This window comes from Amblyomma mixtum, chromosome 7 (genome assembly GCF_055824585.1).
Source record: "Amblyomma mixtum isolate Tamu chromosome 7, ASM5582458v1, whole genome shotgun sequence".
NCBI lineage: Eukaryota > Metazoa > Arthropoda > Arachnida > Ixodida > Ixodidae > Amblyomma > Amblyomma mixtum.
This window is the reverse complement of record NC_143018.1, coordinates 48,315,463-48,459,140: the sequence shown is the minus strand read 5'-3', so window position 1 is coordinate 48,459,140 and position 143,678 is coordinate 48,315,463. Positions and strand designations below refer to the sequence as shown.

At 48.4% G+C, this 143,678-nt stretch overlaps 5 protein-coding genes across 5 annotated transcripts; 3 read left to right on the top strand and 2 right to left on the bottom strand.

Moving 5' to 3' along the window:
- Window positions 1–6,313: 6,313 nt before the first annotated feature.
- On the bottom strand, window positions 6,314–7,394 carry LOC149335994 (uncharacterized). The gene has a single exon (XM_089552505.1). The coding sequence runs from the start codon at window positions 6,888–6,890 to the stop codon at window positions 6,462–6,464; it is 429 nt and encodes a 142-aa protein (XP_089408631.1). The 5' UTR covers window positions 6,891–7,394; the 3' UTR covers window positions 6,314–6,461.
- A 4,462-nt stretch (window positions 7,395–11,856) lies between these two features.
- LOC149335993 (uncharacterized) lies at window positions 11,857–23,576 on the top strand. The gene is made up of 5 exons (XM_089554056.1): window positions 11,857–11,957; window positions 14,425–14,628; window positions 18,871–19,066; window positions 20,362–20,579; window positions 23,129–23,576. The coding sequence occupies exons 1-5, from the start codon at window positions 11,857–11,859 to the stop codon at window positions 23,550–23,552; spliced, it is 1,143 nt and encodes a 380-aa protein (XP_089410182.1). The 3' UTR covers window positions 23,553–23,576.
- A 23,729-nt stretch (window positions 23,577–47,305) lies between these two features.
- Window positions 47,306–87,419, top strand: LOC149335992 (uncharacterized). Its single transcript, XM_089554055.1, has 6 exons — window positions 47,306–47,602; window positions 65,404–65,507; window positions 67,731–67,934; window positions 70,762–70,957; window positions 78,711–78,928; window positions 86,993–87,419. Exons 1-6 carry the CDS (start codon window positions 47,306–47,308, stop codon window positions 87,417–87,419), a joined length of 1,446 nt encoding a protein of 481 aa, XP_089410181.1.
- Window positions 87,420–89,969: 2,550 nt separating this feature from the next.
- Window positions 89,970–141,363, top strand: LOC149335990 (uncharacterized). The gene is made up of 6 exons (XM_089554054.1): window positions 89,970–89,986; window positions 90,927–91,046; window positions 93,257–93,460; window positions 100,358–100,553; window positions 110,802–111,019; window positions 140,937–141,363. Exons 1-6 carry the CDS (start codon window positions 89,970–89,972, stop codon window positions 141,361–141,363), a joined length of 1,182 nt encoding a protein of 393 aa, XP_089410180.1.
- Window positions 134,132–138,857, bottom strand: LOC149335991 (uncharacterized). The gene is made up of 2 exons (XM_089552502.1): window positions 138,102–138,857; window positions 134,132–137,830 (listed from the first exon to the last, which is right to left on the bottom strand). The coding sequence occupies exons 1-2, from the start codon at window positions 138,809–138,811 to the stop codon at window positions 137,242–137,244; spliced, it is 1,299 nt and encodes a 432-aa protein (XP_089408628.1). The 5' UTR covers window positions 138,812–138,857; the 3' UTR covers window positions 134,132–137,241.
- Window positions 141,364–143,678: the final 2,315 nt, after the last annotated feature.

Below are 143,678 nucleotides of genomic sequence, written 5' to 3'. Positions count from 1 at the left end.
GTAAATGTGTTGCTTCTGTACGTAATTCACGGAAGACTGCTCATAACCAAAGCTCTAAGAAGTAGTTCCAGAATGCAAGGGCGCCATCAACAAAGGCATTTAACGAAGCAAACAACAAACAAAGTGGTGAACCGGTGCCAGCAGACGTTTTTATGCTGTTGTTGCCCCATCTGCGAATTCAAAAACGAAGGACGAAGCAGGGATAAATCTGTCGCCCAGAACATTGCGCGAAACTTGCGTAAAGCCAATCGTTCGCGACTATGTACTCTGTCGCATGATCGACCAACCACAAAGGAAATCGGCCCTCAAAATGATCTCGTGACATCGTCAGGTGATCCGCAAACCATGTAAACGACGCTTGTCTGTCGTTCACCAGTAGTAGATGCTTACTTATGCAAAAAGGCGTTAACAACCACTTGCAGCCAGCGTGCATGTGATTCGTAAAGTGCGGAAAAAAGCAGAACGACTTGAACAAGTTCCTTGCATGTGCAGCTCAACGTTATCACTAAAGTGTGTATTCAGGCACAGGGCTCCCACAGCGCTCTGAACGAAAGGATTTTAATGATGGATAAAAAATAACACCGTTCAAATTAGTTTATTCTGTCCGAGTTTTTTACTTTTTTCAGCGAACTTAAAAGGAACGAAAGAAAACGTTGTCGCATCCTGTATTTTCTGCATGGATACGTGTGCATAAAGATGCCGGCCTAGACTTTGTATGCTGTGGTAACAGACGTCACTATGACATGATTCTCAGGTACAACGCCATACAAAGTAGCGGTGTTGGGGGATTGCTTGCATTTCAAAGAGTACTGTGCAGACCATGGCGCCAGTGCGCTTCATCACTTTACACACGACATCTATGCACGAGCGAAAATATCGATTATTATTTATAAAACAGTTCCAATCAGAAGGATTAAAGAATTTCTGGTATGCCTTTTTATACATGACCCTTCGCAATGCACAAAATGTTTTGGGTGCTTCTGGTATAGTTCGTAAGATTCGTCTTCATTTCCGAACACCGAAGTGTTCTCAGCCTGTGATATGGCTTTTAGGCTAAGGCCACTGTGCGAAAACACTACCCTTTCAGATATGTCCTACGCTTTGTAAAGAAAGGGAAATAACAAACGCTATCTGTGTTCTATAGGTAAGAGTTGAAATCACCTGCCGTAACCTCCCAGCGAAAAAGTCATTGTAAAAAGCAGGGGTCCTTACTGCTTTCTCGCCGATTATCCTTGACGGCCCAAGCCTTGTGGTTGCCGTTTCCACCTTAGACGCTTCTAGATTGCCGGCGACGCGAATGGCAAATATTGTGACACCCTTGAAGAGGCTATGCCGACCAAGCAGAAGACAAAGAGAATGGGGCAGAAGCGGCTGGTGCTACAACTCGGTAAAAGGACCCAGTCAGCTTCAGTCGCCCGCTCAGCGCTTCTCGCGACCTAAGACCACTTTGTTGAAGAGCGTAACAAGTGCTTCGGCGACACTGCCGCGAAAACTGCGTCGCTTTGTGAACATTGCATTGCCTGTGGAAGCCGTTCTTTGCAAGGGTACGACTTTTGAGTTGACCACCCAAAAGCGAATCCGCCTTTTGCCAACCGAAATTCTTTCTTACGTTGCACCCTGTGCTTCGATCCATCCTCTCTTGCAGACTCATACCTACGCAAGCGGTGTTGAAATCAGCGCTGTTCTCGTCCAGCTCTATCAATTTCTCTCGCCAGGCCACCTTCCTACTTCTGAACTGGCCATTCAACGAGCTACACATGGCCAACTAGGAACAGGATTCCAGTCACAAAAGAAGCTAAACAGCACCAACAAATCTTTCACGTAGCTGTCAGCAGAGCAGACGACTTAGCACGATACACCCACAAAAACTGTTTTGGCACCTTTGTTCTAGTGCTGCCAACAACCGTCAATCTTAGCCCAAGGCCACAAGCGAGGCGTAGAGTTCGCGCTGCCGACGAATGGATGCCGTGTTGTGCAACACATCTGCAATCGGGAAAATAAACAATAAGATAGGCCCTCGAGAAGCATGGTGGTTAACGCATGCGACAGGAGCTGCAAGGGTTTGGCACTTCACACCAAGCCAAGAGGCAATCGGTGCGCAACCGCCTTGAACTGACGAGCTCACTTACAACACGCACATTCCTTTTCTCAAATGATTGCGAATTATCAGATTTGAAGCCCTGATTTTCTCTCAGAAACCGTGGTATCAATGCTTCTCGGGTGATGTTGCGGTCGGTTGAAGCGGCTATACGCAAGTCTAGACTGCGTTTGCAAGTTGCTCAAGCGAGATGAGTGGCACATTGCGATGGGATGTGCTGCATTGAGCTGTTTTACCTCTTCGTATGAGGATCATCATTCGTGTGGCTTGATTACTTTATTCACAAAATATGGCCTACTTGCTAACAGATTCGAGACAGTGTACTTACAGAAAGCTTGTCCGCGTACATTAACGCCGAAATGTTGTAAATTTTCAGGCTGGTGATCTTTTAATGCGGTACAGAAGCTAAGAACGGCGCACCGCGAGTCCGAGCGGTGAAAGAGAGAGAAACAGAAAGACGGAAAGGCAGGGAGGTTCACCAGGCGATGGCCAGAAGCCCGAGTGTGAAGCCACCGGAAGTGTGCGGCCTGATCCCTGAAGATAGGCTTTCGCAGCGTACTTATTGGACGTCAGACATAATTTTCAACGTCCCTTCCACTTCATTCGCTTAACATTACGGCTTTGCGTCATTCTTGGGTTTTACCATTTTACCATGACAGTGCCAGCCTGCAGCGCCGTCAAGTGCTAGAGGAGACTTGAAAGCTCTTCGTGAAAGACGTTGCATTTGCATATGGTTCCAAGAATGGTGTTTCGCAGCGCAACAGGAGCACCTACAGCAAGGTTGACGTCAGAGCAGCGTTACATACAACATGGAGTCTTGCCTGTTGTGCTCAGTGTCGTGCCGTTCCTCTACGAAACATCCTTCTAAGAACATGAACCAACAAACACCGCATAAATTTTTGTCTTGCGTTCGAAGTTCTACGTAATTTGCGTGATGCGGCTTATGCAATTGCAGTCATCAAGGCAAGCGTCGCTAACACTGGGCTTCATAGCGATCTACGTCCCCGCTATCTAAACGCAAGTTACGCCAGCATGGGTAATTAACGGAAGCAGGGGCAAGTGGACATTTTCTCCAAGCAACCGGCTGTGCAGCGACCACTTTACCGAGTCGTGCTTCGACCAAACTGAAGTGCGGATGAAGGTAGTATCTGATGCGTTGCCAACGGTGTTCTAGTTCACTGAGCACCTACAAAGGGTTCTATCCACAAGAACGAACGGCTACAAATATTCCTATTTTCCTAGAACTATTACCGAATGGAACAACCTTGCTGGTCATAGAGTCGAAGAGAATAATTTGTCCCATTTTGAGGCGCTGCTGCAACAAGTGACGAAATTTTTAGTGTTCGGTTGCTGAGTAATTTGTTCTGATTTACTTAATTATAACCTGTTATATGCTTGGCTCTATGACTGCAGAGTATGTATGTATTCTGATGTTGTGAAACGATACAGTACAGTGTGATGTAGTAATTTCGCTGCTGGTGACGCCTTGTCTGCTGTATTTTGTTTTTTTGTCCTTTGGTGTTACACAAATTATGTACCCACCTGCGATGGTCTTGTTGTTCAATACCGCAGTATTTATAAATAAATAAAAAAAATGTTACGGGGCTGCACTTCTGTCCGAGTATACCAAGTACGGTTCCCTATTGTATCAAACAAAGTACTATGCCTCGAAGGGCTTTTATTCGGGATGCTTGTGTGGTGCGGTGAACTTCGGACATCACTTGTCTTCTGTCTCTCTTCAACGTCGCTCGTTCCTCTCACGTTTTGCACGCCTGAACATGCTAATGACTAGTCCTTTTATTATTTGCTACCTACTTACAGGCGGTGCTATATAAACGTGCCTGTACTTTGTAGATAAATTAACAGCACGCCTAGCAGGACTCATGTCGTAAAGAAATGAACGTCTTCATCCGCCATCAACGACGAGAAAGAGGTTGGCTGCAGCCCGAAACTATCGCTGTGTACTCGGGGCAGGTCGAGCGGCTGTTCCAGAGGTGGGTACCTGGATGTACGTCACCATTCAACTTTTCGTTTCAAAACAAAAATATGGTTTATGTTGACGCTAGCTTAATAGGCATTCCAAAAGTGTACATATACACCCTGAAGACAACAACGTAGAGTATTATGTATGTTTGAATTCCTCAATGCGCTGTTCGGGTTGGGTTACATCGGACAAAAAAAAGGGAGAGGTACGCAAGCTTTAGTGACGTCAATTTGTATGCAATTTTTACCGTGGCTGAGTGGAACCCCTATGGCTATTTTTTCTCCCTTCCCTAAAATTACAGGGTTCTCACATTTCCTGCGTTCAGATTTGGCATACTTGTGACATAAGAGCCGATATTGCAGGAGAATAACGAAAAACAAAAAAAAAACGAAAAAAAGGCGTGCCTGCATGCATTGAGAAGCATAGCAGACACCGTCCTACCGGGACAAGTTGTGAAATATTTTCACGTGCCCGCCTCAGAATGCGGGAATGCACCATCCAGCAACCGAGGGGAGATCAGTGAGAATATCTCAGCATAAAACACCCTGAAAGCAACGAAAAAAGTCATTAACTGTCCCAAATGCACCAACCCAACCGTTCTCGTCGCATTTTTTTATGTTTGCTCGAGAAGGGACACATGACGCATAACAGTGTTATTCCCGCTATTCTCCGAAGACATGTCGTGTGATTTAGAACACACCCAGCTCCTTTATCCTCGCAGTCGACACCAGGATTCCAAGACCAGAAATATGCTTTAGAGTAAACGACTCGGGGCATGTTGTTGCACACGTGTTAACAAACTACTGGTCCCGAAAGTAAGTCTACCATTTACGAAAATAAGCAACTGAAGAGTTATTGTCTAATTTTATAAGTAGTACCCGATTTTAAGAGATTCCTCAATGATTCTTCTGACAGCATTTCGTGTCATGTCGGCGAAGCGCCATGTATAGCCATCAATAATGCCAACGCTGATACTGCTCAGTAACGAAAGATTGCCTGCCCGAAAGAGATACATCACAATTAGGCGGTAAATGGCGTGCCACACTACACTTTAAACGGAAGGCATGAAGAAATCTAGCCATAGTTTAAATGGCGCGAAGAACTGAAAGTAATATCGGTACCACACCCGTCTTTATATCCTGATATAGGTACCCGGTACGTACCATACACACCCACCTTTATACAACCTTTATACTACTCCGAAGCCTACCAGGGCCGCAAGCAGAGTAAATGCTGGATGCCTAACTGCGCCATCTCTTTCTCCAAATAAAAGCTTGCGTACTCCACGTTAATCTGCCGAGTACATTAACTGCATAAATATTTCATCGACAGGGCACTGAGGCTACCAGTGCTACGTGATACACAAACAAAATCGTCATGTTTCAGTCACAACTTCAAAGCCAAAATCAAGATAAAGAGGACAGCAACTTGTTTTAGCTCGCAGTACATGCCTGTATTTTCAGATAATGTAAACGCAAGCCCATACGGCATACGGAAGAACGAAACGCTGCATGTCAAAATTGCCAGCTTAATTTTTAAAGACGTAGCCTAACACAGACCATTGTTCACAAAAATACAAGAAGCAATTAAAGATGCCTCTCTATTGTTTCTTTGTAGGTCACGCGTTGCCTTTTTCAAGCTATTAATTCTTGAAAACTTGAACTCCGCGTGACTCAACTCATAAATAAATGGTAATGATCCTACCAACAGGTCTTTGGAAGAAAATAAACCGAAGCTTAAAACGGTAAATATTTTTTACCATTGTCCCGCGCGATGCTCACGGGAATAGTATTGTAACATATAAATGGTTAAAAAATATAAAAAAAAGTACATGGAGAAAACTAGAATGGCAGCTCTCTATCAGCAAGTACACAACAGCACGAACTTGAAATTGAACAAATAAGGAGGAAAGCACGTTATGACATAAATATGAGGACTATGTAGCAGTGCGCTAACAAATAACGGAGAACCCAACATATGGATACGTAAACAATGGTAGTAACTAAAAGTTGTCTCCTATTATACATGGTAAGCCTACTTGGAGTGATTAAGGCCATCGGTTTAAATACAAATACAAGATTTTTGGGACAGTACCACATGTTAGCGATGGAACTATATTCGACAAACATCGACCATTAGCACTGGACTATAGCCTATTGAAGCGTATTGAAACTATAGCCTGTGAAGGACATGATAGCATGAATCTGCGCTGAAAAAAAACTCAACATTAATTATAGTTTGCATCTGCAACACAAATAATAAAGCCTGACTTTATGTACGTAGAATACAATGAACCAACGCGCCTAAACGTCACGCAGCACACATGCACGAAAGTCACAAACATTTGCTCTGAACAAGCTTTCCTTGCATTGGCTTCAGTCACTTCGACAACGGCGGCTTTCCGAACTTTCCCACGTCTTGTGTCCGGACACCTCCGGTCTGTGCTATGCTGGACTTGCTAACGACGCACACACATGACGTGGTTAGGTCTACTGTCCCGTCCGTCAACTCCGAAGCATCGACTTTGCGGTAGGCCACATTAAACGTGCTCCGCACCTCCTGACAGCGGAAGTCGCCCTTTTCGCTGCAGATGCTGCCTGGACAGTTGCACTTCACCACAGGCAGCTCCGCAGGGATTCGGCTCGGGTCCACGTCGACGGTCATTGTGAAGGGGCAGGTGGCGCGGTCGCCGATTTCGGAAGCTCGCGGAACTGGTGAGCAGGTGCCGGCTGCAGACACCTCGAACTTCACAAGTGGGCCCAGTCCGGTAGACAAGAAACAAGCCATGACGAAGACCATGTACCGCATCTTGAGACAATGCCTTCGACCCTGCCAGGGTACACTAGAGGAGGTTCAACTTCTGGTGGAAGGGGGGTGAGACCCCGAAGGACTGAAGGAACTCAAAAACTGAAATCGCTGCTGTAAGTCCAGTTCTTGTAGATGATGCACGTTGCCGCAAGAAGAGCCTCTCGCATGCTTTGACGCTCAGTGGAGCAAACTAAACATCTCTTGTGTTCTTTACGTCACCACAGATACTTGACATGTAGTATATCCCGTAATTTTCGTGAATTGGCCGTTATCACCATACATTATCACCGTTATCACCAAACTCACTCAGCACAGCCGATTCGCTTCCAAGTGCACGATAGCTGCGGATGTCGATGTGCCGCCCAGCTTTCGTCGGCGCGTTCCTTTTACCGCCGCCCCTAGCAACACGAGAAGGCTTACGAGGGAGCAACAACACGAGGGAGCTTTACGAGCGTGCAACCATGCAGGAATGGCTGACCTGACCGGCTTACGCGCGGGAAAAACAGACGTTTCTGTTTCGGTGGAAAGGGAGAGGGGAATACCGACACCGAGCGGCCCGCTGTAGGGGGCGCCGTACCCCGCCACGCGCGAAAGCTGGGTTGCGCTCTGGCCGTTGCTGGTTTTCATGGTCACATAAAGGCAAGCTGATAAGATATGCAGACGAGCCGCGATGCGTGAAAGTTCCCATTTTCGCGACGTGTAAGATGCAAATCGGACACAAAACGTAAATGTGTTCCTAGCATGCAATGGAAAAGAGGGTAGGGTAACTTGCGCAGCTAACATTTTTCATCCTTCAGGTATGAAGTAGTAGAATTGAGTGCGAGTTAGTTGAATGGCATTCGTAATGTTACACATTTTTAAAGACTACAAGGAAAAGAGCTTCAGACAACGCTTCTTATCTTTACTCAGTCCCATGGTACAGTAACTATGCGCTATTTTCCGCAAAAAGACAGAGCTTTAATCCTCAGAAAGTCAATACTAGTCGCGTGATTCACCTGTGATGCTTGATTTATAAGTAATTCTGGTGTGCCAGCGCACGACGGGGAAAGGTAATAATGCATGAAGCTGTCCTCACTGTCTCTTCAACGTGGACTACGGTGTCACTACGGAGGCGATTTCGGTTTCCCCCTCCAAAAAGATGCAGCCCCAAGATCGAACACGCGAACGCTTTCAGAAGTATAAAGCCATAGCCTTGAGCCATTAAGGTAAGTCGTCCATTACCTAGAGGTATTGTGACCAGAAAGGAGCTGAATTTTCTTCCCCAGCAGCGAATAACAGACTGCCAGGGTCTGCGTCAACCGATCTCCCAACCAGAACACTCTTTTAGCCCACACTCCCCTCGATCTCTCTCTCTCGCGCGTGGAGTGTGGATGAACTCGTCGAAGCGCACAATTTAATCCTCACCGTCCTAATGACGGGCGCCGCCGCGGTGGCTCAGCAGTTACGGTGCTCGGCTGCTGACCTAAAAGACGCGGGTTCGATCCCGGCCGCGGCGGCTAGAATTTCTTTGGAGGAGAAATTCTAGAGGCCCGTGTACTGTGCGATGTCAGTGCACGTTAAAGAACCCCAGGTGGTCGAAATTTCCGGAGCCCTTCACTACGGCGTCTCTCATAGCCTTAGTCGCTTTGGGACGTTAAACCCCAGAAACCAACCAACCAACCTAATGACGTGCGTCATCGGTAAATTATGAAAGTCGCCCCAGTTCAGCCGAATACTCGAGACTTGCCTCCACTGTACGGATGCACTCAGTATGCAATGAATTCGAAAAACAATTTCCTTCGTGCACAGAGAGCAATGAACAGATAAATTTTGCACCAGCGGATAATGGAAAATCGTAACTCGTGATTTCCTGTTAAAGCTATCGACCCAGACGAAATCACAGGCCAGCGATCATGGCAGCATTCCGTTAAAAGATATTCCGCGGGGTTATAATAGCATGACCTAAACTTCCACAGGTAGGTAATATGAACGCACAAGAGGAGCTCTCGCTGCATGTTCCGAAAGCAAAAAGAAAATCCATACCTTACTCAAGTAGCCCAGGTAATCAGCCAAATATTGCAAATGGATGGTTTCACTCTGGGCCTTTGTAGAACCGGCCTTCGCCAATACATTTCCAATACTGGGGTGATTACCTGCGCTGTTTGCGTGCTCACCGGTCATTTAACTTCATGCCTCGAAGCCACGGACGATGCATGCTACTGAAATAGTCTCCCTGCACTTCACACCTCTGGCGCTTAGAACACACCATAGGCATTGCTGGAGTGCATCTTAGAAGATCTCCAATAAAACATGGTGCTGGGCTAGTTGGTAATTCATACTTGGTAGGAAGACAGCGCAAAAAACGACAACCACAGGGGAGCGTTCTTTTGTGTCTTGTCCTCCCCTGTGGTTGTCGTTTTTTGCGCTGTCTTCCTACCGAGTAGAAGATCTCGTTTGTTACGCTGGCTGGTGTGTATATTTGTTGCATTTTCGCTTGACCCCAAAAAACTGGAGAATTTTGGGACAAACTAAACCACACTAGGCAAAGAGGACGATGAAAATGCGCTCATCCTATGGTCTCGCTTAAAGACAGTTTACATTAAGCATTCGAATATCACACCGGAGTGCATGCTTCTTCCACGTCATCGACGATTCAGTCGCCCTGATCACAAGTCCAATGGGAGGCACGACAATAGTGCACAGAAAAGCGCTTCCGTGTCTCCCTATATTCTCAGACCTTTGCCGCCCTAATTTCCGCTCCAAAAACTGCGACGCTGCAACTAACACCCTTAGTTGTCCCCTAGCACTTTTTCCGTGTTCTCGCAAGCGCTGTTACACGAGTAAGCGCCCGCTTTTCTTGTCCACAAGGACGGGTAGATCATCATCAGTATGAAAATTGGGCATGCTAATTTTTTATGAGGGAATAATTAGCGCAGTAATTGCCTCACTTTCACATGGACACGTCCGTCATACACGCCGTTGCGGAAGGGATGAAGGTTGGTGTGAAAGAAATAAAAAGAGACAAACAGGTCGAAGGCTCCGGGTTAACTGTCCCCACCTGGGGCGATTTAACTTGCGCCGACATCTCTCAGCGCTGGAAGTTTTTCGCATTTCATCTCCATTGAAACGCGGCCGCAGCGGCCTGGATTCAATAATCCATTCCTCTAGCTCCGCAGCCGCATGCTTTAAACACTGGTTCGCTGCGGGTGATGTCGTCAGTATAATGTCATCGCAGCGCCGATCACGTCCACTCCAAGACAAAAGCCTCAACGACTGATCGCAAATTCGCGATCTCTAGCGCGAACAGCAGCCAAGCTATCCGCGGTAATCTCCTATTCCTATTGCATCTCCTCATACTTCAGGCCACAGCTAAGTTGAAGAAATGTTTTAGATTAAAATTTGTGCTCGAGCTAGTTGATTCGTACTTGAGTCATTGCTCGGAATTTTATGGTAGGGCAGGAAGTGAGAGTAGATCTGGTCATGAAAGGGAAATAACTAGAAGAATAAAAATGGGCTGAACACAATTTACGAGTTCTCTAAGATCATGAATTGCAGTTTACCGATACCTTTCAATAGAAGAGTATATAAGGTTTTATCTTACCAATACTAAGCTATGGAGCAGGAATGTGGAAGCTAATGGAAATTATTCAACTTAAGTTGAGGGCAACGCAGCGAGCTATGGAAAAGAAAATGATAGGAGTACTGTTAAGAGACCGGAAGTGGGCCGAATGAATCAGGGAACAAATTCTGGTTTATAATTCCATGAACTAAAGAAGAGAGAAATGGGCTTGGGCAGGGCATGCAATGCGAAGGCAAGATAACCGATGGTCGCTAAGGATAACGGACTGGATTCCATGAGAAGGCAAGCACAGTAGGGGCCGGGAGGATGTTATGTGGGCGGATGAGATTACGAAGCTTGCAGGGGTAAGGCGGCTGCAGCTGACACAGGGCCGGCCGTGTTAACTGTGAAACAGGGAAGAGGCCTTTAAATTTGCTGTGAATTGGGTGTATAGCCAGGCTGATGATGATGGTGAAGAAGAATTAAAAGCTCGCCTGACGACATCTGAAAAACTCTCTGCGCACCCAAATTCTTGGCCGCTCCCCTATGTGGGCACGTGCCATTGTGTGAGGATAACCACAACAACAGCGCGGCTTTGCACGTGCAGGTGATAAGGCAAACATCAAAACTGCAGTATGTCTACGCCGACCACTCGCTAACTGCAATGCAAATGTTTTGGGCCGCCTGTACAAGATATTCTTATTTATGAAGATGTTTTACGTTTATTATGTGCGGAACCTCGTACACGAGCACCAGTGTTTCTGCACGATTTTTATTGCGAAAGCAATACTGCTCACACTTTGAGCCCTTCAGCGTAGCGCGGCGGTGGACACGTTTGTAGCGTGACCTTAGACGTGACGTCATACTAGCTGCGAAAAACCAGGGCCCTGCTCGGATGGTCAGTGTAGAGCGGCGGTAGCCACGGCGGGCGGTGAGCCTCACGCTTCCCCCACTAGAGGCGCTGCGGTAGGAGTGACGTCACACCATCTGTGGAAGAAAAGGGCCCCGGCTCGGCTCGTCAGCGTAGAGCGGCGGTAGACACAGCGGGTGGTGAGCCTCTCGCTTCTCCCACTAGAGGCGCTGCGGTAGGAGTGACGTCATACCAGTTGTATAAACAGAGCTCCAGCTCGTGCCGTCGGTGCAGAGCGGCGATAGACACGGCGGATGCGGGCTGAAGAAACGGATAAAGCTGCTTTCGCAATTTCCGGTCTTAACCAAGCTGAGCCCCTGGCAATTTTTTTCAGACCTTTATTAAATTTATATTAAAGCTCGCCCTCAGTGTCATCAAAACGCGAGCACCAGCCAGGTGTTCGGCAGAAAGGTAGAAAAGCGGAACCAGTTCCGTCAAGCTTCAGTGTCGCAATGCCATCGCCAGGGAGAAGAAGAAAACGAAGACAGCCGCATTTGATTGTCGCTGTAGGGCACACCATGGAGCGGAGAAGCAGTGCTGCTTCTAAGACCACACGGCTGGACACTACCGTTGTACCACTCCAAGCGGTCAAGTGCGCATCGGAGAAACCGACTCAATGGTACGTCAGGATCTCTGCCTGCCTACTGGGTTGCTAGGATTGTAATCTAGGTAATCGGTAACAGGTAATCGGCCCAACATTGCAGATGGAAGGTTTCACTATAGTCTTTTGTACGGTCGACCTTTGCCAATACATTACCAATATTGGGCAGATTACCCGTGCTGCTTGGTATGTGGCTGGGTTCTGTGCAGGGGCCCCACAACCTTCCTTTAAACCCTTGGAGCGAGAGACATTTGGAACACGAACTACGTGTTGTGGGAACTTGGCATGCGTTTAGTGTTCCTGGGTCAGTGTCTTGCGTTCATGTCAAGATAGGCGACGAGGTGGCCTGCCCCATGTCGCGGTTTCCATGGAAAGCGGACGTTACAGTTAGTTCAGACAGCACACCACGAATCTCGCCGTGCTCTGTTCCCCCATTCGGCCTCACTCCCCATCTTGTCCCTCTTTCGCGCCTTCTCGCGTATTTCCTTCAACCGACATCGACACCTGCTGGTGAACCATCGACTGCATCAGCAGCAGTGGCGAAGCGCAGAGAAATTGTTCGTGTTGAAGATGTGTTTGGGCACCTGACATGTTGTAAACATGTCAACAGTGTCAGCGGGTGATATGTGGTGCTTGCACTTAACAGCTTACAGAAAGGAAGTTGGCTAACATATAACGTAATTGACGCTCTTTGACGTTTCCTTTAAGTTTCAGGCGAAGCATTATTTGCCTGTCCTGCACCCACACTGACAACAACAGGGCGCAAGCGAAGGAGGTAATACTTCGACGACATAGGAGGGCAGTTCGTAGGAAGGCATCACATGTGCTAAGCTGCAAATTAGAGATGGGAGGTTGTGCTGGGGGGAGGGGGGGGGGGGGTGAAGAGGGGAAGGGGAGGACACAACGTGCACTTAAACTTTTACGGTATACAAGCGCCCATGCATATCTCGCGTGCACGAAATGTACCGCGTATAGACACGCATCAGTTTACACCTAGTGTTGTAAATAACTGAAGCATCAAGTATTGGACCGAGCTAACACTACTGCACGTCTGTTTCCACGGTCTCGTTGAAGGGCGCTGTGTGTGAGGGAAGCTCGCATAGTTGGTAGAACCGGGAATAGAAACACATACATATGCAATCAGTGTCATACACGCCACAGATTTACCCGCATGAATTTATGTTTTGGTTTATAGGTTTATTGGGGTATAACGTCCCAAAGCGGTTCAGGCTAAGAGGGATGCCGTCGTGAAGTGCTCCGGAAATTTCGACCACCTGGGGTTCTTTAACGTGCACTGACATCGCACAGTACACGGGCCTCTAGCATTTTGCCTCCATCCAAATTCAGCCGCCGCGGCAGGAAGCAAACCCGCGTCTACGAATTTGTCTTTTAACTCATTCTTACGTTTGTTTTGAAAGTTTTAGCACAAGTACAACCACAAAATCTAAACAAAATGTTAGGCTCAAAGCTTACAGATCAAATACAGCGTATAAAATGCGTTTTGTTCGCATCGGATGGTAAAAAGTATTTTTAAAAAATTCCTCCATCATGTCCAGCACACCGGTTTATCTACGGGCTTCTTGTTTTCAGAATGCAAAATATTAAATACGTTCATCGTCAACAATCGGTTGCACCGATGAGTGCCAGGACACTTTGGTGCAAGAGAAGTACGTTTATTTTTATTTGTTTGTTTATTTATTTTTACATTTAGTAGGCGTAGCCGAGCTATTCGCTCGTCTTCCAAGGTTCAACAGGGTTAAACCGCCACCAATTTTTATCGTCCCTAGTCCAGACTCAGAACATAAAGTGGACGTAGATTGGGCCCCTGATTGGTGGAGCGTGGTCTGAGCGGCTCAGCAGGACAGGTTATGCCGGCAGGAGGATGGCTAGCGGCGGCGCCACCACCAAACTAGACGTGTCTCTGATCGGCCGTTTGCTTCCTGTCCTTCTTCTTTCGTTCCAAACTGTGTCACGGTCCAATAAAATAGAAAAACTGAATGCATCGTAAGAAAAAATTGGCTGAAACCGCCTACTTATACAGCTGCGACACCTCTCCCCCTCTACACTACCCTCACCCCCGCTCGACTCGGCGCATGCGCACACCTGTTGCAGCTCGGTTTCACCGGTGCGCCGCCGGCAGCAGCAGCTGTTCCGCACCACGTGACTAACCGGCTTAAGCGTATGGAGCTCAAGGGTTGCCACGCTGAAGCCTCGAAGAGCTGCGTAGTGTAGCTCTCGCTACAAAGTATGTCCCCAATAGGCTCAATGAGAACTGGGTGTGTAGGCCATTGTATCACGACAACTCCTCCGCCAATATTTAATCTTTCTCACACACTGACGCGGAATTGGCGAAGGCTGCCCCACTCAACTTTCCACTGGTGCAGATATCGCGGTTCTCTTTCTCTCAGTGTGTGCCGATAACTGCCAACAATGCAGTTTTCTCCGAATCAGTGTCTGAAATCAAGACATCCTGACCTCTCTGCAGGGAGATCTTCGCAGAGGTGATGCTTGCGGTGATCTTTGCGAGCACCATGGGTGTGGTCTTCGCGGTACTCTACGTTCCGAGAACGAGAGGCTCATCGATGGAGCCCCCAGAACAACGCGAGAGTCGTCCGAGAAGCTTCTACGACGCCGACGGTTCGACAGCGTACAAATACGAGATCGTTCCAAATATCATTCATATCGTCAGGTAAGCACGCCATGTTATACTTTGTGGGCATCTGGAACATTCACCCAGTATCTCGCAATGCGCAAGGAATTTTTCTTTGATGCCAAGGGCAGTGAAATGATCGGTCGAAAGTGTCTGGCCGGGCACAGTAAAAGACATAGCATGCACTTGAAGGGGCCGTTACATGATAGTTCGGCATATTGCAGTTTTGTATTCCTATTTAATAATAGAAGAGCTTGTGATCGTAGTTCCGCCTTTTCAGTGCCTTGGAAGCGCTGTGCGATTAAAAAAAAACTAAAGAATGTGTGACCACGGAGCTATTCCTCCCGACAGCGACCACCATATTGCAATGCCTGTGGAACATACACTCCACAGCGTTGCCTGTATAGCGTGTCATCATGGTCCGGCCGCAGAAGACGAAGACAATTCCAGTACGCCTACCAAGCACGCGCAGACTGGATTAGGTGGTTGCTTAACTGCAAGGCCGGCGGGACGCTGTTCCGTTCCCGCCTGGCTGAGCGCGTCCAGCCGAATATATTTGTGGAGACACAAATTGCAGGGCTCCTGCCCTGCAATGAGAAGCTGCTGCTAGAAATTGCAAAAATAAGTAGTCGCCAGAGGTTTCTGTCTTAATACCATAGACAATGGACATGGCAGTAGCCTTTGGGACCTTGAAATACTCGTTACCGCGACAAGATGGCATGACAATAACAAGATGGCTCCTGAGCTCACGGTGGCCAATTCCTTGATGTGTTTTATATTGACCCTCTAAGCTTGCAGTGGAAATTCGTAAACAAACGCATTTTGGTGACTGGATTCACTTGGCCTCGAAAAGAGACTTGGCACTTAAAAGTGGAAAGTTGCGTACACAATTTCTAATAATTGCTCCTAGTGGAAGGTAAGCTACAAACCTTTATGAGGAACAAAACTAAGCGGTCTTAACCTGCAGCACCCAAGGCATTTATTTTAGTGTTGCAATGTTCTTGTTTTCGTTCTGAACAATAGAAACCTTCCTTCAAGAATTACGCCGGGAGCCGAAAGTATCAATCGCTTGCACCAATGTTTGTTAATCATGTTGGCCTATGCTTGGCTCATTAATGTGGAAGCCGGCACTTTCTAAACAGCATAGGATATATTAGCACGCAAGTCTAAGTTTCCCGATCCCTAAAAATTAATGGAAATTTAGTTGTTTCTTCCATCACCGAATCAGAATCCGACGCCGGGTTGCGTCTGGCCGGGTCGTTTTTTTTCCTAGACCGCGGCGGGAGCCATTGAGTCTCTTGAATTTACTTACTGGGCGCTGGCAGCGAAAAGCCTTTATTGGCAATACCTCTGGTACGGGACTGTATATATAAAAAATGAGGTCCCACGATCAATGCCAGTTTAGTAAAGAGCACTTGGTCCACCGCGAGAATGCCGGGAAGGTGTATTTTAGAATTTGGCTTAATTGGCTGGCGATCAGCCGAAAAACTAAACTCTACATCGGAACTGCTATCAGCGCCACTGTCCTCTCCTCAGTGGGTGAACTAAATTTATATGGTAGATCATATTTCAGTCTTCAAATAAATTTAATTAAACTTGATGGTCGGTATTAGGCTGGTACTGAAACATTCACATCAATTCTTAGAATTCTTAATCAAGAAGTGTCATATTGTCATAATGTAATCAAGTTTCCGTCCCAAAACTAAAGATGCTAAGCACTAAATTCCCACTACTCGGCATTGCCGCGCCTCTGCATGCTAGTTCAACTATATCACCACCTTGTTTTCCTCTGGGTAAATTTGAGAAACTCTGGTGCAAGCCATCTTGTCTGGAAACTTTCAGTGTCATCATCACAAACTTCATCATTTGTTCAGCAAAGTACGTTGCTAGGGTAGTTGGCTAATCGCAATGATTCGAGAAGATAAGCGCTGGCGAAAGACAAAGGAAGGCAAGGGGTACATATACAGGGTGTCCCAGCTAACTTGGGCCGATGTTTATCAAAAAACTAAGCGTTCTTCAGAATTGAAATCGCGTGGATGTTGTTAGGGTTTATCTAAAGTTACAGTACCATTTTTTTCGCTCCTACTATTTGATTAGTTAGTCAAGCTAAATAAATTTACTTTTTAAATATAGCTTGAAACGTTCAGGCGTCAATAAGAAAGTTGGGGAGCTCCACAAACATTGTCCAAACCAGGCACTTCCTACGAGGTAGGTTTAGTGTGGCAGTTTGTACTCGGGAAAAACGAAAGCCCGCGGAGTTTAAATAATGCCACGTGACAGCGCGCTCCGTGCGCCTGAATTCGCCGCGATTACAGCGCTCTCATCCGTTCTTTGTAAAAAGCATCACTCGCTAAAGAGCGCAATTATCGCCGCAGAAACGGGATCCGCGCTTTCAATTGCCGCTCGTGCCCACTGGAGCATATCTTGGAACCAAGCTCAACGCGAAGCTCTGTCTTGGGCAGCCCGAAAGGCGCGAAGCGAGTGATGCTTTTTACAAAGAACGAATGAGAACGCTGTAATCGCGGCGAATTCAGGCGCACGGAGCGCGCTGTCAAGTGGCATTTTTTAAACTCCGCGGGCTTTCGTTTTTCCCGAGTACAAACTGCCAGACTAAATCTACCTCGTTGGAAGTGCCTGGTTTGGACAATGTTTGTGGAGCTCCACAACTTTCTTGTCGACGCCTGAACGCTTCAAGCTATATTTAAAAAGTCAATTTATTTATCTCGACTAATTATTGAAATAGGAGGAGCGAAAAAAATACTACTGTAACTTTAGATAAACCCTAACAACTTCCACGCGATTTAAGTTCTGAAGAACGCTTAGTTTTTTTTTATAAATCTTGGTCCAAGTTAGCTGGGACACCCTGTATATACATCATATGCACTGATAGGCGGATATTCAATGAAAGGAGTGTCTGTGGCAATTTGGGCAGATCTAGCGAGAGGCAGATAAGTAAAGGCACGTGAAAAAATAACGGAAACTAGCCCGGGAGTCTTCCCTCTTCTATACTAGGACGAGTAGCACCGTTCTTTGGGCGTCTATCTTATCCTGTAGCCCTTAAAAACGACCAGAAACGCTGTTGTAGTTGCTGTGGCAGGGTATTTGATTTTCCGACTTCACAAAAAGTGACGCCACGGACTGTCCTGTATTTGTTTACTTTGTCCGTGCTGGCAGAATTTGCTGGCAGTTCAAATCGTAAATGTTTTGTGTTGCAAATTTCTTTTGTTTATCCCCTGCAGTTTTCGACTTGCAGAGCTTCGTATTTAAACAACAATTGCATATTACGCGCTACATTTGATTTTCTTGGTTATGTCTAATTAATAAGAAATATACGATTTCGGGGGGCTCTAAAATGCAGAAACTAGGGTCCATGCCTAATCATTACTAGTAGGTGGTTGCACGGAGTATCCTTGGCCAGCGCAGCTGCTGGGATCGTAGTAGGGCCCCTTTCCACGTTGTGTCATTCGAAATCTCGGGAAGATCTGTACAATTACTTCTCCGCATATGAAAGCTGAACAATTCCTAGAGAGTCTTGGAAAAGCAACGTGCAGGTCTGCAGAGTGCTATATATTAGCAATCTAACGGAAGTGTGTACCATCCACAAATTATATCTGAGACATCAGCCGAAACTTGCAATGCATTCCGAAGGGGATGAAGGAACCGCTTGTAAAACATGAAAGGTGTGCGTGCAATCGACGACGCATCACTAGCACAAGTCGAAAATGTTGATGCATGCATGAGCACAATTAGCGAACGGCAGCGAATTAAAACAGCAGACATGATTTTCATCCTTTCTGATTTTGTCACTGCGTCTTGTTACTCAAAGATCCGGCAGGGCAATGGAATTTTTGGTTTGGGGAGGCGCACCAACTTAGTTCTGCTTCCTAAACGCCTACTAATAAGTACAGTCGCCGTCAAAAGTAAATAGAAGGTCACTTTGTCAAAAAAAAATTAATTTCTTTAAATCTAAAGCATAATGGTCCATGTTGGTTGGTGCACAGCTCAATTCGCACAATCACAATTAGTCTGCACATTTGTATTCAAGGACGCTTGAATTGAGCGGACAACGATTAAATTTTTTCGTTAATATTGCCTTCCATTTACTTTTGACGGCACCTGTACATCAGAAAAGCATTGTCTCCTGTATAAAATGTGTTGTTCGGAATGTGTGAGCATGGCCCAACCGTGACAAGGAAACAAGCGGGAGATACAAAACGCAACCATTAATATTCGACTTCACAACTGAAGAGTAATTACGCTGTTAAACTTGTTTGGATGCAGGTACAATCAGACCGAACTGACTTTCATGGACGTCGTGTTCCTTCGCTCCATGCACCTGAACCACAGGCCTCGCACCATCATGGTGCACTGTAGCCCCTGCGGCTTCACGGGGCCCTTCGTCAACTGGACAGAAGGCATCAACTTCACCTTCATGCCCCACGAGTTCCCGCGCGAAGTCTTTGGGAGGGAGATTGAAGTAAATACGAAAGTTCGGGTCTCGAATCAGGCCTGTTTGCGAACTCAGGCTATTCACATTTCTATTCCTCTTAGCCCCTTTCCAATCGGGTTGGATACTTTGACTTTCTTTTACTTGATGCCCTCCGGTTGCTGAAGGGGAGAGCAGTTGCCGTTACCGCAGGTTGGGGTGGCACAGCTGGAGTTAATGGGCAACTGTGAGAAGCCAAGCTGTTAATTATGGCTGTAGAATGATTTCCCCGAGCATAAGCACAGGCATCATCTGCCACGCGCCATAAGCTGCGCGGGCCAGAAACCCCATTCAAGAAACCTTTTTCCATAAACACCGCCTGAGAACAATTATTCTATTCAATAAATACTTGAAATGTACCTTTTAGTCTAATTAGGGAGAGCTGAAAAATAGCACAGAAATGATAATATCAATATCCACTGCAAGTTAAGCAGTAGGTGGTGGCTAATAATTGTAGACTGCGCTAAAATAAGCACAACATAGCGAATTAAAAAATAGCAGATTAATTACCAAAAAGATGTCATCAAATCCCTTGCCAAAGCAACAAGCACTCATCACTCAATAACTTTTGACCAACCCTCTGTACCCGTTCTCTATGCGGCCTCTTACTGCGGTATTGTGTAGAGTGTGAACATTTCGTACAGCTGGCTGCCGAAGAGGGAGCGATTTCTTACTGCGGCGCCGGCACTGTCGTCATATGTCTTAGCTTAAAACTATCCCTCATTTCCAAGGCCAAAAGAAATCTTATTTTGATGGGATGTTGGACATCTGCTTTCGAAAATATCCCTTGACTTGTAATAATGACAATTACTTTATTTGCGTCGCTTTTCCATGATACTATACTGCAATAATCCTGTACTATAATCAAGGAACGTGTGGTCTAAGCGGAAGATACAGTATAACCGTTTTCATAAGCTGCTAGTGAACGGGGCTACGGAATCCAATCATACTTTCGCCCACGAGCTGGGTGTAAAAAAAAATTTCGAGGGTGCCCTTTGGTGATCTAAAGTGCGATGAGGCGAAAGGCTTTCCCGCAACGCTCTCCAGCGTCCTTACGCTAGGCAAGGAGAACTGCATATGCGTTGGCAGGTAGTGGGCGTAGCATAGTGGTTAGCAGGCTGAGATGGGTGGCGCCATCTGTTGTAAGCGCCAGAAATCACAAGCGTTTTAGGTAACGGACGGACGGACATACGGACGGACAGAGTCATGTCAGCGAGGATGAGCCATTAAAGGCTTTCGCTTTAATATTTTGAACTTTTCCGTTTGGTGGTTCTCCCACAATTCAGGTACCCCACCATTCAACTGACGTTGCCCGCCTTCGTATCCTGATGCGGTACGGGGGCATCTACATGGACAGAGACGTGTTCGTGGTCAGGTCTCTGCGGCGCTTCTTGCGCTACGAGGCAACGCTCTCCTGTCCCGAAGGTGAATCGATCGGCAACATGCTAATGATCTTCCACAAGGACTCACGCTTCCTTAAGCTGTACCACGAAACATACCGCGAGTGAGTACCCCCCGCATGGGGCTGCATGCCATGTGTTTCGTGGACACCGTCTTCACAATTCTTTCAAGATTCCACTAAGGAAACAAGGGACAGCTGAATCTAAATTTTTTAGTAAAAAATCGATTGTGTGGCTCCTTTATGCTATGTTGATGATCGTCTGGCCTCAAACGCCGCTTTTATTTCTCCGAAAACTGGATTTCGAAAGCAAGCGTTATTTTCACGCCCTCTTGAGTGATAGTTGCGACGTAAGCGATGAAAAGGACTTCGTGATCACCGGTATGAAGTGAATGGAAATGTGGCTTAGCCTCGGAGATGCGCCTCTAAAAACAAAAACATCGAGGTTATCGCACTCCGTTTGAGATGCTCCGGACATTTATATCTCATAAGCGCTCTGCTTTCAGTGAAAGTGGCCCGTTTTGTAACAAGAATGGGGAAATCAATCGACATGGTTCCAGACCAGTTTTTTCTCATGATCTTCTTAACAGTGCGCGGAACCTCCTTGCCCCTTTCTGGTCTCTAAGCTTGGCCAGTTATGGCATTCAACAGGGACACTGTGGCTTCTTTATCTCGTTACCATGACGTGATATTAAGGCCTCTATTGTCTTATATTCTTCAGTTTTTTATACCGTGGTTGCAGAACTTGGGACCGCATAGGTGAAGACGAAGGCCGCGGCATCAATGACTGTGAAGGCGCTCACAGGGGCGGTAATTTAAAATAAATTTAAGGAAAGAATTCGTTTTGGCAAAGAGCTAAATGGAATAATCCGCAAAATATTCCTCACGTACTCGTTTAAGGTGAAAATTAATGCGCGACAGCATCCAGTACTGTTGACTGCCTCATGGAAGTTCGTTTACTATAGGAAAGACCCCAAATTCTGTCGCTAACGCTCGTTCATTGTCAGCTATAAGGCCCTAAGTTTATGTGGTTGCCAGTGGCTGGCTTTAAGTGGCACTTGACCCACATACGCGGGTTCGGCCCATAGCAAGCTTAATGGGCAGCAAGCGTTCACCGCGCGGCTGTGCTCTCGCTCCGAAGGAAGGAAGGCGCAGTTATTCGAGAACACAAGAGTTTATTACACATAAGCTGCATTACAGAACACTGTACTAATCGCCAGACCGCTGTACAACACGCTACGGAAGCGGGCCCATGGAGCCGCGCGCGCGGAGCATAGACTACACATGCATTCGCGGCTGCGCTAACCTGGACCTGCACAGACAACTAAGGGGTTACATCGCGCGCTACACAGCACGAGGGAGGACGGGGAATACGTGAAGCACATCTTGTCAACACAGGTCGAACGTCTATTGCCCATGGCGCGTCGCCAGCAAAAATTGGCTGTGGTGACGGAGAACCAGCCATATCAGCCTTCCCGATTAAGGAGCGTCAGCAACCCATAGGCAGGAAACCTGACTCCGTTACGGTCCGGGCTCGAGCTAACACACCAAATGCTCGCGTTAAAGCACCCACGTTCTTGGTCTCCCTGCAAAGGCCGGGGCACCAGGTGGCAAACACTATGAACAGTCTTGGTCAAAAGTCCTAAGGCCACAGCGTTCACCTAGAGCGGATTGTTCCTAGAGTAGCGGATCATTCAAAACACAAGTAAAGCAGGAAGCTTCTCTATATCCAGAAGAAACCTTCTGCAAGCATTTCAAGGTCATTAGATCTTTACTAGTGCCGTAAGGGTTCTATTATGGGGCTGAAGCGAAAAGCCTTTGGCCTTAAGACTTTTCACCAAAACTGTGCCATTTTGCTGCCCGAGTCGATGGCGGTCTCCGGGCTCTTTTTCCGATCGCGACATCTCGCCGAAGAAATTTTTCAAAAGTCATTCGGAGTGGTTTCGAGGTCAAAGCGGGAAGAACGAAAAAGAGGGTGATTGGCAGCTGTTCTGGGTAGAGCTTCCCTAGAAACGGAGGACATCTAGCGCCGCCGCCCGCATTCTGTGCGCGGACATTACACGGAGAGTCTCTATCTATCTAGCAGGGTCTTTGTTTCTCCTAAGGAGGGTCTCTGTCTCGACGCACCTCAAAAGCCTAGCGACGATGTTGAGGAATTTCGAGCCATGGACGGCGATGGACACCGGCTTTTGTCCTAATGGAAATATAATTATTTCCCTTTATTGATCCGTCATTTGCTGCACAGCCAAAAGCTGCTTGTTTCGTGAAGGCCGTGCCGGCTCCATTGCTGTCCATTTGAAATAACACAGCGCTGTATGCTTTAAGATGAAACCCTGCTCTGCGTATTGTGGCCTAACCACCTTCTCGCATAATTTACGCGAAAATTGACGGATCCGTTTTATTATGCACTGGTGTCTTTAGACACCACCGCAACATGTACTTTTCGAGTTCCATCTGAGGTATAAAACTAGTTCTCCATTTTAACTGGGCAGAGGCGGAATAATTTATGTATTTTGCATAAAATTCAGTTAATGTCGGATCGCACTACCGCTCTTCACTCCCACCTACGTCGAGTGCCCGAAAGCCATCTTTGCATAAATTACAGTAGTGCACACGGCGCGCACATCTCGACGAAGTGTGTGTGCCTCGTGCAGGTTCAACGACTCCCTGTGGTACTACAACGCTGGCAGACTGCCAACCCTTCAGCTGGTACACAAGCACCCTCACCTCCTAAACCGCATGTACTACGGCCTGGAAATCAACCTGGATATGATCCCGATGTTGTACGACCCGCACGCGTACCCTTACTGGCGCGACGCTTACGCCATGCACACATACATGTCCTTTCGGGGGCAGTCGGAGCATGACCCTCTGCGCGACAGAGACTTAGACGCAGCTACCATCCGGGACCTCGACAACGCAATGGGACAGATGGCCCGTTCGATGCTGTTCGGTACCTCGGACTTCGTAGGCCCGGACGTGCCTGTGGTCAGCGTGAACGAGCTGGCTGCCAGAAAAGACAAAGGCGAAGACCTGACGAACATGCGCCCTGGAAATGCCAAGCCCTTTTACCGATAACGCAGGGCTTTAATAGGGTAACTTTTCAGCTCCCGCCTTCTCTGGAATTCCTACAAATGTGGATTTCAGAAACCTACACATGCCCGGAGTGTCATCGGTTGGAGCGCCTTGGGCAGTTCAGTTGTATTCCACTGTCCCGAACTTGCATGTGCCCCTTTTGAATAAAGAATAACTAGAAAAACAATTTACTTATGCGCACAAGTAGGGAAGTATCCGCAGATGTCTTCTTGCAGTTCTGTGCAAATCTGTTTCAGGGATGATTTTAAGTAATTCTCAAAAAATGGGTTTTTTTCAGGTAAAAATATGCTTTTTTAGCATTATGTGATCAGTGCTGGCCGACAGGAGAAAACCGGTTAATCATCTTAGTAAGCTGGTTGACGAATTTCTATATCACTTTAGAGTTGGGCATGCCGCTGCAACTATAGGTTTGTAGCCGGTCAGTAGTAAAAGCGATATTGGTTTTTAGAATTTCGAAAAGGCGATTACCACTGGCGCTTTGGCTGGACAAAATTCAGCTTCTTTGACAAGTTACGTGCGCTGGAAAGGTTGCTTTGTCCGCGTGCTTTTCGAAAGCGCATGAATTTCGGCACGATGCAGCCAAAATTTGTTGAACTAGAGCGCCGAGGATAATCGCGTTTTCGAAATTCTAAAAACAGATATGACTATTACGAACCACTGGCTACAAATCTAGTTGGAACCAGTTGCCTAGCTGTGATATTTTAACTCAGAAATTCCATATCCAAAGACAATTTACCGGCTTTCCGGCGTCCGCCGACACTGGTAATACTATGCCGCAAAAGCTATATTTTTGCCCAAAAAAGCCTATTTTTTAAAATTTGTCTTCCCTGAAACACCTGGTAATTAAGCCTCTTCACCTACACGGAAAATGACGCTATATTTCGTGTTTGGAATCCAACAAACATTTTTGTCCTAAGTTACAAACATCCCTTCCTTGTGGTGGTCTCGAAGTGTTGCTGTGATTGGCTTCTTCTCCGATTACCAAGAATAAAGGCACATCTCCATGGAGCCATCCGAGGCGCACGAGCGCAGCTCCTACGCGTCGAGCGTCGGAAAACATACGCAACTCGATCGCCTGGCGCCTCCTGTCGCTGGTACGCGCGCTCAGCTCGCGAAAAACCGCATACCGGAAGCCGAGAGAACTGCGTTCTCTGATTGGTGTACATCGACCGCAAACCAGCGAGCCACTTCCGCCGCCGGCGCAAGCGCGGCGCAGATATCTGATACGGGCAGATATTTGCCAAGCGCCAGCGCCAGCTCGCGTCTGCGCCTCGAGCATGCGCATGTGCATGCCGGCTCCGGCGTACGCTAGTACGCGTAGGCGCTGCACTCATGCGCATGCTGATGGGCCCATGAAGTGGCGTCGTAAGACTAATTTGGTTGGCGGCCAAAGTCGGACACAGCAAATTGGATTCGACTCGCCCAACGCATCAGAAGCAGTTGGTACCGGGAGGTCTAAGTGGACGTCCGCGGCTAGTTGTCCGCTTGTCCGCTACATGGTTGAGATAAACTGCATCTTGGCCTTGTCCGTAGGCCCTACGACTTCCACCAGAGGAAAGGCGGCAGCGGAATCCGCTGTTTGGTGTGGGCTGTCAAGTTCACCATAGAGCGGACGGGATTGCACTAAACCGAGCAACGGCGCCGGCGTGACTACGATGGTACAGATCGAATCAGATCATCTTGCGTGGTGCCGGAGAACATTATAGCACCATGGAGCGATGCATGAACAATACACTAAAATGCCATCATCGCTGCCGGAAGACCTGTGAGGGTATGATGGCGACACCTTTTGCAAGCGGGCTTCGGAAACAACGATGTGAACAATGCGAATGGCGATTATCAGTGAACCAAATTCTCCAGATGGGTACCTAGCGAAATTATGAACTTTTAAAAGGTTGGTTTGGTTTGACGTATGGGGGTTTAACGTCCCAACGCGACTCAGGCTATGAGGGACGCCGTAGTGAAGGGCTCCCGAAATTTCGGCCACCTGGGGTTCTTTAACGTGCACTGACATCGCGCAGTACACGGGCCTGTTCAATTTTGCATCCACCGCAATTCGACCGCAGCAGCCGGGATCGAATCCGCGTCTTACGGGTCAGCACCCGAGTGCCATAACCACTGAGCCAGGGCCGCGGCAACCTTAAAAAGGAGCCGGGAGGCTCATTTACGGTGATTTTTTTTTCTTTTTGTCTCCCTGCTACCTCATTTAAAACATATTTTCTATCTCTTGTGACTGGAACCGTCTGCTCCTTATCCTGAATTTCGGTGGAGAAAGCAAAAACTAAGTACAAACAAATTATTAACTTCTAAGTATACGTTCATTTGACATGAATGTAAACCTTTTACAGGTGACACAAAGTTACTTACACAGCTAAAAGAATTCGTCTCAAGAAAGTCTGCACTCTTTTGTGGCTCAGTCCAGTTTAATCCTGCACGCCGGCAGCGTCTTACCAAACAAAAAAGGGGATAGGGAGGATTCAGTTTACCGGAGGGTTCAAAGAAGTCTAGTAATGCGGTCAAATGCTTGTTTCTAACCTATCTGTAGGTCACTGTTAAGCATCGAGTGTGATTTCTGCAAATGCAAACGAAAGTAGACGGTAGTGGCAGGTGGCCATGTAGACATGGACATGGGCGTTTCTTAGCATCCCCGATCTACTGTTGTTCTCGGACGGGCGCCATAGTGGAGGGTTCCAGATCAACTTCGACTACCAGGGCATCGTGCAATGGAGTCGCACAGCGGGCGGGTGCTTTACGTTTCGTCTCCATCGATACATTGTCCTTTTGGCCACCAGATTTTCGCAGTTGGTACTTAAGCCTCACCTTCAGAGTCCGCAGTGCAACACAAGCAGAAGAGGTCGCGATTGCTCTCGCGGCCTCACATTCCGATTCAAAATACATAATCACCGACTCGCGAGGGGCCTGTCGGAAGGTCGAACAAGGCTGCACTCCCTTCCTAGCCTATCGAATATACCAAAATTGCATACGGGATACGGACCCCGCACACCGTTACCTTATATGGGCCCCTGCTCATCAGGGGTTGGCAGGAAACGAGGCAGCAGACGCAGCCGCCCGCGCGCTCCCTCACCGGGCTGTTTTCTCCTCCCCACCCAATCAGTAACCCGATTTTAAACCGATGTATACATTCAAAGATATTACAACCTACTATCAAAATAGTCATCGCCTTTACCCTAGCCCATGTAAAGGCCTGAAGAAGGCGGATGAGCGGCTCCTTCTCCGCCTCTTCACCAATACATTGCTGTGCCCGGCAGCCCTAAAACATTTCGACCCCTCCTTTAGCGGCAACTGCCCGCACTGTAGTGCGGTGTCTTCGGACACCTATCCCATGGTGTGGGCATGCCCCTCCAACCCGGCCATTCCCCCCATCCCCAACCCAACCCGGGAGGACTGGGAGGCGACCCTGCTCGGCTGCCACTACATACAGGCCCAACAAGCCTTGGTCGGGCGCGCCCGGGCGGCGGCTACCGCCACTGGGGTCCCAAACTAGGGACCTCCACCTAGTGTTTGTAAGGATCGGTCCCTTACGGGCTGATCCAAACATACCTCCTGTCCCTTCTTAATGTTTTCACCACCCCCAGACTGCCCTAAGTTTCCTATGTATTTTTCTTCGCGTTTCCTCATCCTTTAGATACACTAGAGTTGTGAAATATCACAGCGTCAATAACTGAGAAGGTTGTAAATAATATCTAAGTTCGTTAAGTTGTTACTTGATGTGTGTCTTTCTTTCACGCCTATGTTAGCTGACTGTCTTCGAAAAATTTAATACCTTTCTGTTCATTTTCTTCTTCGTCCGGGCAATAAAAATCCTCCAGCCGCGCTTCTTTCTTGAGTTTTCCACTTTCCCGGAGCAGAACGAAAATGATACAAAGCTGACATAATCATATAAAAAGAAACAGCGAGATGCATGCGTCGATAAAATAAAGATCTGCCGAGAAACTACCTCTCCAAGAGCCCGCTATGCGAACCACTCCAGTAAACATATGGCTCCACACGTTTGCGTATACATAGTGTGCTTGCCTTGCAGTGGAGTAACGTTGCGCAATGCGCCTCCCTGAACAGCCATTGGCTGTGCGAACAATCCGGCCTCCTGACGCGGTGACGCATGTACGCAAGCGAACAGCGTGCGAGTTCCTTTTTGGGTGTGCGTCTTTTTCTCTTCGGAAGCCCTGACTCACCGGCTCTCGCAAAAAAGGTACATAGCGGAAGAGCGAGCGGGAGGCTAGAACGATCACGACTACGGCAGCGGCGTTAGAGGGAGAACCTACCCTCTATTCTCTTCCCTCTCGCCACATCCTCTACGTCCCCTGCTCTCCACTTTCCCACGCTTGGCACATAACATCGCGTAAACGGCGCGTGAAGAGAACGCCCCGGGAGCCGTCTATTCGAGCACAAACATGCAGGAGGTTGCTGTCATCGAGGCCACGCGACACGTATCGAGCTTTTTTTAGACGCGAATTCTTCGGCAGATGTTCCAGCGCTTCTTAAGGCAGGTCTCGCATTGGACTCCGTCCTCTGTACGCGGCCAGCCACTTTCGCCGGTTTATGCCTCTGGCTCCGGACACTACGCACCGTAAGCGGTAGTCAGTCGCACACACCGCTTCCCGAAGGGCAGACGAGGCTGTTGTGTCGCTTCGCGTAACGAATATTCCAGGCGCTTGCGGTCTGTCGTAGACATTGCTTTTACACGCTGAGTATCTGTGTGCTTGCGTAAACAGCGTGTGAAATTCAGTGAACAGTTTCATCAGGGACTGAAATCCGGACCCAAGAGGCACTCGTAGAGTGATGGCTCGTACCCTTGCTGCCGTCTTCTTCTTCACCTGCCTTCTTCTCGAAGGAAGCTTTGTGTACAGTTCAACGGTTTGTCGCTCCAAGATATCAAGGGAACATACTGCTCCAAGATACCAACCAACATACTGTACAAAATTGTACCATACTGTAACATACTGTTACATACTGTTATCGAAGGCAATGTTTCATTCTTCTGTGATCTAGCAAAACCTTTCTTTTAAAGTGTTTCCATCAGCCGCATCGAACAGTCAAGACTTCCGTAGAAAACCAATGGGGAACACTTTTGAAGATAGCAAAAACGTTAATACGAAAAAAAAAATCAATACTGCTGTAGGGAGATCTGTGGATATATTTATTGTTATAGTGAAATCTTACATTACATGGAAAAGTTGCATTCATCAACGTTTTCCCGCCAAAAATGCTTTCCTCCAGAAATGTTGGCTATGTGTTTACCAGGAGTGCCTTTGAGAAGCGAAATGCCAAAGAATGGGTGCTGACCAGAAGCCCAACGAGCAGCGAAGCTCAGCGGAGCCCTGGAATAGGGGCACCGACCCTGTGAGAAGAAGGAAGATGGACCTCTTCTTTCTCGTCTGCTACTAGCACCTTTCTAGAGCAATAAAAGTCTTTCCTACCTACCTACCTTACTGGCATCATTGCACTAAACACTACTACGATTCAATTGCTCGCTCAGCGAAGGTTTCAGGAGCGCACGGGAGGTCTTCCATAGACTCAGAATACGCAGCGCAGGAGGCGGTAATGCAAGCTAGGAGATAATTCATAAAAAATGGGAAGGAAACGAGTACCTGTTTGAGTGAAGTGTTTAGAGTAACCTTCCATTTTCACATTCTAAATGAAATTAATGACCAAAAACGCAGCATTTTATGTCGCGCGCAAGAATCAGAAATTGTAGAGAATTCTGTTTTGCTGCAAAAAAAAAAAGAATAAAGACCCAAAAAACTCCCAATTTCGCACATTCGCGCTGAATAGCCCGGTTTGTAAAAGAAGTTAAGCTCTGAAAATGCTGCCCGTTTGTCGGAGAAAGCAAAATTCGAAAAAAAGGCCGTATAAGCATGTTAGCGAGAAACATTTACCTAGTTCGCGTTTAAATACCTGTGAAAACCGTGAACCCCTGAAATCAGGAAGTTTTAAATCCTGGGAGGTGCGGCACTTGTGGCTTAGATTATCGACCTTAATATTTGTGACTCCACTAACAGAGTTGTAGATCACCGTGGTAGTGTTTCCTATTGAATATACCCTTTATTTTTAGAATGTATGCATGTACTCTTGCTCGAAGCACGTGTCACCTATATTTTCTTTGCTCCTCTTGTATGGAATAAATGATACGTTCAGATGTGTTCCAGTGACTCTGCAGGGCAATCCACACCGGGGTGTTTAGGACCGCGCTAGTGTTTCACTTATAGCTTAAACGCCACCGACAGGGTCGGATTTGACTACGGCAATGAGTGTGGGTTCCAGCCCACTTTCGTATTCACTCACAGATAAGCGAGAGGAGAGTAGATCGGGGTAGTTTCTGATAAATGTTTGCTCCCATCAGAAAGAAGAACAGGGCGGTTTAGATGTGAAAAAATTGAGGGGGAAGGGCACTTTATTGACCTAAAGTGCGGTGAGGCGAAAGCCTTTAGTGCGGTGTTGCTTCTTGTTTCACTGATGTGTGGTTAAGATGTTAAGCTTCGCCTCTAGGAGTGGAACGCGACAGCGTCTTGCAACGCTCCCAGGGAGTCCAAAGAGCGCCATCGCCCATTCGGCTCTACGCCTTGCTCGTCGGTAGATTGCTTTTTGAGGAAAGGAAATGTATCTGTCTCGCATATCTCGGTGGACACCTGAACCTCGCGGTAAAGGAAAGGAAGGAAGATGGAAGTGAACAAAGACACCGTATTCACTAGACGCGCCTTTGTTCATTCCAAACCATCGAGCTGGCATGGCGCGGAGTGGTTAGCGTGCTCGTCTCGCACTCCGGAGGCCCTGGTTCGATTCCCCAACTCCACCAATTTCCTATTCGGTTTAATTATTTATCTGGTCTGACTAGAAGGGCAAAATAGGCTAATTGGTTATTTAAGAAATTAACTAAACTTAGTCCCACTTGGAGCATAACTATAGTTGCATGGTTACTATTGATTGCAAAACATTTTATTCGCCGGAATGAGCTTGGTAAGAGGCCGCGTTAAGTGGTCGAGAGTACGCAGCCCTCGACGACTTTGTCAGCCCACTCCACCGCCAAAACTTAGCGTTCTGGGGTTAGCACTAGCCAGCACGGTCTCCCACCGCTCGAGAGAAGGAGCAGTAACTATTGATTGTAAAACATTTTATTCGCCGGGAAGAGCTTGGCAAGAGGTCGCGTTAAGTGGTCGAAAGTACATAGCCCTCGACGACTTTGTCAGCCCACTCCACCGCCAAAACTTGCGTTCTGGGGTCAGAGCTAGCCAGCACGGTCTCCCACCGCTCGAGAGAAGGAGCAGTAACTAGATCACCCGGAGGTGGCTCTATTTTGCAGTCCCACAGGATGTGATCGTAGGTAGCACGTTGGCCACAGTGTTTGCCAAGTATAATTGGCCTCAGTTGAAATCCGCGCACTGTGACGTCACGACCATTTCGACCAATTGACACAATGTAAGCGTAGCTACGGCGGCCACCTGAGGTCTCGCTTTGGCTGTCGGAGTGTTGCTTTCGCGACAAAAAGCATCACCATGAGGCTGCCTACCTGTTCGTTCGCAGTTCACTGCATAAGCCAGTCTTGTTTTCGTCCGCATGCAGCATTGTTGACTAAATGGAAGCAAAGTAAAAAATACGAAACCTTTAACAAAAGAAAAATAACCAAATCAAGTGGAGCGTAAATGAGCGACACGGCCTGCTTGTTCACACGAATCTCCCGTAGTTGCCGCGGTTGACGACGTGGTACACGGGGCAACGGTTTTACACTGACAAGTAAAAAAGTGCTCTAGATTGTCCTTGAAATCCACGAAGAGAGCAGCAGCCAACAAACGACGACGCATGGATCAGAGACACAAGAGGCTCACTCGGCTTCTCGTCGCCTGTCTTCTCTCTGTGTACTCTCCTGCTGGCTGTTGCTGTTTTTGCTCTGTGAACCGACTAGCCTAGATGCATACTCGTCTGCCTGAAATCCAAGCATGAAATTTTTTATCGAAAGTTTAGAACTTCTATGTGGCAGTTTCGGAGTGTTGCGGTTGGGGGCTTCATCCCTGATGACCCAAAATAAGGTGCATGCGGTTAGTGGTCACAGTAGGATTAGGAAAGCGGAGTACTTGTTCATTTAGGTAGCAGCCACAGTGGTCGTGGAAAAAGTAATGGAGGCCGCGAAGGCCACCCTCGCACTAGAAATTGTTCAGGAAGGTGCTAAAACAATTCTTAGCGATTCCAAGGCGGCCGATCGTAACTTTGCGAGGGGATTCATCTCCGCCACAGCGTACGAAATTCTAAGCACGTTATATAAACATAGGAGGGAAGTGGACCTGGTCGGTCCCGGCCCAGGTGGGTGATGCGGGTAATGAAACCGCTCACCAATATGCTCGAGGTTTTGTCAGCCGAGGAGGTGAGGAAACTTCCCACATGGGAACGCCCCAAACAGAGGCCTTGGACTGTTGTTGTTGTTGTTGCGACTGAAGGAAGGATGAAATTGAAAGTGCATGGACCTGCTCACTGGCTCAGCTGAGCCACAATCGCTGCCACGTGCAGACAGAAGGGAGTGGAAAGACGTGAGAGGAAAGACTGAAAGAACAGACGTTCGTCGCAACAACCACATCCGCCGAAGCGACGACGCCAGTTGTAACAGATACCCCAATCCCCTTCCTGGACTCGCATGAGATCTTAACGAAATACTAGAGAGAGCTACGAGTGAGCCTACCTCCTACGCATGATTCGCTGAGCAGAGAAGCTACCAGGTGGCGGTGGCTCCATACGCGGCCGCAGTCGAAAGCGTGAACATACCCCAACATATTTCCCGAACTGGCGAACCCGTACTGTTAACTGTGCGGCGAGCATGCCACAGTGGACCAAACAATCTGGGATTGTTGGAGGGATTCGCCACCGGTAGGTCTTGTTACATCTCCCTCTCTCGAACGATGGGAGCCTTTTCTCACGAACTCAGACCTCAGCGTCGAGTCTAAGGCGGCGGCGAGAGCGCAAGAGGTAGCCGACAGACTACAACTGTCGGTCACCTGGAAAGGCTGAAGAGACCCAGTAGACCGGCCGTTTGATTATGTGACAAATAAAGTTGTTTCCCTATCTCTCATTTAGATGAACGTTAGGCTACTTAAGGGGCTGTAAAGTTATGTACAGAACTAGAACACTTCGTCGCTAGAAGGATTGCCCCTTCTCATGGCTTACACCAGCCTAATGCTGCAGGTCGGCAGCATCTTCTCTTCACAGAAACGGCAAGAGGTCGGATTCATGTTTCAAGAGTTCTCCGATAAACCAAGTAATGCGGTTTTGCTTGTAAGCAATTTTTTGGCCCTCTTATTCATCGCGGGCCTTGTGTGATTTCCCCAAAGACAAATTAATGTAGATTGCATGCAGTGGCAGGTGGGCGTGTACATGCGAGTGAAGGGATGAAGGAAGGGGAATGTTAACATCCTCAAGCTTTTCATTATCATGTTCTCTGAGGGATACCGTAGTGGGAAGCTCCAGACCAGGGCCTCAATAACGTTCACTCCCTTCCCACAGAACCCGAGTGCTTTTAAGTTTGGCCTCCACCAAAACGTGGTAGCTGGAGGCAACATGATTTCACGGGTGGCACTGTAGAAGGACCCATTATGTTTCCCCCATGTAATTCTGTGCACTTGTTTTTCCCCCTTTTGACCCACTAGAGTTCTGAGGGATATCTGCGTGAATCAGCAAGGCAGAAATTTGGGCGAGTTGGTAAGTATTCCTGATTTTGTTCACAGCGCAACAAGAACGGGAAAGACGAAAGAGTAATACAAACAAGCGCTGTCTTCTGTCTTTCCCGTTCTTGTTGCGCTGTGAACAAAATCTGCGTGAATAGTTTGCAGGTCGGCAACATTATCAGAGTTCACTGAGCGGTTCGGAGTTGTTTTGGTACTGTTGGGTTTCGGATGCCCCCCCCCCTTGTGGATTAAGGCAGCGAACTTCGAGGACCGTGGGAACATGGCGGTAGCGGCGAAGCTCAAAGAGGGGTGCTATAGGACCTGTGATGCCTCCCCTCCTGCCTAAGTGGATTAAGGCAGCGACCTTCCGTGACCGTGGGACCATGGTCGCAGCGGCGAAAGTCAAAGACCGCCGAAGGCCGAAGATGCGGCGACGATGGCGGCGTTCCGTGGCCGAGTCGACCCTCGGGTCAACGAACAGAGCGGTGGGGTGCTTAGTGAAAGACAGCAGTGTTTGATTACTGAGCCTCTACCCTCTCCCATCAACCGGGCTGCGAGAGACCCCACAGCCCGACGCCGCCCCAGCCGTGGGTGGTACCTCCGGAGTCCACGTCTGCTCATGCTATTGGACATCATCCTTCGAACTATATTCCCCAGACAGGGATCTGGGGAATCCGTGCGTTATTTAACGGGGTGTTGTTTTGAGGACTCGTGTGTGCACTCCCGCTAGCGAAGCAGTCCTCATCCACTGAGAGTCCCTCTCAGTTGCTCTTCTGTAAATCATGTAAATAGCCTGTATAAAGTTTTCTTTGTTTTCCTTCGTAACCCCGTCTCCCGCCTTCCTCGTCCCTTCTCCGGCCCGACCACGCTCACCCGATCCCAACAGTACCTGCCTTCAAAAAATTATATACTTATCAATTATAATTTTCCTTCCGGGCCTTTCAGTTCTCCATCTGCGTTTCTTACTTGACTCCTCCTTTGTGAGCGCACAGAAAGTGTAGAATGAAAGGCTGAAAATTTTGTTTGAAAATAAACAAAAGAACGGTGAGATACATGGCTACAATAAAATAAATCTGCGGAAAAACGACCTAGCCAAGGGCTGCTGTGTCAGCAACTCCGGTAAACATGTGGTTGCGCAAGTTCTCCTATGCTGTGTTTCCACTTCGGTGGAATGCAGTTGCGCAATGTGCTTCTGTGAACAGCCAGTCGCTACACAGACAACCGTGGCTGCTCATGCAGCGACGCATGTGCGTCAGCAAAAAGCGCTCAGCTTCCTTCTTGGATGCTCGTCTCTTACTCCGACGGCGCCCTGATTTCTCGGCTTCTACACAAAGGGTACACCGGAGAAGAGCGAGCAGGAGGCTAGCACTGTTGCTGATACGACGGCGGCGTTAAAGGGACAACCACTCCCTCCCTTCCTTTCCCTCTTGCGACGTCCTCTAGATACTCCGCTATCAACTTATCGAGGTCAGGCGATAGCCAGATTTCTTTACCCGCTAGCTCTTCAGCAGATCGGCTAGCCTTTCGAATACGGGCGGCGGCGTCATTTTCTGTACACGGCGAGCCACTTCGCTGGTTGATGCTCCTTAGTCTGGTTGCTAAAGTACCGTAAGTGGAGGCCCCGAAGAGCTGACGGACCTGTTGTGTTGGTTCACTCTCCGAGCAGACCTTTCTGGCCTGTCGCAGACATTACTTTTGCTCTTCGGCGTTCTGTACGCTTACTTGCGCAATTAATCTATTGCTTCATCGCTAACTACACTTCAAGCCCAAGATACGAGCTGGGAACGATGGCGCATGCCGTTGCTGCAGCCGTCTTCTTCGTGTGGCTTTTCCTCGAAGTGGACTCCGCGTTCATTTCAACGGTCACTCGCTCCAATCGTTCCAAGATATCAGCAAAGGACTGCGTTCCGGACCCGCAGTCTTTCAGCATCGGTGACAGGGCCCTCTGCGCGTTTACCAGAGTGATGGACGTCGACCCATACAGATTTCCGGCCCGCATACCCACCGTGAGGTGCAAGTGCCCTGGACGCCTGTGCAGCCGGCTTGGTGACTTTCGTTGCCGCGAGGTCAAGGAGTCGATGCAGGTAGTGCGTTGCGGTAGCAACGGGTCGTTTCGAAACGAGACGGTGGAATTCACAGTGTCTTGTGTTTGTGCACTCACCCGCAGTGAGAGAAGCAACTATGGCTCCTCCAGGATTAAGGGCCCTGTTACGAACGGCGGCGTTAACGTGATTCCGGGCAGGTGAAGTTCGCGCGACACTACGATTGCGTCACGCTTCAGGCTTGATGTTGTCGAGAAATATTTGGTTGTAGTAGAGCAAAGTTAGTGTGTGCCTGTGTTAATGTGTTAATGTCTTTCAGGAAGAATTGGCCTTGGGCAGGACATGTAATGCGAAGGCAAGATAAGCACTGGTCCTTGAGGGTAACGGAGTGGGTTCCAAGAGAAGGCATGCGTGGCAGGGACAGGAAAAAGATAGGTGGGCGGAGGAGAATAAGAAGTTGGCGGGTACACGGTGGGCACAGCTGGCAAAGGACAGGGTTAATTGGAGAAACATGGGTGAGGCCTATGCCCTGCAGTAGGCGTAGTCAAGTTAGTTATAATGATGGTGATGACTTAAGCTCACGATGAAGACTCGTGGCAAATCTTGTGCTTCGGATTATCAGTCTGCGGTTTTTTACTTCATGCATGAAGGCAAATGATCGTGTTCTATAACGGAATACAGACGGTTTGCTTTAGTTTTATAACTTTGTGGGTTTTTTTAGTTTTATTACTTTAAGTATTACTTTTATTACTTATTACCGATTACACATTATTATTTTGTTACTTCCGTTGCATGTATTTAGCGCGACTTCTGAAACCTGTAAGAAGCTTGAGGCGCCGGCGCCGCAAAACTATCGACAGGTATTCTTGCCGCGCCAAAAATTTCTAGTTATGTTGTTTCTTCATTACATTGTTAGATATGAGTATAGTACGTGTATGACGACCACAGTGTCAATAAACATGCGGTCTTAGTTTACCTTTTTCTGCTGAGCGATACATTTCTCAAACAATCGGGTTAAACTCAGTAGTAGTAGTAGTAAAAGACTTTTAATCGACCATAATTTACAGGCCGAGCATTTCGACCGCCTGTGCCACCAGAAGCCGCTGTTCTTCTTCCCCTTCAGCGCCAAGCCAGTCGAGCCAGGTGGTGATGGATAGAGAGGGTGGGGGGAAGGAACCCGACTGCTGAGCAGCCGGGCAATAGAAGAGGCAATGGGCCAGGTCCGCATAGATACAGGGGCAGTTGGGAAAGGAAGGGTTCGATCGATAGCGATAGAGGAAGAGGCGGGACTGGGTGATAACTGCATTCATCTGAATGTGCCGAAGAAGGCGAGACTCCGGCACCGTGAGTGATGGGTGAGGGGGAGGGTAAAGGCGTTTGTCGAGGCGGAGCTCAAGGTAGACCTCTTTTATGGTGCGGCGAAGGGTGAGCCTCCCACCGTCCTCCGAGGGCTTGGGCCAGGGGATCAACGGTGCCCGGAAAAGTGTGTCGCGGGCGAGCTGATGGGCCAGCTCATTGCCGTCAATCCCTGAATTCCCAGGGACCCAGCGGAGGAAAACGATGGAAGGCTGCAGTGCGGAGACCGCTCGTTCGACCTCCTGTTGGAGAGAAGGGGTCAGGGTGCGTTTCTGTATGTGGTGTATAGCGGCTTGTGAGTCCGAATAGACTTTGTACTCTTGGAGAGAGGGAAGGAGGGAAAATGACTGGAGGGCATGCGCAATGGCGAGGACCTCGAGGGACAATTCGTCTGGAGGGTGTAGATACGGCCCGCTGTTGTGGGTTTCAGGAGCAGGGAGGTGTGGATGGTACAGGGCGTAGCCGCAGGAACCTCGAGGAGCCACGAAGGAGGCATCCGTGTAAGCTACACCCTGGGTATCAAAGAGAGGGGAATGGTGCTGTGCGGCCGCATGACGACGTCCGGCGTGCAGGACGGGGGACATGTTGGTCGGGAGGGGAAGGATACGAAGATTGGGGGCGGGGGTGGGAATAGGAGAGGTAAACGGGGAGATTGGAATGGGCGAGATACCCGCTTGAGTCAATAACCACTGACCCTGACGGGTAAGGGAAAGCCGGGCAAGCTGCGAGTCACGATGGAGACTGAGAAGAGAACGAAGAGGATGGAAGAGGCCTGTGGCAAAGAGCTTAGTGGTAGAGGTAGTGATAGGGAGGTTGAGAGCTGCCTTGTAGAGGCCCACAAGGGCAGTCTCGAGAGCGTTAAGTTGAGTTTGAGTGAAGGAAGCGTAGGGTGCAAAGTACAAGACCTTGTTGAGGGCCAGCGCGTGGACAACTCGGCACGCGTGAGCCTCGTGGAGACCTGAGCGTCGAGTGACCACGCGCCGCAGGAGGTGAGTTACAGAGTGGCAGGTGGTGACAGCGCGGTGAAGGGATTGCACATTCTTAGCCGCATGCAGAGGGAAGCCAAGAACTTTGCACTGTGTGACGACAGGAATGGGAGAGCCAGAAAGGTGGAGAGAGACGAAGTGGTTGTGTGAGCGCTGGTAGGAGGAATGGTTGAGAAGGAGAAGCTCGGATTTCTCAGGAGCAGGAGAGAGGCCAGCGGTGGTGAGAAAGGAGTCGATGAGATCTAGGCCACGTTGCAGGGTGTCCTGTACGTGACCGGGAGAGCCAGATGAACACCAGAGAGTGATGTCATCGGCGTAAAATATATGATGCAGGTCGGGAATTTCAGCTAGCTGGGAGGCGAGAGGGGCCATAGCGAGATTGAAAAGGGTAGGAGAGAGAACAGCACCTTGAGGAGTGCCACGGGTGAGGTGGTGTGGGTTAGACAAGTGGGTATCTACTCGAAAGCGAGCCACACGTTTAGAGAGGAATGAGCGGATATAGGAGTACATGCGGGAGCCACAATCCAAAGAGGCGAGTTGAGAAAGGATGTGATCGTGGCAAACACCGTCAAAGGCCTTGCGAACATCGACGGTCACAAGTGCGTAAATTTGATTAGGTGTTGGGGACAGGAACGTTTGCTGGAGAATCAGAAACATGTCCTGTGCACAGACGCGGCGTCGGAAGCCAATGAGAGAATGGGGGAAGAACTACCGTGCCTCAAGAAAATAAGAGAGGCGAGTCAGAGCCATTCGCTCAAGGGTCTTACCAACGCACGACGTCAGGGAGTTTGGGCGGAGGTTAGAGAGAGAGGGAGGTTTGCCCGGTTTTGGAATAATAGAAATAAGGGAGGATGTCCAGGAGCTCGGCAAGCAGCCGCTCTCCCAGGCCTCATTGTAGGTTTGAAGGAGGAATTCTTTGGCGCAATCAGGAAGGTTGCGAAGTGTGGTGTATGTAATGGCATCCTCACCGGGAGCCGAGCGTGTAGAATTAGCAGCCAGAGCAGATTCGAGCTCCCGGAGAGTGAAGCATTGGTCCAGCTCGGGGTTAGGTCCACCCGAGTACACTGGGTAGGAGGGTGCTAGAGGGGGCGGGAGGTAGAGAGAGGCGAGTTGATCAGAAACTTCGGAGGGAGTCCCTTGAGTGAGGGCTTTAGCTAGAGTGGGAGCAAGGGCAGGCTTAGTGCCAAGGAGGGATTTAAAGAGAGACCATGCTGATCGCGAGTGCAATGCAGAATCAAGGCCATCACAAAGAGCACTCCAACGAGAGTGCTCGAGGGAGGCGCAGTGGGCGACGATCTCGGCCCTCAAAGCAGTGATCCGGGAGGAAAGTTGGGCATTGTGTGGTTGGGAGCTAAAGGAGCGCTGAAGACGTTTACGGCGACTCCATAAACGGAGAACGTGAGGATCTGGGTCTTGGATTGGGTAACGAGAGCGAACGCGACGGCTACCGGACGTGAGCGCTGCAGAGATGCGCGACGTCCAGTCGTCGTAGGTTTGAAAGGAGTCGGAGGCGAGATTAGTGCGAAAAGCATGCCAGTCAGTGTGAATAATCGGATGACAGCGAGGGATGTGCAACTGCTACCCAAAATGCGCATTTTAACTAAAGACAGCGCGGGTATAGTTACTGCTGTTCCTTTCCTAAAAACTATCCGGTGGCTCTCTTTCAAGCGACTCTAGCTCTCATTCTCGCCGTTCACTCGGTCCCGTCAAGTGGAAAGCGTGAAAGCACACAATCGGCTGCGTTTCGATGGAGGCGAAACGCCAAAGGCGCCCGTGTGCTGTGCGACGTCAGTGCACGTTAAAGGTGCACTGAAGAGGAATCTGAACTCTCTTTTGCCGCGGGAACTCAATCTACACGTTCCGAGCATTCTTAGAAACTTCGATGTATTGCGCTGTGTGGCCGATTTCCATAATTAAATCGAATTAACGTCCGGCTCCCGCCTTTTTTTTTAATTCTCCCTCGTACGGTGGGCGGAGTCGACCAACGCGGGGAGTGCCTTTCACCCAGTCCCGTGGCGGCTTGCCGCTCTGCCATCGGCGGAGTAATACGTAGTAGTCCGTAGAAGCAAATAGTCCGCGCGTATATTTATTTCTTCGGGCTTATTTTGCGGTTATATTATCTGCAAATTAAACTATTTATTCACGGAAACCTAAAAAACAAAATGAAGTGAAAGCAAAGCCTCCACGGAGCTGGCTGAAGGGCACTCCACGCGTTGGTCGACTCCGCCCACCGTACGAGGGAGAGAGAGAGAGAGGGAAAGGCAGGGATATTAACCAGAAAGGATTCCGGTTGGCTACCCTGCACAGGGGAAGGGAATGAGGGGAATTAAAGAGGAAAGAGAGAAGTAAAGGGAAATAATCACAGTCTGTCAATCAAGGCAGTCGCTCTCAAAAAGCAAAAGAGTGCCTTGTAAGCCTTGGTGGCAGTTGACTGTTGTGGCCACGGACCGAGGATCTTGGCCTCTGTGAAAGGGCGAGGGTCCAGGCGGTCCAAAGCACATCGCAGCTTATGTCTTTCGGCTACAAAGGCAGGGCACTCACACAAGAGTACGAGGGAGAATTCAAGAAAAAAAAAAGGCGGGAGCCGGTCTTTAATTCCATTTAATTAAGGAAATCGGCCACACAGGGCAATAAGTCGCAGTTTCTAAGAATGGTAGGAACGTGTAGGTCGAGTTCCCGCGGCAAAAAGACGAGTTCAGATTCCTCTTCAGGGCACATTTAAGGTCCGCAGGTAGTCGAAATTATTCCGGAGACCTCCACTACGGCACCAGTTAACTTGAAACACTGATCCTGATCACGGCACCAGTTAACTTGAAACACTGGTCATCCTGGTCACGGCACCAGTTAAGTTTCTTCTCCGGATCGTCGACGGAATGGCCGGTTGGTATGATCGAATGCTGGGCACTTTACGTCTTCTCCACTCGTCCGGCAACACGTTGCCAGTTGGGGCAGCCACTCCCAGCTTCTTGACAGACAAAACTTATTTATTGAAAACGAGACCAAAAGTAAAGGCAACAGGAGAAAAGGGCGGTTAAAAGAAAGGCTGTAGAAAAGCGGCCGAGACTGTGACTCGGCGCGCCCCCCTCCGCTCTTTGTTTGCATCGGGTTTTAATACCTTGGAAAATTGGGCGGAGCTTTATTAAATCTGCTCTCGCCCAATTTCAACCAATACTGCTGCAATGGCACTGTACATACAAGTGGGCGAAGCCCAGTGCTCGCCAGAGCCCGACTCTAGAGGCGCCAGTAAAGTCCACTGCTTAGCTAGACAGTCGGAGTTTTCAGAAGTCGCCGACCTTACTTACCACCACCCACTTGAGAGCTAATCTCTTTTCAATAGGAAACAGTCGTCGGCCCCTTTTGCGACCCCGACAAGGTTGTTCGCGGTCTTACTCCCCGTTTCCCGCGGCTTGGACAGGCGCGACGAGCTGCCACCATTCCTAACCCCTCCAGACTTCCGACGGACGTGCACGGTAGGGGGAAATTAGCTACTGGCGCCGTGGGCTTCTAGCTTAACAGCACCACTTTCTATCTTTCTGCTTTCACTCCTACCTTCCTGCCTTCCCTTACGGCGCGGTTCGGATGTGAGACAATTACTGCTCCGTTTCCCTTCCTCCAAAATCAGTTTTCAATTTTCACACGAGCACTTTTCGCCTCCATCGAAACGCGGCGGCCACTGAGCCACCAAAGAGAGCAGAGTCTAATGGTGCTACGTCACCAAACTAGCAAACGACATCATTAACAGGCACCTTGCATAGCGCGACACGCTTCCAAACCCTCGGGGCTTTCACTGCGACCTGCTACATGCGTTAGATGTTGCTTAAACGAGTTTAGTTGGTCAAATGTTTAGGGGAAACCCCCAAGGTGGAGTAAATTTGTAATAAGGGAGTAATTACTCATTGGCATCCACCCGAACGCAGCCATACGGCTACAAAGGAAAGCTATACAGCTTTCTTAGAAACTTCGTAGTTAAAGAAAAATTCGTCCTGGTCCAGGGTTCGAACCCGGGACCCCCGCTTCACCGGAGCAGTCGCTCTACACACTGAGATAACCGGGACGGCAAGCTTATGGTAGGGCGAGAGCGAATTGATCCATAACTCGAAGTGAGAACAGTGTTGGTCAAATGTTTAGGGGAATCCCCCAAGGTGGAGTAAATTGGTAATAAGGGAGTAATTACTCATTGGCATACACCCGAGCGCAGCCATACGGCTACAAAGGAAAGCTATACAGCTTTCTCAGAAACTTCGTAGTTAACGAAAAATTCGTCCTGGTCCAGGGTTCGAACCCGGGACCACCGCTTCACCGGAGCAGTCGCTCTACCAACTGAGCTAACCGGGTCGGCAAGCTAAACATTTGACCAACACTGTTCCCACTTCGAGTTATTGATCAATTCGCTCTCGCCCTACCATAAGCTTGCCGTCCCGGTTATAGCTCTGTTTGTAGAGCGACTGCTCCGGTGAAGCGGTGGGCTCGGGTTCGAACCTCGGACAAGGACAAATTTTTCTTTAACTACGAAGTTTCTGAGAAAGCTGTATAGCTTTCTTTTGTAGCCGTATGGCTGCGCTCGGGTGGATGCCAATGAGTAATTACTCGTTTATTTCTTAAACGAGTTTCAAAAAAAGTTGTTGCTAAGAACGTCAGTCGGAATCAGCCATGAAGATCTCAATGACTCCGAAAGGAGCCGTGAAAAAAAAAAAAACGATGAAGGTGGGAGTAAAAGAAGGAAGAAAGAAAGAGGAGTGTAGTGGGGGGGAGGGGATGCACCACCGGCACCTCCAAATGCCATGGCACCTCTTTCTCTTTTAGTTTACGCCCAATTTCCTGCTCAGTACGACCACAAAGTATGAGACCAGATCTCTGTGCCTCAAATGGCATCGTGCTATTCGCATAGAACATAGGTAAAACGGGATTAAGGATTCTTTAACTTAGCTGTATAGCAGCGGAGCCGACAATCCAAGATAAAAGCAGAAAAATTATTTCGGCGTTTTTCTTCTAGTCCTCACACGACCGCACAATCTGGTAATGTCCACATTCCCCTGGGAGGGCGCTAAATATCGACTCTAGAGAATCCTGGAAGACCCTGCTGCGTAGTTCGGACGCTCAGCTCCAGCTCCGCCTCGTCCCACTGGCTGAAGAGGCCGCCGGGACTTGAGACCTCCCGGCCTGCATCTAAAGCGTTGCCTCCAGCCTCCCCGGTCCAGTGCCGAGGGGCGTGGAGGAATACCATTTTTCGGAAAAGAAAAGTTATTTCCTCCTCCTCCGCTAGGGCGACAGAATGGTTGCGTCACGCTTCAGACTGTCGGGTTTGTTATAACACGGCCGCGTCAATGTGTACCACTGTTATTGCCCCCGTGTGATCAATGTAGACGATGGAGACACGTGGCGAATGTTGGGCGCTTATGATTAGTATCTACTAATTCAGCACCTTTCTGTTGATTTTTTTTTCATCCGGGCAATAGAAATCCTTGAGCCGCTTGTTTCCTTCCTTGAGTTTTCCATTTTGTTGGAGCAGAACGAAAAGGATACAAAGATGACATTGTAATGTAAATAGGAACAGCGAGATGCATGCATCAAGAAAAATGTTAATCTGCCGAGAAACGACCTCTCCAGGAGCCCGCTATGCGATCCACTCCGGTAAACATGTGGCTCCACATGTTTGCATATACATAGAGTGCTTGCCTTTCGGTTGAATAACATTTCGCAATGAATTTCTCTGAACAGCCATTGGCTGCGCGAACAATCTAGGCTCCTGACGCGGTGACGCATGTGCGCAAGCGAACAGCATGCGAGTTCCTTTTTGTGTGCGCGTCTTTTTCTCTTGCGAAGCCCTGACTCACCGGCTCCCGCACAAAAAGTACATAGCAGAAGAGCGAGCGGGAGGCTATAACGATCACGACTACGGCAGCGGCGTTAGAGGGACGACCTACCTTCCATTCTTTTCCTTCTCGCAACATCATCTATGTGCCCTGCTCTCCACTTTCCCACGCTTGGCACATATCATCGCGTAGACGTCGCGTGAAGTGAACGCCCCGAGAGCCGTCTATTCGAGGAAAAACATGCAGGCGGTTGCTGTCACCAAGGTCACGCGAATTCTTCAGCGGATGTTCCAGCGCTTCTTAAGGAAGGTCTCGCATTGGGCTCCGTCCTCTGTATACGGCAGCCACTTTCGCCGGTTTATGCCTCTGGATCCGGACACTACGGCACCGTAAGCGGTAGACAGTCGCACACACCGCTCGCCGAAGGGCAGACGAGACTTGTTTCGCTTCGCTTTCCCAATATTCCAGGCAATTACGGTCTGTCGTAGACATTGCTCTTGCACGCCGAGCTTCTGTGTGCTTGCGTAAACAGCCTGTGAAATTCACTGAAGGGTTTCATCAGGGACTGAAGTCCGGACCCAAGAGACACGCGGAGAGTGATGACTCGTACCCTTGCTGCCGTCTTCTTCTTCACCTGCCTTCTTCTCGAAGGAAGCTTCGTGTTGAGTTCCACGAGTACTCGCTCAAATATATCAAGGGAAGAGTGCATTCCAGACCCGAACGCTTTCCACATCGGTGACAGGGCCCTCTGCCCGTTTGCGAAAGTGATGGACGTCGACCCAAACAGGTTTCCGTCCAGAATATCCACCGTGAAATGCAAGTGCCCTGGAGTCCTGTGCAGCACGCTAGGTGACTTTCGTTGCCGAGAGGTCAAGGAGTCGATGCAGGTAGTGCGTCGCTATCGCAACGGGTCGTTTCGGAACGAGACGATGGAATTCACAGTGTCAACGGATGGAATTCACATGTCACAGTGGGGCAACGGTTTTACGCTGACAAGTAAAAAAGCGTTATAGATTGTGCTTGAAATCTACGAAGAGAGCAACAGCCAACAAACGACGACGCATGGATCAGAGACACAAGAGGCTCACTCGGCTTCTCGTCGCCTGTCTTCTCCCTGTGTGCTCTCCTGCTGGCTGTTGCTGTTTTTGCTCTGTGAACCGACTAGCCTAGATGCATACTCGTCTGCCTGAAATCCAAGCATGAAATTTTTTACCGAAAGTTTAGAACTTCTATGTGGCAGTTTCGGAGTGTGGCGGTTGGGGGCTTCATCCCTGATGACCCAAATAATGTGCATGCGGTTAGTGGTCACAGTAGGATTAAAAAAGCGGGGTACTTGTTCATTTAGGTAGCAGCCACAGTGGTCGTGGAAAAAGTAATGGAGGCCGCGAAGGCCACCTTCGCCCTAGGAATTGTTCAGGAAGGTGCTAAAACAATTCTTAGCGATTTCAAGGCGGCCGATCGCAACTTTGCGAGGGGATTCATCTCCGCCACAGCGTACGAAATTCTAAGCACGTTATCTAAACATAGGAGGGAAGTGGACCTGGTCGGTCCCGGCCCAGGTGGGTGATCCCGGTAATGAAACCGCCCACCAATAAGCTCAGGGTTTTGTCAGCCGAGCAGGTGAGGTGACTTTTCACATGGAAACGCCCCAAATAGAGGCCCTGGACTGTTGTTGTTGTTGTTGCGACTGAAGGAAGGATGAAAAGGAACGTGCACGGACCTGCTCACTGGCTCAGCTGAGCCACACTCGCTCCCACATGCATACAGAAGGGAGTGAAAAGATGTGAGAGGAAAGACTAAAAGAACAGACGCGCGTCGTAACAACCACACCCGCCGAAGCGACGACGCCAGTTGTAACAGATACCCCAATCCCCTTCCTGGACTCGCATGAGATCTTAACGCAATACTAGAGAGAGCTAAGAGTGAGCCTACCTCCTCCGCATGATTCGCTGAGCAGAGAAGCTACCAGGGGGCGGTGGCTGCAGACGTGGCCGCAGCCGAGCCTGGGAACATACGCCAACATATTTGCCGAACTGGCAAACCCGTACTGTTAACTGCGCGGCGAGCATGCCTCAGTGGACCACACAATCTGTGATTGTTGGAAGGATCCGCCTCCGGTAGTTCTGGTTACGTCTCCCTCTCTCGAAAAATGGGAGGCTTTTCTCGCCAACTCAGACCTCAGCGTTGAGTCTAAGGCGGCGGCGAAAGCGCAAGAGGTCGCCGACAGACTACAACTGTCGGTCCCTTGGAGCCGCTCAAGAGACCCAGTAGACCGGCCGTTTGATTTGCTGACAAATAAAGTTGTTGCTCTATCTCGCATTTAGATCAACGTTAAGCTACTTACCGGGGCTGTAAAGTAATATACAGAACTAGAGCAGTTCTTCGGTAGAAAGACTGCCTCTTATTATGGCTCACACCAGTCTAACGCTGCAGAATCTTCTCTTCACAGAAACGGAGAGAGGTCGTATTCATGTTTCATGAGTGTTCCGATAAACGTATTAATACGGTCACGTGCTTGCTTGCAACCAATTTTTTTGGCACTCTTAATCACCGAGGGCCTTGCCTGATTCCCGCAAAGACGAATTAAAGTAGATTGCATGCAGTGGCAGGTGGGCTTGTAGATGCGGGCGAAGGGGTGAAGGGAGGGGAATGTTAACATCCTGAAGCATTTCATTTCCATCTTCTCTGAGGTATGCGGCAGTGGGTGGCTCCTGACTTCTTTCGACCACCAGGGTCTCAGTAACTTGCACTGGCATCCCACAGAACCAGAGTGTTTTTAACTTTGGCCTCCACCAAAACGTGGTCGCTGGAACCAGCATGATTTCACGAGTGGCACTGCAGAAGGGCGCAAAATGTTTCCCCTATATAATTCTGCACATTTTTTTTTTCATACCTGAGGACCACTAGAGTTATGAGTGATATGTGCGTGAAGAACTTACAGGTCGGCAGTCTTTTCAGAGTTCACTGAGCGGTTCGGGGATGTTTTGCTACCTGCCTTCAATAAATTACATACTTTTCAATTATTATTTCCCGTCCGTGCCTTACAGTTCTCCATCTGCGTTTCTTACTTGACTCCTCCTTTGTGAGCGCACAGAAAGTGAAGAATGAAAGGCTGAAAATTTTATTTGCAAAGAAAAAAAAGAATGGTGAGGTGCATGGCTAAGATAAAATAAATCTGCGGAAAAACGACCTTGCCAAGGGGCGCTGTGTCAGCAACTCCGGTAAACATGTGGTTGCTCACATTCTCCTATGCTGTGTTTCCACTTCGGTGGACTACATTTGCGCAATGTGTTTCTGTGAAGAGCCACTGGCTACGCAGGCAATCCTGGCTGCTCAAGCGGCGAAAGGCGCTGAACTTCCTTTTTGGATGCTCGTCTCTTATTCCGACGGCGCCCTGATTCCTCGGCTTCTATATAAGGGGTACATCTGAGAAGAGCGAGCAGGAGGCTAGTTCTGTTGCTGATACGACGGCGGCGTTAAAGGGAGAACCACTCCCTCCCTTCCTTTCACTCTTGTGACGTCCTCTAGATACTCCGCTTTCAACTTAACGAGGTCAGGCGATAGCCAGATTTCTTTAGCCGCTAGCTCTTCAGCAGATCGGCTAGCCTTTCGAAGACGGGCGGCGGCGTCTTCGTCTGTACACGACGAGCCATTTTCGCCGGTTGATGCTCGTTAGTCTGATTGCTACAGTACCGTAAGTGGAGGCCCCGAAGAGCTGATGGGGCTGTTGTGTTGGTCCACTCTCCGAGCAGACCTTTCTTGCCTGTCGCAGGCATCACTTTTGCTCTTCGCCGTTCTGTGCGCTTATTTGCGCAATTAATCCATTGTGTCATCGCTAAGTACACTTCAAGCCCAAGATACGAGCTGTGAACGATGGCGCATGCCGTTGCTGCAGCCGTCTTCTTCGTGTGGCTTTTCCTCGAAGTGGACTCCACGTTCATTTCAACGGTGACTCGCTCCAATCGCTCCAAGATATCAGCGAAGGACTGCGTTCCGGACCCGCAGTCTTTCAGCATCGGTGACAGGGCCCTCTGCACGTTTACCAGAGTTATGGACGTCGACCCATACAGATTTCCGGCCCGCATACCCACCGTGAGGTGCAAGTGCCCTGGACGCCTGTGCAGCCGGCTTGGTGACTTTCGTTGCCGCGAGGTCAAGGAGTCGATGCAGGTAGTGCGTTGCGGTAGCAACGGGTCGTTTCGAAACGAGACGGTGGAATTCACAGTGTCTTGTGTTTGTGCTCTCACCCGTAGTCAAAGAAGCAACTATGGCTCCTCCAGGATTGGGGGCCCTATCCCGAGGGGCGGCGTTAACGTGATTGGGCGCAGGTGAAGTTCGCGCGACACTACGATTGCGTCACGCTTCAGGGTTGACGTTGTCGGGAAATATTTTGTTGTAGTAGAGCAAAGTTAGTGTGTGCCTGTGTTAATGTGTTAATGTCTTTGAGGAAGAAATGGCCTTGGGCAGGGCATCCCTTAGCAAAAACTAATACGTTTGGAATATACGGTGAAGTATTTAAAATGTATTTTAAACATATTTTGTATTCATGAATGCACTAAAAATATGTCGGAAATACGTTTCTGAAATTTCATGCTCGGTATTCGAAATATATTTTTAAAATGTGCCAAAAATACCTCACTTAAAGCATACTTCGAGCACTTTTCAAATACGTGAAAAAATATGTATGCAGTTTTAGCATCTTGTCAGTGTATTAAAAGTGTATTTCCGGAAATATGAAATTAATTCATCGAAAGTATACTTCAATTCTAGAAAACGGGCAGCCCTTGTAAACGTATATGTATGCAGTTTTAGCATCTTGTCAATGTATTAAAAGTGAATATTCGTAAACATAAAATTAATTCATCCGAAATATACTTCAATTCTAACAAACGAGCAGTCCTTTTAAACGTATTTGCAGACTTCTAGCTGCCGTTGAACAGTCGAGTGCTCGAAATCGCGTTTCGGGAAATGGCTTTTGCGTGTCGTCAATGTATTTGAAATGTACTTCCGTAAATACGCAATTAATTCGTCCAAAGAACACTGACATTCTAGCAAATTGGCTGTCCGCATTAGCATGTTTGCAGCGCACTACAATCGTTGAACAATCTAATGCTCAAAATCGAGTTCCGGGACATCGCATTTTGGTGCTGGCCATCTATTTAAAGTGTACTTTCGTAAATACGCAATTAATCCGTCTGAAGTATATTTAAATTCTAACAAATGGGTTGTCCGCGTAAACAGATTTGCATTACACTTCAAGCTACCGTGGAACAATCTAGGGCTCGAAATGACGTATCAGCGAAGAGTGAAAACTTTCCATTTCTTGTCATCCTTTCGTTTATGGTAACTTCTAGCAGGAAGGTGATCACCACTTATACCCCTGCTACACGGGCGCTTCGAATGCCTTCCAGCCGAATGTCATCTAACGATGCTACACGTGTTCTGTCTAAGGGAGTTCTTGAAGATAATATTACGCCAATGAATATTAACCGCGTCAGCATGAAATTTCCCCGGGAGTGTGCCGATGAGGACGACTGCACTCATGCTGTTGTTTACATCGCTTGTTTACCTAACATAAAACGCAACCTGCGCTTTCGTTCTATTAAACAATCTGTTTTCTTTTTTACTGGTTGTACTCGTGCTTGTTTACGCAGTGCGACAATGTGTGGGAAGCGATGATGCGATCGCACGCCTGAGAAAGCCGGATTGTTGGCATCGCGCAGGACTGGCGCTTCTCGCTTCTTGTCCCGGCTTTCTCCGACGTGACCAGTACTTTTTTTTAAACTACTTTATCCAGAAGTATGTCTGGCGACTGTTCGCTTTAACTGAAACGGCATAACTTGTTATCCACAAGCTAGCGACGGCGACTACTGCTGCTGGCCGTAAAGCACGGCTCGGCAGTCTGGGTCACACCGGCGATTCCCGTTCATCGTACGCGTGCCCTGCGATGTAAGCAATAGTTGATTTCAGGTCACTGTTGCCAAAACTACACCTGGTGACCATTTGCATACCCTAAAGCTTGTGATTCGCTCTTCACAACCGCCGAAATCACAGATCCAACCCTGCGAACTCGCTGGGCCTAGCCGTCGCGAAACGGAACAGAGCCGTCGTCGATTGAAATTGATTTGGCAAGCGCTTATCGCTGGTGAGTGTTCAGGTGTGCACACGTGAAATATAGCCGTTCGTTTCGCTCACTTAGAAGCGCGAGCATATACACACCGCCGCCTCATCACCGTGCTCTAGCTCGCTCAGCCGCCGACAAGGCTGACCGTCCGCCGACCGGATTCGTCGGTGTCGTTGGCCTGAAAAACGTGTCTCTCTAGAATCATATTATAGTAAACTAGATATTTCACTATAATTACATGCTGTTGTTCAGCGTGATATATACTGTCGTTGTCGGACGAGTGTGACCGCCGTCGTCGTCGTCGCTGTACACTGAAAACGAGCTGAGGCTTTCGAATGCGTTTCGAAAGTGTCGTGCAGCACCGCGGCAGTCCGTCGAGTCCGAATTTCATTCCTATTCTCGAATGTCATTCCACTCAATGTCATTCGAACATTTCCGTGTGAGAACGTGATTGCATTATACCAGCAAAAGCGCCTTGGGTACTTCTGGGTCCGAATAAACCAGCGGAAAGGACCCCGTCTGGCAGGGCAGACCGGCTCCCTTACACGCCCATGTATCTGTTGGTTGACAGTTCGACTCCTGACCTGGGCCTGACGCAAGTTTCAACTAGCAATTCCGTTCTCAATTAACCCCAGATTCGAACGCGACCAGTAGGGTACTTCTGCGGTAATTTCGCAGCCCACAGTATTTGCGCAAAAAAAGGCCTCACCGAGCAAAATAGTGCGTCGCTTTCGCTGGGTATATATACCGCTAGCCAAGGATAGCGTTTGTCGTAGGATTTGTTGTTTGCTGTGTCACTGTCGTCTTGGTATGCTGTGTGTAGGTATCTGCCGTTCCCAACTTCCCATTCAATCACATGACCTTATAATATAAGACTGCTGATTAATGATAAATACCCGTGTACGATTTGTTCTCCAGTTGAACAATCAACCCGTGTCATTCCATGGAGCCGCCCAGTAGACTTTTTTTAAGCCCGAGTAAACACATTTTTAATGTATTAAATGTATATATTTAGTATATTTCTAATGCATATTTTTATTATATTTTTAATGCATTATAAATATGCTAAGTGGGCAAAAATGTACTTATTTAAGAACGTTTAAAATATTATTCCTAGGATACTTAGAAAGCATTCGTATTGCAGTTCAAGCCTAGGGACAAAAAAAAATGCGAAATAAATATGAAATTAATACAATACGTTTGAAATGCATTTTTAGCACATCCTCTTTTTCGCTAAGGGATGTAATGCGAAGGCAAAATAATCACTAGTCCTTGAGGGTAACGGAGTGGGTTCCAAGAGAAGGCATGCGTGGCAGGGACGGGAGAAAGATGGGTGGGCGGATGAGAATAAGAAGTTGGCGGGTACACGGTGGGCACAGCTGGCAAAGGACAGCGTTAATTGGAGAGACATGGGCGAGGCCCATGCCCTGCAGTGGGCGTAGTCAGGTTAGTTATAATGATGGTAATGACTTACGCTCACGATGAAGACTCGTGGCAAATCTTGTGCTTGGGATTATCAGTCTGCAATTTTTTACTTCATGCATGAAGGCAAATGATCGTGTTCTATAACGGAATACAGACGGTTAGCTTTAGTTTTGTTACTTTGCGGGTTTTTTTATTTTTATTACATTAAATATTCCTTTTATTACTTATTACCGATTACACATGACAAATTTGTTACTTCCGTTGCATGTATTTAGCGCCACTTCTGGAACCTGTAAGAAGCTTGAGGCGCCGGCGCCGCAACACTATCGACACGTATTCTTGCCGCGCCAAAAATTTCTAGTTACGTTGTTTCTTGATTACATTGTTAGATATGAGTATAGTGCGTGTATGACGACCACAGTGTCAATAAACATACGGCCTTATGTTACCTTTCTCTGCTGAGCGAACGATTTCTCAAACAATCGGGTTAAACTCAACTGCTACGCAAAATGCGCCTTTTAACACAGCGCCGGTATAGTTACTGCTGTTCCTTTCGTAAAAACTATCCGGTGGCTCTCTTTCAAGTGACTCTAGCTCTCATTTCCACCGTTCACTCGGTCCCGTCGAGGGGAACGCGTGAAAGCACGGAATCGGCGGCGTTTCGATGGAGGCGAAACGCAAAAGGCGCCCGTGTGCTGTGCGACGTCAGTGCACGTTAAAGGTGCACTGAAGAGGAATCTGAACTCGTCTTTTTGCCGCGGGAACTCAATCTACACGTTCCGAGCATTCTTAGAAACTGCGATTTATTGCCCCGTGTGGCCGATTTCCCTAATTAAATCGAATTAACGTCCGGCTCCCGCCTTTTTTTTTTTATTCTTCCTCGTACGGTGGGCGGAGTCGACCAACGCGGGGAGTGCCTTTCACCCAGTCCCGTGGCGGCTTGCTGCTCTGCCATCGGCGGAGTAATACGTAGTAGTCCGTAGAAGCAAATAGTCCGCGTGTATTTTTATTTCTTCAGGCTTATTTTGCGGTTATATTATCTGAAAATGAAACTATTTGTTCACAGAAACCTAAAAAACAAAATGAAGCGAAAGCAAAGCCTCCACGGAGCTGGCCGAAGGGCACTCCACGCGTTGGTCGACTCCGCCCACCGTACGAGGGAGAATTCAAAAAAAAAAAAAGGCGGGAGCCGGACGTTAATTCGATTTAATTAGGAAAATCGGCCACACAGGGAAATAAGTCGCAGTTTCTAAGTATGGTAGCAACGTGTAGGTCGAGTTCCCGCGGCAAAAAGACGAGTTAAGATTCCTCTTCAGTGCACTTTTAAGATCCGCAGGTAGTCGAAATTATTCCGGAGACCTCCACTACGGCACCAGTTAACTTGAAACACTTATCCTGGTCACGGCACCAGTTAACTTGAAACACTGATCATCCTGGTCACGGCACCAGTTAAGTTTCTTCTCCGGATCGTCGTCGGAATGCCCTGTTGGTATGATCGAATGCTGGGCACTTTACGTCTTCTCCACTCGTCCGACAACACGTTGCTAGTTGGGGCAGCCACTCCCAGCTTTTTGACAGATATTAGTGTGGGCTTAAAAATAAATAAGAAAAAAGTGCCCTGCCCGCACCGAGCTTTTTGACAGACAAAACTTATTTATTGAAAACGAGACCAAAAGTAAAGGCAACAGGAGAAAAGGGCGGTTAAAAGAAAGGCTGTAGAAAAGCGGCCGAGACTGTGACGCGGCGCGCCCCCCTCCGCTCTTTGTTTGCAGCAGGTTTTTTAATACCTTCGATAATTGGGCGCAGCTTTATTAAATCTGCTCTCACCCAATTTCAACCAATACTGCTGCAATGGCACTGTACATACAAGTGGGCGAAGCCCAGTGCTCGCTAGAGCCCGACTCTAGAGGCGCCAGTAAAGTTTACTGTTTAGCTAGACAGTCGGAGTTTTCAGGAGTCGCCGACCTTACTTACCCCCACCCACTTGAGAGCTAATCTCTTTTCAATAGGAAACAGTCGTCGACCCCTTTTGCGACCCCGAGAGGGCTGTTCGCGGTCTTACTCCCCGTTTCCCGCGGCTTGGACAGGCGCGACGCGCTGCCACCATTCCTAACCCCTCCAGACTTCCGACGGACGTGCACGGTAGGGGGAAATTAGCCACTGGCGCCGTGGGCTTCTAGCTTAACAGCACCACTTTCTATCTTTCTGCTTTCACTCCTACCTTCCTGCCTTCCCTTACGGCGCGGTTCGGATGTGAGACAATTACTGCTCCGTTTCCCTTCCTCCAAAATCAGTTTTCAATTTTCACACGAGCACTTTTCGCCTCCATCGAAACGCGGCGGCCACTGAGCCACCGAAGAGAGCAGAGTCTAATGGTGCTACGTCGCCAAACTAGCAAACGACGTCATTTACAGGCACCTTCCATAGCGCGACAGGCTTCCAAACACTCGGGGCTTTCACTGCGACCTGCTACATGCGTTAGATGTTGCTTAAACGAGTTTAGTTGGTCAAATGTTTAGGGGAAACCCTCAAGGTGGAGTAAATTTGTAATAAGTGAGTAATTACTCATTGGCATCCACCCGAGCGCAGCCATACGGCTACAAAGGAAAGCTATACAGCTTTCTCAGAAACTGCGTAGTTAAAGAAAAATTCGTCCTGGTCCAGGGTTCGAACCCGGGACCACCGCTTCAGCGGAGCAGTCGCTCTACCAACTGAGCTAACCGGGTAGGGCGAGAGCGAATTGATCAATAACTCGAAGTGGGAACAGTGTTGGTCAAATGTTTAAGGGAATCCCCCAAGGTGGAGTAAATTTGTAATAAGGGAGTAATTACTCATTCGCATACACCCGAGCGCAGCCATACGGCTACAAGGAAAGCTATACAGCTTTGTCAGAAACTTCGTAGTTAAAATTTTGTCCTGGTCCGGGGTTCGAACCCGGGACCACCGCTTCACCGGAGCAGTCGCTCTACCAATTGAGCTAACCGGGTCGGCAAGCTAAACATTTGACCAACACTGTTCCCACTTCGAGTTATTGATCAATTCGCTCTCGCCGTACCATAAGCTTGCTGTCCCGGTTAGCTCAGTTGGTAGAGCGACTGCTCCTTTGAAGCGGTGGACCCGGGTTCGAACCTCGGACAAGGACGAATTTTTCGTTAACTACGAAGTTTCTGAGAAAGCTGTATAGCTTTCCTTTGTAGCCGTATGGCTGCGCTCGGGTGGATGCCAGTGAGTAATTACTCATTTATTTCTTAAACGAGTTTCAAAAAATGTTGTTGGTAAGAACGTCAGTCGGAATCAGCCATGAAGCTCTCAATGACGCAGAAAGGAGCCGTGAAAAAAAAATACGATAAAGGTGGGAGTAAAAGAAGGAAGAAAGAAAGAGGAGTGTATTGGGGGGGGGGGCACCACCGGCACCTCGGAATGCCGTGGCACCTCTTTCTCTTTTAGTTTACGCCCAATTTCCTGCTCAGTACGAGCACAAGGTGCTCGTATTGAGACTGGATCTCTGTGCCTCAAATGGCATCGTGCTATTCGCATAGAACATAGGTAAAACGGGATTAAGGTTGGTTTGGTTTGGTTAATTGGGTTTAACGTCCCAAAGCGACTAAGGCTATGAGAGACGCCGTAGTGGAGGGCTCCGGAAATTTCGACCACCTGGGGTTCTTTAACGGGCACTGACATCGCACAGTACACGGGCCTCTAGAATTTCTCCTCCAAAGAAATTCAACCGCCGCGGCCGGGATCGAACCCGCGTCCGCTGCTATACAGCTAAGTTAAAGAATCCTTAACGGGATTAAGGATTCTTTAACTTAGCTGTATAGCAGCGGAGCCGACAATCCAAGATAAAAGCAGAAAAGCCGCCGCGGTGGCTCAGCGGTTATGGTGCTCCGCTGCTGACCCAAAAGACGCGGGTTCGATCCCGGCCGCGGCGGCTAGAATTTCTTTGGATGAGAAATTCTAGAGGCCCGTGTACTGTGCGATGTCAGTGCACGTTAAAGAACCCCAGGTGGTCGAAATTTCGGGAGCTCTCCACTACGGCGTCTCTCATAGCCTTAGTCGCTTTGGGACGTTAAACACCATAAACCAAACCAAACCAAACCAAAAGCAGGAAAATTATTTCGGCGTTTTTTTTCTAGTCCTCACACGACCGCACAATCTGGGAATGTCCAAATTCCTCTGGGAGGGAGCTAAATATCGGCTCTAAAGAATCCTGGGAGACCCTGCTGCGTAGTTCTTGCCCTGAGCTCCAGCTCCGCCCCGTCAGACTGGCTGAAGAGGCCGCCGGGACCCAAGACCTCCCGGCCTGCTTCTAAAGCGGTGCCTCCAGCCTCCACGGCCTAGTGCCGATGGGCGTGGAGGAATACCATTTTTCGGAAAACAAAAGCTATTTCCTCCTCCTCTAGAGCTATAAAACACAAACCATGCCTCAAGGACAGGACTGCGCTGCATAGCCAGATCTGTCCAAGAACGGACTATGGCGTTGCGCGACTTACCTGCAAGCAAGAATATAAACAATAAGGTAGGCGCTCGAAAAGAGCGGCACTTAACCCTTTCGCCGAGAGTTGCCGGTGTTTCTCGCAATATGGCCAATGAGGAGGCAATCGGTGCGCACCGTGATGCAATGGCGACAAAACCAAGGACGCGCGCAGCTGTTTTCTGAAATGATGGAGAATTCGCATACGTAGACTCACTTCTGACTTGCGCTTGCATACGGAGTAGGAATGCTTTGCGAACACTTTCCAGGGGGAGTCAAATGGCGGTAAGCAATTGGTCTAATTGTCCGCTTGCTGGCTCGAGCTGAGTGGCGCGCAACGAGTAGACTGTGCTGCGTTCAGCTCTCTCACCTCTTCGCTTCAGAACCAACATTCGCATCGATTGACCAGAGCCATAGGCCTAGCTGAACGTGGTGCGGTGATCCGGTGTGTCACCGCGGCCAGCTACCACATCATACACTACTTCCATGCTGTTGTTGCGCTGCTTCATGCAACAGATAATTGTGGAAAAACACCGCGCGAAAAAACTTCTTGGTGGGTACATCGGAGGCTCATTTCTGTAAAAAGTAGCAAAGCTAACGCCTTGTGTTTTCTTCGATAGAAAGGAGCTGTAATGAGAGAAAGAATCACGATTTTTAGTGCGGGTGCTAGTCTGTACTCAGGTTGAGAAAATTGACAGGGCCACTCAATTGATAATAAAAAAATGACTGGCGGTTTAGCATTGATGAGCGCTATATATTGTGCTGAAGGACAGTTTTTTCCACGTCGACACCACAACCACGTGCGCGATTGAGGTGTGCACTGACCCAGTGTGCCGTTTATGCGCGTCTTCAATTTTTTCACAGTAAATGCCTTTTTCCCCCAATGTACACCGGCGGCCTATGTTCCTGTGCAGCGTTTCTGTAGCATTCTTGGTAACGCCAGTGCGTATTGCTCTAGTACCGTGTTTATGCCACAATGTTGTCCACGCCAACGCATGCAGCTCACATCTCACTGTCAAAACCACCACATAACTCGAAGCGAGAATATTAGTTTTAGAGCGGTATTAATTGATGAAGAAGACAATGTGCGATCCACAGGGCGAGAGTATGTTGCAGTCTAACGCGAGGCGTGCTCGGCTGCGGCGATAGCTTATAATACTCTCGCAATAATAATAAAAAAAAAAGATAGCCCAGTGTTTTCGCACAGTGGCCAGCGAAGCTGATCTGTTCGCGCCACTGCGGATTCGAATCCCAATTGCGGATATTCATTTGACGTATTTTAGCCATTTATTTCACTTGGCCCACACCCACAAACATAGCAAGATCTTGCTCAAAGTTTACCCATCGGAATATGGCTTTCGCGCTAATAAAGTACATTGGTCAGCATATAAAAACGCTTGTAAATGTATGCGTAAAATGTTCGGCGCGCAAGTCGCGTCAAAATAACAGGAACCCGCATTTTGACCTGCACGTTTAAAACTTTCAACACTGATGTCTCACAAAGCCACAAAGGTTAAAGGAGGAACCATGGCTTGCGGTGGAGGCTGCACCGATCAATGCACCCTCACCTCTACAAGAACTGCACCCGCTGCGGTCTGCGCCTTCCGCGCACCCCAGTGACGCTCTTACAACTGATTACTCTGGTGAGGAAGTACTAACCAATAAATCTGATGCAGGGTTCCCATCCTCGAACAATTTTTTGTATACCGGAACGCGAAATAAGCGTGGATTTCACGAGATTGATATTTACATACGGTACCAGATAAATGATATCCCAAAACCGAGCGCCCTTAGTGCAAGTGAAAAAACTCCTAATATGTAGTAGGTTGACAAGCAAACTTATACATTTCCTTGTCAAAGACTGCAAGAGACACGAACACCTGTCTTATACAACCTTATACACTTAAAGTTACGGGATTAACACACGAGAGCGGTGCAAACGCTCGCACGAGGCAAGCTTTGCACGAAACCGGTTCATTCACTTGAACTTCGCAGCTTGTCCAAAGTTATCTCTGTCTTGAGGTCGGTTGCCCCCGCTCTGTGCTAGGCTAAACTTGCTAACGACGCACACACATGACGTGGTCAAGTCCACTGTCTTCTCGGTCAAATCCGAAGCTTTACCTGCCCCGCCCACGCGGTACGCCACCTTAAACGTGCTCCGCACCTCCTGACAGCGAAAGTCACCCTTTTCGCTGCAGATGCTGCCTGGACAGTTGCACTTCACCAGAGGAAGTTCCGCAGGGATTCGGCTCGGGTCCACGTCGACGGTCATCGTGAATGGGCAGGTGGCGCGGTCGCCGATTTCGGGGGCTTGTGGAACCGGTGTGCAGGCGCCGCTGGCAGACACTTCGAGCTTAACAATCGTGCTCAATCCGCCGATCAGGAAGCAAGCGATGACGAAGACCGTACAACGCATCTTGAGGTGATGGCTTAGCTACGGACTGGGAACTCTAGAAACGATTCAGCTTCTCGGGGAAGAAACACTAGCGCTGAGAGTTGAAGCAATTCAAGAACCCAAATCGTTGCTGGACCCGCAACTTCAGCACATGAAGTAGGTAGCCACGAGAAGTGACTGGCACACGGTTTGACGCTTGACGGTGAAAACAAAGCCTGTCTTGCGTTGTTCACGTCAACACAAAGAGTCTCCGGAAGGTATATTAATCCTGTTTGGAGATGTGCCGTCTCTCGTCGCACATCACGTAAACGCGTGTACAGATCCTAGGCGCGCACTAGACATCGGCCCTCCACTTTGCAGAGACAAATTCACAAACACTGGCAGCGCTGAAAAACACCGCACGTCTCCACATGCGCGATGTCTAGAGACTGCCGCGCTGGTTCTGTCGGCGTTCTTCTTTTATTCGCAGCCTCACAGCTACGCAAGGAGGAGGAGTGTCCGAACTTACGAGCGCCTAACCTTGCCGTAATGGCTCACCTGACCGGTTTGTACCCGGGAGAAAAACAGACGTTTCAGACTTTCGTGGAACAGGAAGGAGAGCCAGCTGGAGCTGCGCCTTCTACGGGGTGCCGTACCTTCGACTCCGCCAAGCGTGCCGTCTTGTTTTCGTGCCGGTACTCTTTTGTTAGTTTTACTTTCCCCTTCTCAGCGCCGCTGTTTGCTTTGATGAACGCGAGACGGCAAGCTAATGCGTTATGGTCGTAGGGCATTACGCTGGAGTGAACGGCGTCATTTTCGTGCCTCAAGGGGTGTTAAATGTAGGCCGAGAACGCAAATTAAATACGTCTTTGGCGGAGAAGAGAACACTTTTTTTAATTTAGATTTGAAAAACCATTTCCGACCTGCAGACATGAATTGTAAACAACTTGAGGCCTTCTTAACCACATTCGTAAATAAAATGTGATGGCACTTTGAAGTCGGCCCACCCCCAAATATTGTGATTACGCATTAACGCCAGTTATTGTGATTACAAAACAGCATTTTTTTTTTTTCGAAAACCATTCAGGACTTTCGAACGTCTGCAGTCATCCACCTGCTGCTGTGAAATTTATTTTAAAGCGCACACTTCTAGGTGTTTAAGAAAAGCGTAATCAAGGCCGCCGAAGCACACGCTGCCAGCCTGGGTTTACGACAGCGAATAGATATGAAGGTCGCTTATGCATATACGAATTGATGGTCTTTACTTCGGCCGCTAGGATACAGTTGACATGCAAGAAATTCATGATAGCTGCTTGCTCAAGAACTGACGATAAAAGCTTTGCACTAGCAGATCACGGCAATGACAAATATTATTTGTTTATTTATTTATTTATTTTTTATTTATACATGGTGCGGTCTTTGTTCAATACCTTAAAGACTTTTGTTCACGACACAAAAAGCCAAAACAATATCAGTAAATAATTTTAGGTGCTCTTCAAATGATCTTAGACTTCTGGGGGAGAGTGTCGCAAGTGAGGTTATTCCAGTCAACTATAGTTCGTAAGAAGTAAGAGTACTTAAAGAACTAATTATTGTAGTTAGGGGCATTAATTTTCTGTCATGGCGCTTTCATGTTTTATAACCTGTCGAGGAAGTGAAAAGACCAGCTGTGTCAATATTGTATTGTCCTGCTATCAACTGAAAAAAGAACTCAATCCTACACATCCGATGCCTCTCAATCATCGAATCACAGCCACATTATTGAAGCAGTCCAGTGATTGAAACAAGTCCATATTGTTTGAAATAAATCTTGCTGCTTTTCGTTGGATGCGTCCGAGTATGTTGATATTCGATGCGGTGAAAGAGTCCCTTCTTATGGCGGGATATTCAATTGTGGGACGGATTATGGGTGTGTATGCAAGAGATTGTACAGTTTGAAGAGCGCAACCTGGTATCTGCTATTACAGTCATGGACGGAAGACAGAATCGCCAACACCAAGCCCCTCTTGGTTACACATGAATATCGCTCTGGTTAAACCTGGAGTGACGCGAGAGCTCCGAAGTGTCGCTTAGTTATACAGCTGCGACACACCTCCTCCTCCCCACTCCCCCCCCCCCTTCCCTCGACAGGGCGCATGCGCACAGCTGTTGCAGCTCGGTTTCGCCGGCAGTAGCAGCTGCTCTGTACCACTTGACCAGCCGGCTCAAGGCCACGGCGCCGCCACGGAGCTCAAGGGGTGCCACGCTGAAGCCTCGAAGGGCTGGCGTAGTGTAGCTCTCGCTACAAAACGCTGCCACTGTACTGCAGCGCAACTGGACGAGAGCCGTCCCAACTATGAAAAGAAATTCTGGCCTCGCTGAATGGTGCAGGTCAAGCAACGACGAATCCAGACGATGTATGCGTCAACGGAGACCCCAATGCGCCCCGTCTTTGTCAATTAAAACGAGTACCACGCGTTGCTAAAGTGGACGCCACAAGATCATGTTTCCGAACAACTCGGTGCATATGCTTACGAAGAGGGTTTGCACGCAGACATTGAAAAGCATAATAGCGCAAAGAAGTAAGGAAGGGCGCTTCTCCATTGTTTCCTCTGCTGAATACTTGTTTCGATTTGCGCAAGTAGCTTACCGGAGAGCATGTTTTAAGGCAAAAGCCTTTAATGCCTCATCGTTGTCGACTGAAGGTTGTAAGCAGAGGTGTCACGCTTTTCTAGTCAGACAAGAAAAAAAATCTTTGTGCACGATGGGATTCGAACCACCATTCTTACGTTCCGCAGCCGAGCGTGCTAATGGCTACGCTACTTCCTGCCAACGCATATGCAGTTCCCCTTGTCTACGACGCTGGAGAGTGTTTGCAGAAAGGCGTCGAATCAGACGGATGCCTCCCAAACGCCCTCCAGTGTGCCCAGCATTTAAGATTCGCAAACAATTGTGTACATAATTAACATCTTTACCACACATCAGTGACACAAGCAGCAACACCGCGCTAAAGGCTTTCGCCTCACCACAATTTAGGTCAACAAAGTGCCCCCTGAATTTTTTTTTCCCCGCGTCAGAGAAAATTAGGTCCCAGTAAAAGGCAACATGCGAGCAAGCGAAGAGGACGCACGAAGCACCTGTGTACAGTTCACATGAGGTGCACTTCCAGACCTGTGTTCTCGCTTTTAATTGGCACAGTGGACAAAGTTATGTTGGCCTGTATCGGACTACCACGGTGTTTTACTGAGAAAGATCCTACATCCGCAAAAAAAACAAATCTCTTATAAAAGAGAAAAAGCCATAAAAATGGCGTGCTTGTGTCACAACTACCAGGATGTTTTTGCTAGAAAAATATGGTTTGTCAATTTATTTTTAGGATCTCTGGGGCTAGGGTTCAGCGCCATTCATATCCAAACAGTAATTGTGGAGTCGATTTCGATCGTGACGTAACAAGTTTCAAACAAGTGGCGAGGACATTTTCATGTTCAATCTTCACTGCAATCAATGCGTCTTCTGGAGCCGGACAGTCGTCAACGCATTAGGCACAGCCGTAAAATCGATTTTTACCACGAACTAAATTTGTATGAAGTTGTCCATAGAGTCACCTTGAGGATTTCAAAGCCTGCCATGCCGCTACAACCAGTTGGGTAGTCACCTACCTCCTAACGTGTCATCACATGTGCTCCTGCACGAGCTCTTGCTTTTGTTGTTGTTCTTGCCTTTGAAGCGATGGCACATACTCTTGATTTTATCGGGTAAGGAGTAGGTCGCCGTTGTCGTCGTCATCGTTGGGGCACCACCACCAAGTGCCCTAATGCAATCACCGCACGCCAAAGCCATCTCTGTTTGGTCTCCAATTAACCTTGTGGTGCGTCAACAATGCGGACATTTTCTCCCCGCAGATGCTCTTCCTTCGTCTCCCAATCTAATTTCCTTGTCGTTTCCCTCCAGCTATAATGATTAGACATTAATCGTCAAGACTACATACGGCGTACATAATTTAAAACAGGACCTTAAAGGAATTTCTTCTATATCGCTAATAGGGAAATTTTCTGTGTGCAGTCTACTCTCAGCCTCAGTATTAAGGCGAAAGCCTTTAATGCCGCATACTGTCGTCCGTTAAATAAGCATGTCACACGCGTTTAACTCGGGAACTAAAGAAAGAAGAAAACCGATGGTTGCTTCAGACAGAGCAGGAAACAATAAACCTAGAAGCCAAGTTTGATGGCTATAGATTAATTAGTTATTAGTTATACGCAAAAATGTCGAAACTGCGTGAAAATAACGCGGACGTCGATATAGCCACGGAAACCATGTGACGTCACATCCACCGGAAGTTGTCACGGCATAATGAAAATTGTCGCAGAATGGTCGGAAAAACGTGGGATTTGTGTCAAATTGCGTGGAGAAATCTGTAATTATGCGTAATTAAGACTTAAGATCCTCGAAAGATGTACAATTTGGGTATTGATATAGCCATGGAAACGGTGTGACGTCACATCCACCGGAAGTCGTCATGCATAGTGGCCTCGACTTCCTGCTCTCAACACTTTAGTTTCCAAAGTGTCCACGCAATTTCTTTTTTTTCCTGGAAAACATATTTGCTCACTCAATATTGCTGGAAGAAAAGGACGCGTACTCCGAACGCCGTTGCCGCGGAACTGGCCTCTCCCCCGTCGTGGGTATGTGCCATTTCATTAAGGCAACAACAACAACCAGCGACCTACAGCCACAGCCTCCGGATATGCGGGTGGTACCTAGCTGCATCTGTCGGCGGAACCATGCAACTGATGGCAACTCGGTACCAATGGGAACATCAACGAAGCAACAGACATCTTATAGGAGGCAATGGTTATTGTATATGAAGTCGCAAGGTTCCATGCCCGCCATGGACCGTAGTACGCTCCCCTCACGACTCTCATTGAAAAATGAGGTGAGTGCCTTGTTTTGCGACGAGTTCAACGCCGATTTGAAGAAGACAAAGAACGCCATAAGCTTCATTTACTGCAACTGGTTATGCATGTGGGTTCACATGTGTGTGACAGCATTATCTGTATGGTGTTTCACCTAAGATTTTAGACAATTTTTCAACAAAGGCTTTTGGAGTTAGAAGTACGCTTTTTTATGCGAAGCATATTACTAGAGGTACACTACAGCCCTTCGCCGTGCACACCACGTCGTATAGTGACGTCACACCACGTGACATACCACGTGACACTTGACGTCACGACAGAGGAAGACGGGGGTCCACCTCGCGCCGTCGCTGTGGTTGCACGCCGTGCAGACCACGTGGTACAGTGACGTCACACCACGTGACATACCACGTGACACATGACGTCACGACAGAGGAAGACCGGGGTCCACCTCGCGCCGTCGCTGTGGTTGCACGCCGTGCAGAACACGTGGTATGGTGACGTCACACCACATGACACAATGACGTCACGACAGATCGCCGTCACGCGCTGGGAGAGGGAGAACGATGCCATCGCACAGACACCGGAATGTCCTCGAGCGGCATTCCCGCGCATTTCGAACGCGCGTTCACACTCGGTGTAGGTGAAACGCTCGCTCCACCGGGCAGGCGGACGCGGCTTCCGTGGCAATCCAGGCGCCCACCCAACGCGCGTCTCGGGGTTAGTCGGTGTTCCGCTGTAGCCATGCCGTTGTCTTCCCCCACGACGAAGGCTTCTAGTGGTTGTATTAAAATGACCAAGTATTCAACCAAGGAAAGCCATGTATTACCAAGCCTAGCCATCAATATGCTTCGCATCTGACTAGGCTTAACATTAGCTAAGCCTGAGCAATTTTTTGGCATAGCATTGTAAGCGGTGTAGTACATAAGAATACAGCTGAGACGTGCTTACTAGCAGGGTGGTTAACTATATTAAATAGCTAACTTCTAACTTCAGTTAGGCTCCTTAACTATTTAGAGGCGTGCATCCCACCGAAATCAATATCCATACCAGTTTTTAGAATTTCGAAAACACACACGAGGTAAACTTTATTAAAGAAGAGGTCTTAGGCGCGGATTAGTGTGATGTTCCCCCCCCCCCCCCCCCCCCGTGGTGGGCTCCTCTTCTAGGCCGGACGCCAGGTGGCCGACCGACGATGTCGTTCGGCGACCTCTTCGGCTCGCTCTGTGACTCGAAGTTGAACCTGCGGGTCCGAGCTGAGCAGCGCGGCCTCCCATTGAGATTGGGTAGAGAGCTGCAGACTGTGCGATTGCTTGTCTTGAGTACATGAGTATAGGATGTGCGTCACCCTCGGCGCGGAGACACAACAAATTTGTGCTAAATTGCGCCAAAATGCACGCGCTTTCGAGAATGTTGCAGGCAAAGCATCTTCTTCAGTGTACGTAACTCGTAGAAATAGCCAAAATTATTTGGGCCACAACGCCGAGGGTAACCTTTATTCGAAATTCTAAAAAGTGATATGGATATTAACTACAGTGGTCTACGCGTTCCTTAATAATGAAGGATACCAAGAGTAATGGTTAAAAAGTTAACCATTCAATATTAGTTAACCGGCCTGCTAGTTAGCACGTCTTAGCCGTAATCTGATGCACTGCACCACCGACAGTGCAATGCGAAAATAAGCGTTATTATAATTCAAAACGCCTCTTTTTAAAAGTTGTGCAAATTCTAAGGTGAAACACCCTGTATAAATGGTATCATTAGTTCCAGGCGGTGCCATAGGGCATGCGTACTACTATGCCACAACAATGTTTATTAGCGAGCCATTTAGTTCGTATAAGGGTCACACTGCCTTGGTAGCTTAAAGGTCAGAACATAGAATGAGCAATGTGACGCTGCCTGTGGCGAAAAAATAAGCGCCTACATTCCTGGTTCACCGCACATGTAACTCTTCGTAACCTGGCATTTGTCGGCGGGCGACCTCCTGTACCGCGCATGCCCAACGGTACACAGCTACAACTTCCGGTTTCGCCTCCCCGCTCGTCTGAAAGAATTTCGAACCGTGATTTGGGCTCCAAAACATCTTAGAATGCGACCTGCGAGGTAACGGACACTCCGAGAGGAATGGTAAATAACTTGCTTGCTGATAATTTCTGCTTTATGAACAAAAATGTAAGAAGTTTATTTCATCAGGAAACAAAGAATCAAAATAACGTGCGACATTTTAAAAATTCTAGCTTTATTTTTCCTCTTACGTTCGTGTAGTTTCACGCAAGAAAACGCATTCTGAAGGACTCCGTGTGCTCACCAGAGAGCCGGCTACAGTTAAGCGTAAATCTACTAGCAATAATAATTAATTTGGCAAATGAGATTGCTCTCATAAACGACCCTTTATTGCTGGGAAGCCTCTAAAGCCTGCTATGTTTGATACTCACAATGTATACGAAGTTATTCTCACGTATCCAAATATTTTATTACGGTGAATATGACCATGAGTTTTGGGGAGTATTATTTTCTAGCACAGCGCTAACTTTCGACCTCAGCTCGTCCTTACAGTAATCTATTACTTTAGCCGCTGCCTATCTGTCCAGAACCAAAACAAAAACAAAAAAGAAGCACCAAATCCCTCGTGCTTTACCTGCTACGAGAGCATCCCTTGTGAGAAAAAAACGAAGACGGCAGGCTATGGAACAGGAACGCAATACTGCGTCCAACACCAAACAACCGCAGCCCCCTTTGAAATCTCTTGATGATGTAAAGTACTCTGAGGGAAAGCAGACAGAATGGTGAGTGAGTACTTAACTCTCTCTATGCGTCTGCTTAATTCGCACTATTGTTTGTCGCCAGTCGTGCGAATGTGTTGTTCTCAGGAGCGAAACAACGCTCAATCGAGCGCTTGTAATGAAAATTTTCAGCACAAATCGCATGTCATCGCGTTTTAGAGTGGTTCGAGGATCGCCCTTTGAGCATTTTCAACACATATGGTGGGCTCGAAGTTTAAGATGTAAAGGAAGAGGTGACATGCGTTCTGTCCACATCGGACAGTAAAAACTGATCCAAACAAAACAGTTCTTTAATAATTTCCCGCCGCGGTGGCTGAGTGGTTACGGCACTAGGCTACTGACCCGAAAGACGCATGTTCGATCTCGACCGCGGCGGTCGAATTTCGACTGAGGCGAAATTCTAGAGGCCCGTGTATTGTGCGATGTCAGTGCACGTTAAAGAAACCCAGGTGGTTGAAATTTCCGGAGCCCTCCACTACGGCGTCCCTCATAGCCTGAGTCGCTTTGGGACGTTAAACCCCCTTAAACCAAGCCATAATTTCCTGAATAAAATCTTTGTCGTGGCGTCCCAAGGTTAGAGTGTGCAACGTGCGAGTATCATTCACTGGTTACAGTCTGTTTCACATTGCACTTCTGAGATTCTTTATGCGAGCGAAATAGAAGATTTCACATTACTGTTCCAACAGCACGTTTACTTCATATATAGCACAACAACCACCTCGTTAGACAAAATGCAGTGGAGGTGTTCAGTGCTTGGTGTGATAATGCGACTGGTGAGGCAATAATCCAGAAATAAATGAGAAAGTAATTACTCACTGGCATCGACCTCACAGCAACAAAACAGCTGCAGAGGAAACCTATAAAGCTTTCTCGGAAACTTTGCAGCAGAATAAATATCCGCATTCCTCTTGAATCAATCAATGCCTACAACATAGGCTGTCTGGGAGCGTCGCTATTCGAACTTAATAGACCAGTGCAGCTAGTAGATTCCAGGGCGAGGGCAACTGTAATCTACTGAAGGCGCGATTGCTGTTAGTCCGATGTATTTAGGAGAGCTCAAGGTGGAGTAGAATTAATTTATAAAGAATTAGTAACTGTCATCTGTCTGAGCACAGCCAAGTGAGTACGAAGGAGGAGGAGAAGGAAAAAAAGCTTTGTTGGAAGCCGGTAATAAAGCCCAGTAAAAAAGAGCGCACACCACTAAGCTAAGGGCCTTTGTTGAGCTAATAAAAAACTCAGCCTCGTCCGCGAATCAAACCCTCCGCCACTGCCTGTCTGGTACACTCGTTAACTAACTGGCACGGATAGCAGATGACAATGTAAGGCCGAATTTATTAAAAAACGTGGGACCTGCATAAGCGCATTCCTAAGAACGAAGACACTGGCCCACTCCCCAATATTGCAAAGGGCGCCCGAAAGTCTGAAGTTTGGCCACCCCAGAAGATAGATCAAGGTAGACTAGTGGATTAGTGAATTAGTGGCGCTTAGTCGACGGGTTAATACAGATCAGTGTAGATTGGTGGGTGGTTTAAGGTGAGTTAGTTCGAATTAGTGGGTCGTTCAAGGTGTTAGAGTTGGTCGGATTAGCATAATCGCATAAGGTAATCCTGTGCAAGCTTGTACTCCAATATTCTAGTCCTCGGATTTTCGCATTTGGCGGTGCTGATGGCGCAACGACCCTGTCGACCAATCAGGCAATTTCGTTACGGAGAAACCGGTCGTTTTTTGCAAGACGACAACCTAAATGTTATCGCATTGTAACTCGGAGCGGGAACTGTGTTAGTTCATTGCATTTAAAGGAAATTCCATGTTATTTAGTTATTTCTTTACAGAACAACCTGCAGCACCGAAGCATTACAACAGGAGAGCGGGTAAAAACTCGCAGCAAATTTCAAATACAGCCAGACTGATGTCTGCTTACACCCAAATCGAAACCTACTTCATTCTGAGGGTTTTTCTTAATTACAGTGCAATAAAGCACAACCACCTGAGAGAATCATGTGTGCACCTCATTGTATTATGACATCTCCTCGTACCATATTTAATATTTCGCATTTTCTCTCCTTGCCTACGTGCTTAGTTAAAGAAGGGGAGAAGGTCCTCCTCTCTCCTCATTCCTATGATCTCAGTTGTATTCCTATCTCTCAGTGCATGCACAGTACTGTGATCAGTGGAGTTCTACATGGGACCGTGTTTGAAGGTGTGGACTGGCTTGCATTTACACAGGCAGCTTCTGGTAGACTTCTTCTTTGCATTCTGCTTATCCATCAACGTGTGCGTTGTCTTCGCGACGCTCTACGGGCCGAGAACGCGGGGGTCATGGATGGAGCCACCAGAAGTACGTGAGAGTCGTCCGAGGAGCTTCTACGACGCCGACGGATCGACTAGATACCAAGAAGACATTGTGCCGAATGTCATACATATTGTCAGGTAGGCACCTTTGTTAGGCGCTAAGAACAACTAAAGGTGTATCGAAAATCATTGTCCCATACCTTGCAAAAATTTCTTTAGACAGTCTGTAGACTGTTCATAAATTATATATACAAAGTCTATAGATTCTCTCTATAAACAAACACTAGAAAACGCCGCCGCGTTGGCTCAGTGGTTATGGTGCTCGGCTGCTGACACGAAAGACACGAGTTCGATCCCGGCCGCGGTGGTTGAATTTCTATGGAGGCGAAATTCTAAAGTGCGATGTCAGTGCATGTTAAAGAACCCCAGGTGGTCGAAATTTCCGGAGCCCTTCACTACGGCGACTCTCATAACCTCAGTCGCTTCGGGACGTTAAACCCTATAAACCAAACCAAACCCTAAACAACAGTGCGCAGATGATCTATAGATTTATGGTCACACACTTTTCGTAGATGTTTCTCTATAGATAGTCTATAGACTATGAAAAGACAAAGAAATATCTACAGGGAGGTTTAGTCGAAACATCTAGTCCGTAAAGAATCCGAGGAAAATTCCTCCGGGACTTAATTAAATCTACGAAATGTCGTGGTTTTCTAAAAATTAAAATTCTAAAAACTGATATGGATATTATTCACGATCGGCATCACGCCCCTCAATAAATAAGCCTCCTAGCGGCAACAGTTAAGTTTATAATTCAATTCTAGTTAACCATGCTGCTAGTTAGAACAACTTAGCTATATTCTAATGTACAGGTGCAGTAAAAAAGTGAATGGCAGGCAACTTTGTCAAAAATATTTAATTTCTTTAAATCTACAGCATAGTGGTCCAAGCTTGTTGGTGCACAATGTAATTCGCAAAATCACAATCAGGCTGCACATATGTATTCAAGCATGCATGAATTAGGGGGCCAATGATTAAATTTTTTCGTGAATATTGCCTTCCATTTACTTTTGTCTGCACCTGTACCAACCCGCGGACAACACTATGCCCATGAAAGTGATCTTCCTACTCAAAAAGCTGTTTCTAAAATTTTGTAAAGTCTTAGGCGAAACACCATGTAGGTTTCTTCACAGCGTACTGACCGATGCATCAGTTCAGTCAAATTCAGGATTTTTTACAGCCGATGATATTCAACCTCTGAAGAGTGATAAGTGCTTGTCCTAGATGCTACGTAGGAATTAGCTGCTTCTTGAGACACCAAAGCGTGATTTGGGACCGGGCAATGTGTGCGCCAATTGCAGGGATTTTGAAGCGCTCATCTATACTTGTCAGTTACATGAGCCCAGAACGCTCACAGGCCGAATTATAGGCAGTGGGGCTTCAGAAGTGAGAATTACGATTGAAGGAAAATTAACATGCATTTATGCTTTTTGTAATGCGAATTTGAGCCTCGGCTACAGGCGGGTGCGAAATGCTTCAGAAAGTCACAGTGATCCGAATTGAAGTTAGGACACTTGAAAGATACCTGTTATGTTAATGCCACTAACTTTCATAGGCCCCACTAATAAGAAGGACAGCAGATTGGGAGAGTTGGTGTTCCATGGTGACAAGTTCCATGGCGGTCCTGTTGTCTAGCGGTGTTTGAATTTTCTTGTCCCACTAATAAACTAGAGTGAATCACTTTTGCGAGAGCGTAGGAGTAGCCTAGTAGAGTAACCAACCATCTGGTGAAAGGAGAGGAGCGAAAAAAAAGGCGTGTAGAGCGATCACGGGAACGTGAGGAGCAGGAGGAGGACCGCGGCGAATGAAAATGCTCGGATTACAAGCGTCACGGAAGTCACGTGGTTCTGGAAGCCGTCTTGTCCTACGGCCACAAACTGCGTTCTGGCTGACCTAGATAGCGTGGCTGCTGCGCCTCTCGGCGGCGCATGCGCTGAAAGGGTCGAGAAGAAAGAGGGCCCTTGAAAGAGTCAGGATAACCTCCTCGGTTTGGTTTGGTTTATGGGGTTTAACGTCCCAAAGCGACTAAGGCTATGAGAGACGCCGTAGTGGAGGGCTCCGGAAATTTCGACCACCTGGGGTTCTTTAACGTGCACTGACATCGCACAGTACACGGGCCTCGAATTTCTCCTCCAAAGAAATTCAGCCGCCGCGGCCGGGATCGAACCCGCGTCTTTCGGGCCAGCAGCCGAGCACCATAGCCACTGAGCCACCGCGGCGGCTAACCTCCTCGGGGTGTTTCCTTTGCTTCACGCCTTGAAGAATAGCGCCGTTCTAAATGGTCAGCGCGCTGTCGACGTCATTTGCAAAGGAAACCAGCCGAAACTTGCACTGTATGCCTGAACAGATTTTGAAATGCTTGACAACTATAAAGCATCTGGGTATGGTTTGGTTTATGGGGTTTAATGTCCCAAAGCGACTAAGGCTATGAGAGACGCCGTAGTGGAGGGCTCCGGAAATTTCGACCACCTGGGGTTCTTTAACGTGCACTGACATCGCACAGTACACGGGCCTCTAGGATTTCTCCTCCAAAGAAATTCTAGCCGCCGCGGCCGGGATCGAACCCGCGTCTTTTGGGTCAGCAGCCAAGCACCATAACCGCTGAGCCACCGCGGCGGCCCATCTGGGTACAGTCCCCAGCCTGTCACAGGTGCGTGCCTATACCTGAGCATGTATGAACAGCTGTACGAACAGCAGTCGAAACTTTCGATGCGTGCGCGCTCGAAAGGAACATAATTCAAGCAGAGTTCACCTCACACTTTTATTTGTGATGCTTCGAATTAGCGGAAACGAGAAACTACACAATTGTTATCTAAAAAAACAAGCACTTGAGGGAATGGCGACCATTCATTCTGGGCGGCACAGCTGAAGCGTAACGGCGCTATTCAATGCGTTTGGGATGCAGGTTCATTCAGACCGAACTCAGCATGATGGACGTCGTGTTCCTTCGCTCCATGTACCTGAACCACAGGCCCGACACCATCATGGTGCACTGTAGCCCCTGCGGCTTCACGGGGCCTTTCGTCAACTGGACAGAAGGCATCAACTTCACCTTCCTGCCCTACGGGTTCCCGCGCGAAGTCTTTGGGAGGGAGATTCATGTAAATACGAAAATTTCTCGTTTCCAACCACCCCAGCTGGCGAGGTCAAGGAAAAAAATATTTTCGTGCTGAATACCGCCTTTGATTCGTATTAAATAGTTTAGTGTGTTTTACTTCCTAAAAGTGCAACTGAACAATGAGGCATGTTGTGATAGAGCTTTCTAACGCGAACCAGGATCCCAGAACATGTGTTGTCTTTAGCTCGCCCTCACAGAAGCGCAGTTGCTCCGGCTAACTTTTTCAACTAACGCTCCCGTTCTCAGTTAACTCCCAAAAATGCACCAAAACAACGGCAGACGCCGATTACATCAATGAAATGCCGTCACAGACTATACAGTATATACAAATGTAGTGGGGTGCGCTTCATGAAAGGTGCTTGATAGCGCTTTCATTCAAATTATACTGACACAAAGGATGATATTGCCGCGAATCTTTTGCGGTGTTGGTTTTTTCATTCTTCGAAGCTGCCGGCATGCCGCTTTATCAATGCCGCGAATGTTTTGTAGTGTTTGTTTTGTCGATTCTTCGAATAATCCGGCACGCCGCTTTATCGTGTGATTTTGTGGGGCAAAACGTGCCCAGATTTAACTCCATTGATCGCATCCAGGCGGAGCTGATTCTACGTTGCACCAGAATGTTCTAGTAACTTTCCACGCTTTACCTCAAAAGTTCGCTATCAGTTTTAAAATGAGCACGGCCGGCCGGGAGCATCGGGCGTTCGGTTCGACGACCGCCGAGCTCGCCTGTTGCTACGCCGCCGCCGACTCATTCAGTTCAGTGCTCGCAGGTTTCGAAGCTACCTAGTGCATTGTTCCAGTAATTAATGCCCCGCAGCGCAGTTTTGCTCAACACTGTGGTCTCTACCAAGGATTAGGAGTGCTATAGGACAGTTAAACGCACAGCTGTCATTCTGGGACTTGTAGATTCTCAAGGGATTTATATGGCCAGTGCGCTGTACGTCAAGGCTCGGAATACGTTGGCACTCCCAACAGGCCTGAAAGGACTTTCTGAACAACGTTGTTTTCCCGTGCGAGCTTGCTGCTGCTACATTTACACACAATGGAAAGAACTGTGGACACATATCACGCCAGATAAGTTGACTGGTAAACGTAGGATGACGTGATGTAGTGGTTAGCCCAATAAGATGCGGTGTTGAAGGCCTGCAGTGTTTTTTTTTTTAATTTTCTGTCTTGTTTTTGCTTCACTTTTTTATTTCGCCTCTTATTCTGCAATACTGACCGTCATATTTGGATCGGGTTTTGCAACGGCCGGCAGGACATTGGAAGAGTCAAGAACAACTCATCATAAGAGCATACATTAAGAACACACTAGAACCACGGTGACCAATTCGTTTCTGAAAACCATTATGAATTCATTCGAAAAACACCAAAAAGCCATGAGACAGGCATAAGATTCTAATGTCGAAGGTGACTAGACTTTCTAAAGGAAGTCATTAGATGTTTTCTTAAGGGCTAGGCAATGGTCTGTTTATTTTTGAGCGAAAGTGCTGATAATAGCATTTTCCGAACTTCGTGTTTCATGCGATCTTCTTGATATATACCCACTCTTGATAGCATCCTGTCAAGTCCTGTTGTTTTTTGCGCGACGTAAATTTTGTACTGCCCGTTCTGGAACACAGAAAAAAACTTTACGGCCGTAGTTATATGGAGACTTCATGGATGCTGGATTGGACACAAAACGTGAACTGACAACTGTTCATTCGTGATGACGCTTTTCTGTTTTCATGCGCAAAAATTCTGGACAAAAGCATTTTTCAACGGGAAGAAGTTTATAAACGCATTTTTTTACAGGGTGTTTCAGCGAACACTTGAAAAAAATTCCTGAAAATATTGGATTCAATACAGCAAAAAAATAGGTGTAGAATCACAGTGTCTGACCCGGCGGACACAATATGCTGCAAAGCCCCTCTAATTATCCAGGTAATTTACAAAAAAACCCTAATTGACTATCAGAGCTAGGTGGTTAGTACCAAATGGGAGCTTGGTGCCGTGAACAAGATGACGTCATATCAGTTTTTGAAACGAAGAAAAATTTCTAGAGCCCTACAGCACGAACTCCGACGCTTTTTCCCGCACGTGACCGAAACTGAGCGCTCGAGGAGCGCCGGAAGTGTATTGTAAACGAAGCGTCTACTGGTGACGTGTCGTAAAAATGCAGCGCCCAATTGGAAACGCGTGTGCTAACTTTCCTCGCAAGAGAATATCGGCGCTCAGCATAGACCGCGGCCGGCGTTATCGACTGCTTCATTGCTGGGAGTAAGAAAAATTATAGTCATCGTCTGCTACAGGGTCGTCGCTTTTGGGAACACTGATAAGCCCACCTGGCGCTCAGCCTGTCTGGTTAACTGCGTAGTTTTTTCATCTTTTGTTTTTATTTTTGACACTAGCTTGGTGAAAGGGCGATAAATGTACTCTTCTCTGACAGTGTGCAGATTAGCGTTTAACGTTAAAGAGCGATGGTATATCGACAGGCATTGTAATATTTCTGTCAAGCGTCTATTTCTTTTATGTGGTATCGGCTTGACGGCTACAATAAATGAGAATGACTGCGTAGATGAAAAGCTTCTAACCGAAAACATTGCAAGTTTAGCACTAAGGTGCTCCGTACCGGCTGGCTCAAAACGGTTGCCGTGTGCTGGATCAGACACGTCCCGGGCTGCAAGAAGTGCTAGTACTTAATTAGGAAACCTTGTCCGCAGATGTTTAGCACTTTCTAGTTGTATCACAAAACAGGAATGAATGAAATTCGTACCTGTTATGGACTTAGTTGGTTGCAGCCCCACTTGGACACTCCAAGAAAGAGGAAGTATATGAGATGAAAAGAAGCCGTTTTCACATCACGTGTTGCAAATGCTTGCCATCCATTGCGATGCACAGTAGAATGTGGTCTTTGATGGAATTCACAGGAGAAACGACCATCTCTCGCGGAATATTTTCAACTGATATATTGATACACTCCATCAGGTCTTAGAGGTTCGCTGGCTCCGTATTGAAAGCTTCGTTCTTAACGTATCCCGACAGGAGGGTATCCAGTGATCACAAATCAGGCGATCTTGAAGGCCACGCTGTTGTTCCTGGGCTCGTCCTGGGCCTCGTCCGTCCAAAGCACTTCGTGCAGGAATTCCGAGTCTCCATCACATTTAATTAGGCACCAGTTGCAAAAATCGAGCCGTTACTGAAAGTCATTCGGTGTCACTTCCTGGTGAAGGCACATATGATAGGCCTGGTAGCTGTGTTTTGATAGTGACCTCCAAACTGACGCCATGCTTCCCTGATACTTGCTTCTGGCCTGACAAACGTGGATAAAAGTGGTATACTCCACGCGGCGGGAGCCGGAGCAGCGGAAAACTGCGTTGCAACGCCGTCTACAGGCGGCATCTCGGACCCAGACAGCCAATCCGTGACCTTTATTATCAGCAGGAATGTCGTTTGGCTCGTTCCAATGTTTCAAAAGTGCGCCGTTTCCACGACAAGTTAGCCACGCGCGCGCGGGCATTTGATTGCATCATGACGGTGCGCGCCCCGGCTCTCAAGCCATATCTCGAACGCGCGTAGAAAAATAGAAGACACAATATGAAAAGAGGGCCACCAGATTGCGACTGCTGCGGCGCCGCTCGGCATTTTGGCCAAGGTAGATGTACTATGGTAGCGTAGGCTGCATAGAAGCCCATACGTTCAAAACATGGCGGCTCATGGAGCGCAGCCAGCGCCGTCTTCGAAATGCGTGGACAACTAAAAAGTGACGTCATAATTAAAACAAAAACGCGACGTTGAAGTCACATGCTTTAGTGACGTCATATTCGTGACGTCAGCGTCACGTGCTGCTTGGCGGGAAAAATAAACTGCTGAACGCCGCGACGCTTCAGCGCAACACCCGACACGAGAACGAAGAAAGAAGGCGCGACGAATGCCGACCACCAACGCTATTTTTAGGTAGTCAGTTCTTGTTGTGCCTTTTTCCTTCGTCCTCGCCTCAGGTGTCGCGCTGAATGTCGCAGGTGTAGCGCTGAAGCGATGAAATGTGACGCCGCCAGACAGGTTATCGCTCGCACATCGTGCAACCGCACACCTCTTTTTTTGCGTACGGGGGCCCCATGGCCACAGACGATGCCCTTTTGGGGCAAAAGCAACAGAACCGCACCCAACCGAACGAAACTACACAGAAGCGCTGGCAAAAGGGAAAAGCGGCAACTGTACACGCACGAAGCACACCAAGAACTCGAGCAACAAGCAACGAGGAAAAAGTAGGGCTAGCAGAATCGAGTTTCAAATAAAAGCAAGCAGAATGGTCAAAAGATATGACAAGGGTATGACATCAGAGCACCGTCAACCTTGGCATCGTCCCGCTGCCATTGCCGCTGCTCTGAGCGAACGCTGTCATAAAAATTTTTACAAAGCGAGCGCTATACTTTCTAACAAAATGCACACAACTAAAACATTTTAAAAAGGAATCACTGCAATTGTTTTCGAATGCTTTTGAAACCCAAAATATATCCTAATTATTTTCCTCTTCTAGTCGTGTTTGTCCACTCATTTCATTTTGGCGCGTTAGTTCCACCACTAATTTGATGTCGCTAGCACTTGGTTCTGGACCGCATTCAGGCTCCGGCTTCGCGACCTATTTCAATTGACCTTGTTTTGGCGAGCAAAAGCACGAAACATTGAAACGAGTCAAGCAACATGCCTGCTGATAACAAAGATCGCAAATTGGCTATCTGGGTCCGAGATGCCGCCTGCACATGGCGTTGAAATGCACTTTTCCGCTGCTCCGGCTCCCACAGCGTGCAGTATACCACTTTTATCCCCGATAGTATACGTAGACATCAATGTAAAAATCGACGGCTGCGCTCTCAGGTCTCTTCCTTTTCTGAACATGAACAGATCCAGTAGACATAAATCGGTTAAATATCAACACGAACGTGGGACTAGTCAGCACACGACGACCAGGATTTTGGGCAGCAATATATAGGCTGGATGCCAGCTCCACGTCCATTTGCACGCTCGCATAAGCGATCACAATGTCCACCCTCTCGGCAGTTGAGTATTGTGGTTGCGCTGGCGCGGCTATTCCCACAATGCACACATTGCGGCGTGATGTTTTAATCCTAGGCGGCACTTCCACACATTCAAGGGATTTGAAACACCGGCACTGCAACGGCCTTGTCACACGCGCATCTCCAAGACTGGCACCTGAAAGGCGAACGACTGCGCTCTACTGGGAAACTGAAGCTAACACGCGCTACCACAACCGCAAGTACAACTGCCCGATAGCACACAGCCACTGCCGCGCAAGCTCCCCTTGCCACGCTGACAAAGCTTTTCTTTTTCCGACGTGGTTCCTAGTGCGTAGCGATTATAAGAAAACAGATGATCAACCTAGTGAGAAAATGAATTCACCATGACGCACAAGAACGAGCCTGTCGGACAGCTATATCAGAAGTGACACATACACGCACACACAAAAACGCCAACAGATTCGCCCATTAGGGTTCTCGAAGTCGACGGCCGCGTAGCAGACGATGACTATAATTTTCCTTACTTTGAGTGACCAAGCAGTCGATAACGCCGGCTGCGGTCTAAGCTGAACGCCGATATTCTCTAGCGAGGCAAGTTAGCACACGCGTTTCAAATTGGGCGCTGCATTCATTAGGACACATCACCAGCGGACGCTTCGCTGACGCCATACTTCCGCGCTCCTCGTGCGCTCAGTTTCGGTCGCGTGCGATAAAAAGGGTCTGAATTCTTCGCGCTGCAGGCTTCTATAAATTGAGTTTTGTTCGTTTCAAAAACTGATATGTCATCGTCTTGTTCACGGCATCGAACTCCCAATTGGGACTAACCAACCAGCTACGATAATTAAAAAGTTAATTAGGGGATTTTTTTAATAACCAGGATAATCAGAGGGATTTAGCAGCATGTTATGTCCGCCGAGGCGGAGAGTATGATCCTACACCTATTTATTGCATTATTGAACCCAATATTTTCAGGAATGTTTGAAAGTGTTCCCTGAAACTCCCGGTATATTGTACGATTTCACAACAGCAATCTATATATCCGCTGATCACCCATCGATAGGCTTGCACTGTTTTGATAAAAGCGTTGTGGCGATCGTCACAAGCGTTCCTCATTGGTTTCCAATGGTCATCTTAACTGCTCCATTCGAGAGATGGAAAAACTTCAGAAAAAAGATTTTGCTACGCATAGAAAAAATTGACCCATGTTTGATTTGAATTATGGTTTTTAAAGTCCCAGAGCGACTCAGGCTGTGAGGGACGCCGTAGCGGAAGGCACCGGATAATTTCGACCATCAGTGGTCCTTCAACGTGCACTAACATCGCACAGTACACGGGCCTCTAGAATTTCGCCTGCATCGAAATGCGACCGCCGTGGCCGGGATCCGAACCGCTTCTTTCGAGTCAGCAGCCGAGTACCATAACAATCGAGCCACTGCGGCGGCTATGAACCATTACCTTCAATGTTTCCATAAGAGTACCTTACAGTTTTTCGAAATTCAATTTTTTTATTTAAGAACATACCCAAAAATTCTGGACAAAAGCATATTTGAGCAGGAAAACCTTTATAAATGCAATTTTTCATGTAATGTAAGATTTCACTATAACAGTCCCGTAGGTCACCCAATGGCAGTCTTGCAGTTTTTGTCATTCAACGTTTTTGCTATCGTCAAAGGCGGTAACTATTGGTTTTCTATATGGGAGTCTTAACTCTCCGATGCGATCCGTGGAAACGCTTGAAAGAAAAATTTTGTGACATGTGAGAAGGATGCACCATTAACTTCAGCATTTCCGTAAAAGTATCTTACAATTTTCCAATCGTCAAAATTTTTGTCCGAAATTCTTGGAAATGGTAGGACATGCACAACATGCTGTTGTCAGTTCGCCTTGTGTGTCGTGCCATTTGTTTCCTTTTCGTTAATAAAGTGCATAGCGCGTTCTATGTATCACGTACAACCAACTAGGCCCAGCTCTTGCACTTTTAGTAGTCTGTATATTTTTCGCACGTCTTAGCTGAGACCTCTCCGCGCACGCACCAAGCAAAATAAACCTTAACAATGCAGGTGTACAATGTTAGCTGCCGAGTGGTGCGATCCAGGGGCGCGTTGACCACGCGGAACTCGCAGTAAACGCTGTAACACGCGTGTGTAAGCGGGGCTGCGGCACAGATGTCCCAGTCGGTCCTTCATCCCTGATTGGTGTGATTATATTGGACGTTTTCTGATTTTAACGCGAAAGCCGTTAATGCCTCATCGTTGTAGGCAGAAGGTTGTCGACAGAAGGTTGTCAGCAGCGGAGTCAAGCTTTTCGGTTGGTCGAAATGGTTATGACGTCAGAGTGCGCGGATTCGCAGTAATGAGGTCACCCACGGGTGCCTAACGCCCCCTTATGGGGCAGACAACTAATAAAATAGTGGTCATCCGCTCCGACAGGGGGCGTAAGGCGTCCGTGGGTGACCACATTGCATACCTCATTACTGCGAACTGAGCCATGGATACAACCGAGCTGATCGAAGCAGAGGGAGAGCCGGGGTAAAGAAGCAGTCAAAGTCGGCAGTCAAAGTGTGTAGTAGTAGGGTGTAGTCAAATAAAGCACTAGTAAAGCACAAACAGTCTCGCAGTCAATGCCAAGCAGTGCGCCAGGAAAGGCTTTCTTCGCCTTGCAGCCCTCTAGAGAGCCAAAGTGTCCCCTGAATTTTTTGGTCGTTCTGTCGCAATGCAGGTGATCCACCATTCCACCGATGTGGCCCGGATTCGCATCATGATGCAATACGGGGGCATCTACTTGGACCGGGATGTGTTCGTGGTTAACTCTTTGCGCCGATTCTTGCGCTACGAGGCAACCCTTGCCATTCCACACAGGGGATTCCTGGGCAACAACCTCATGATCTTTCACAAGGATGCCCGCTTCCTCAAACTCTACCTCGAAACATACCGCCAGTGAGTACAATTTGGTTCTGCATGCCACAAACCCTCCTTTCTTGTATTCGAAAGCACTAATACTATCGCTAAGCCACGAGCAAGATCTTGCGATGTTTGTGCCTTCGTGTCTAGTGAAATAAATAAATAAATAAATAAATAAATAAATAAATAAATGGCAGTGGTTTAGCTCTGGATAAACCTGGAGGATTGCGAAAGCAGCGAGGAAAGAGAGAGCGAGAGGCGATGGAAAGCGCGCGGCAGCGGCGGCGGCCCCGGCACGGTAACTATGCGCCGCTACTGCGCATGCGCAACTGGCGGGCGCGGTGGCGGCACCTCTCAGTCACCCGCGCAGCGATGACGGCGGCGTGCCAGCTGTGCGCCCTGTGACGTCACTGCTCCTCGCGCATGCGCAGTATGGCTTTTCGTCAGCTCCGCGAAATGGCTCGGCGACTCGTGTAGTGTTGCTTTCGCAACAAAAATAAATCACACAAATATCAGCTACACTCTCACTCTGCGCATTGCACGACGTATTCTTCATCGACTAATACTCTATTTTCAAACTAATATTCGCGCTTTGAGCTACGTGGCGGTGCTGAAAGAGATGTGCGCTGCATGCGTTGGCGTGGACAAGGCTGTGGCAGAAACACGGCACTATAGTAGGACACAACTTAAGAAAAAAATCTCTGCCTCTCCCGTAACCGAGAGTAGAGTAAGCATGAAATGTTTACGGGCCTAATGTCATCTCGGTGGACACCCGAACCGCACCGTACAGGAAGGGAGGAACGCCACCACCCGTTCAGCGCGATGCCTTGTCATTTGAACACAAGGTTTTTTGAGGAAAGGAAATGGCGCAGTAATTCTCTGCCATCTCGGTGGACACCCGAACCGCACCGTAGAGGAAGGGAGGAACGCCACCACCCGTTCGGCACGATGCCTTGCCCTTTGAACGCAGCGCTTCTCCCCCGGATCACGTACGACAACGAAGTGCAACATGCAATTTATGTGGTTTTTGCACGCGTTATTGAAATCGGAAATTATAATTCCGTGCGTTATCAAACCCACAGCTCCACTGATATCTTGATAAACATTGAGAAGGCACTGGCAGGAGTTATTTTTTGTCTCGTTTGGAGACCGACCAGCGCTTGCATGCCGGTCGCGTAGGAGGGCTTACGGAGTCTCGTTAAATCTCGCTAAGTCTCGTACGGTGCCCGGATGTTCTCGTTTCAGAGCCCGGATGACTGGAATTCAGTGCCCGGATGAGTGGATTTCAGTGCCCGGATGACTGGATTTCAGTGCCCGGATGACTGGATTTCAGTGCCCGGATGACTGGAATTCAGTGCCCGGATGACTGGATTTCAGTGCCCGGACGACTGGATTTCAGTGCCCGGATATCTGGATTTCAGTGCCCGGATGACTGGATTTCAGTGCCCGGATGATGGCTCTCGGTCTCGGCGTGACGTCACCACACTGCCGACAACGGGGGTAAAAGCATTTCATGCTTAAAAAAAGCAGCAGCTGCTAACACTGAACGCTCTGTATTACTCCGCTGGCCAATCGCAACAGTAAACGGAATCAGCCTTTTAAAGGGACACTGAGGAGAGCACTATTAATATTTTTTTTATAGCAAAATCCGATAGTTCGGCATGTCATGGCTTTGTTGCCACTTGGCCGGCAGCGAAAGATGCATTTATTTCTAAGAAATTTGGATTCGAAGTTGAAAAAGTTTTTCCCGCCGCTCTGATTCAAACTTGGGATTCTCCTATGACGACACAGGACTAAGCGACGTGAAACATGACGTGAACATGACGTAAGGCAGACCGTGATTTCTGGCGGCCAGCAGTGCGGCTCAGCAGCAGCCGAAATGAAAGCTACCGCGGCCGCACGTTGAAGGAATCTATCGGCTATTGCGGCCGTCGCTACAGTCGCTTCGCTTACGTTTGCACTGGCGTTTTGCCAGCGTTACGATGGATCTCGTTCTCGAAGTCGTCAACGAAGTTCTCGCAAATAGACACCTTTAGCATACTGTGTACCTTGTTACCGCTAGCGGAATACCGGGAGCCAGCCTAAAGCCGGTGAACAGGCGCTGATTGGTCCCGATGCTTCAGGCGCGCGCGTAGCTGCCGGGCACGTGGCGCCATCTGGCGACGTCAAGGAGATTTGCGCATGCATTGGCTGCGCCTCAGTGATTTGTGCTTCTCGGGTCCTAGAGTTGCTAGAACCATTGGTTCTAGCAACACTACTTTGTCCTATGACGTCACCACGCTTGTACTTGCGAGTTTGGCCTGTGGCGGCGATACCTGTATTTTGGTTCTTGCTCTTTTCTACGTTACAAGGGCTTTGTTGTCAGTATGAGTGGCGTTTTTGTAATCAGGAGCTGGTATTCTGTCGATACAAGCCAACTTCAATTTCTCCTCAGTGTCCCTTTAATGTTTGACTATACCAAACATTCCACGTTTCAAAGTTCTAGCGCTCACAATTTTTTTCTTGGGAGAAGCTTCTTGTTTAGGTAACAAGAAACGTTTAGGCAGCATACTACTTTTTCTTCGTGGACGGATTCTGTGCGAGGTGGCTGAATGTGGGTGAAGCTTCAATGCAGACATAAGTTGTATCCGACTTGGTGTTGACAACATTGCAGCAGAAACGCGGCACTCGAGCATAGGCCGCTGACATACACTGACGATTAAAAAGTTAAAAACGGGCATAACTGGCTTCCGAGATCAGTGGTGACCTCAGTCGAGGTCTCAACTAAGTGGGGGTAGTGTTCACCTGCTGTGCTTTCGCAGTATATTTCGTGCTTACCAATGCTACACCGCCGGCCATTTTTTTAGCACACATAATTTGCACCACTCAATTAAAGCGATAAATCGCAGTTGCAATGGATCCCAATGGGGCACTCAGGGGGAATAGCACCATCCAAATTGTCCTTGTTAGTAAAATGCGATTATTGGGCTCCTTGCGCCTATGTTTGTTTCTCGGCTTCAGCAAAAGGATCCTTCGTTCCAGCGATAATTGGAGCCGTCAATTAAACATTTTTTGCGTCATTCGATTCAGACTCCTTGCTTAAATAATGAAAAAGATTCTGTGATGAACGGCTGAAAGCAAATGGTAACACCCTCTCCACAACTTTTCTTGAAATATAACAACTAGCGCCATCTGTCGGCGGCCGGTAGAGATCACCGCATAACAGTGGGGATATTTTAAACTAATTATTTAAAGCACTAATCAGTCCCGAGTGATTCTGCAGGAACAAAGCGATAACCACGGTGAACTCTTCCCACTAGCTGCTAGATATGACCAATAAAGTTACTCCTGCGCTCACATTAACTATTTTCGGCGGTCGTAGAACCACAATGAGATGTACCGGCTATTTGAAATTCCCGCGACTGTCTTCAGTGTTGAGCGCTTGGCGGCACCTGGCGGTAGCCGTGCAAACTAGAAACGGTTGACCATGGCCTAGCGCGCGGCGCTTGATCGCAGATTCCACGGGTTGTCCACGTTTGCTGTGCATCTTAGTCTCAGAGATGGGTAGCAACAACAAAAAAAAGTCACCACGCTTCATTCTTCAAAATGGCATAAGGTGGTTATATCTGTATTTTAATTCGTGGTCTTTCCTAGCTTCTCAAAATTAGTTTCGTTATCAGGTAGAACGATATAAATGAACTTTAGTTCTTATAGAGGATCCTTATAGTGCCCTCAACCCTTCTTTCTTGAGAGCGACAGGTAACCGCATTCAGCAAGGCAGACTACGCGTTCCTTACACGCCATAATGACCTAATGCTACACCGTAAACTTGGGGTGGGGGAGGCCAGATGAGCGTCTGTAATAACTCCCATCCCGGCTTGAGAGTGCACTCGGAGACTGTTCTGTTTATTGCCTTCACAATGCCGCCGCGGTGACTAAGTGGTTATGGCGCTCGGCTGTTTACCCGAAAGACGTGGGTTCGATCCCAGCCGCTCCGTCCGAACTTTGATTGAGGCGAAATTCTACAGACCCGTGTACTGTGCGATGTCAGGGCACGTTAAAGAACCCTAAGTCGTCGAAATTTCCGGATCCCTTCACTACGGCGTCCCTCATAGCCTCAGGCAATTTGGGACCTTAAACCACCACCAACATCAAATCTTCACTGCTCAACTCGGGTTCTTATGGGCGAGGACTTCGGCGATAATAAATGGGAAGAAATTCATAGAGTTGCAAGTCTGAGGGGTAACTAAGAAAAGTATGAGAGCTGAGGGTGAATCGCTCAACTTAACTGAACAGGAGACTATATCTCATCTTCTGGTGCTTGTTTAATAAGGAAAGGCTTATTTTTCTATCATCGCTTGCATTCATTTGAGGATCACTGGACCAATCACATTTATATTTAACAGTTCTCAAGCTACGCCGCTAACACTGCAAAAGCAAGGTTACAGCGGTCAGTACAGACGTACCGTCTTTGCCAAAGCGACCAAGCTGCCGGGTTTATTTTTAAGGCGAAAGCCTCTAATGGCTCCTACTGTCGTTCGTCCGTCAACTAAGCGTGTCACACGAGTTTAACTCGGGAACTAAAAAATACAGAAGAAAACAAATGGCAGCTTCAAATAGAGGAGGAAAAAATGAACCGAGAAGCCAAATTTGATGTCTGTAGAGTAAGTAGTTAATAAATTATAGGCAAAAATGTCGAAATTGCATCGAAATAGCGCGGACGTCGATATAGCCACGGGAACGGTGTGACGTCAAATCCACCGGAAGTCATGACGGCATAGTGAAAATTTTCACGGAATGGTCGAAAAAATGACAAATTTAGATGACAAAATTGTAATGAAGGGTAATTAACACTTAAGATCCCCAAAACATGCATAATATGGGTATCCATATAGCCACGGGAACGGTGTGACGTCATATCCACCGGAAGTCGTCAGGGAATAGTGTCCTCGGCTTACGTCTCTCAACCCTTTAGTTGCTGAAGTGTCCTCGCAATTTTTAATTTTTTTCTGGAGCCCTTATGCCGCTCCTAAAAGAACACTACACACGAATATAAGTTGACCTCTGCAGATGGAATGCCGCGTCATATATAATTACAAAGAGACCACTTCCACTGAAAATGGAGAGTTTATAGGCCAGGGAAGACCAACAAATAAAGTACAGGTGTCGCCATCACCGGCCGATGTCACAACTAAAATGCATGCGCCGACACCAATTTTTTATTTTTTTTTGCACGGGTCTCGAAGTTGCGCTACACCACTGCTAAAATCAAAAAGTTGATGACGGAGGCGGGCTCCCGCGATGGCTCAGTAGTTATGGCGCTCAGCTGCTGACCCGAAGACGCGGGTTCGATCCCGGCCGCGGCGGTTGAATTTCTGTGGGAGGCAAAATTCTAGAGGCCCGTGTACTGTGCGATGTCGGTGCCCGTTAATAGAACCCGAGGTGGTCGAAATTTCGGGAGACCTTCACTACGGCGTCTCTCATAGCCTGAGTCGCTCTGGGCCATTACACCCATAAACCAAGGTTTCAATAAGGACGTAAAGACCTTTAACAAAGGGGCGGGAAAAATTTTAAAACAGTATTCTCGCCGACAAATTCCTCCTTTGCTACTGCACAAGCATCCATAAGAAGCCAAAGATTCAATTCTTACTGAGAGCAATAATTCACTGGAGTGGTTTGCAGCGTTCCCATGAGCTCTAAATCTATGCAGCAGACAAGGAAAATGAAATGAGGGGCTCAATATACAATCAAGGGAACCAACAACCACTGAAACCAAGAAGCATAGGGGAACTTTTTTTTTAATTTGTGGTGCTGATCATTTGAAATTTTTAGTCATTATTTTATCACTTAAAGATAATTCATTAGAAAGCAGAAAGAAAACAACCACGTGCCGTCGGTGGGATCCTAACCCACGACCTCCGAATTAAGCGTCCGGTGCTCTACCAACTGAGCTACAGCGATGGCTGTCTAATCTTTTGCTTTCGGGGGTATTTATTTTCGCGTTTAACCTAACCTTGACAGTGTTCACCAGAGCCACCCTTGTCCATAGCGGCGTATGCAATACGTCCTGTATTACCACTGGTGTGACGTGGAACGTCATCGAATAGCGAGGGCAAAAGCTATGCGAGAACCCTCCTATTCTTACTATGGCATCAAGGCTGCCAGAACAGAGACCCTTGTCAAACAATTAAGCAGACAAGGGAAGGGGAATGAGGGGCTCGTTATACATATGAGAGAAGCCAACAGCCACAGAAACGAAGGAACGCGAGGGATTTTTTCTATTTACTTTTTTGTGGTATTGATCAATGAAGAGCATTTGTGAATATTTTAGCGCTTATATATAACTGATTTGGAAAGCAGAAGAAATATTGCAAGCAGCCGGAGGGAACCGAACCTCCGCGCTACGCGCCCGTTGGTCTACCAATCCAGCTACAGTGACTTTTTTTTTCTTTATTGCCTTCTTCGAGAAAACAGTTCAGAAAAACTACAGAAACCAAATCTTAAGACCAGCACACTACCAGATCTTCCTGGCAGGCCTTGTCAAGTTTAAAATTCTCTCGACAGCCGGAAATTTTCCATCCTTGGTAGCCAATCGGCCGGTGATGGCGACACCTACTTTATTTGTTGGTCTTCCCTGGCCTATAAACTCCATCCTTATTTTCAATGACCAAAATCTGATGCTGAATGGATGAAGCGGAATCTCTTTTTTAATTATTCCTTGCAAAACATGCCCAAAAAACACCCCCTCCCAGAAGTGAAGAAACATATGGTCAATTATTTCGGGACACTTGCAGATTAGGAAATGCGAACCCCACGGTAAAAATAAACCTCTTCTCTCTAAATCCTTTTAACTGATAGTCTTTCTGTGTGTAACATGAAGAAGAAAGCTTTGGCTCCTGGCTGTACCTGCATTCTTTGGCTTCTGGCGGTAATTGCATTCTTTTTACTCCTTTCAAAACGTCCCCACCGTGGCCTCCCTCGTACAAGGCTCTGTACATTGGCACTCTAGAAACGACATCGCGCAGACCTCCGCATAGCTGTTTCCGCTGCACCTCAGCTACGGTGACGGCTGTCAGATCTTCTACTTCTGGGAATATATTTGTTTGCAAGTGACCTAACCTTGAGAGTGTTCATCAGCGCCACCCACGTCCTTAAGGGGCGGACGTAGTACGCCCTGAGTGACCGCTGGTGTGACGTGGAACGTCATCGAACAGCGAGGGTGGACGCTCTGTCAGAACCCTCTTAAGCTTCCTGTGGCATGAAAGCTGCTAGAACCGATTGCCATCGTTGAGCTAGTAATCATACTGTTGGTTTCTTTGATATATATAACGAGGCCCTCACTTCCCTTTCCTTGTCGTCTTAATATCTCAATGAGGGCCTCAGTTCGGGTAGCCTTGATGCCATAGGAAGCATATGAGAGGATGATGTTGACGCGGTTCCCGTTGCGATAGCGCGTGTGATACTGCGTGAAGCAACGCCATTTTATGAAAATTTCATGAAAGCCAACTTAACGGGCTGCCAAACATATAATTTCTAAATCGCATATCTGGAAGCGCGATGCTGATTTAGAAATTTTACAAACTTTATTCGCCTTTTATGTCAAAAACCTTTAATTTCTCAATATAATCTTGTGCCCTAAAGCAAAAAATGTAAAATTTTATCGCTTCATTTTAGCTAATTACTTGTCTTTCCTTTGCACTCAATTATGTAAATAATGTCTGCCATGCAATATAATCAACCTGCACAGACTGGACACACGTAACATTCGCGGTTTTGCAAGGTAAAATCTGTACTTGGTTTATTGGAGTGCAACGTCCCAAAGCAACTCAGGCTGTGGCGGACGCCGTAGTGGGCGTCTCCGGAAATTTCGACCACCTGTGGTTCCTTAACTTGCACTGAGGTCGCACAGTACGCGGGCCTCTATTTCGCCTCGATCGAAATTCGACAACCGCGGCAGGGATCGAACCCACGTCTTCAGGGTCAGCAGCCGAGTGCCATAACGACTGAGCCACTGCGGCGGTGTAAAATCTGTACTGAATAATTTGAAACTCCCTGTATAAATTCCACACACGACGGTGGTATAAATTCCACACACTTGAGCGAAGCGTATGCCTCGTGCAGGTTCAACGATTCCCGTTGGTACTTCAACGCTGGCGAACTCCCCACCGTTCGGCTGTTCCACAAGCACCCGCATCTCGCCAACCGCATGCACTACGGCCTAGAGGTCGACTTGGACATGCTCGGTGTGCTGTACGAACCGCACGCCTACCCTAACTGGCGCGGCGCTTACGCGGTGCACGCGTACCTCATCCACCGGGGGGAGTCCCCTTATGACCCTCTGCACAACGAGGAGTTCAACGAGACCAACATCAGGGACGTCGACAACGTGATGGGCCAGATGGCACGATCGGTGCTCTTTGGAACTTCGGACTTAGTCGGCCCGGACGTCCCTGTGCAAAGCGTGACCGAGCTGGCCGTCAGAAAGGACAATGGAGAAGACCTTACGAGCATGAGGCCCGCGAATGCGAAGCCTTTCTACGGCAAATAAAGACCTCCCCAAGCAGCGCTAGTAATTGGCCGCCCAAAATTGGAAATGTGTTAAAGGAGGTCGGTCCTGGAAAGGACCAGAGTGAAACCATCATCCATTTCCAATACTGGGCCGATGACCTTGGGCTGCTTGGGTAGCAGGGCTACGCTTTCCGTTATGCTGCCTCCGCAATTCGCGCCCGATCGGTTCTGGCGTACGGTCGCACCTTAACTAAAGTGCTGAGAGGCGAAAGGCGAGGACACTATGCCGTGATGACTTCCGGTGGATGTGACGTCTCACTGTTCCCGTGGCTAATCGATACCCATGGTATACCTCTTTCGAGGATCTTGAGGGTTAATTACGGTTAATTACAAATTTTTCCATATAATTTGTCACAAATCTGACGCTCTTCCGACCACTCTGTGAAAATTTTCACTATGCCGTGACGACTTCCAGTGGATGTGACGTCTCATCGTTCCCGTGGCTATATCAGCGTCCACGCTATTTCGACGAAATTTCGACATTTTTGCCTATAATTAATTAAATAATTCATCTACAAGTATCAGACTTGGCTTCCAGTTTTAGTTTGTCCTCCTCTATCTGAACGAGTCATTGGTTTTCTTCTGTTTTTTTAGTTCCCGAGTTAAACGCGTCTGACATGCTTTGTTAACGGACGACACTATGAGCCGCGGTGGCTCAGTGGTTATGGTGCTCGGCTGCTGACCCGAAAGACGCGGGTTCGATCCCGGCTGCGGCGGTTGCATTTCTTTGCAGGAGAAATTCTAAAGGCCCGTGTACTGTGCGGTGTCAGTGCACGTGAAAGAACCCCAGGTGGTCGAAATTTCCGGAGCCCTCCACTACGGCGTCTCTCATAGCCTTAGTCGCTTTGGGACGTTAAACCCCATAAACCAAACCAAACCAGTATGAGCCATTAAAGATTTTCGCCTTAAAATAGATCTGGCTGCTTTTCGTTGGACGCGTTCTAGTATGCTGATATTCGATGCGGTGAAAGGGTCCCTTATTATGGCGGCATATTCAATTGTTGGACGGATTATGGTTGTGTATGCAAGAGATCGTAAAATTTGCAGAGCGCAACCTGGTATCTGCTATTACAGTCACGGACCGAAGTCAGATTCGCGAGACAGGATGAGGGGCAGTGCTCTGTTAACGCCAAGCCCCTCTTGGTTACACCAGTTTGGCAAATACTGTCTCTGCACAGCAACACAATTGGACAAGAGCCGTACCAACTGCATGTCCCAGTATGAAAAGAAATTCTGGCCTCTCTGACGGGTCCGGGTGAAGCAAAGACGCAGCCAGACGGTGTATACCTGAACCAAGGGCCCCAGTGCGTCCCGTCTTTGGCACTTATAACGGTTACCACGTTGCTATGGGCCTCCCAAGGCCATGTTTCCGAACGACTCTGTGCATATGCTTGCAAAGAGGGTTTTCATGCATACACGGAAACGCATAATGAGCGCAAAGAAGTCAGGGTGGGCGCTTCTCCCATGTTTCCTCTGCTGAATGCTTGTTTCGATTTCTGAAACTAGCTTACCGGAGAGCATGTTTTCCGCGCGTCACAGAAAATTAGGTCACAGAAAATTAGGCAATATACGAGGAAGCGAAGCGGATGCACGAAGCACGTGAGTACAGTTCACACGGGGTGCGCTTCCAGAACTGTGTTCTCTCTTTCAGTTAACTCAGTGGACAAAGTTAGGTTGGCCTGTATCGGTCTACCACGGTGTTTTACCGACAAAGATCCTACTTCTGCATAAGACGAGGCTCTTATAAGAGAGAAAAAAGCCATAAATATGGCGTGCCTGTATCACAACTACCAGGATTTTTTTGCTAGAAAAATGTGTGTGTTGTGTGTGTGTACATCTGTGTGTGTGTACATCTGCTTAATATAGAGAGGCACTTAGGATTCCAGAGACTACCATGCCGCTACAACCAGTTCAATAATCAACTACCTCCTATCGTCTTATCGCAAGTGCTCCTGCACGAGCTCTTGCTTTTAATCGGATAAGAAGCAGGTCGTCATTATCATCATCCTCACAACACCCCCACCAAAAGCCCCCCATGGCGTGTAGACACCCTTACCAAGGTGTATAGCCCACCGTGAGTAATACCAATATTAGTCTTTAGAATTCCGAAAATGCTTCTACCCTCGGTAATGTGGACCAACAACCTTTGGCTATTTCTAGAAGTCACGTGCCCTGAAGAGGCTGTTTTGTCTGCAAGCTTCTCGAAAGTGCATGTATTCTGGCGCGATCTAGGGAAAATTCGTTCGGCTACAGCACCGAGGGTAACGGCATTTTCGAAATTCTAAAAACTGATATGAGTATTACTTACGGTGGCTAGACGCCTCTCAATAATTAAGGAGCCTAACAGAAATAGCTAAAAAGTTAACTGTTCTCTTTTAGTTAACCAGCCTACTATTAGCACGTCTTAGCTGTATTCTGATGTACTACAGCGCTGACAATGCTATGGCGAAAAAAGCACTCTTCTAACTCAGAAACCTAATTTTAAAAATAGTGTAAAGTATTAGATGACAGACCCTGTATACTATAGACTATGACTGGTTCCAGGAGGTGTGCCATAGTGCATGCGTACTACTGTGGCAAAACACTGTTTGTTCCAAAGAAACCAATTTGGTTCGCATACGGGTCACACTGCCTTGGTAGCTTAACGGTCAAAAGAACGCAGAATAAGCAATGTGATGCTGCTCCGGGTGAAAAAATAAGCGCCTACATGCCACGTACACCGCGCATGTAACTCTTCGTAACCTGGCATTTGTCGGCGGGCGATCTCCTGTACCGCGCATGCGCAACGGTGCACAGCATCAACTTCCGGTTTCGTCGCCCGGCTCGTCTGAAAGCATTTGAAACCGTGATTTGGGCTCCAAAACATCTCAGAATGCAAGCTGCGAGGTAACACACACTCCGATAGGAATGGTAAATAACTTGCTTGCTCATAATTGTTGGTTTAAGAAAAAAAATGTAAAAGAAAATTATTTCATCAGGCCACAAAGAATAAGAATAACGTGCGACATTTTAAAAAGTCTAGCTTTATTTTCCTGCTTACGTTCGTGTAGTTTCACGCACGAAAACGCATTTTGAGGGACTCCGTGTGCGCACCAGAGAGCGGGCTACAGTTATGCGTAAATATACTAGCAATATTAACTAATTTGGCAAATAAGATTGCTCTCATAAACGACTTTTTGCTGAGAAGCCTCTAAAGCTTGCGGTGTTTGATATTCACAATGTATACGAAGTTATTCTTACCTATTAGAATATTTTATTACGCTGAATGTGACCGTGAGTTTTGGGGGGCATTGTTTTCTAGCACTGTGCTAACTTTCGACCTCTGCTCGTCCTTACAGTAATCTATCACGTTAGCACCTGCCATCTATGCAGAAAAAAAACAAACAAAAAAGAAGCACCAAATCCCTCGTGCTTTACCTGCTACAAACAAAAAAGAAGCACCAAATCCCTCGTGCTTTACCTGCTACGAGAGCATCCTTGTGAGAAGAAAACGAAGACGGCAAGCCATGGAACAGGAGCGCAATACTGCGTCCGACACCAAACAACTGAACCCCCCTTTGAAATCTCTTGATGCTGTAGAGTACTCAGAGGGAAAACAGACAGAATGGTGAGTGAATACTCAACTCTCTCTATGCGCCTGCTGAATTCGCACTATTGTTTGTCGCCAGTCGTGCGAATGTGTTGTTCTCAGGAGCGAAACAACGCTCAATAGAGCGCTTGTAATGAAAATTTTCAGCACAAATCGCGTGTCATCGCGTTGCAGAGTGGTTCGAGGATCGTCCTTTGAGCATTTTGAACACATATGTTGGGCTCGAAGTTTGAGGTCGAGATGAGGCGATGGCATGCGTTCTGTCAGCATCGGACGGTAAAAAGTGTTCCAAACAAAAACAGTTCTTTAATAAATTTCCGCCGCGGTGGCTGAGTGGTTACGGCGCTCGGCTGCTGACCCGGAAAACGCGGGTTCGATCCCGACCGCGGCGGTCGAATTTCGATGGAGGCGAAATTGTAGAGGCCCCTGTACTGTGCGATGCAGTGCACGTTAAAGAACCCCAGGTGGTCGAAATTTCCAGAGCCCTTTACTACGGCGTCCCTCATAGCCTGAGTCGCTTTGGGACTTTAAACCCCCTTAAACCAAACCATAATTTCCTGCATGAAATCTTTGTCGTGGGGTCCCAAGGTTGGAGTGTGCAACGTGCGAGAATCATTCACTGGTTACAGTCTGTTTCACATTGCACTTCTGAGATTCATTATGTGAGCGAAATAAAAGATGTCACATTATTGTTCCAACAGCACGTTTACTTAATATATGGCGTATCAACCACCTCGTTAGATAAAATGTAGTGGAGGCATTCAGTGCATGATATGACAATGCGACTGGTGAGGCAATAATTCAGAAATAAATGACAGAGTAATTACTCACTGGTACCGATCTCAGAGGAACCAAACAGCTGCATAGGAAATCTGTAAAGCTTTCTCGGAAAGTTTGCAGCAGAATAAATATCCGCCTTCCTCTTGAATCAATGCCTGCACCATACCCTGTCTGGGAGCGTCGCTATTCCAACTGAACAGACCAGTGCAGCTCGTAGATTCCAGGGCGAGGGCGACTGTAATCTACTGATGTATTTAGGAGACCTCAAGGTTTAGCAGATGTAATTTAGAAAGAATTAGTGACTGCCATCTGTCTGAGCAGAGCCAAGCAAGTACGAAGGAGGATGAGAAGGAAAAAAAGCTTTGTTGGAAGCCAGTAATAAAGCCCAGTAAAAAAGAGCACGTACTACTCAACTAAGGGCCTTTGCGGAGCTAATAAAAAACTCAGCCTCATCCGCGAATCAAACCCCTCGCCGCTGCCTGTCCGGGACACTCGTTAACTAACTGGGACGGATAGCAGATGAGAATGTAAGGCCGAATTTATCAAAAAACGTGGGACCTGCTTAAGCACATTCATAAGAAAGAAAATGCGATAAAATTTTGAATTTGGCCCACTTCCCAATATTCCAAAGCACGCCCGAAATTTCGAAGTTGAGCCACTCCAGAAAATTGATGAAGGTGGACTAGTATACGGGTAAATGTGGATTAGTGGGGATTAGTCGACGGGTAAATATAGATTAGTGGAGATTGGTAGGTGGTTTAATGTGAGTTAGTTCGGATTAGTGGGTGATTCAAGGTATAAGAGTGGGTGGTGTTAGTTAATCGCATAAGATAATCGAGTGAAGGTACTCTAATATTCTAGTCCTTAGATTTTCGCATTTGGCGGCGCTAATGGCGCAACGACCCTCTCGACCAATCAGGGAATTTCGTTACGGAGAAACCAGTCGGTTTTTGCAAGACAAGCTAAATGCTGTCGCATTGTAAATCGGAGCGGGAACTGTGTTAGTTGACTGTATTTACAGGGAATCCCATTTTATTTAGTCACTTAATTACAGAACATCCTGCTGCGCCGATGTATTGCAACAGGATAGTGGATAAAAACTTGCAACAAATTTTAATTACAACCATACTGTTGACTGACTACACCCTAACGAAAACCTACTTCACTCTGAGGGTTTCTCTCAATTACAGTGCAGTAAACCACAACCACCTTAGAGAATCATGTGTGCAGCTCTTTGTATCATGACACTTCCTCCTAACATCATTGATATTTCGCATCTTCTCTCCTTGCCTACGTGCTTAGTTACAGAAGGGGAGAAGGTCCTCCTCTCTCCTCATTCCTATGATCTCAGTTGTATTCCTATCTCTCAGTGCATGCACAGTACTGTTATCAGTGGAGTTCTACATGGGACCGTGTTTGAAGGTGTGGACTGGCTTGCATTTACACAGGCAGCTTCTGGTAGACTTCTTCTTTGCATTCTGCTTTTCCATCAACGTGTGCGTTGTCTTCGCGACGCTCTACGGGCCGAGAACGCGGGGGTCATGGATGGAGCCACCAGACGTACGTGAGAGTCGTCCGAGGAGCTTCTACGACGCCGACGGATCGACTAGATACCAAGAAGACATTGTGCCGAATGTCATACATATTGTCAGGTAGGAACCTTTGTTAGGCGCTAAGAACAACTAAAGGTGTATCGAAAATCATTGTCCCATACCTTGCAAAAATTTATTTACACAGTCTGTAGAGTGTTCATAAATTATATCTATAAAGTCTATAGTCTCTCTCTATAAACAAACACTAGAGAACGCCGCCGCGGTGGCTCAGTGGTTATGGTGCTCGGCTGCTGACACGACAGACGCGGGTTCGATCCCGGCCGCGGTGGTTGAATTTCTATGGAGGCGAAATTCTAGAGTGCGATGTCAGTGCATGTTAAAGAACCCCAGGTGGTCGAAATTTCCGGAGCCCTTCCCTACGGCGTGTCTCATAGCCTGAGTCGCTTCGGGACGTTAAACCCCATAAACAAAACCCTAAACAACAGTGCGCAGATGATCTATAGATTTATGGTCATACACTTTTCGTAGATGTTTCTCTAGAGACAGTCTATAGACTAAGAAAAGACAAAGAAATATCTACAGGAAGGTTTAGTCGAAATATCTAGTCCGTAAAGAATCTGAGGAAAATTTCTCCGGGACATACTTAAATCTACGAACTGTCGTGGTTTTCTAAAAATTAAAATTCTAAAAACTGATATGGATATTATTCCCGATCGGCAACACGCCCCTCAATAAATAAGCCTCCTAACAGTAACAGTTAAGAAGTTCATCATTCAATTCTAGTTAACCATCCTGCTACTTAGTACAACTTAGCTATATTCTAATGTACCAACCCGTGGACAACACTAAGTCCAAAAAAGTGATCTTACTCAAAAAGCTGTTTCTAAAATTTTGTACAGTCTTAGGCGAAACACCATGTAGATTTCTTCACAGCGTAGTGACCGATGCATCAGTTCAGTCAAATTCAGGATTTTTTACAGCCGATGATATTCAACCTCTGAAGAGTGGTAAGTGCTTGTCCTAGATGCTACGTAGGAATTAGCTGCTTCTTGAGACACCAAAGCGTGATTTGGGACCGGGCAATGTGTGCACCAATTGCAGGGATTTTGAAGCACTCATCTATACTTGTCAGTTACATGAGCCCAGAACACTCACAGGCCAAATTATAGGCTGTGGCGGCTTCGGAAATCAGAATTGCGATTGAAGGACAATTAACATGCATTTATGCTTTTTGTAATGCGAATTTGAGCCTCGGCTGGAGGCGGGTGCGAAACGCTGCAGAAAGTTGGGGTGATCCGAATTAGAGTTAGGGCACTTGAAAGATGCCTGTTGTGTTAGTGCCACTAGCTTTCATAGGCCCCACTAATAAGAAGGACAGCAGATTGGGCGAGTTGGTGTTCCACGGTGACAAGTTCCACGGCGGTCCTGTTGTCTAGCGCTGTTTGAATTTTCTTGTCCCACTAACAAGCTCTGGTGAATCCCTTTCACGAGGGCGTAGGAGTAGCCTAGTAGAGTAACCAACCATCCGGTAAGGGAGAGGGGCGAAAAGAACGCGTGTACAGCGATCACGGGAACGTGGGGAGCAAAAGGAGGACCGCGCCGAATGAAAATGCCCGGATTAAAAGCGTCACGGAAGTCACGTGGTTCTGGGAGCCGTCTTGTGCTACGGCCACAGACTGCGTTGTAGCTGACTGTCACGGCTGAGTGCGAGACGCCCCGCCAAGAAAGGAAAAGAAGATAGAAACTGTGGCACGCAGCGGACGAAGCCGACGTAGCCACGGGGAAAGAGCGAAGCAGACGGTGCAAAGTGCGCGCGTTTGCGCGGAAGCAATAATCGTTTACACGGAGACCGAAGAAAACCAGACGGCGTGGGCGCGCGGCTTTGGGGACCGCAAGTGCGTGTGAAACCACGGCCGCGAAGATACATGGGCGCAACGCACCCGCGGGGCGAGGAGGTCGGTATGCCACGGCGTCCCCTCCGTGCGGCCGCCCCGAGGGTAGACAAAGGGACTCGAGTTTTGACGCCGGTGAAGGAAACACGCTCTGAGGCTGCCCTCCCAGGCCGACGCACCCCGGCAACGACCCGGACCGTCGTGACGCTCCTTCGGCTACGCACCGCAGGCCCCGGCGAGGTCTCCTCTAGCGACATTCCTCATCCACCTTAAGTACCGATTGGACTGTTTTCATTATCATTCATTCGATTGCTACATGGACTCAAAAGACTAATTAGAACTATTTGATGTTGTTCTTAAAACCACCTGCGTGTGGGAACTCTGCCTGATTGTTGCATGTTTATCTATGTGATGTAACCCTCTGTTTTTTTAGTTTTGTAGTTGATCGTGATTGTCGCAGTAAACATTGTTTTTGGAGACGTACACCTCTCTGGTTTTTTGACTCACGTCCTAGACAGACAGTGACATAAAATTAATGGCGAGCCTGCCAGGATCCACTTTTGTCATTCTGTCTTAACGTTAATGTCAACACGCTTGTGTTCGTGCTAAAGCCAGAGAGATGGACCTCCACAAGCTTATGTTGAGAGCCGAAAAGCTCGGGTTCACGAAAGAGGAAACGATAGCTCTTTATGAGGAGGAGAAAACGAGATACAAAGAGGAAAGAGAGTCGGCGCAAAAGCAGGCACTTGAAGCAAAAGAGAGAGCTAAGCGGATGGCAGAACTAGAAGAAAAGAGAATGACACAGGAGAAAGAAGTGCTTGAGCTCAAGTTACGCCTTGCTAACACTAGCGTGGAAGCGATGCCAGAGGCGGCAGGATTTTCGTCAGGTACTGTGGCTCCACGCCCAACAGCTGTTTGTCCAAGAAAGCTGATGGCTCCTTTTGACGATAAGCGTGACGATTTGGATGCCTATTTGCATCGCTTTGAGAGAATAGCAGTAGGACAAGGATGGGATAAGAGCGAGTGGGCAACAGCCTTGAGCCTTTGTTTGGTAGGAGAGGCCTTAACAGTTTTTGGGAGAATGCCCGCATCAGAGTCGACAGACTATGATAAGGTGAAGAAGACACTTCTGCAGAGGTTCCGCTTAACCGCAGAAGGTTTTCGTGAAAGGTTTCGAGGTAGCAAACCTAACGATGCGGAAACAGCCAAGCAGTTCGCATCGAGATTGTCGAACTACTTTGAACGGTGGCTGGAAATGGCCGAGGTAGAAAAATCGTACGAAGGGGTGAAAGACCTCATGGTGGCAGAGCACCTTTTGTTCTGCTGTCACCGAAGGCTGGCCGTATTTCTAAAAGAGAGGAAGTTGAAGAAAGTGGAAGAATTGACAGAGTACGCAGACCAGTTCATGGAAGCCCAAGGCCATAGAAACCTAAGCAAGGTTAAAGAAGACGTCGGCAGAAGTTCCGATGCAGACGCAGTAAAGCGAGGAGTGCAAAGTGGCACATTCAAGCAGTCCCCGAGGTGTTTCCTGTGCAATCGTATTGGACACCGCGCCGCGGACTGTAGGTCTGGAGGAAACAGAGGGCAGACACAGTTAATCTGCCAAAATTGCAACAAAAGAGGCCATCGAACAGAAGAATGCAGATTTCGAACTCAGGAGAAGGCCGCATGTATCGTGCATCCGAGACAAGATGACACAGGCGCCGAGGAAGCCCGTAAGACGGACGCAAAGGCCGAGCGGGAGATGCCGGAAACTAAAACAGCTAAGCACGAAGCTGTCAGAGAGTTGCCGATGCCAGTAGTCGAGGGCGAAATTCATGGACAGCGCATCACCGTTTTGAGAGACAGTGGCACAAATACTGTCCTGGTGAGAAGGAGCCTAGTTGAAGAGGAGGAGCTTACCGGTCAGTTGGCGTCAGTCCTACTGGTGGACAGCACGGTTCGCTACCTTCCGGAGGCAATTATTTGCATTTCTACTCCATACTATTCGGGACCTGTGGTAGCAAAATGCTTAGACGAACCGCTGTACGACTTAGTGCTAGGGAATATCAAGAGCGTAAGAAAGGTTGACGACCCAGATGCCAACTGGACCCCCAGTGCGGAACAAGACCCAGGCCTGAGGGAGAGAAGTGAAGAGGAAACACTTGTAAAGACCCGCGCGTACGAAGTTTCGCTCGAGGGAAATGGCAGTTTGGAGCCCGCGGAAGAAAAAAGGGACGAAACACCGATGATTTCGTCAGCTGTACAGACCAGAGCAGGAAAAGCAGCGCAGGGAAAGACATCTAAACTGAAGGTACCTGCGGCGGAGCTGCTGAAGGTGACTCCCGAGAGTGTAGCGCAGGGGCAAAGAGACGACTCTTCACTGGAGGACTGTTTCAAAAAGGTTGGAGAAATTCTAAAAAGAAAGAAATGCCGAACGACATTTCAGTTTCTCCTACGAGACGGCCTTTTGTACAGAAACTGTCATTTCACCTCAGGAAGAGAAGCGCTGCAGCTAGTGATACCCAAAGAATTGCGACCAGCTGTCATGTGTCTAGGCCACGGTTCGATTATGGCTGGCCACCAAGGAGCGAAGAACATGGTAAACAGAATCACTGAAGAATTCTACTGGCCAGGCGTCCAAAGCGACGTGAAGCGATATGTCAAATCTTGTGACATATGCCAAAGAACGATACCCAAAAGAAAAGTCGGAAAAGCGACACTTGGGAGGAACATTTGATGGCGCTTGAAACCCTTTTTGAGAGACTTCGTGAGGCGAACCTGAGGGTGAAGCCCACAAAGTGCGAGGTCGGATTTGAATCGGTATCCTTTCTAGGACACGAGATAGGGATGGGGCGGATAGCGACGAAGCCAGATATTGTAGAAAAAACCCAGGCGGCACCAAGGCCGACAACCAAAAAGCAGGTGCAGTCCTTTTTGGGATTAATTGGATTCTACAGAGAATTCATTCCACATTATGGAGACATAGCTCTCCCACTGGTGGAGACGACAAAGAAAGGGGCACCAAATACAGTAAACTGGAGTGACCGACAGCAGGAAGCATTCAACAAGCTTAAAGAAAGAATGGCGCAACCGCCCGTCTTGCTGGCCCCTAATGTAAACAAAGAATTTGTTTTACGCACAGACGCATCAGGGACAGCCCTAGGCGCAGTGCTGATGCAGGAGGAAGACGGAATACTTCACCCTGTGGCCTATGCTAGCAAGAAGCTCAGTGCATGCGAACAAAACTACTCGACTGTAGAAAAGGAGTGTTTAGCACTTGTGTGGGCAATAAAGAAGTTTCATTTGTACCTGTATGGAACGTATTTCAGGGTGCAAACAGACCACCAGCCCCTACAGTGTTTGACAAAAACCAAATGGTCGAACGGAAGATTGATGAGATGGAGCTTAATACTCCAGGAGTACGAGTTCCATATCGAATACATAAAAGGAAGAGAAAACTTGGGAGCAGACTTCCTTAGTAGGCTGAACTAAGGGTGGCTTTCAGCGTGTTTAGCATGCATATATATCCGCAGGAAAGAAGTATCTATATATGTTCGTGCTTTGCTGTTCTTTGTGTGCATACTGTGTGAACTGTGCGGTTTCTTGTGACTTTTGTGTGTGCGTGTTTGTGCATATTACGCGAGTGAGCAGTTTTCCTTCGTAGGAAAACTCTTAAGTGGGGGGGTACTTGTCACGGGTGAGTGCGAGACGCCCCGCCAAGAAAGGAAAAGAAGATAGAAACTGTGGCACGCAGCGGACGAAGCCGACGTAGCCACGGGGAAAGAGCGAAGCAGACGGTGCAAAGTGCGCGCGTTTGCGCGGAAGCAATAATCGTTTACACGGAGACCGAAGAAAACCAGACGGCGTGGGCGCGCGGCTTTGGGGACCGCAAGTGCGTGTGAAACCACGGCCGCGAAGATACATGGGCGCAACGCACCCGCGGGGCGAGGAGGTCGGTATGCCACGGCGTCCCCTCCGGGCGGCCGCCCCGAGGGTAGACAAAGGGACTCGAGTTTTGACGCCGGTGAAGGAAACACGCTCTGAGGCTGCCCTCCCAGGCCGACGCACCCCGGCAACGACCCGGACCGTCGTGACGCTCCTTCGGCTACGCACCGCAGGCCCCGGCGAGGTCTCCTCTAGCGACATTCCTCATCCACCTTAAGTACCGATTGGACTGTTTTCATTATCATTCATTCGATTGCTACATGGACTCAAAAGACTATTTAGAACTATTTGATGTTGTTCTTAAAACCACCTGCGTGTGGGAACTCTGCCTGATTGTTGCATGTTTATCTATGTGATGTAACCCTCTGTTTTTTTAGTTTTGTAGTTGATCGTGATTGTCGCAGTAAACATTGTTTTTGGAGACGTACACCTCTCTGGTTTTTTGACTCACGTCCTAGACAGACAGTGACACTGACCTAGATGGCGTGGCTGCTGCGCCTCCCGGCGGCGCATGCGCTGAAAGGGTCGAGAAGAAAGAGGGCCCTTGAAAGAGTCAGGATAACCTCCTCGGGGTGTTTCCATGTTTCCCTTGCTTCACGCCTAGAGGAATAGCGCTCTTATGAATGGTCAGCGCGTTGTCGACGTTGCTTGAAAAGGGAACCAGCCGAAACTTGCACTGTATTCCTAGAGAGATTTTTAAATGCTTGCCAACTATAAAGCGTCTGGGTACCATCCCCAGCTTGTCACAGGTTCCGTGCCTGAACTCGCATTGCGTGCCTGAGCAAGTATGAACAGCTGCATGAACAGCAGCCGAAACTTTAGATGCGTGCGCACTCGAAAGTTACATAATTAAAATGGCGTTCTCCTCATACTTTTATTTGTGTTGCTTCGAAGTAGAGGAAACGAGAAACGACAGGATCGTTATCTAAATAAAAAAACATTCGAGACAATTGCGACCATTCATTCTGGGCGGCACAGCTGAAGCGTGCGCACTCGAAAGTTACATAATTAAAATGGCGTTCTCCTCACACTTTTATTTGTGTTGCTTCGAATTAGAGGAAACGAGGAACGACAGGATCATTACCTAAATAAAAAAGCACTTGAGAGAACTGCGACCATTCATTCTCGACGGCAGAGATGAAGCGTAACTGCGCTATCCAATGCGTTTGGGATGCAGGTACAATCAGACCAAACTCAGCATGATGGACGTCGTGTTCCTTCGCTCCATGTACCTCAACCACAGGTCCGACACCATCATGGTGCACTGTAGCCCCTGCGGCTTCACGGGGCCCTTCGTCAACTGGACAGAAGGCATCAACTTCACCTTCGTGGCCTACGAGTTCCCGCGCGAAGTCTTTGGGAGGAAGATTGAAGTAAATACGAAAAATTCCCGTTTCCAACCACCCCAGCTCGCGAGGTGAAGCAAAGAAATATTTTCGTGCTGAATACCGCCTTTGACTCGCATTAAATAGTTTAGTGTGTTTTACTTCCTAAACATGCAACTGAACAATGAGGCATGTTGTGATAGAGCTTTCTAACGCGAACCAGGATCCAAGAACATGTGTTGTCTTTAGCTCGCCCTCACAGAAGCGCAGTTGCTCCGGCTCACTTTTTCTACTAATGCTTCCATTCTCAATTAACGCCTAAAAATGCACCAAAGCAACGGCAGACGCCGATTACATTAATGAAATGCCGTCACAGGCTATACAGTATAAACAAAACTAGCGGGGTGCGCTTCATGAAAGGTGCTTGATAGCGCTTTCATTCAAATTATACTGACACAAATGACGATATTGCCGCGAATCTTTTGCACTGTTGGTTTTTTCATTCTTCGAAGCTGCCGGCATGCCGCTATATCAATGCCGCGAATGTTTTGTAGTGTTTGTTTGTTGATTCTTCGAAGCAGCCGGCACGCCGCATTAGCGTTTGATTTTGTGGTGCAAAACGTGCCCAGCTCTCGATTGATCGCATCCAGGCGGAGCTCATTCGACGTTGCACCAGAATGTTCTAGTAACTTTCCACGCTCTACCTCAAAAGTTCGCTATCAGTTTTAAAATGAGCACGGCCAGGAGCATCGGGCCTTCGGTTCAACGACCTCGGAGTTCGCCCGTTGCTACGCCGCCGCACACTCATTCAGTTCAGTGCTCGCAGCTTTCAAAGCTATCAGCGCATTATTCCAGTAATTTATGCCCCGGAGCGCAGTTTTGCTCAACCCTGTGGTCTGTACCAAGGATTAGGAGCGCTAAGACAGTTAAGCGGACAGCTGTCGTTCTGAGACTTGTATATTCCCAAGTGGTTTGATACGGCTAATGCGCTGCACGTCGAGGCTCCGAATACGTTGGCACTCCCAACAGGCCTGAAAGGACCTTCTGAACAACGTTGTTTTCCCGTGCCAGCACGTAGATGCTGCTACTACATTTACACACAATGGAAAGAACAGGAAAGAACTGTGGACACAAATATCACGCCAGATAAGTTCGACTAGTAAACGTGGGGTGGCGTGATGTAGTGGTTAGCCCGGTAAGATGCAGTGTTGAAGGTCTGCAGTGTTTTTTTTTCTTTTTTTCTGTTTTGTTTTTGCTTCACTTTTTTATTTTGCCTCTTATCCCGCAATACGGATCCCCATATTTGGACCGGGTTGTGCAATGGCCGGCAGGTTTTGGGAGAGTCAAGAACAACTTATCAGAAGAACATACACTAAGAACACACTAGAACCACGGTGACCAATTCGTTTTTGGAAGCCATTATGAATTCATTAGAAAAACACCAGAAAGTCATGAGAAAGGCATAAGATTCTAATGTGAAAGGTAACTAGACTTTCTAAAGAAAGTCCGTTTATTTTTGAGCGAAACTGCTGAATTTAGCATTTCCCGAATGTGACCTTCTTGATATATACCCACTCTTGATAGAATCCTGTCAAGTCCTGTAGTTTTCTGCGCGATGTAAATTTTGTACTGCCCGTTCTGGAGCACGGAAAAAAACTTTACTGCCGTAGTAACATGGGGACTTGCTGGATGGCGGATAGGAAACAAAGCGTGAACTGACAACTGTTTATTCGTGATGAAGCTCTTCCGTTTTCATACGCAACAATTCCGGACAAAAGCATTTATCAACGGGAAGAAGTTTATGAACGCATTTTTTTTTTTACCGGGTGTTTCAGCGAACAGATTAAAAAATTCCTGAAAATATTGGATTCAATACAGCAAAAAAATAGGTATAGAATCACAGTGTCTGACCCGGCGGACACAATATGCTGCAAAGCCCCTCTAATTATCCAGGTAATTTACAAAAAAACCCTAATTGACTATCAGAGCTAGGTGGTTAGTAACAAATGGGAGCTTGGTGCCATGAACAAGATGACGTCATATCAGTTTTTGAAACGAAGAAAAATTTCTAGAGCCCTGCAGCACGAACTCCGACGCTTTTTCCCGCACGTGACCAAAACTGAGCAATCGAGCAGCGCCGGAAGTGTACTGTAAGCGAAGCGTCCTCTGCTGACGTGTCGTAAAAATGCAGCGCCCAATTAGAAACGCGTGTGCTAACATTCCTTCGCTAGAGAACCTCGGCGCTCAGCTTAGACCGCGGCCGGCGTTATCGACTGCTTCATCGCTAAAATTAAGGAAAATTATAATCATCGTCTGCTACGCGGTCGTCGCTTTTGGGAACACTGTTAAGCGCACCTGGCGCTCTGCCTGTCTGGTTAAATGCGTAGTTTTCTAACCTTTTTTATTTTTGTCACTAGCTTCGTGAAAGGAATAAATGTACTCTTCTCTGACAGTGTGCAGATTAGCGTTTAACGTTAAAGAGCGATGGTATATCGACAGGCATTGTAATATTTCTGTCAAGCGTCTATTTCTTTTATGCGGTATCGGCTTGACGGCTACAATTTATTTATTTATTTATTTCAGACATTATTTCAGCATCAGACGAAACACAGAGCCTGATGCAGGGACAGAAGCTAAAGGCTAATGGTTCCTGACGAGGCCTCTGTCCCTACACAGCTCACAGCGGTACAGATACAATACGCATCTTAGAAACAAAAGAAAAAATCGTGCCTCCCAGCTGTAGTCACAAAAGATAAAAAAACGCAAATGAGAATGACTGCGTAGATGAAAAGCTTCTGTTGAGGTATTAGCGGAGGTCGCAGCGGAGCACCAGAGAGAGACGACCAGCGTGGCAGGCTTCTAGTTCCGAACTGCCCGTGCCGGGCGTGGCCACGAGCACGCGCTGTCCGTCTTTATTTTCCTCTAGCGCGCGCTGTAACGCCGATCTCAGCGCCGGCGCTTTATAGCGTCGCCGGGCGCTACAGGGCCCCCCGCCTAGACGGAACGGCGAAATGTACGCGCCGACGGGGTACAGATGGAGGTCACGCGATGGAGGGAGGGTCCGGTAAGTTCATGTCAGGGTCCGGGAAGAGCCGTCGGGTGGAGGGCGCGGATTCAGGTGGACGAGCCTGGCTGCTGCGCAATGGGCGAATTATGCAGGGTGCCGAGCTGACAAAGCATATTAGAGCAATGGAGGCCATGGTGGGGCCGTCACCGACTGTAGAGCTGCCCGCTGGCACAAGTGTCATTGGTGCTGGACCGTTGCAGCTGATGTCGGCGGGAAGCTGGCACACAGAGTACGCCGTCACAAGCAAGGGAGCGGTCGAAACGGCTCCGTGGACAGATGTGGTCTTTAGCGTGGTGTCGTGTCGCTGCTGTAGCGCCAGCTTCAAGTCGTCCAAATAGGTGGAAATGGCTGGCTTACATGGCTCAGGTGCCCCTGATGTAGGGCGCGAGCAGTGCGGTCCGGCCACTAGGGTTGGCACAGGTGTGACCGACGAGACAACGGTGACAGCTGTGGTGATGACGGAGGAAGTTGCTGGGTGCAATTCCAGGTGCTGGGGTAAAGCGGGAGTGGCCGTCCGGAGCGACTGGCCAGTGCTGATGCGCGTGTGGGCATGGTCGGGCTTGAGAGCAAGCGCTGACACTGGGTCAGGAACTGTTTCAGGCAAAGTGGGGCTGGAGGCGATCGCCGTGCTTGTTACTGCTGTCATCGGGTTGGCTTTCTCATCCTGCTCCTGATGACGAGTAGTGCTCTGCGGACCTTCTGAGGGGCTGGGAGTGTGACAAGCAGGCTTGGTCGTTGTCGAGGGCTCTTTAGCATCAGCGGGCGACGGCTTCAACCTCACAGAAGAGGCCTGCAGAGCTGTTGGCGGTAGTGACGAGGTAGATGGAGATGCCGGAAGCCTCGGCACGGCTGCTGCCGCAGAGTCGTCCTTGGCTGCAGGAGGCTCTGGCGACAACGCCACTGAAGCGCAAAGAGGCAGGGCCAGAGACGCGGGTACGATAGTAGTGGGAGAAGGACGCGAGGCGAAGCTCGTGCGGATCCCACCTGGTGTGGCGTCGAGAGAGACAGCCGGGCTGGAGACGCTGGACGGGAGTGGCGGCGATGCGGCGAGGGGCTGCTGAGGCGGGCCGGGTTCTGATGAAGGCTGCGTGGGCGCGAGCGAGGCCGGTCCAGGGACAGAGGCTGGCGGCGGCGAAAACGGGTCCGCTGCGTCGTAGAGCGGCGGCGGAACGTAGTAGGCGCCGAAGTCCGCCAAGACGGCCGCACGCAGCTCATCGTATGGCCGGCCGCCGAAAGCAGAGTAGGTGAGCCGACGCAGGAGGTCGGCCGGGAGGATGTCACAAAGGACTTCGTGTTTGAACGGCTGGATGGTGATGCCGTTCAGGTACATCGCAGCCTCCAGTTGGGCGAACCACCCGCCGACGCCTGCAGGCCGGAACGCCGGGAGCGGCGGGTCGAAACTTGGGTGCTGCCAGTACGCCATGCTGGAACGCCGCTGCGATAGAAGGCACGGTTCGCCAGGTCACCACTGTTGAGGGTTTTGCGGGGTCGCAGCGGAGCACCAGAGAGAGACGACCAGCGTGGCAGGCTTCTAGTTCCGAACTGCCCGTGCCGGGCGTGCGCCACGAGCACGCGCTGTCCGTCTTTATTTTCCTCTAGCGCGCGCTGTAACGCCGATCTCAGCGCCGGCGCTTTATAGCGTCGCCGGGCGCTACACTTCTAACCGAAAACATTGCAAGTTTAGCACTAAGGTGCTCCGTACCGGCTGGCTCAAAACGGTTGCCGTGTGCTGGATCAGACACGTCCCGGGCTGTAAGAAGTGCAAGTTGCTGGGCTAGTTGGTGCTGTTGCATCGTGGTGGAGCAGCGCAAAGGACGGGACACAAGCAACAAGGAAGGAAACAGCGCCTGTGTACGTCCTTCCTTGTTTCTTGTGTCCCGTCCTTTGCGCTACTCCACCACGATGCTGTAAGAAGTGCTAGTACTTAATTAGGAAACCTTGTCCGCAGATGTTTAGCACTTTCTAGTTGTATCACAAAACAGGAATGAATGAAATTCGTACCTGTTATGGACTTAGTTGGTTGCAGCCCCACTTGGACTCTTCAGGAAAGAACTAGTACATGGGATGAAAAGAAGCCGTTTTCACATCACGTGTTGCAAATGCTTGCCATCCATTGCGATGCACAGTAGAATGTGGTCTTTGATGGAATTCACAGGAGAAAGGACCATCTCTCGCGGAATCTTTTCAACTGGCATATTGATACACTCCATCAGGTCTTAGAGGTTCGCTGGCTCCGTATTGAAAGCTTCGTTCTTAACGTATCCCGACAGGAAGGTATCCAGTGATCACAAATCAGGCGATCTTGAAGGCCACGCTGTTGTTCCTGGGCTCGTCCTGGGCCTCGTCCGTCCAAAGCACTTCGTGCAGGAATTCCGAGTCTCCATCACATTTAATTAGACACCAGTTGCAAAAATCGAGCCGTTACTGAAAGTCATTCGGTGTCACTTCCTCGTGAAGGCACATATGATAGGCCTGGTAGCTGTGTTTTGATAGTGACCTCCAAACTGATACTTGCTTCTGGCCTGACAAACGTACTATCGGTTACAAAAGTGGTATACTCCACGCGGCGGGAGCCGGAGCAGCGGAAAACTGCGTTGCAACGCCGTCTACAGGCGGCATCTCGGACCCACACAGCCAATCCGTGACCTTTATTATCAGCAGGAATGTCGCTTGGCTCGTTCCAATGTTTCAAAAGTGCGCCGTTTCCACGACAAGTTAGCCACGCGCGCGCGGGCATTTGATTGCATCATGACGGTGCCCGCCCCGGTTCTCAAGCCATATCTAGAACGCGCGGAGAAAAATAGAAGACACAAAATGAAAAGAGGGCCACCAGATTGCGACTGCTGCGGCGCCGCTCGGCATTTTGGCCAAGGTAGATGTACTATGGTAGCGTAGGCTGCATAGAAGCCCATACGTTCAAAACATGGCTGCTCATGGTGCGCAGCCAGCGCCGTCTTCCAAATGCGTGGACAACTAAAAAGTGACGTCATAATTAAAACAAAAACGCGACGTTGAAGTCACATGTTTTAGTGACGTCATATTCGTGACGTCAGCGTCACGTGCTGCTTGGCGGGAAAAATAAACTGCTGAACGCCGCGACGCTTCAGCGCAACACCCGACACGAGAACGAAGAAAGAAGGCGCGACGAATGCCGACCATCAACGCTATTTTTAGGCAGTCAGTTCTCGTTGTGCCTTTTTCCTTCGTCCTCGCCTCAGGTGTCGCGCTGAATGTCGCAGGTGTAGCGCTGAAGCGATGAAATGTGACGCCGCCAGACAGGTTATCGCTCGCACATCGTGCAACCGCACACCTCTTTTTTGCGTACGGGGGCCCCATGGCCACAGACGATGCCCTTTTGGGGCAAAAGCAACAGAACCGCACCCAACCGAACGAAACTACACAGAAGCGCTGGCAAAAGGGAAAAGCGGCAACTGTACACGAACGATGCACACCAAGAACTCGAGCAACAAGCAACGAGGAAAAAGTAGGGCTAGCAGAATCGAGTTTCAAATAAAAGCAAGCAGAATGGTCAAAAGATATGACAAGGGTATGACATCAGAGCACCGTCAACCTTGGCATCGTCCCGCTGCCATTGCCGCTGCTCTGAGCGAACGCTGTCATAAAAATTTTTACAAAGCGAGCGCTATACTTTCTAACAAAATGCACACAACTAAAACATTTTAAAAAGGAATCACTGCAATTGTTTTCGAATGCTTTTGAAACCCAAAATATATCCTAATTATTTTCCTCTTCTAGTCGTGTTTGTCCACTCATTTCATTTTGGCGCGTTAGTTCCACCACTAATTTGATGTCGCTAGCACTTGGTTTTGGACCGCATTCAGGCTCCAGCTTCGCGACCTATTTCAATTGACCTTGTTTTGGCGAGCAAAAGCACGAAACATTGAAACGAGTCAAGCAACATGCCTGCTGATAACAAAGATCGCAAATTGGCTATCTGGGTCCGAGGTGCCGCCTGCACATGGCGTTGAAATGCACTTTTCCGCTGCTCCGGCTCCCACCGCGTGCAGTATACCACTTTTATCCCCGATAGTATGCGTAGACATCAATGTAAAAATCGACGGCTGCGCTCTCAGGTCTCTTCCTTTTCTGAACATGAACAGATCCAGTAGACATAAATCGGTTAAATATCAACACGAACGTGGGACTAGTCGGCACACGACGACCAGCATTTTGGGCAGCAATATATAGGCTGGATGCCAGCTCCACGTCCATTTGCACGCTCGCATAAGCGATCACAATGTCCACCCTCTCGGCAGTTGACTATTGTGGTTGCGCTGGCGCGGCTATTCCCACAATGCACACATTGCGGCGTGATGTTTTAATCCTAGGCGGCACTTCCACACATTCAAGGGATTTGAAACACCGGCACTGCAATGGCCTTGTCACACGCGCATCTCCAAGACAAGCACCTGAAAGGCGAACGACTGCGCTCTACTGGGAAACTGAAGCTAACACGCGCTACCACAACCGCAAGTACAACTGCCCGATAGCACACTGCCGCGCAAGCTCCCCTTGCCACGCTGACAAAGCTTTTCTTTTTCCGACGTGGTTCCTAGTGCGTAGCGATTATAAGAAAACAGATGATCAACCTAGTGAGAAAATGAATTCACCATGACGCACAAGAACGAGCCTGTCGGACAGCTATGCCAGAAGTGGCGCGACGAGCCCACACACACACACACACACACAAAAAACGCCTGCAAATGCGCCCATTAGGGCTCTCGAAGTCGACGGCCGCGTAGCAGACGATGACTATAATTTTCCTTACTTTGAGTGACCAAGCAGACGATAACGCCGGCTGCGGTCTAAGCTGAACGCCGATATTCGAGGCAAGTTAGCACACGCGTTTCAAATTGGGCGCTGCATTCATTAGGACACATCACCAGCGGGCGCTTCGCTGACGCCATACTTCCGCGCTCCTAGTGCGCTCAGTTTCGGTCGCGTGCGATAAAAAAGGGTCTGAATTCTTCGCGCTGCAGGCTTCTATAAATTGAGTTTTGTTCGTTTCAAAAACTGATATGTCATCGTCTTGTTCACGGCATCGAACTCCCAATTGGGACTAACCAACCAGCTACGATAATTAAAAAGTTAATTAGCCGCCGCGGTGGCTCAGTGGCTATGGTGCTCGGCTGCTGGCCCGAAAGACGCGGGTTCGATCCCGGTCGCGGCGGCTGAATTTCTTTGGAGAAGAAATTCGAGGCCTGTGTACTGTGCGATGTCAGTGCACGTTAAAGAACCCCAGGTGGTCGAAATTTCCGGAGCCCTCCACTACGGCGTCTCTTATAGCCTTAGTCGCTTTGGGACGTTAAACCCCATAAACCAACCAACCAAAAAGTTAATTAGGGGATTTTTTTAATAACCTGGATAATCAGAGGGATTTAGCAGCATGTTATGTCCGCCGAGGCGGAGAGTATGATCCTACACCTATTTATTGCATTATTGAACCCAATATTTTCAGGAATGTTTGAAAGTGTTCCCTGAAACTCCCGGTATATTGTACGATTTCACAACAGCAATCTATATATCCGCTGATCACCCATTGATAGGCTTGCACTGTTTTGATAAAAGCGTTGTGGCGATCGTCACAAGCGTTCCTCATTGGTTTCCAATGGTCATCTTAACTGCTCCATTCGAGAGATGGAAAAACTTCAGAAAAAAGATTTTGCTACGCATAGGAAAAATTGACCATTACCCATGTTTGGTTTGAATTATGGTTCTTAAAGTCCCAGAGCGACTCAGGCTGTGAGGGACGCCGTAGCGGAGGGCTCCAGATAATTTCGACCATCAGTGGTTCTTTAACGTGCACTGACATCGCACAGTACACGGGCCTCTAGAATTTCGCCTGCATCGAAATGCGACCGCCGTGACGGGATCCGACCCGCTTCTTTCGAGTCAGCAGCCGAGTACCATAACAATCGAGCCACTGCGGCGGCTATGAACCATTACCTTCAATGTTTCCATAAGAGTACCCTACAGTTTTTCGAAATTCAATTTTTTTATTTAAGAACATACCCAACAATTCTGGACAAAAGCATATTTGAGCAGGAAAACCTTTTTTAATGCAATTTTTCATGTAATGTAAGATTTCACTATAACAGTCCCGTAGGTCACCCAATGGCAGTCTTGCAGTTTTTGTCATTCAACGTTTTTGCTATCGTCAAAGGCGGTAACTATTGGTTTTCTATATGGGAGTCTTAACTCTCCGATGCGATCCGTGGAAACGCTTGAAAGAAAAATTTTGTGACATGTGAGAAGGATGCACCATTAACTTCAGCATTTCCGTAAAAGTATCTTACAATTTTCCAATCGTCAAAATTTTTGTCCGAAATTCTTGGAAATGGTCGGACATGCACAACATGCTGTTGTCAGTTCGCCTTGTGTGTCGTATAATTTGTTTCCTTTTCGTTAATAAAGTGCATAGCGCGTTCCATGTATCACGTACAACCAACTAGGCCCAGCTCTTGCACTTTTAGTAGTCTGTATATTTTTCGCACGTCTTAGCTGAGACCTCTCCGCGCACGCACCAAGCAAAATAAACCTTAACAATGCAGTGTACAATGTTAGCTGCCGAGTGGTGCGATCCAGGGGCGCGCTGACCACGCGGAACTCGCAGTAAACGCTGTAACACGCGTGTGTAAGCGGGGCTGCGGCACAGATGTCCCAGTCGGTCCTTCATCCCTGATTGGTGTGATTATATTGGACGTTTTCTGATTTTAACGCGAAAGCCGTTAATGCCTCATCGTTGTAGGCAGAAGGTTGTCGACGGAAGGTTGTCAGCAGCGGAGTCAAGCTTTTCGGTTGGTCGAAATGGTTATGACGTCAGAGTGCGCGGATTCGCAGTAATGAGGTCACCCACGGGTGCCTAACGCCCCCTTATGGGGCAGACAACTAATAAAATAGTGGTCATCCGCTCCGACAGGGGGCGTAAGGCGTCCGTGGGTGACCACATTGCATACCTCATTACTGCGAACTGAGCCATGGATACAACCGAGCTCATCGAAGCAGAGAGAGAGCCGTGCTAAAGAAGCAGTCAAAGTCGGCAGTCAAAGTGTGTAGTTGTAGGGTGTAGTCAAATAAAGCACTAGTACAGCACAAACAGTCTCGCAGTCAATGCCAAGCAGTGCGCCGGGAAAGGCTTTCTTCGCCTTGCAGCCCTCTAGAGAGCCAAAGTGCCCCCTGAATTTTTTGGTCGTTCTGTCGTAATGCAGGTGATCCACCATTCGACCGATGTGGCCCGGATTCGCATCATGATGCAATACGGGGGCATCTACTTGGACCGGGATGTGTTCGTGGTTAACTCTTTGCGCCGATTCTTGCGCTACGAGGCAACGCTTGCCATTCCGCACAGGGGATTCCTGGGCAACAACCTCATGATCTTTCACAAAGATGCCCGCTTCCTCAAACTATACCTCGAAACATACCGCCAGTGAGTACAGTTTGGTTCTGCATGCCACAAACCCTCCTTTCTTGTATTCGAAGCACTAATACTATGGCTAAGCCACGAGCAAGATCTTGCGATGTTTGTGCCTTCGTGTTTAGTGAAATAAATAAGTAAATAAATAAATAAATAAATAAATAAATAAATAAATAAATAAATGGCAGTGGTTTAGCTCTGGATAAACCTGGAGGATTGCGAAAGCAAAGAGGAGAGAGAGAGAGAGGCGATGGAGAGCGCGCGGCAGCGGCGGAGGCCCCGGCACGTTAGCTATGCGCCGCTACTGCGCATGCGCAACTGGCGGGCGCAGTGGCGGCACCTCTGAGTCACCCGCCCAGCGACGACGGCGGCGTGCCAGCTGTGCGCCGCGTGACGTCACTGCTCCTCGCGCATGCGCACTATGGCTTTTCGTCAGCTCCGCGAAATGGCTCGGCTACTCTCGTAGTGTTGCTTCCGCAACAAAAATAAATCAAACAAATATCAGCTACACTCTCGCTCCGCGCATTGCACGTCGTATTCTTCATCGACTGATATTACCTTGAAACTAATATTCGCGCTTGGAGCTACGTGGCGGTACTGAAAGTGATGTGCGCTGCATGCGTTGGCGTGGACAACGCTACGGCAGAAACACGGCACTATAGTAGGACACAACTTAAGAAAAAAAAAAGCAGCAGCTGCTAACACTGAACGCCCTGTATTACTCCGCTGGCCAATCGCAACAGTAAACGAAATCAGTCTTTTAATGTTTGACTGTACCAAACATTCCACGTATCAAAATTCTAGCGCTCATAATTTCTTTCTTGGGATAAGCTTCTTGTTTAGGTAGCAGACTAGCTTTTCTTTGTGGAGGAATTCTGTGCGAGGAGGCTGATTGTGGCCGAAGCTTCACTGCATACATAACTTGTATCCGACTATAGTGCAATACGCGTTGTTGTTGACAACATTGCTTCAGAAACACGGCACTGGAACATAGGCCGCTGACTTACGCTGACACTGACGATTAAAAAAAGTTGAAGACGGGCATAAATGGTTTTCGGGATCAGTGGACACCTTAGTCGAGGTTTCACCTACGTGGCAGTAGTGTTCACACTGCAAAAAAAAAAAACGCTTTCGCAGTGTATTTCGTGCTGAGCAATGCCATTTTTCTTTTTAGCAAACAGAATTTGCACCGCTCACTTAAAGCGATAAATAGCAGTTGTAATGCATCTTAAGGGGGCACTCAGTGGGAATAGCATCATCCAAATTGTCGTTGTTAGTAAAATGCGATTATTGGGCTCCTTGTGCCTATGTTTGTGTCTTGCCTTCAGCAAAGGGAGCCTTCGTTCTTACGATAATTGGCGCCGTCAATTAAACATTTTTTGCGTCATTCAATTCAAACACATTGCTTCAATAATGAAAAAGAGTCTGTGATGAGCGGCTGCAAGCAAACCGTAACACCCCCCTTCTCAACTTTTCGGTGATCTCTACCAGTGATCTAGTTTTCGGTGGTGATCTCTACCAGCACCGTCTGTCGGCGGCTGGTAGAGATCACCATAAAACAGTGGGGATATTTTAAACAGTAATTAAATTATTTAAAGCACTAATCAGTCCTGAGCGATTATGTAGGAACAAAGCGATAACCACTACGAACTCTTCCTACTAGCTGCTAGATATGACCAATATCATGACTCCTGCGCTCACATCCATTTTTTCGGCGGTCGTAGGAATTGATTGTAAAACATTTTATTCGCCGGGAAGAGCTTGGCAAGAGGTCGCGTTAAGTGCTCGAGAGTACATAGCCCTCGACGACTTTGTCAGCCCACTCCACCGCCAAAACTTGCGTTCTGGGGTCAGAGCTAGCCAGCACGGTCTCCCACCGCTCGAGAGAAGGAGCTGTAACTAGATCAGCCGGAGGTGGCTCTATTTTGCAGTCCCACATGATGTGATCGTAGGTAGCACGGTGGCCACAGTGTTTGCAGTTTGGGTTGTAAAGATCTGGATAAATGTGCGCGAGGTGTGATGGGGTGCGTATCGATCTCGTCTGTAGACGACGCCACGTAACCTCTTGTTCTTTAGTAAGTCTTTTGTCTGGAGGGGGGAAAATTCTCCTCTCTAGTTTAAAATGATTGGTGAGATCATGATATGTGATCATGGAGTCCTTCGTGAAATTCAGGGAGCCAGACTCATCCACTGCCCGGTCGACGAAACCTCGGGCTTTATTGTGGGCTGCCTCGTTCCCCGGATTCCCCGAATAGGCTGGGACCCATATCAATTCGGAATAATTTGGTGAGAATTTGGTTGCGTTAAGGATTCTAAGGGAGGTGTTTGTAATTCGCCCTTTAGCGAAATTATTGATACCCATTTTGGAATCGCTGAAGATGATGCTCCCTTGGGTATGCGCTAGGGCGAGGGCTATAGCCGCCTCTTCTGCCGTTTCAGAGGATTTCGTTTTGATTGTCGCCGAGACGATGTGGTCACCATTCTCGTTCACAACCACAATTGCAAAGGCATTGATATACTGTTGTGTCCCCTTATTGCTTTTGTGTGTGTGCGCCCCCGCATCCTCCTCCTAACGACCACTCGCATCCTCCTCCTAACGACCACTTGCCCCTCGTCGCACGCTGTCGCCAGATGCCCCCCCATGGTGCGCCCCCGCATCCTCCTCCTGTTTTGGGAAGCCACCCCCTCCCGTGGACGCTTCTCCGCTCCCTCCTTTCTTCGGGCGGCCAGTTCGGCTCCTGCCTCGGTCGACGCTGGTCGCACCCTCATCGGCTTTAAATAAACGAAGTCTTAAAGTACCGTGTGCGTCTTTCGCTGCATTCAACACAGCGACCGGACACGACAGTGGCGACGAGAAAGTGGATTCGACCCGCGCTACGCAACGCTATTGACAAGCCATGGCTACGCGAGGGTTTCCCAATCAGATACCAGAGTTCAACGGCTCATCGTGGTCATCGTGGGTTGGACGCCTTCAGTTCTACTTTGAAGCTAACAACATCACAGACCCAGCCTTGAAGAGGGCCAACCTGCTGACGCTGTGCGGGGAGCAGACCTACGATACTGTCTGCGCCCTTATTCAGCCAAGCACACCAGCGGCAGTGTCTTACGACGACATCGTAAAAGCGCTGCAAAAGCACTACGACCCAAGGCCATCCGAGGTCTACAGCCGGGCTCGCTTCCAACGACGAGATCAACTGGGAGGAGAAACTGTGAGCGCCTACGTAGCCGCGCTCAAGAAGCTCGCTGCCGACTGCAATTTTGGAACGCTGTCGACAACAGCTACCGGGCAGGAGGGAGACGCAGCTTCTTCTGCTAACACCACCATGCTTCCCTTGGACGTGATGTTACGCGACAGATTTGTGTGCGGACTGAGTGACGAGTCACTGCAGCAGCGCCTGTTCGCTGAGAAGGACCTCACATTCAGCAAAGCTTACGACTTCGCCGTTCGAGCGGAGAGCGCCGGTCACCAGCAGAGAGGGATTCGCCGGAACACCGAGCCGGTACACCAGACAAGCAACCAGGTGCGCAAGCCTTCTGTTGTTGTAAAATCGGTCAAAAAGGCACAACGCTGCTGGCGGTGTGACGACCAACACAACCCCCAGGGATGTCGATTCCAGTCAGCCACGTGTAATTTTTGCCACAAGCGAGGGCATATCGAAAGAGCATGCATTACGAAACGGAGACTTGCCAAGATAAAGTCACCTTCCCAGCCTAATCACAGCGTCAACGCCTCAGAGAATACGCCGCTATCTGATCTCTATGGAACAACATCAGCAACACCATCTGTGTTGTACGACCTGAACACCATGAATCTCGGCACGCGACCGAAGATTTTTACAGAAGTAAGCGTACATCACCAGCTGATTAAGTTCGAGGTGGACTCCGGCGCAACCTGTACTCTGATCAGTGAGGACACGTTCCGAACTTCATGGCCATCTGACGCACCAGCCCTGCAACAAGACGACACGCACCTGCGAACGTGGTCAGGACAGAATCTGCCACTATTGGGCTCTGCCAACGTGCAGGTTAACTACAACGGCCAGACCCATACGCTACCTCTGCTTGTTGTGAAGGGCTCAGGATCAAGCCTTCTAGGGAGAAACTGGTTTTCTCCATTAGGCGTGATGATATGCGGCATACACCAGACGCCGAGCCAGAACATGGTTGAGCAACTGCAAGAGAAATACGAAAGAGTATTCTCGGAAGAGATTCCAGGAAACGAAGGGCCCCCGGTCACACTGGAGTTGTTGGACAACGCGCAACCCAAATTTCTGAAGGCCAGGCCGGTGCCGTTTGCTCTCCGAGATTCAGTTGAAAAAGAGTTGGACAAACTGGAGCAGCAAGGTGTCATCGAGCCGACGCAGCATTCAGAATGGGCCACACCACTTGTCGTAGTTCGCAAGAAGAACGGAACCATACGCCTCTGCGGAGACTACCGGAGCACCGTCAATCTTGCGACTAAAGCGTCCTCTTACCCGCTACCGACACCTGAAGAAGTATTCAGTGTACTACGTGGCGCAAGAGTCTTCAGCACATTGGACCTCACCCAGGCGTATCAGCAGCTGAAGGTGAGCGAGTCAACTGCTGAATTATTGGCAATTAACACACTGAAAGGCTTGTACAAAGTCAAGCGACTGCCTTTTGGCGTAGCTGCAGCCCCGGCCATATTTCAAAAATTCATGGAGACAGTGCTTCAGGGCATCCCAGGAGTTTGTGTCTACCTTGACGATGTCATCATCAGTGGCACTTCCACTGAAGAGCATGCAGTGCGCCTAGAGCTCGTTCTCGAAAGGCTAGCAAACGCTAATTTGTGCATAAGCAAATCGAAGTGCTGTTTTGCGGTGCCAGAGGTGCAATTTCTGGGACACCGAATTGATGCGGAAGGCATTCACCCTACCGAGGACAAAGTGCGAGCGATCACAGAAGCACGAGCTCCAACAAACAAGCAGGAGCTACAGGCTTTTCTCGGACTCTTGACGTTCTACGACCGGTTCTTGGAACAAAGAGCTACCGTGGCCAACGACTTATACCAACTCCTTCGGAAAGATGTGACATGGACATGGTCGCCACGCCATCAGCAGTCATTCGATGCCCTGAAAGACCTGATTCGAAGATGTACAGTCCTCCGCCACTACGACGAAGGGAAGCCTCTGCTTTTGGCTTGCGACGCATCACCGTACGGAGTCGGCGCGGTTCTATCGCAAACTGACGAGCAAGGAAGGGAAGCTCCCATCGCCTTCGCCTCACGTACGTTGTCGCAAGCAGAACGCAACTACGCGCAACTTGACAAAGAAGGGCTAGCCATCGTCTACGCGGCGACACATTTTCACCAGTACATTGCCGGCCGGAAGGTGACCTTTATAACCGATCACCGACCGCTATTGGGCATTCTGGGACCACAAAGGCCTATGCCACCAACTTTGTCTCCGCGAATGACACGTTGGTGCATCAAACTCTCAGCGTACGACTACGCTCTGGTCTACCGCAATGGGAGTAAACATCAAAACGCCGATGCGCTAAGCCGTCTGCCACTAGACGCAACTGTTGACGAACCATTTCCACCAGGAGACGTTCTGATGTTCGAAGCACTGCCAGAACCTCCGCTTACAGCAGGCACAGTTGCAGCATCTACGCAGAAGTGCGCAGCTCTCCGGCTAGTTTACACAGCTGTTCAACAAGGCAACGTGCATAAACTCAAAGGGGACAACTTCGACGCTTACCGCAGGCGAGCTACAGAGTTGAGCACCCATCGCGGCTGCATCATATTTGGGTCCCGAGTTGTGATGCCGAGAGAACTACGCGCACAAGCTATGTCTCTCATCCACGCCGGACATCGGGGCATCGTTGCAATGAAAAAGTGTGCCAGAAGCTACATGTGGTGGCCTGGCATTGACAACGACATCGAAACAGTGGTGCGAGAATGCAAGCCTTGCCAGAGCAGCCGGAGCGCCCCGCCGAAAGCTCCTGTCCCAGAATGGGAAAAGCCAGACACACCATGGCACACACTGCACATTGATTTTGCAGGACCAATTGAGGGCTGCACTTTCCTTGTGGTCGTAGATGCCTACACAAAGTGGCTTGAGATAAGGCAAATGGGACAGACGACTTCGGCAGCAGTCATTGACAACCTCCGATCACTATTTGCAACGTTCGGCCTGCCGCGCAAGGTAGTGTCGGACAACGGAACACCGTTTGTGTCTGCGGAGATCCTCAAGTTTTATCGCGACAACGGGATCTCATCAGTTACATCGGCCCCCTACCACCCAGCGACAAACGGACAAGCCGAGCGCTACGTAGCCGAGCTAAAACGCGCCCTTGAAAGAGATCAGACAGGCTCGCTGCAGCGCCGCCTTGCGCGCTTTCTCTTCAAGCAGCACACGACGGTTCAGAGCACAACAGGCGAGACCCCCTCGAAAATGATGTTCGAGCGTGAAATGCGAACCCAGCTCACAGCCATCCTCCCCGAGCCAAAGGCAGAGACGTTCCGGGAAGAAAAAGCAATTCCGCGCTGCGGCACGCTTAATGAGGGGCAGCGCGTCCTCGCCCGACAGTTTCTGAAAAAGCCACGCTGGGAGGAAGCTACAATTGTCAGACGCATAGGCCTGCGCTCTTGGCTCGTCAACATACATGGCACAGTAGCACGCCGACATCTCAACCAGCTGCGTAGATTTACGACGCCGTCTGAGAGCTGTCCGCCAGCGGAGAGAACACGTGCACCATCTTCCCACATAGCCTGGCACCTCTTCCCGGAAGAAGAGACTTCGCCCAGGACAGACCTAGGAGACACAGCGAACAACAGCCAGCCTACAAGTGTTTCTCCCCCGAGCGCACAAAGCCAGCGCGCCTCCACGCGTGAGCGCCGACCCCCTGCACGATACCAGGCAACTTTCTAAGGGGGAAGGAAGTGTTGTGCCCCCTTATTGCTTTTGTGTGTGTGCGCCCCCGCATCCTCCTCCTAACGACCACTCGCATCCTCCTCCTAACGACCACTCGCATCCTCCTCCTAACGACCACTTGCCCCTCGTCGCACGCTGTCGCCAGATGCCCCCCCATGGTGCGCCCCCGCATCCTCCTCCTGTTTTGGGAAGCCACTCCCTCCCGTGGACGCTTCTCCGCTCCCTCCTTTCTTCGGGCGGCCAGTTCGGCTCCTGCCTCGGTCGACGCTGGTCGCACCCTCATCGGCTTTAAATAAACGAAGTCTTAAAGTACCGTGTGCGTCTTTCGCTGCATTCAACACAGCGACCGGACACGACATATACCTAATAGGATGTATCGGCTATTCGAAATTCCCGCGATGGTCTTCAATGTTGAGCGCTAGGCGGCACCTGGTGGCAGCCGTGCAAACTAGAAACCGTTTACCGTGGCCTAGCGCGCCGTGCTTGATTGCAGAGTCCACGAGTTGTCCAAATTTTGCTGTGCTTTTAGCCTCAGAGATGTGCAACGACAACAAAAAAAAAGTCGCCATCATACTTAAGTTTTCGATATGGCATATGGTGGCTATACCTGTATTTTATTTCGTTGTCTTACCTAGGTTCCGAAAATTGTAATTTCGCTATCAAGTAGAACGATATAAATGAACTTTAATATTTATAGTGGATCCTTAAAGGGCCCGGAAACACAATCTTAGTTTACTGTTTTGCTTGTTGATCGCGTACAGTCAGTTATAATGGTGCTATTAGCGTCGGTAATACCGTGTATCTTCCGTTTTTTAATATTTTAATGTCCTCCCCAAAACAAATTCATGGCTCTGATGGTGTCGCCACACAGTGGCGGGTTTTAGCAGCGGATATGACATCACCTGGCGCGAGCTTGATGATCGGACAAACAGTAAATATACTGAAAATTGTTTGAATAAATGAGGCACATTTTGTCACCTGCCTGTGTTTTATATTAGATCCACAAATACAACTTGTTTGTTTTAGATAAAAGCCCTGCAAAGCAATTAAAATAAAAATACACCACCAGGGGCGCTCTGGCATGGAAACGACGCTGCCAGTCTCAGCAAGAACTAGTTACAGAGAGCAGGCAACCATGGAGTGCAAACTTCCGCCACGTGCTGTGGCTGGCTGTTTTGATTGGTTGCGCCAGGTGCCGTCATTGGGAGAGCGAAATAGGAGTGGGAAGCCCCGCCAAAATCGAGTTGAGGGCAGCGTTTTGTTTGCTTGTATCTTGAAATTTCTTCATTGAATAACTCCCGTTCGTGTGCATCGATTCCTGTAATTCTTTTTAAGTCAGCATCTGTGTGACATACAGAACCCACCTGAAGTATAGCCGGTAACCCCCCAGGCAGTGTTTCGCAGCCCCTTTAATAGTGCCCTGAACCCTTCCGCACTTTCTTTCTTGGTGAGAGCGACAGGCAATCGCATTCAGCAAGGCAGACTACGCGTTCCTTACAGGTCATAATGACCTAGTGCTACACCGTAAACTTGAGGTGGGAGAGGCCAGATGTGCGTCTGTATTAACTCACGTCCTGGCTTGAGAGTGCACTCGGAGACTGTTGTTCTGTTTATTAATGCGGAAGCATTACTGAGCTGTATCGGCGGTTTCATGTCCGCAAAACGTGTCGGCAACAGTTGCGGTAAACTATAAAGAGATATCGTCTAAAAAGTGGATATAATCGAAAGGTGGTGATGTGAGGATGCCGGGCAGAAAATGTGGTGCCAATCAAATCATTAGTGAATTAATTAGAGCCAAGAAAGTGACCAAAAGAGGGACTGGCAAGCTCTTGAGCGGCGCGTAATTTGAATCGCCGGAAGTTTCGTACCACGCCACACCACCACCTGACCTACCACGTGATTGGCCCGCGTGACCAGAAAGGTGAGCGGAGGCAACGCGCGGCACGAAATTTGAATGTCCGAAACGATTACCGAGGTGAAACGATGGGTGCTTTGGCGTTAATCGAAATCTAGTCAATAATAACAAATTACAAAACGCCAGTGTTAAAGGTGCACTGAAGAGGAATCTGAACTCGGTCTTTTTGCCGCGAGAACTCGATCTACACGTTCCGAGCATTCTTAGAAACTTCGACTTATTGCCCTGTGTGGCCAATTCCCCTAATTAAATCAAATTAACGTCCGGCTCCCGCCTTTACTTTTTAATTCTCCCCGTACGGTTGGCGGAGTCGACCAGCGCGTGGAGTGCCTTTCAGCCAGCTCCGTGGAGGCTTTGTGTTCGCTTTATTTTGTTTTTTAGGTTTCCGTGAATAAATAGTTTCATTCGCAGATAATATAGCCGCAAAATAAGCCCGAAGAAATAAAAATACGCGCGGACTATTTGCTTCTACGGATTACCACGTATTACTCCGCCGATGGCAGAGCCGCCACGGGACTGGGTTAAAGGCGCTCCACGCGTTCGTCGACTCCGCCCACCATACGGGGAGAATTAAAAAAATAAAGGCGGAAGCCGGATGTTAATTCGATTTAATTAATGAAATCGGCCACACAGGGCAATAAATCGAATTTTCTAAGAATGGTCGGAACGTGTAGGATGAGTTCCCGAGGCAAAAAGACGAGTTCAGATTTCTCTTTACTGCCCCTTTCAATGAAGCTGAATTAAGGTGCATTGGAGTGAATTAAGGTGCATTTGAGTGAATTAAGGTAAGATAACAATACAGTAAGGTGGTTGAATGTTAGTATATTGTTACTTAATGATAAATTGGAATCAATTAACGGTGAATTAGAATAAATAAATTGTGAGAATATTACGAATTAAGTGTGAATTAAACTGATTAATTGCGCCAAAATTTGAATTACGTGAATTATGTGTGAATCGAGTGAATTAATTTTAAACTAAATGCGAATTAATTATAGAGTAAAGGCCGGGATACATGCGACGTTTTTTTCGACGACATTCGCGCGGCAGAAAACGTCGTGGCGGCGCGACGCCCGGCTGGAGATACATGGAGCGTTGAAGCGGCGGCGCGCCGCCGCGTATCCATCGACGCGAAACCAAATGTGATCAACAAGTGGCAAACACCACTGTGCAAGCAGGTCTGTGAGAACAGCGACGCTAACCATTCAGTTAAAATCAGGAAAGTTTCACTTCGACACCTCTGTACAAATTTTAGCACGCGCGCTTAAGTATCCGTAAAGATTTCCGTGCTCGAATGCATGCCGTCGCGTACCTTTGGACGCCCGCTCAGCCGCGGACACCAGCGGCTGCGGTTTTCTTCGACACATTCGCTTCAGGGAGGGAGCGCAGGAATTCCGATCCAAGATTCGGCCGTGTTATTCAAAAAAAGCGACATTTCAAGTCTGATGAAGCGTTTATTTTTACGAAAATAACATTTCCGTGCCAAAAACCCCGCGTAGCTCGTCGGCCATGGCGGCCATGTTGGCGGCGGCAGGCAGAGGACCGGAAGAGCGGGCTTTCCGCGCTGCTATTGGCTCGCTTCAGCCGCCGCTTCCTGTCTCAGCGGACGCCGCGCGTCAAAATCTAGCCGGTCCTGATCGGCGGAGGCGGGCGTTTTTCTCGACGCCGGGCGTCAAATCAGCGCCGTCGGGCGAAAATCGACGACTCGCCGCGGTAAAAACTCTCCATGTATTCCGGCCTTAATATGCATGAACTATGGTTTAAGGTGAATTATGTGGTTCGATTCTCAGATGCTACGTTACAATCTACATGGAGGCAAAGAGGAGCAACTAGAGGCGGCGAGGAGGCGTCAATGATTTCGCATCACTCCAATACGGTTTCATCAGCGCCCTCTATCGTTTTTGCCTTCACAGTGCCGCCTCGGTGGCTAAGTGGTTATGGAGCTCGGCTGTTCACCCGAAAGGCGTGGATTAGATCCTAGGAGCTGCGGTCAAACTTTGATGGAGGCAAAGTTCTACAGACCCGTGCTCTGTGCGATGTCAGTGCACGTTAAAGAACCCCAGGTGGTCGAAATTTCCGGAGCCCTCCACTACGGCGTCCCTCATAGCCTCAGGCAATGTGGGACCTTAAACCACCACCAACATTAAATCTTCACAGCTCAACTCGGGTTCTTATGGCCGAGGACTTCGGCGATAATAAATGGGAAGAAATTCATGGAGTTGCAAGTTTGATGGGGTAACTAAGAAAAGTATGAGAGCTGAGGTTGAACGGCTCAACCTAACTCAACAGCACTCTGTTATATCTCGTCTTCTGCTGCTTGTTTAATAAGGAAAGGCTGATTTTTCCAACATCGCTCGCAATAATTTGAGGATCACTGGACCAATCGCGTTTATGTTTAACAGTTCTCTAGCTATGCCGCGAACACTGCAAAACCAGAGTGGCAGCGGTCAGCACAGATGGACCGTGTTTGCCAAAAGTAACCAACCAGCCGGGTTTGTTTTTTAGTTGTGTTGTGGAGCCCTTCTGCCACTCCTAAAGGAACACTGCAGACGAATGTAAATTTTGGACCTTTGCAGATAGGATGCCACGTCCTATATAAATACGACGAGTCCACTTTCACCGGAAATGGAGCGTTTATAGGCCAGAGAAGAAAGGCAACTAAGACACAAGTGTCGCCATCACCGGCCGATGTCACGACTAAAATGCATGCGCCGACACCATTTTTTTTTTCTTCGCATAGATCTTGGAGCTGCACTACACCACCCCTAATATCAAAACGTTGATGGCGGAGGCCTTTTCAGTAAGGACGTCACGAGTTCGAACAAAACGACGGGAAAAATTCTAGAACAGCATTCTCGCCGATAAATTCCGCTTTTGCTACCGCACAAGCATCAACAAAAAGCCAAAGATTCAATTTTTACGGACGGCAATAATTCACTGGAGTTGTTCGCGGCATGTCCATGAGCTCTAAAGGTATGTAGCAGACAAGGAAAGGGAAATGAGGGTCTCGGTATACAAACAAGGAAACCAACAGCCAAAGAAACCAAGAAACATAGGGGAACTTTTTTTTTAATTTGTGTTGCTGAACATTGGAAATTTTTAGCCATTATTTTATCGCTTAAAGATAATTGATTAGAAAGCCGAAAGAAAACAACCACGTGCCGTCGGTGGGATCCTAACCCACGGCCTCCGAATTAAGCATCCGGTGCTCTACCAACTGAGCTACAGTGATGGCTGTCTAATCTGCTTTCGGGGGTATTTATTTTCACGTTTAACCTAACCTTGACAGTGTTCGCCAGAGCCCCTCTTGTCCATAGCGGCGGATGCAATACGTCCTGTATTACCAGTGGTGTGACGTGGAACGTCATCGAATAGCGAGGGCAAAAGCTATGCGAGAACCCTCTTATTCTTCCTATGGCATCAAAGCTGCCAGAACCGAGACCCTCGTCAAGCAATTAAGCAGACAAGGGAAGGGGAATGAGGGGCTCGTTATACATATGAGAGAAGCCAACAGCCACAGAAATGAAGGAACGCGGGGAATTTTTTCTATTTACTTTTTTGGGGTATTGATCAATGAAGAGTATTAGTGAATATTGCAACGCTTATAGATAAATGATTGGAAAAGCAGAAGAAATATTGCATGCAGCCGGAGGGAACCGAACCTCCGCGCTACGCGCCCGTTGGTCTACCAACCCAGCTACGGGTTGGTAGACGGGACTTTTTTTTTCTTTATTGCCTTCTTCGAGAAAACAGTTCAAAAAAACTACAGAAACCAAATCTTGAGACCAGCAAACTACCAGATCTTCCCGGCAGCCCTTGTCAAGTTTAAAATTCTCTCGACAGCCTCAAATTTTCCATCCTTGGTAGCCAATCGGGTACACATGCTTTTAATTGCATCACTTCCAAAATATGTATATTCTTCAGAAAATAGGTGCGGGCTGGTCGCGCGTACAGTAGTATCCCGCCATTCTGCAGCGTCATATACTATGGAGGCCCCAGAGCATTATACCCCTGTCAGACGAGCAACTTTAGTGACACTTTCAACGAGTGACACTCGCCTGTAGTGTCATTCGCATCGTGCCACACGATGAACTTTAATGACACTCGCTGCTGAACGCACTCGGCAAGAAGTGAGTTTGGGGAACTCACATCACTTTTCCCGAGGGGCTAAGTGTATAGCCTCGGTAGCAGCGTTTCGAAATTTGAATAAAACGTCGGCAATAAAAATGGCGTTTTATTGAACGTAGCTAATTTTCTTGCCCTCATGTTCATGTAAACTTATTTGTGTTGCCATTAAAAATATATACTGCACATATTCCGACATTCTTGTTTTCAGCTGCTATAATTTTTTAGGCAGCCGCAGCGGTATGGCTATGGCGGCTAGCATGGCGACCGTAGCAACCACATGCAACCGTTTCGGTGTGACATTTCTAGGGACCCTTGTGACGGTGCAACACTGCAGTGTTTGCAATCCAAGGAGGCTCTTTGTTAGTGCAGTGTGTGTGTGTGTGTGTGTGTGTGTGTGTGTGTGTGTGTGTGTGTGTGTGTGTGTGTGTGTGTGTGTGTGTGTGTGTGTGTGTGTGTGTGTGTGTGTGTGTGTGTGTGTGTGTGTGTGTGTGTGTGTGTGTGTGTGTGTGTGTGTGTGTGTGTGTGTGTGTGTGTGTGTGTGTGTGTGTGTGTGTGTGTGTGTGTGTGTGTGTGTGTGTGTGTGTGTGTGTGTGTGTGTGTGTGTGTGTGTGTGTGTGTGTGTGTGTGTGTGTGTGTGTGTGTGTGTGTGTGTGTGTGTGTGTGTGTGTGTGTGTGTGTGTGTGTGTGTGTGTGTGTGTGTGTGTGTGTGTGTGTGTGTGTGTGTGTGTGTGTGTGTGTGTGTGTGTGTGTGTGTGTGTGTGTGTGTGTGTGTGTGTGTGTGTGTGTGTGTGTGTGTGTGTGTGTGTGTGTGTGTGTGTGTGTGTGTGTGTGTGTGTGTGTGTGTGTGTGTGTGTGTGTGTGTGTGTGTGTGTGTGTGTGTGTGTGTGTGTGTGTGTGTGTGTGTGTGTGTGTGTGTGTGTGTGTGTGTGTGTGTGTGTGTGTGTGTGTGTGTGTGTGTGTGTGTGTGTGTGTGTGTGTGTGTGTGTGTGTGTGTGTGTGTGTGTGTGTGTGTGTGTGTGTGTGTGTGTGTGTGTGTGTGTGTGTGTGTGTGTGTGTGTGTGTGTGTGTGTGTGTGTGTGTGTGTGTGTGTGTGTGTGTGTGTGTGTGTGTGTGTGTGTGTGTGTGTGTGTGTGTGTGTGTGTGTGTGTGTGTGTGTGTGTGTGTGTGTGTGTGTGTGTGTGTGTGTGTGTGTGTGTGTGTGTGTGTGTGTGTGTGTGTGTGTGTGTGTGTGTGTGTGTGTGTGTGTGTGTGTGTGTGTGTGTGTGTGTGTGTGTGTGTGTGTGTGTGTGTGTGTGTGTGTGTGTGTGTGTGTGTGTGTGTGTGTGTGTGTGTGTGTGTGTGTGTGTGTGTGTGTGTGTGTGTGTGTGTGTGTGTGTGTGTGTGTGTGTGTGTGTGTGTGTGTGTGTGTGTGTGTGTGTGTGTGTGTGTGTGTGTGTGTGTGTGTGTGTGTGTGTGTGTGTGCAACATGGAGTTCTGCGCAGCGGCTGATACTAGAAGAGAGCGGGCGTCTTGGTCCGAATCCGAGACGTACGCCTTGATAAGGCTATGGGAGGATAGCCTGGGCGACCTCCGGCGCACGAAGCGCAATGCAAAAGTTTATGCAGCCGTCGCGGAAAAGCTGCAAGCAGCCGGCATCGTGAAGGGCACCAAGGAAGTGAAAAAAAAATTGAAAACATGGGCAATAAATATAGGTGAGTTATATGTTTGGGGCGCTCTCGTAAATTGGCATTTGCATCGCTTCCGTGTACGCTTTGTGTGGTTTTGAGCCAGCTTGTCCGCGTGCTCAATGATGCCGTACAATGACGGCCTGTGGGGCAAGTTGGTGCATGACTGAAAAAAATACTGCGGCACACCGGCGACAACGCATGCAACACTCCCACATGTGCTGTCCTTTTCTTGCGTTGTCGTCGTTGCGCCGCAATATTTTCCGTAATGACACCTAGCACGCTGCAAGTGCAAACTAAAGACTATTGTCAGTTATTTTCTGTATTCTGCTATGCTCATATTCACTCTCGGGCATATTCAACATCGATTGCGGCTTTGAATTGATACAGTGTCCAGTGAGAGCTGCAAATACAAGTGCTTCAGGCCTGCTATTTACGCACAACTCATTTAAGGTGGACGTGTGTCAAATTATACACCTGTATACGCCTGTGTAACTTGCTCGCTGCGTGGAACTTTTGGACACTCGGTGCTCATGTTTGTCTCATGCAAATGTTCCTTAATTCCCTTGTTTGCCCATTACGCTGCACCATGCCCATTTCAGACATTAATAGTCATTGAAGGACAGGCCATGCATTACCTTGCGACATTTTCATATTTTTGAAACACTTTATTTACAGTAAAGACCATGAGGTCAAGCAGTGTTGATCACAGCTTATGCATTTGTTTTTGCAGGTTTCTCAGTCGTGGAAAGACGACTGGGTCTGGGGACATCACCTGGCGCTACTACTGGGACCTGCACCGGTTGCTGGGCTCCCTACCAGTTAATGATTGCAGCTTGATGGAAGAATCAAGCTGCAATGAGAATGAAACCGCTGAACAGGTGTGTAGTCATGGAGACTGTTTTTGTTTCTAGTAAGTGCACAAAATGGTTTATGAGATCGATTTTACTGAATGCAGCACATACTTGAAGCAACAGGGAGCAGCATGCAGTACTGAAAAAATCCCATTATGCCGCACTTTGCATTGTCTTGAATTTTTTCAAACTACAGTACCCTGCAACTGCATGTAGAATCATCCCTGCTACTTTAACGCAGAACATATGTATCCTTTCAGATTTTCTCCAGCATGCTGGATGGGAGTGAAAGGGGGTCTGAGGGACCAGACGTGACACAGCCTGAAACTGAAGATGTTGCTGTCACAGAAGTGGTAGCAGATGGTACCCCTGAGCCCTTATCAGGGGCATCATCTGCTACCACTGCTGTGACAGCAACATCTTCAGTTCCAGGCTGTGTCACGTCTAGTCCCTCAGAGGCGGCGAGCTCGCCGAATCCACCTAGGAGGCAGCGGCCAGCTACAACAAAGGGGCTGGCAGCACAAACAGCAATCCTGCAGCAGCTGCTTGAAGAGCAACGGCAGCTACGTTGTGCCACGGAGCAGGAACGAGCGAGACAGAATACTCAAGGAACGCCAGCTGGCTCTTCAGGAACGCGCTGCCAGTCGGGAAGACAGGCTGATTGATGTTCTCGAAAAACTTTTGAAAAAATAAATGTGTGAAGAATTGGATAAAACATCGCAACGGAAGACGAGACAAGAGAAAGACAAACACCAGCTGTCCTTCTCTTGCCTCGTCTTCTGTTGCGCTGTTTTATCCAATTCTTCAAACATGTACCAACCAGCCCGTATTTCGCCTCTTCTGAAATAAATGTAGCCAGCTGTAAGGGGTACAGCATTCGAGATGTTTATTCCACTGCTGAACTCGCAGCTTCACGCCACTATAGCCGGATACAACTTAAGAAGGCATTGGCTTTTCCCCGTCAATGGACTCCCTTCCAGGTAATGGCGTTGGCCAATTCTCATGACCCAGCTAGCATGTCAAAGCAGGGAGTGGCACATGAAAGGGTTTAGTCCTTTCCCTCCATGGTCTAAAATAGTACCCTCTGTGCATTGTCATGGTAGCAGGGTCACGAGAATCGGCCGATGCCACTGGAAGGGGGTCCTCCTTTGATGGGGAAAAGCCACCTTGTTCTCGAGTTCCATCCGACAATACATTTCTAGATAGAAAACAATACTGCACATCACTGCAACAATGAATGAAGAGATGAATTTCAGGAGTATTTTTATGGAATGTAGAAAACTGACAAAAAGAACATGAAAAAGTGCCTTTATACAAAGCTGTGCATGGCAGTAGGCACAGCATGCCAGAAACACGGGAGGCACATGGGTACTACTGCCTAGTAGTGCTACTCTGAAGGGAAGCAGTCTGTAATCAGTGGCATGATTATCCAGTGAATAATCGGTGACTATGATTATCCACCTTTTTCCGGAGCCTGATGTAGGAAGGGCTCTCAGCAAGTCCATGCCGACTTGTTGAAACGCTTGCGAAGGTAGCTCAATGGGCTTGAGGAATCCGGCTGGCTTCACGGGCGGGACCTTACGGCACTGGCAATCCCGGCAAGTGCGGACGTAGTGTGCAACGTCATGACCCAGGCGAGGCCTGTAGTACTTCTCTTGAATTCTGGCTAGTGTTCTAGTAAACACAAGGTGGCCAGAAGCGGGTTCGTCATGGCAGGCATGAAGAATTTCATTGCATAGGGACACGGGGACGACCACCAAGTACAGCCTAGTGTTGGCAGCGAATAACGTCGTTTGCGAGCATTTATTTCACCTGTGTGCTAATAGCCTCACGTTCTTTGGTAGACACTCGATAAGGTGACTGTGGGAGTGGCGGAACATTTTCATCTGTAATAATGCGATGTTTCGCAAGATGCGTCCGCCCGATGCGTGGCAAGGACGTGAAGGCACCATGGTAGCGATTGAGCAGTTCCCGCACTTTGTCTCACTGCTCGAGCGGCAGGGTTAGGTTAATGTCATACTTAACACCAGCAAGTCCATTGGGCTCAGAGTCTCTTCATTTCCTCTGTTGGGGTCGCCACCTATGAACTTAATAGTGCCGCCCTCGAAGCTGAAGCGCAGCTAGGGGGTTTGCAATAAATCACTTTGGTGTTTGGTCCTGGAGCGGAGTGGTCGCCTGGCTCTCTTTTTCTTTCTCACGGCCTCCCGGCACGACAGCACGGGAACACCCACGCAACATGGTGTCAGAAGTGACAGCCGCATGAAAAACCAGTTTCAAAAGCAGCTCTCAACGACCGTCAACGGCAAAGAGATGCTCCTGGAAAGCGCCCAGCAGGCCCAGTGGCTAGGCCTCACTCTGCAGCCGCCAGACGCGTTCGACTTCTGCAACCCTGCAAGTTGGTCTTCATGGAAGTCTCATGGAAGTTTGCCGCTCCAGGAAGTCGAGGCAGGCCAAACTCAATGCTATCCAAATGCATGCTCTCGAGGTGCCAGCTAAAGCCAAGTATGTGGATATCACAGTCGACAACTACACAACTCAGTCCAAAGCAGACTCAGGTGCCGAGGTTTCCGCAGTTCCAAGTGACTACCCCGGAGTCCCGGCTGAGCTCGCCAAGGTAGACGCTATTTTGACAGGGCCGGTGGCCAACCTCTGCGTCTACGGGGCTCATATTTGGCACAGCTATCTTGGCAAGGGAAGACCAGCTCCCAGCGTCTTTACGTCATTGAGGCACTTTCAGTACCTTTACTAGGTCTACCAGCCATCCAAGCTCTTGAAGGTGTGAAATTTTTGGGTACTGTCAACACTCCTCAGCCAACGCTTCATGCACGCTCAGAGATGAATACACCATTCGCTTGAAACAAGATGTGCCGTTCTCACTCAGTGCACCTCGACGGATGCCAATCCCGCTGCGTGAAGTTGTTCGCCAATAACTTGAAAAACTCGAAAGCGACGGCGTCATTCGCCGTATTGATAAACCAAAAAAGGATGGAAAGTATCGTTTGTATGTGGATCAGACTTTGACTCGACTTTGATCAGATCTGACTCTACTAAACAAAGTGGTTCTCAGGGAAAGACACATTTTTCCTACTGTTGAACAAGTTCTTGGGCTCATCGGTGACGCAGCCGTTTTTTCGAAGCTCGATGCAACTGCAGGCTTCCACCAAGTTGTCAGCAGACTCGCAAGAATTGACAACTTTCATCACACCTTTCGGTCGCTATTGTTTTTGCCGACTGCCCTTCGGCATCACTTCTGCCCCGGAGTATTTTCAAATGCAAATGGCCAGAATCCTTGAAGGTCAGGAGGGTGTTGTCAACATTATTGACGATATTCTTGTTTTTGGACGTACCAAGCAGGAACACGATGCAAGACTTGAACAAGTGTTGACTCGTCTTGCAATTGCAGGTGTCACCTCGAACAAAGACAAGTCTTGTTTTGGGGTCTCCGAGGTCTCCTTCCTAGGTGTCGTCGTCTCAGCACAAGGCATCAAGCCACCCTACTGAAAAATCCGGTATGAATTTTAAACCGGAACCGCATACCGGGTTATTGTACAGGATTTGCGATACCGGATTACTGGAATATCCTGTATAAAACAGGACAGTCCTGTATAATACAGGACTCTCCTGTTTTGTACAGGATACTCCAGTATCGAAAATCCTGTACAATAACCCGGTATGCGGTTCCGGTTTAAAATTCATACCGGAATACAGGACAGTCCTGTATTAAACAGGCTAGGCCCGTATTATACAGGAGGGCCCTGTATCACAGGACAAAGGCAGAATAAAATGCTTCAAATATATCCCACTTGGACTAAATCTGCCCAAAAACTGGGGCCATAAGTGTACATGCCAAATGCTGAAATATACAGAGCCTCAGAAACTGGTAATCTGCGATTATCAGCAACTCGCATTGCAGTCGATGTGCCATTGTGTTTTTTGCTCCCACCTTTTACCAAAGTATTGGTAGCTTGGTGAATATTACAATGCATCAAAAACTCCAAAAGATGTTTATTTTTTCCGCATGTCTTGAACCAGCTCACTAAGGCAATAATTTAACTCATTGCGACGATCTACCGGCGCTGGGGTCTCTACAGGGTGCTGGCCAATGAAGTAGTCAAAAGCACCAGCAGAAAAGAAAATATGGTTGGTAGTACATATTGCCCCAGCTTATCATTTAATTGCGCACTGACACACAACATAATGCATTGAGCACTGTGACATGCAACTTACGGCCAATGGCTTGTAGCTTTTCAGGGGTCATTGGCTTTCTGCCCACTGTGGAGGCTTCTGACTTCAGGTTCCGATGGCAAGCTTGCCCTGTAACGCCCCTTTCCAGGAGTTGTGGAGTCGTCCAAAGGCTGCGTCTTTACAGAAACGCGAATCTTTGGGTGCCACCATAACTGCTGCGCACGTTGCCGAAGGAATAAAAATTCCATTCCCGAGGTGGACCTGTATGCAATAACAAATGCATACCACAGTAGCACAAACGGGGCTCTGAATTGCGGGCCCCCGTGGGCCCAGACAAGCCACAGACAAGCCAGGCGTCTCAAGACGCCAGGCCCTGAGCATGGCAATGCTCAGTATCGTGAATGCACCTACCGCCTTCCATATTTGAATCAGTATTGCAAATCTGCGTCGTAACATTGTTGGCGTGTAAACAGGTTGCTCAGACGATTGCGATGCTTGCGTGGTCATCCTCCATTATTTACGGCACATACCGCAGCATTGTTGCGATGCGTGATGTTTGTTCAAGGTCTTGAGCCGCTCCCCCTCAGGACGCTTATCAATGATTGCTCTCGCACGTATACACCATGTGCCTCTGTAAAGAAATAATACAAACTATAAAACTAATTTTAGCCGTGCTATCATGAAGGACAAGCAATTTCGGTATGTAACTGAAAGAAAATTTTGCGCTATTTCGTCCCTCTACGCTGTGCAGTCTACAAAGTTTTAGTTAAAAAGACACTGAACAGTTAGAACGTTTCTGTTGACGCCGAGCATATAACCGAGACGGAGGCAGTACTTAAAGAACAAAGTGATTTAAAATGCGTACTTACGTCCTAGCAGCACGACGTCGCGTCATAAAATCCGCCTTCCACCGGTCAAATGTTCACCACCGGCCTCCACCGGTCAAATGTTCACCACTCACGTCTTTCGGAGCGAAGTCATTCATCACTGAGACAAGGATGATAGAGTTCCACCATATTTGCACTGGACGTACGCATGAAAGGCGATGTCATCTTTGATCATGGATTGATCAAGGCAACACGAAGAAAGTCGCAAAAAATTGTATAACACAAATTCAACGCCAACGAGCGAGTGCCAGCGTGTTTTCCCAGCTACCTTCATCGCTTGACGCTCAACCCAGCCGCAGGAGAGAAGTAAAAACCTGTTCCAAACAAACGCAGGAAAGGCGGGGGGGGGGGGGGGGGGGGGCATTTTTGCAAAAAGTCACCGCGAAGCGGCCGGGGACAGTGAACAAGTAGAATCGGAACCTCCTCGCCACTTCATGGAAGTCGCGGGAAGCGTGGTCGGGAGGGCGGCTTAAAATGTTCGGTCGTGGGTTGACAGACACAGAGGAGCCCAAGGGGAAGGAACAAAGCCCGATAGAAAGACCAGGAATGCGCAGGTTTTTTTTTGTTGTGACGGACCCAGGAAAAGCAGAGAAGGCGGTGATGAGAGAAAAAAAAAATCTTTACAAAATTTGCGTAAAGACGGGTTACTCGCGTAAGGTTTCTACAGGTGGTTTTTGTTTTTATTTTGTTCTCTCGAGCGCTGTATCTTCTAGCTAGCACGAAGCGTCGCCCTTAAGGGAACACCGCAAGCTGCCGGCTCCGTTGATATCTTGTTCGTCGATAGAAATGTTCTGGGCGATTTGTGATTAGTATGCCTTCCTGATAAAGTGAAGGGTGGGGCCGCTCGGTATGGCACTTGGACAAGTTGCGTTATTAATGGGCAATCACTTGACGAAGAAGAAGTGCAAAGAATTCCTGCACGAAAACCAAGAATTTTCTTTCTTCATCGATGCGTCGCTACAGACTGCCGCTAGCGAACAGCTGCTGCAATGAACGCGACAGTAACAAACCTTTTGGAGCCTCTGGCGCAGTCACCGGAGGCTCGCCATGTTTATCAGCCAGTCGTGAAGTTCTGCACTGTGAAATCCAGAGTAATCTGCGCAGGACTTACGAAGGCTGCTGGCGGATATATACTAGCCGTGTGCCCGCACTCAGCCGCCTTGACTTTGTCAGGGTGCTGCACGGGAAGCCAATATGGCGGTTGCCCTCAAATCACCAAATCATGAACAAACTGCATGTTTTGCCACTGCGAAGCTCACGCTTAGCCCTTTTCTTTTCCTAGCCCTTTCAACAAAACCGCGTATGTGTTGATTATCGCACTTATGCGCGCGCTGCCCCCACCTTTCCCCTAAAAAATATCTGCTGGCGTACAACAGTCAATCTGCAGACCAAGCACCAAAACCGCGGCACATATCGCTCTGAATACAGGCTGGTATGTCCGGTTTGAGCTCCGTACCGGACTAGTCTGTCCGGTTTGAGCTCCGTACCGGACTGGTCTGTCCAGTTTGAGCTTCGAACCGGGAATGGACTGTCCGGTATGAGCTCCGTACCGGAGCGGTCTGTCCGGTTTGGGATCGATACCGGACCGGTATGAACCGGTATAGCCATCAAACCGGACGGGTCTCGCCGGTATGAGAGTGATACCGGACCGGTATGAAACCGATATGTTCCGGTAAAATCCGGTTTGCCGCGATACCGGATTTTTCAATAGGGCAGACCCAGGCAAGATCGATGCAGTGTATGCAATGTCACCTACCACAGACGTAGCAGGTATCAGACATTTACTCGGGATGGTAAATCATCTTGCCAGGTTCTTGCCTCATATTTCGGAAATAACTGCTCCGATACGCACCCTTCTCAATAAGAATGCTAGTTGGACTTGGCAGCATGAACAGGAAGCTGCATTCAAAAAAGTCAAGGAACTTCTGACGTCTGAACGCTGCCTGGCCAAGTACCACCCATCGTATGCCACAACAGTCTCTGCCGACGCCAGCTCTTTTGGACTCTGAGCAGTCCTGCTACAAGCACAATCGACTGGTGAGCAGAGGCCAGTAGCCTTTGCCTCAAGGGCAATGACGACTACAGAACAAAGGTACAGTCAAACAGAAAAAGAGGCCTTGGCTACAGCGTGGGCCATCCAGAAGTTCGAAGAGTTCATCAGGGGCATCACCTTTACCGTAGAAACTGATCACCTTCCTCTCGTGTGATTGCTTGGCAAAATGAAACTTGACGTGCTTCCTCCGAGGGTGCAAAGACTCAGGCTTAAGACAATGCCTTACCAGTTTCAGAACATGTACGTGCCCGGAAAACTGTTGGCTACAGCGGATGCATTGTCTCGCATTCCTCCCAAAGTGCATCCAGTAGACACAGTGGAACTTTTTGCTACCGAAGTCGTGGCTTCTGCTCCAGATGTGCTTCCTCTGAACATGCAGGATATCAGGTATGCCCAAAGTTCTGATGGAGAATGCACCACGCTCATCTCTTTCTGCCAGCACGGCTGGCCAAAGAAGTCGAAGATACCTCTTCACGTCTCAAAGTATGAATCAGTGAAGGATGAACTTTCTGTTTGTGATGGTCTTCTCCTCAAAGGCCTCTTGATCCCCGCAGCAATGAGGCCAGCAGTCTTGACGCTTCTGCATGAAGGACATCAGGGCATCGGCCGCACCAAGGCCCTCGCTCGTGAATCTGTGTGGTGGCCTGGCATAACAGCGGAGATAACCTCCCTCGTGACCAGCTGTGAAAGGTGCGGCCTTACTCGAGTGAATTCAGCGGAACCACTCCTTCCTACAAATCTCCCTGGTCGTCCCTGGGAAGTTCTGGGCATGGACCTCTTTCACCACAATTCTCAAACCTTCTTGATGGTAGTGGACTACTACTCCCGGTTCCCAGAGGTGGTGACACTGAAAAGTACAACAGCTCCGGTGGTCATTGAGGCGCTCAAAAGCCTGTTCGCCCGTCATGGGATACCGCAACAGGTTAAGTCAGACAACGGTCTGCCATTTTCTTCACGTGAATTTACCGTACTCGCCGCATCTTATGGTTTCGACCACATCACCAGTAGCCCCCATTACCCACAGTCTAACAGAGAGGCAGAGCGAATGATCCGGACTGTGAAAGATACCTTCCGTAAGGCAAAAGATCCTCACTTGGCCCTTCTCAGCTATAGGGATACACCAGGTGTGAGTGGTTTCAGCCCGGCTCAGCTCCTAATGGGAAGGCAACTGAGAACTCGAGTCCCAAAGCCAGATGAAAAGCTTCGTCCACACTGGCCCAAAAGGGAGGAGGTAGCCCTCAGAGATGATTCTTACAAGAAAAGGACTGCAAAGGACTTCAACCGACATCATCGCGTCAGGGATCTGCCATCACATCAGTCTGGTGAGCAGGTCTGGGTTCGACCTGACCAGGTGCGTGCTACAGTTCTGAGCAAGGCACAGCGTCCAAGGTCCTTCGTCGTCGAAACGGAGCGAGGAACGATTCTGCAGTGGAATCGTCGACACCTTGTTCCCTTTGTGCTGAGGGCAGCAGATCCAGCACTTCTCCAGCCTCACCCCCTAACTCAAGAGGCAGCAGCACCTGATCCACTGCCTGTTACAGCGGGACCTTCACGTCCTGGTGATGGTGTTGTGTTAGGGGGTTTGTAATAAATCACTTTTGTGTTTGGTCCTGGAGTGGAGCGGTCGCCTGGCTCTCTTTCTTTCTCACGGCCTCCCGGCGCGATAGCACGGGAACGCCCACGCAACATCCTCAACATACACCGTCACACTCTCGCTGGGAATCACTCGATTTCCCCACATAACACACTGCTGATCTACAGATAGCTCATGTTGCCGAATGAAATAAGGCATTAGGTCACCATCCGTGACATGTGCCGGTCAACCACTCATCTTATAGAGCAGCACTTTCAACAATACTCTGTCAGTTCGAGTGCACTTCTGAATTTCAACAGCAGACAACGGCACTTCATCAACAACTGAAAGAAACGTGCATAATCCGAGACATCGTCGCTTTTCTGTACAGGGACTAACACTCTGTTTACAAGAGACTACAATTCAAGTGACACGGTTTCCCTCAAAGAAAATGGCACCTGTCGCGCCTTGCAAAATACGGGGCTGCTCCCCTCCTTCAAAACCAGCCTGATTGGATTACATTTGGTGAGCCCCAGAGTGGGCTCGAACACTTTTACATATTTCTCAAGTAGCGCCGCAACTTTGTCTATACACACACCATGCACACTTGACCAATCTAGCTTAAGAGCCTCCAGCCAGTCTCGTCCCAACAACGCAGTGTCGCTATTGTTGTGGGTTTTAACAACAATGAGCGGAAGTTGCTTGCACTGACCATTATGTTCGACTGGAACCGTCAACTTCCCTGTGACTGTTAGCGGCGACCCACCGTATGTCCTCAGCTTTATGTGACAAGGCTCTTTAGGTAGACTGGGCCACAATTTTCTGTATAGCGTTTCTGGCACAATGGAAACAGATGCACCCCTGTCTATTTGCTTGTTAACATTCTTCTTGGCTACCTTAAGGCAGATTTCATAATGCCCTGGGCGTTCTGCACAAGAATAGACATTGTACAACAACACTTGGTCACAATCCGCCTCCTCCTCAGCTACCGAATTTGCCGAGTGTCTAGACTTGAACTTGCACATTTTCGCCAAGTGTCCGTAACGCTTGCAGGCATGACAGCGATACTTGCAAAATTTGCAGTTCGATGCTTCGTGCGCTGAGCCACTCCGCAAACAGTCCGGCGATTCAGACGCTCGGTCCCTTGCTAGTCTTGCACCGCATGAAGTTGCACGCTGCTGTGGCCGTTTCCCACCGCCTGGCTTATGACGTACGACGTCGACTGTACCTTGGAGCCCCGTCGGTTGAAATTCCCGACTTTCCTTCCGCGCTAGCTCGATGCTTTTCGCAATGTCGCAAGCATCCGAAAACGTCAACTTGCTTCTCTTCAACAACTCTGCTTGCGTTGCACTGTTGCAGAGGCACACTACAAAGCGGTCTCGCAGAGCCTCATCAAGATTGCCCGAATTCGCATGAAGCTGCCAATCGCCTCAACTCCACTGCATATGCTGCTATGGACTCTCCCTCTTGCTGGCACTGCCGATTAAATTTGAATCAATCTGTGATGACCATGGGCTTCGGTGCAAAATGACTTCGCAGCACTTCTACGAGTTCCGCATAAGTCTTGTCCTGTGGCTAACTAGGCCCTAGCAAAGTCTTCAGTGTCTTGTAAGCCTTCTTACCTATCGCCGTTATAAACATCGAGACCTTGAGGTTGTCGCTCACCATTGAGGCCTTCAGGAAATGCTCGAACCTTTCCATGTAGGACCCAAAGTCCTCGTCTCCGTCCTCGACGAACTGCTCGAAAAACTTCCGAGCATTGCCATCCCTGTGCCTCGCCAGAACGCTCTCCACGAACACCAGGATGAGTTTTACGCAGTCCAGCAGGATCCCATGCTCGTTGCCAATTATGTTGTAGCCGCGGTGAGCGAAGCGCAGGCAGAACGACTAAGCAACATGCTTATTCGGCATGCTGGGCTGTACAGATGAAGACTCACACACGAGCGATCTCCTCGCTGCCTTCTTAACAAGAGAGCAACGCTCCCCCTCAGCATTGCATCATCACACACGCACAGTCGATCACGTGACACTACATTCCAGTCGCGCACAATGCGAGCACATGACACTTCAAGTAGCACCTCAAGATGCGGGCTGCGCATGCTTCCAGAAAAAGCTGGCCAGTGCATCTCGTACTGCTCCACCTTGTGCGTCACTCACTGTGGTGATGTGAGATGGTTGCCCATAGGCAGCATCTTGTGCACACACTTCCTGCTCCCACTGCTGCTCAATGCTGCCCTTAAACGTTTCACAAATGTTGTGTAGGAGGCAGGCAGCCCGGATTGCTTGCTTGGCATTTCCAAGTTTGCATTCCAGTCTTTTGAGGACAAAACGTGAACGAGCTTTCACTCGTCCAAAGGCATTTTCAACAATCCTCCTAGATTTTGACAGGTTGTAATTGAATGCTGCCTCAGGTGTGCCTTTTCCCGCATTCGCATAAGGCTTTAGCAAGTTGGCTGTCAGCGGAAAGGCCTGGTCACACAATATTACCGGTTGCACAGGCGTGTTCTCTATCACCACAACAGGAGAACGGAACTGGTCCCCTTCAACCACCTTGCGGAATCGCGAACGGCCGTACACATGGGCGTCGTGGCACCTGCCTGGACTTCCGACGTTTATGTACCGGAAGCGGTAGCGGTGGTCAACCAGTGCCAGGAGGATGATACTGTGCCTGCGTGGAATTCACAGAAAAATAAGCTTACTGTGCACAGACATCTTTTTTGGAACTAAATACAGTAACAATTAAATTCCTTCAGTGTAGCAGAGAACTTCCATATTTTGATGAAATTTCGATAAACTAACTATGTTAGAAAATTGACTGCACAGGTAAGGCTTTCTTCCAGAACTGAAATATCTGGCCTAAGACCCATAGCAGGGATTCACTGTTTTCATTTTGAAACCCAGCTGATTGAAAAGTTATTACAAAAAGAAAAAAAACTTACCATCCCTTGTAGTTGAAGTAGTCGGCAGCGTGTTCCTTTGTTGGCGATACCGCGAAGTGGCAGCCGTCAAGGGCGCCGACGGCGTGCGGGAAGCCGTGGACAGCATAAAACTGTCGCATGTGCTCCGCCATCTCGTCACGACGCACCATGCGTAGCCATTTGGCCTCCAGATTCTCAAGGAGGACCCTGAAAAATTCCCTGTAAATTTCATTTACAGTGGATCGGCCAAGAGCGAATAGGTGCGCGATGGTTCTGTCCTCTGCGGATGAACCCAAACGGTAGAGACCAACGGCGACACTCTTCTCGACTGAAACTGCAGCCCGCATGTTTGTGTCCTGTCGTGACAACTCACGCCAGCACGACGCGACCAAGTATTTGAAGGTCCTCTGCGAGACACGAAAGCATTGCTTGAAGTGGTATTCGCCCAGATTAGGCAATGTCTCTTCAGACCACCTTTCGTTTCTCTCGAAGGCCCATCGTTCTCTCGGCACTGTGGCCGAGCAGCCAACGGCGACAGCGGCGATGCAGAATGCGTTCACCTGCAGTTGTTGTTCGAGATCGCTTATTGTGCTCGCTTGCTCGTCGATGGCTAACTGCAGTACTCGGTCTTCGGAAAGATGCTGCGCTCGAATGCACATGTACGTCGCCACCACTTTTTGCCAATCAGATTGCGTCAGCTGCGCAGAAACGTTATCGCCGTGGGTCGCCATGATGCTTCAAAAAGTGAAGTACTGCTCCTGGCTTGTCTCGTCTTGCGAAGCCTTTTTTGTAACCGTCAATATTGCACAAAGCTTCTTGATAATCATAAAAAATTGCTTGCAGTTTGGAATCTACTGTATATTAACTGTACATTAAAGCTTTGAGGCGCGGAAAGTAATATTTTTTGTGCCTTACTTGAAAAGCCATCGTCGCCACCATCAATTCCGAATGACACTTTATTTTTCCGTGTAGCAGCACGCCCCGAAAGTGTCACTCGTTCTGGAGAAGTGCACATAATAAAACATTACGATCCTAAGACGGATGGGCGATGCCCACACTGTGGGGAGACCTGTGATATCTTCCACATGGTGTGGGCATGTACTCAAAATCCCCACCTCCCCCCTTCCCCTACCCCTTCCAGAGAGGCATGGGAGACTGCCCTCCTCAACTGCTCCTCGCTTGAGTCCCAAAGGGCTCTGGTGAAACGGGCGAGAGACGGGGCCTCGTCATGCGGTGTTCCGGACGGGACGCCGACCATGTAGCGGGGCCACTCTGTGGCTCCCAAACTCTTTTTCACAAAATAAAAGTTTTCACCACCACCACCTTAGTGAAAGTGTCACTAAACTTGCTCGTCCGACAAGGGTATTACTTGGTCAAAGGGAAAACCATCCTTAATTTCAATGACCAAAATCTGATGCTGAATGGATGAAGCGGAATCTCTTTTCTAATTATTCCTTGCAAAACATGCCCAAAAAACACCCCCTCTCAGAAGTGAAGAAACATATGGTCAATTATTTCGGGACACTTGCAGATTAGGAAATGCGAACCCCACGGTAAAAATAAACCTCTTATCTCTAAATCCTTTTAACTGATAGTCTTTCTGTGTGTAACATGAAGAAGAAAGCTTTGGCTCCTGGCTGTACTTGCATTCTTTGGCTCCTGGCTGTAATTGCATTCTTTTTACTCCTTTCAAAACGTCCCCACCGTGGCCTCCCTCGTACAAGGCTCTGTACATTGGCACTGGAGAAACGACATCGCACAGACCTCCGCATAGCTGTTCCCGCTTCACCTCAGCTACGGTGACGGCTGTCAGATCCTCTACTTCTGGGAATATATTTGTTTGCAAGTGACCTAACCTTGAGAGTGTTCATCAGCGCCACCCACGTCCTTAAGGGGCGGACGTAGTACGCCCTGAGTGACCGCTGGTGTGACGTGGAACGTCATCGAACAGCGAGGGTGGACGCTCTGTCAGAACCCTCTTAAGCTTCCTGTGGCATGAAAGCTGCTAGAACCGATTGCCATCGTTGAGCTAGTAATCATACTGCTGGTTTCTTTGATATATATAACGAGCCCCTCACTTCCCTTTCCTTGTCGTCTTAATATCTCAATGAGGGCCTCAGTTCGGGTAGCCTTGATGCCATAGGAAGCATATGAGAGGATGTTGTTGACGCGGTTCCCGTTGCGATAGCGCGTGTGATACTGCGTGAAGCAACGCCATTTCATGAAAATTTCATGAAAGCCAACTTAACGGGCTGCCAAACATATAATTTCTACATTGCATATCTGGAAGCGCGATGCTGATTTAGAAATTTTACAAACTTTATTCGCCTTTTATGTCAAAATCCTTGAATTTCTCAATATAATCTTGTGCCTTAAAGCAAAAAATGTAAGATTTTATCGCTTCATTTTAGCTAAATACTTGTCTTTCCGTTGCACTCAATTAAGTAAATAATGTCTGCCATGCAATATAATCAACCTGCACAGACTGGACACACGTAACATTCGCGGTTTTGCAAGGTAAAATCTGTACTTGGTTTATTGGAGTGCAACGTCCCAAAGCAACTCAGGCTGTGGTGGACGCCGTAGTGGGCGTCTCCGGAAATTTCGACCACCTGTGGTTCCTTAACTTGCACTGAGGTCGCACAGTACGCGGGCCTCTATTTCGCCTCGATCGAAATTCGACAACCGCGGCAGGGATCGAACCCACGTCTTCAGGGTCAGCAGCCGAGTGCCATAACGACTGAGCCACTGCGGCGGTGTAAAATCTGTACTGAATAATTTGAAACTCCCTGTATAAATTCCACACACGACGGCGGTACAGTGCACACACTTGAGCGAAGCGTATGCCTCGTGCAGGTTCAACGATTCCCGTTGGTACTTCAACGCTGGCGAACTCCCCACCGTTCGGCTGTTCCACAAGCACCCGCATCTCGCCAACCGCATGCACTACGGCCTAGAGGTCGACATGGACATGCTCGGTGTGTTGTACGAACCGCACGCCTACCCTAACTGGCGTGGCGCTTACGCGGTACACACGTACCTCTTCCACCGGGGGGAGTCCCCTTATGACCCTCTGCACAACGAGGAGTTCAACGAGACCAACATCAGGGACGTCGACAACGTGATGGGCCAGATGGCACGATCGGTGCTCTTTGGAACTTCGGACTTAGTCGTCCCGGACGTCCCTGTGCAAAGCGTGACCGAGCTGGCCGTCAGAAAGGACAATGGAGAAGACCTTACGAGCATGAGGCCCGCGAATGCGAAGCCTTTCTACGGCAAATAAAGACCTCCCCATGCAGCGCCAGTAATTGGCCGCCCAATATTGGAAATGTGTTAAGGGAGGTCGGTCCTGGAAAAGACCAGAGTGAAACCATCATCCATTTCCAATACTGGGCCGATGACCTTGGGCTGCTTGGGTAGCAGGGCTACGCTTTCCGTTATGCTGCCTCCGCAATTCGCGCCCGATCGGTTCTGGCGTACGGTCGCACCTTAACTAAAGTGCTGAGAGGCGAAAGGCGAGGACACTATGCCGTGATGACTTCCGGTGGATGTGACGTCTCACTGTTCCCGTGGCTAATCGATACCCATGGTATACCTCTTTCGAGGATCTTGAGGGTTAATTACGGTTAATTACAAATTTTTCCATATAATTTGTGACAAATCTGACGCTCTTCCGACCACTCTGTGAAAATTTTCACTATGCCGTGACGACTTCCAGTGGATGTGACGTCTCATCGTTCCCGTGGCTATATCGGCGTCCACGCTATTTCGACGAAATTTCGACATTTTTGCCTATAATTAATTAAATAATTCATCTACAAGTATCAAACTTGGCTTCCAGTTTCAGTTTGTCCTCCTCTATCTGAACGAGTCATTGGTTTTCTTCTATTTTTTTAGTTCCCGAGTTAAATGCGTCTGACATTCTTTGTTAACGGACGACACTATGAGCCGCGGTGGCTCAGTGGTTATGGTGCTCGGCTGCTGACCCGAAAGACGCGGGTTAGATCCCGGCTGCGGCGGTTGCATTTCTTTGTAGGAGAAATTCTAAAGGCCCGTGTACTGTGCGGTGTCAGTGCACGTGAAAGAACCCCAGGTGGTCGAAATTTCCGGAGCCCTCCACTACGGCGTCTCTCATAACCAAACCAGTGTGAGCCATTAAAGATTTTCGCCTTAAAATAGATCTGGCTGCTTTTCGTTGGACGCGTTCTAGTATGCTGATATTGGATGCGGTGAAAGGGTCCCTTATTATGGCGGCATATTCAATTGTGGGACGGATTATGGTTGTGTATTCAAGAGATCGTAAAATTTGCAGAGCGCAACCTGGTATCTGCTATTACAGTCATGGACCGAACTCAGGTTCACGGGACAGGATGAGGGGCAGTGCTCTGTTAACGCCAAGCCCCTCTTGGTTACACCAGTTTGGCAAACACTGTCTGTACAGCAACACAATTGGACAAGAGCCGTACCAACTGCATGTCCCAGTACGAAAAGAAATTCTGGCCTCTCTGACGAGTCCAGGTGAAGCAACGACGCAGCCAGACGGCGTATACCTGAACAAAGGGCCCCAGTGCGTCCCGTCTTTGGCACTTATAACGGTTACCACGTTGCTATGGACCTCCCAAGGCCATGTTTCCGAACGACTCTGTGCATGTGCTTGCAAAGAGGGTTTTCATGCATACACGGAAACACATAATGAGCGCAAAGAAGTCAGGGTGGGCGCTTTTCCCATGTTTCCTCTGCTGAATGCTTGTTTCGATTTCTGAAATTAACTTACCGGAGAGCATGTTTTCCGCGCGTCACAGAAAATTAGGTCACAGAAAATTAGGCAATATACGAGGAAGCGAAGCGGATGCACGAAGCACGTGAGTACAGTTCACACGGGGTGCGCTTCCAGAACTGTGTTCTCTCTTTCAGTTGACTCAGTGGACAAAGTTATGCTGGCCTGCATCGGTCTACCACGGTGTTTTACCGACAAAGATCCTACTGCATAAGACGAAGCTCTTATAAGAGAGAAAAAAGCCATAAATATGGCGTGCATGTATCACAACTACCAGGATTTTTTTGCTAGAAAAATGTGGTTATCTTTTTACGGGTTTCTGGGGATAGGTTACATCGAAATTCAGCTGCAAACAGGAATTACTGAGTCCATTTCGATCGTGACATAACAAGTTTCAAGCAAGTGGCGAGAACATCTTTATATTCAATTTTCTCTGCAGTCAATGCGTCTTCCGTTGCCAGACAATATTCAACACCGATAGAAACAGCCATAAAATCACTTTTTACTGCCAACTAAAATTGGATGGAACTGCACTTAGTGTGACCTTGAGGATTCCAGAGACGGCCATGCCGCTACAACCCGTTCAATAATCAACTACCTCCTATCGTCTTATCGCAAGTGCTCCTGCATGAGCTCTTCCTTTTGCTCGAATAAGAAGCAGGTCGTCATTATCATCATCCTCACAACACCCCCACCAAAAGCCCCCCATGGCGTGTAGACACCCTCACCAAGGTGTATATAGCCCACCGTGAGTAATACCAATATTAGTCTTTAGAATTCCGAAAATGTTTCTACCCTCGGTGATGTGGACCAACAACCTT

Coding starts and splice junctions, on each gene's coding strand:
- LOC149335990 (XM_089554054.1), top strand. Junction 91,047..93,256: donor GAGGGAAAACAGACAGAATG/GTGAGTGAATAC, acceptor GCATTTACACAG/GCAGCTTCTGGTAGACTTCT. Junction 100,554..110,801: donor TCTTTGGGAGGAAGATTGAA/GTAAATACGAAA, acceptor GTCGTAATGCAG/GTGATCCACCATTCGACCGA.
- LOC149335993 (XM_089554056.1), top strand. CDS start 11,857: ATGGAGCGGAGAAGCAGTGCTGCTTCTAAGACCACACGGCTGGACACT. Junction 11,958..14,424: donor TCGGAGAAACCGACTCAATG/GTACGTCAGGAT, acceptor ACCTCTCTGCAG/GGAGATCTTCGCAGAGGTGA. Junction 20,580..23,128: donor TACCACGAAACATACCGCGA/GTGAGTACCCCC, acceptor TGCCTCGTGCAG/GTTCAACGACTCCCTGTGGT.
- LOC149335992 (XM_089554055.1), top strand. CDS start 47,306: ATGGCGCATGCCGTTGCTGCAGCCGTCTTCTTCGTGTGGCTTTTCCTC. Junction 67,935..70,761: donor AATGTCATACATATTGTCAG/GTAGGCACCTTT, acceptor TTTGGGATGCAG/GTTCATTCAGACCGAACTCA. Junction 70,958..78,710: donor TCTTTGGGAGGGAGATTCAT/GTAAATACGAAA, acceptor GTCGCAATGCAG/GTGATCCACCATTCCACCGA.
- LOC149335994 (XM_089552505.1), bottom strand. CDS start 6,890: ATGCGGTACATGGTCTTCGTCATGGCTTGTTTCTTGTCTACCGGACTG.
- LOC149335991 (XM_089552502.1), bottom strand. CDS start 138,811: ATGGCGACCCACGGCGATAACGTTTCTGCGCAGCTGACGCAATCTGAT. Junction 137,831..138,101: donor TACTTCAACTACAAGGGATG/GTAAGTTTTTTT, acceptor AATTCCACGCAG/GCACAGTATCATCCTCCTGG.